Genomic DNA, 121896 nt, shown 5'->3' with positions numbered 1-121896 from the left:
CAGTCTACACTTTTGGCAGGAATTTTCGCACTTCTCAATTGATATCAGATAGCCACTTTATTACAAGTAGGTATTACTTTCTAGATTTCTAGCTTTCTTTGTTTTTTCTTTTTCAGTTGGAAGTTTTATTAGGATAAAAATGAAAAAAAATGTGTAAACAAAAATTACTTTAAATTTTCATATTTTTTTATCGACTGAATGAAAATGGATAAAATTAAATATACCATATATGTTATTTAATACTAATGAAAATTAAAACTAAATTGCAAAAATAATAAAAAAATATATATTTAATGCTAGTTTTCATATGACAATAACAATTTCACTACATGAACATTTTCATACTTGAATATCATTTCCACAAATTATGAATCAAACGAGCAAAAATGACATAAAATGAAAAAAAAAAGAAGTTTTTTCTATTCTCTAGTTAATTTTTTTCTCATTTTTTTTAAATGCTTTAATTCCCCGTTTATTAAATTATTATTTTATTATCTTTTAAAAATAATTTCCTCTAACGAATTTATACGAATTGTTTATAAATGACAAATAATTGATAACGGAAAATTATCGGAAACTCTAATTATTTTTTTAAATTATTTCCCACTTTTAAAATGTTAAGTTGCTCCCTTATCCCCCCCCCAGAAAATGGGAGCTTTAATGTGTTCATTTATTTTGCAATTACATCTTGAAAAAAATATTTTTTATAAACATATTTCTGTTAGTTATAAAAATATATCATGTTTTTTTATTAATATTTTTTACTACATTTCTAACAATTCGAATTAATTAGGACCAGACCTAGTCCAGTTAATCGAATATACGGATAATCGGATAAAAGATTAAAAAAAATATTGTTTCTTAAGGAAAGGAAAACTCAATTTGCTTGCAACTAATGAATTTAATGATTAAATAAAAAGGCGTTTTTTACGTTTTGTATACTTCTAAAATGCAAATTTCATGTTGAAGCAGTGATATTAAAATATCACTAATTGAACTTATCAGTCAGCAGCAGTTGCTTCACAATCTGTGTTTATTATACTTGATTTTGGTTATGGAGTCCTTCCCCCTCAAAAGAAACCGGATAATTATCCCTCCTGATTATTGGAGTTCGGATAATCAGAATTCTATTATAGTGTAACATGGCATTTTTTTTAAAAGCATTGTTTTTCGAAGGTTACCTGTGTATTTTCCTGAACACAAATCTGGAAAAAACAAAAGAATTCGAATCGACCGCAACGCTAAAGATGCGTAGAGCATCTCGTAATGGGACGGAGAACAACCAATGAGAAAAGTTCGCGGGTCGTGACATCACAGAGGGTCCGACTCGAAGAGCTTTCACTGGGACGGTTCACAGTAGAGTCCAATGTAGAATGAAGCTGGTGTGTGTATCGTTGGTCGTGGGGGCCGCGCTATGCGCATCTCTGGTTTGCGGTTTCCCGCTAGTGCCTTGTTTTAAAGAGTGCAACGTCAGGCTGGTAAGTGTTAATTAATGTCATTTAACATTTTTTTTTTGTATGCTGAGTAATAACTTTTTCACTAAAAAAATAATCAAAAGTTTATAATTTTTTTCCTGACAAAAAAGTTGTACTCACTTCAATACTTTGAGGGTGATTTGTTCTGAAATGTTTGAAATTATAACCAATGATTTTTATATGATTGTTATTAGAGATACATCTTTGGATTGAGAATATATTTGCGGTACGGATTCTTTTTAATATAATAGTTTTAAATTTTCTTTAAAAAATTATCTCGTGATTATAAAATTTTTTAATCATTTATTTCAATCTTAATAATGCGCCTGTAAAAAATATGTAATGATTGCAATAATCTTGAGGAAAAAGGAGTATTCATTTAGAGACATATTCTGCTGATCACAAACTCATGCGTTTTATTATTTTGTGACATGCTATTTTTTTATTTATTTATTTATTGAATGCCTTGTTGATTATCAGAAAAAAATGAAGTGAAATAATGTTTATAAAGAATTTTTTTTTCTTGCAAAGAAAAATCTTTGGCATGCAATTTAAATTTAATAACTCAGTCTGAAAAAAAATGTATTGATAAGGTTATTTTGATTTTTTAAAAAAAGTGTTTTATTAGCTCTATATTTAGCCTTGACAATTCCAGAAGAAAAAAACCCTAATTCTTTTATATAGTTTTTCTCGTATTTATGATTTCTTTGTTCCATTTTAAAATTATGTTTGGGTATTTATGCGCTTTAAATGTAAAATTTAAACTGGCTGTCAAAAAAACTAATATAGCAAGAAAGACAGAAAGGTTTTGTTTTGGTATCATTTTCTTATCTCATTTGACATCCTTTTTATTGTTTTTTCAAAAAATAAATAAAATATATATAAATAATTTATTTGCACTTGAATCTTCTTATAATAATTGAATGAAAACACAGTCAATTTAAAATACAAAATCTAAACAATTATCCGCAAAAATATATAAGGAAAACTGTTTCGATAAAGTTTTATTTATTGCTGGAAATCAAAGTTATGCAGCTTGTAACATAATTTATGGCAAAGAATTCAGTCGATTTTTTAAAGAATAACAGATTCAAAATCATCTAAGAAGTCGTAGTACTTCTTAGATGTACTAGTACAAAAGTACTTTGAAAGTTCTATTAGAGTATACGGCACTTACAAAGTGTATTTAAATATAAAATTTTTAACAATGTATTATAATGAAGTACATAATCATATTTTAAAAAAATGCTTTATTTTTTAAGAAGATATTCAGTTGAAAAAATAATCTCAATTTCAATTAATAAACACAGTTGATTCTAAGCAAAGCAATGATTTCTGACAACTAAAAATATTGTAAATCATAATAATTATTGCTGTTTTTTAGTATTTTATTTGTTTTCACATTATTTTTTAATTTGCACTTAAATGCGAAATTTTATTCAAAAGGGACATTCATTTTTAAAGGTTAAAAAAAAGAAAATATTGATGGTTTAGTTAGAGTATCATAGATGGTATAGAAGTATCGACATACCTAGATATTACTTTGAATTGTTAAATTCTAAATTTAGAGACTTTGAGATAAACTATGGAATTTTTAACAATTTTCCAAATTTGTGGTTTCCTTAATAACTCTTCACATACTAAAATGATTATTTTTATTCATTTATTCATGTTATTTCCATTTTCCAGAAAACAACAGATTAAATGTATTCAATTTTTTTCGAATTGTAATTATAAGATTAAGTGCGCTGTTCCTCTTTAAACCAAATTCTGAAATTTTACAGCCAAATTAATTTCTAGTTACGCCTTTTCAGACAATCAAATCCTCTCAGAGCCGCGCCATATCAAGTGTTGTATCAAAGCATTTTTGTCACTTGAAAATATTATGAAACTTAAATACTGGATTTTTTTAAACATAATTTGCAACAAATAGTTTGACTACAGAAAAATTTTATTTCGTAAATATCTGCATTATAATTACTATTTCAAAATATCATTCATATTAGATCAATGCTAAATTTTTTAATAGTCATTTTTTATTACTAAGAATTAGTTGATTTTTTTTATCGTCATTGTGATTATGAACGAAACGGAATTTCATAGCTGCCAGATTAATTCAGTTATTATAGTTCCTATAAATTAATCATAATTCACAGTTGCTCTTGACCGATTCAAAATTAGGAATGCAAAGTTATCTTTCTCAACTAATAATTGGTTAATCTTTTTCTTTTGTCTGCAATCTGACTACAAACGAAATGTACTTTGAAGCTGTCAGATTACCTCAATTGTAAGAATTCTTATAAAGCGAACATAAATTAGTTTTATTATTCTTCACTTATTCGAAACTATGATTCATACGTGATTATCATAGTAATACATGTAGATATTTTTAGTATTTGAATTAATTTCTTCTTCTTGTATCTCATCCTCTTCTTGTAACTCTCCTTCATTAGGATTTTAAAACCTCAAAAGCTTTACCTTTTTTGACGTGCGAATAGTTTAATCAAATTAAAAATAAATTAAATTAAATTAATTATAAAATCAAATTAAAAAGAAGTAAAAGTGAGGGAGATGTAGCTCATAACTCATTTTTCTGGTAGTTCCATTCTTAGCAGAATGCATGTGACATACAAACAAATGTATATCTTGGTAAATATAGAGCTAAGATCTGTCCTCGCCATCAAGAATAATTTGACATCAGGATGGTTAAAGGTATTCCCAATTACGGTTTGGATTTCTAAAATAATTTACAGGTGGTCTGTAAATTATTACAGGTTAATGGTTTTCCAAATTACAGATTGGATTTCTAAAATAATTTACAAGTACAAAATAATTTACAGACTATTATCTTCCCAGTTACAGATTGGATTTCTAAAATAATTTACAGGTACAAAAGAATTTACAGACTATTATCTTCCAAATTACAGATTGGATTTCTAAAATATTTTACAGATGTTATAAGAAATTCTTCCTTGTTGAATGTTTTGGAAATTGAACGAAATTATTTCAAAAATTATTACATATATAAAATTGGTACTGATGTTTTTGAGCTTAAATATGTTGTACTTTTCAATTTTAAAAAATCCATTTTCATTACGGAAAAATATTATAAACCAATGTTTCATCAAATAAAAAAACTAACTGAAATGCAATTTGATTAGATTTTTACTACTATGCAATAATCGTCCGGACCTTGACTTTCTTTGTTATTTGCATGATATATTGTTAATATCCTAATGTTTTTTTCTAACTATAGACTAATGACATATCAACTCATTTAGCATAATGAGGCTCAAATACAGCTAACTATCATAAGAGATTAGCTTTCTTAAAACTCGTATTAATCTATTGATAACTAGTCATTATTATAAGATACATTCAAGCTCTTATGGAATTTTAAATTAGCATTTTTAGAAATATAGAAAACCATCTTATGAAATCTACCGTTTAGCTAAAAAATCAAATATCAAGAATTTTTCTTCCTCGATTTTTAAAAAAATGCTGTTAATACTGAAAAGAATTTTTAAATTTAATTTTCTCTTTCAACTACAAATGAATATAGGTGATCTAAATGGGCAATGCAAAGACTTACCACATTCTTTTTCTAGAATGTACAAAAAAGGTTAAAAAATATTTCAGTTGGTTGATTTTAGTTATTACTAAGTTTATAGAAGGGATAGAAAATATTTTAACTTCTTAATGAAAACTGATCTTATTGAATAATAATCCTGATGAGAAATCTTATTGCTTAATATGCGAAATTTTTGTTTCAGTACTGGCTTACAATTTGAAAAAAGAACATGATTAGCTTATTTGTATATTTACTTTATGAAATGTTAAAGTTTTAATTTTTAATTATTAAAATTTCATTATTATAGTTAATTTTTTTTTAACTTAGCATTTTTATATTTAAGATCATACGTAATTTAACATGACAATACATTAAAAAGTAAAAATTATTGAAGCAATTTATCAATTCAATTTATCTTATCTTAAAAACCTTATCTTTTATTTATCTCCATCTTTACAAAAAATACCACGAAGTACTAAAATAATATATATCGGGACAATACACTAAACCTGTTGGGACTTAGGGAAAAACTTCGAAGAATTTTATCGATATCATTTATCTCTTCTTAAAAATAACTCTACGAATTGCTCTTACAAGGCGAACCGGGACAAAATATCAATTCAACCAGGATTTCGAGGCGAACTTTTAAATCAAGAGCTATGTAAAATGAACAGATATATACGTCTTCTAAACATACATTTGATCTATTAACATATACTTTAGCTAATACGAAGGACTGTTTAGAACTCAATGGTTGTACTTCCCGGGACTTTAAATGAGGAAACGTTAAATCACGGAGAGCAAAAACACAACTCAGTAGGGAAAAATATTCCTTCTATCCCTGCAGCATTTAACTTCTAACGATTGAAAGCGATTTTTCTTTATACAAGCTGTCAAGTTTAATACTGGACTTCGCCAAGCATTCGCCTATGCCTTCAGTTTGTCCACTGGAATATTTACACTTATTAAAGCAGCTAAATTATATCCGATTTTGTGCAAAAATTTTAAATTGCTTTCTAAATTAGAAAAAAATATCAAGTAATCATACTAGGGGACTTAAACTGGAAAAAAATATCAAGTAATCATACTAGGAGTCCTAAATTAAAAAATGTGGTTTTAGACTCTTTGGAATTTTTTTTATCCCGATTGACATTTAGTAAATTGATTAATTGATTAGTAAAATTCCAATAATTTTCGCTTGAAAATTTTTCATGAATTAATGAATTGAAATTTATACCCTATGAGGTTTAAAATTAATTGTTTTTGGCGCATGACCCATAATGGTATGCAGATGATATTGCGGTTAAAATATAATGTCAACATTCTGCTTCAGTTTCTTTAAGAATTCAAAAACTGATGTATCACCAAAGTAACTGTTATTGACATTTTTAGAAATTTTCTGAAGTATTTCTTCTAAAGAATATTAACAGTGATGAAATAGATTTTCATAGATAGATATATGATGATTAAATACTTTTTTACCTTTCGTTTTTTTTTTATTTGAAGATTTCTTTACTGGACAAATGTTTCAAAGAATTAAAAATATTTTGATTACTGTAATATTAAGTAAAATCATTTTTTACATTTTTATTCGGATAACGTTTTAAGAACAAAATTCTCCCTAATAGGAAATTACATTTCTTCAGATGTTTAATTTTTAATACTAGTTAGATATACAAACTAATTGGATATTAAAAAGTTTTTGGCAAAATTGTGTTATTATTTTCATAGCAATTATTTTTAATGGCTAGTAAAAAATAATTTTTGCACTTTCAAAAAGTTATTAATTAAATTTAGATGTTTTTAAAACCTTCCTATTTTATGATAGTTGGAAATTTTTTCCTGAAAATTATATAACTTATTTCCTTCTTGTTGAAAACTTTGGGGTAAGGGTTATAGTGCAATGGTACCTCTCCGAATCTGAAATCTTTAAAGCCCCTCTTTTGCAATGATAATTTTATTATTATTATTGAACTTATTCATTAAGAACTATTTTTCGAAACTTCTTATAAATCTTGATATTCTGTACTATCTGTTTAAGAAAAATTCCCATTTCAGCAATAAAGACATTTAAAACTGATAATGGAAAAAAATGCTTGAGGACACCAGAATTCAGATTTTAAATTGTAAAAGAAGAATTCCATCAACAATGAGTAATAAAAAATAATCCGTTCTTCAGAGATATTAATTTTTATTTCAATTTTTGGTAACCAATGTGAAATAGCGGAGGATTTTTGTATGAATAATTTCTGCCTTATTACTATAAAGTTCTTGAAAGGAGCTCTCAACAAGAAATGATTTTTCCTTACTTCTTGAAAAAGGATAAATGCTTTCGATATTTTTTATATAAAAAATACTTTTCTGAACACTTTTTTTCACATTTAGAACATTAAAAAACATTCTATATTTAAGTTCTTTGTAGCGGGCATCAAAATATAGTTAAAAAATTAAGTCAATCTGCGTCTTATATGTTTCTATAATTCCTAAATTGCAATAAAGAATAATTTCTTTCTATTTTGCTCCTGCTTTTGATTATTATTTTATTACGACGGAATATTATTTATATGCATTGGTAGTCTTCCTTGAAATTGAATTAAAAGGCTGGAAAAAATTATTTCATTATTAGTGGTAGTAAAATTTTATGCCTTGCTAAAGAAAGCTGAGATTAAAAGGGGTGGAGCAGATAGAAAGAGAAGTCACCTGCATTTTGGAAGTCGTTCGCTCGTGACCAAACTGACAGTTATCTTTTATTTTGTATACAATTTTGATTATTTTCTGAAAGTGTTTAATTGCAATTTCAATACAATGAAACTCTGATAATATACAGTTTATTTCCAAACTCAAGGGACAATCTTTGGATAGTGAAAGTGTATTTAATGACTATATGTAAATTATGCATATTTAAAGTGTATATTTACATTAAAAAATTTTTTATGCATATAAATGTATGAATAGAGTGACTTTTAGAGACACAGTCGCAAAACATAAGCATGAAAGGAAACAGAAATCATTTACTTAGAGCATCGTTGAAAAGTGCTTCGTTACTGCATTTTTTACAGTAAAGGCTCAGTTTTACGTCTTTAAATATGATGCATGCTTAAATGCTTAAAAAGGTCGATAGAGTAATTGGTATATATTTTTGAACTTCATCAATGGAATGTTCGATGCTCTAAAGTTTTATATGAATTACTTGGTATCAAAATCTGAGCACCAATTACTCCACCAAACTGCTATAGTTGTGCTACTGTGGGAGATCGCAATTTTGAGCAGATATGTAAAAAAATGCATTAAAATTGCACTTTTCAAGGATGCTGTAAGTAAATGGTTTATGATTCATTTCATGTTTATTTCTTGTATTTGTGTCTTAAAACGTCACTTCCACCTATACATTCCTACACAAAAAAATATTCCATTTAGTGACCTTTTAACAAGCTTCAAAGTTTGTCCCATGATTATAAAATTTCCTGTACATAGTGATATTTTCTTTTTTTATTGAATTGCTTTACAGGGTGAAAAGAATTTTTTTCATTTTTCAATAGAATTCAAAACATTGTTGAAATCAAGTGAGATTATTTATAAAAAAAATAATAAAATTTGATTGTAATAGGTGACAAAGAGAGTCATTTTTTGTAATCAAAATCAGATATTGAATTTCAATTTTCAATCGATGAGTTGGATAATAGCACTATTTTTATGTATATATGTTGCATGCCGCTTTTTAATATAAGGATTTCAGAGGAGGGGGTGGGGGTGATAAATACCTCGACCAGAAAGGGACGCACTGGCTAAAACGTTTCCGAAGCCCTATTGAAACTGAGTTAGGTGCCTAATCAGAAAATACAAAGAAGGGGGGGGGGTCGTCGGTGTTTTGGCACATCAATTGTTGTCAGCTATCAAAATAAAGGAAGCGATAATGTTTTCATTTTTTCTATATAGCCCTGTTTCCAAGAGCGCATACCAACTTGTCCAGTTTGAAACGAATCTGCATCGAGATTTTTGAACGGGACGTTTTTGTGTTTTTGTCGGTTTTTGGAGGGGGTAGAAGGTGCTAATACAATGGGTTTCCTGACTATGCGCTCCGGTGCATTGCGCTTCCGCCGTCAGCTGGGCTCTTACTTCATAAAGCGGAAGTGGCTGAAACGCTCCAACGAGTTCGCACCCCCCTCCATTATGACTGTTTTTTATTATTTTGTAATGCAAGGGAACTCCGAAACAAAATAGTTTCAAAGGTAGAAAGCGATCCGATGTGAATTAAGATGGCCGTTGGCTAGTTTATTCGCTGAAGATCAGATTTCCGGGAACATAAATTTGATCCCGCTCTTTTCAAAAGGCGGCGCTCTTGAGTTTTAATTTATGGGTGCCTCAAAAATCTTCCTCCTTCCCATGTCAGATTGTTCTTTTTTTTTACGACCATTGGTCAATCTCTATCGTCATTTCTTCTTTTCGCATGCTTTTATTTGTTAAATCAGTAATTTTCGATTCTTCAGTTTATCAAGTTTGTTCTTTTAGTTTTTCAATCTTTAAATCTTTGGGATTGTTAATTTTTAACATTTTACCAGGGATTCTAACTTTTCAGAGCGGTTTTAATCCCCTTTTCAGCTTTGATTTGTTGAATTTTACCATCTTTCAATGAATTTTATAACAAACAATTCATGTCTAGATATCTTTAGTATACTTGAAATGTATTGTTCTCCTTTTAAGGGTTAAATTTCTTTTTGGTCTGCACTTTTTAATTTCGATATTCCTTACTTTTTTATATTTATTTTGTTCCCTTTCTTTCTATTGTCATCCCTCTAATAAGTGTAATGCATGGGTTAAGAATCAATAAATCCAAAAATTATTTATTTTTTGTTTTATATTTTCTAAATCTGTAATTTTTTATTCATTTTCTTCCGTTTCTAATGTGTTTTAGAATTTTAAATAATTAATACCAAAATACTTTTAATACTATTGATATGTATTGATCTTTTTAACCGATAAGTTCCATTTTGGCACTAACATAAAGTATCTTTTTTTCAAAAAAAATTGGTTTTAATAGCTAGAATCAGTTTATGAATTTGTACCTTCCTCACGTCTTCACTTCACCTCATGGGGCATAACGTTAAGATTGAGTGCATCTGAAATTTATTTTTGCTTTGCATTATCTATTTGAAGGCTTGTCTTAAACTACATATTAAAAAATTATATGAAGTCCTAGTCTTTTTTAGTTCCCCCCATTTCCATTCTGTGTCCCGAAGTCAGCGTTTAGAACAGAAATCATTTGTCGTTATTATTTTTATTATTATTGTAAGTGTTGCTAATATATGTCTTGATAAATTATTTATTTTTAGAAGAATAAAAAACAAATTTGAAGTTAATTTTGATTAAGTTTTATTTAAAACATTTAATTAACTTTCGGATCATATATATATATATATAAGATGGCAACTCCTGCTATATCCGACTTTTTTCATAATGAGTATAGGCTTTCTGTGAAAATAGATTCGATAGTAATCTAGTCTAAAGGCAGCGCACTTGAGTTTAATTTATGGATGCATACAGAACATCCTTCCTTCATGCTATAATTTTTTTCACCATCACTTAAGTACTTAAGCTCTTAAGTAGTCATTTGCTCAACTCTACCATCATTTCTTTTTTTACAGTTTTATCAAGTACATGATTATTATTTGTTTGTTCCGTATTATCATTTTATAAGCTTATCATTGTAATCTCATCATTGTAATCATACTGAGTAACAGAATTTCGGCGTCATGGAATTTTGGTGCAAAATAACCTAGATTGTTTATTAACTTTCAGAAAAGTATTTATTTTATATATTTTATTAAAATATAGATGTTCTTGCATATAATTGCTTTGAGTATATGTTATATGACTCGCCAAATCCTCTCTGATGATAAACTCAAATTAATATGTAGCAGAAAAAGCATTAAGCGAAAAAGTTTTTTTTTCCCGATGTAAAGCATTACACCCCACTTTCCAAATTTCAAATTAAGGCTATACAATTTTTCAAATTAAGGGTATATAATTTTTCAAATTAATGGCATATCGAGTTAAAGTAGTAGATTTTACTCTTCAAGTCAGTGATGAGTAAACTAAGCCCTCTCGGAGGTTTTATCCTACCCATCACAAATGTTAATATAATAACATAGAAATTCTGTAATTACTAGAAAAAAAACAAATTTTTAACTTTTGAACTTATAAGTTAAGCTATTTTTAAATTTTACATAAAATTACACTTTTTTAAATTATTACAACTTTTATTAATGCGATATTAAAAAATTTTTTAATATCACCCAATATTAAAAATGGTAAACAATATTTTTTAGTCCTTATTGAGGTTTTAATAAATTATATCGGTCCCCCATTTTTTTTTCTTCCCCTTCTTCTTTAGGCCACTCCTAAAAAGGCGCGTCCTCGGGGTGGCACAACATTTTTTTCCCCTTTTCCTTCCATATTCAGCTCAAAAAAGATTATTCATATTTATTTGCATATTTGCTGAAAATTTCATTAGTAAGATATTCTTGACTCTTGGAATCATTAGAAGCCCAATTTAGCTATTTAAAATAACATTTTCATATTACTCAAAGTTAAATGATTAGCAGTTTGAAGGATTAATATTCACATGCTTACATACATGGTTAATTTTCTATAGAATCGATCCTTGTGTTCCTACATCTTCAAATCCCGAAATTGAAACTTGATAGTTGGTGGATTATTTTCATTAAAAAAAAAATACAATTACATTTAACGTGAAAATAACTTTCATCATGAAAGCATTTTTAAAAAAATGTTTTAGAATTAAAATGAAAGAATATTAATTTTCTAAACTAAAATTACTTAAAAATCTTATGAATTTTTCAAAAAAAATTAGCTTTTTGATTTGAAACTTACTTTGTCCTCTCTTACTATTCGACATTCCATATTTACGATGCAAATTAATTAGTAATTTAATGTTTAGATAAATAAATATATAATAATAATAAATTTTTTTCTAAAATATTATGTTTATTATAAAAGAAAAAAAAATCATATGGAAAATTTCCTCCGAAACTTAACTAAACGGCTTGCGAATGGTACATTAAATTGCAATTCTAAATACTTATTTCCTTACATTTGTTCAAGAATACGTTGAGCGTGCATTAAGCAAGTGTGTTATCTAATACATTGCATTCCAAAGCTTCATTTCTTCCGCCTTGAAGCTTTCGCATCAGCCGAGTAATTGAGCAAAAGAGTTAAAACTGGCTAATAGAAAGTAACCTTGGTTCTCCATTTCTACAGCAGCTCTCTAATTAGATCTGTTTTATCAACTTTTCAACGAACATTTTTGATTTTCGTGGTTTTTTCACAGCAATTTAATTTTTCAGCGTGGAGAATTTAATGCAAATAAGCCGTTTAAATGCATTTGATTAATTTCTGTCAAAAATAAAATTTTATGCTAACCTAATTGAACTAAGCATGCATCTACAAAATTGCTCTAAACTGCTCGGCGTCAAAATTGCTGCAGCTTCGCAGCTAATTGTTTTATACAGTTGAATGTGGGTTCTATTTGCATCATCTTGACATTAAAGTTGCAGTCACTTTAATGGAATTTTTTTCCCAGTTTTAAGGAAATTATTTTATGCAAATATGTTTATGTTGCTTTGCCACCAAAATTGCTGCCATCAAAAACTTTAATAAAAGTTCAAAACATTCAGATGAAAAAAATTTCATCTGAATTTATTTATTTATTTTTGGCTTCTAATATGCTTGGCTGTTAAACACGGATCACGAGAACAGCTTTCTCCTCCAGCATAATAATGTTGCTCGAGAAATCCAACACCTGAGTTGATACGGCATGATCGATGTTTTGGATCAAATTAATGCAAGGTCTCTGATAAGAGATCATATTTATTGTATATTAAGCTACACATATATGCATCTTTAAATGGAGTCATAATTAGAACTAGTGATGGCGAAAGGTTTTCAAAGTACAATATTTAGAGAAATATCCTGCTGCTATGCTTGGGAAAATAAATGGCTTCAAAATCCTTAAATTCTGAGAGTCATTTAAACCTATTCAACATCTTCAGCTGCAAAAGAGATAATTACTTGTGCATTTTACTTTACCCATATTTACTTGTGCATTTTCCTAAAACTATTCTTATAAAAAATTTTCATCCAAAAATTCAATAGATTACAAAATAGATCAGTAGATCACTCCGTTTACTTTAAAAAGTTACTTCATAAAGCTCAAAATTTTGGAATGAAATCAATTTGTCTCTTTGCGAGTTAAGGCAAATTATGCACCAACTAATTCTCAAAATCGTCTAATAGATAAGAGCCTAATTAATATATCTTCAAATAATTATTTTTCAAATCTTTATTCATTTATTTTTGTTCCATATTTTGGCCGGATTATGATCATTGTGGACGTAAATCACATTTCACAGGGGCTTATTTTCCACAAAACTTTTGATGATGATGATGATGATGTATATATGTAAAACATTGTTTGAGAAACAGGCACGGAGTTCTATATTCTTCATAACTTTAAGGAAATAATCTAATTCTTATCTTTTATCAAGATTTTTGTGTCAGGATCGACAAGAGTAGTGCGGTGTGCCGACTAGGAAAGAAAAAAAGCAGAAAATAAAGACCGCTAGAAAGCATTTCTAAGCATTATATAGTTCAGCAAAGAATATGCCGACACAGTATTTTGGTATTGTGAGAAAAACAGCCCGCACAATTCAGGAATGAAAAAATGAAAGTTACAATAAAGCCCAAGTTCGAGTGATTAGGACAGAAGTATTTTTAGAACTCTCTCTCTCTCACACAAACACATGCAATGATATATATACAATGTCTTATAAATCACAAAAAATTTTAATCCCGAAAGTTGAAACTTTGATATATAAATATGCTTTCAACTTTCAGGATTAAAATTTATTTGTGAAATGGAAGATTAAATTGGTGTCTTTTCTTGATACAAATAAATCATATGTTCAAATTCACATGTTAATAAACGTCTAGACGAAAAGAACATATAAAACATTTCCACGAAGTATTGATTTTAAGAAACTTCATAGTTTTAAGAAAGCCTTTAATGTCTAAGATAAAATTAAGTAGTTTTCTTTACGTTATATGAAAACGAAGATAAACTGACGTAAAGCACTAAAATAAAATATTAAATAAGTTAAAATTGTTTTAAGCTTTCAAAACAAATATTTTACAACACGCATTCCTAAGCAAGTCTGTAATCAATGTCGAAAAGGGAGAAGTATTGCTCATAAAAACGCGAACATAAAATCTAATTATATTCTTTGCCATCATTGATGCAATCATGATAATCGTAGAGTCAAAAATGAAGTATTTTTCTCCTAACTTTATCAAGGTAAAAGAAATGCACGCCTTTGACCGTTAAATGTTTTGCACTCTGACTTATATATTAACTAGCTAAAGTAACTCACTGTTATAACTGATGATTACTTCAAGAAATCATTTCATCGATTTGATAAAAATGAACTAATATTAATATTCGATGCTATTTTTTTATTTTTTTTAGTTAAAATAAACCTTCAGAAGGAAATACTAAAAGTGCAAAAGGTCTTTATACAAAAATTACATTTCTTTAAAATCTACTAGTTGGTGTCTTTTCACATCACCAACGGATGCTAAGTCAACGCAATTCAATGACTGAAAGCAAGATATCAATGGCTTTCTTTGGCGATATGGAGTAACAGTTAGTGGATTTCAAAACATAACATAACGTAATTTTAATATGCGATTTTTTGCACTGTGAGCAGTAATATAAGTAAGCTTGACGGTATTTTTAATAAATATTGCCGTAAAATTATTATTTATTTCTATGTGTTAAAAGCACCTGTTTCTCACAAATAATAAAAATTGGCACCTCTACTGGCTATCTTTAAACTGGTGAATGAATTATTGTGGTCCGAAAACTGCACAATCACCAAAATATATAATTGGAGGATTAGTGGATAATTGGATAAATTTAAGAGGTATTTTTGACTTTATCACTTCTTAACCTATTTCAAGATTCGTAATGTATATATTTTGTAACGTCAGATAAAGTTTAAAGCTCTAATATATGGCACTTAAGCTCTAATGAGTACACATTCTAAAGTTGAAAGAATTAGCCATTAACGTCGGATTAGTATATTACTGTTAATCAGTTAAATCCAAATTGTTAAGCTTTTTCTCTTTTCCATCTTATAAATAAAATGCTTATTCCTGTCTTCAATCAAAATGACTTCAGAATTTGATGTATAACTGATGACATTGATTCTTCAAATAAATTGTTACATGTCATTGTTGATTATGAAGCAAAATGAAATCCAAAATATAATTTTGAATCATACCGATATGAGTACGGTTAGATAAGAAATTACATTTTCTATGAATTTTTCATACTGAAAATATTCCAAAAGTGATTAGTGATTTGACTTTATAATTACTTGTGATGATTTAGCTTCTTTTACACGTTCAAGAAAGATGGCTGAAAGTCTCTTTTTTGTGCCATATACCCATAGTGATATTTTAGATCATTTTAAATAATCTATATGAAAACAGATCAATTTCTAAAATATTATATTGCAAAATTCAATGATGTGCTATATAAGGTTAAAATAATTAAATCACTTACATTTTTTGTCACAATCCATCTTTGTGGCCAAAAATTTTTGTTGGGCTTCAGAGCTATTTTTAGAATTTAGAACTAAAAAGAAAGATACATAGTTAATTTCATGAAGTTTTCAGCAATGCATAAAATTAATTTTCTTATCAAAATTTACATAAAAATTAAAGATTAAAAACAAAGATTTTCTAAAAAGGAAGGAATAATTTGATTCAAAGAAGCATTTTAAGAACTAAAATTGTGACAAATGGAGCATATTAAACATTTATAAAGAAAACCAATATATGATGTTTGCAATGAATAAAGAAAAATAGGAATTAAATATATTTTCATTCAGAAATAATTTTTTTTATCTAGATTAATTTAAAAATTTTATTCTAATTAATAACTGCAAAGGTTATCTCAATTATTGCCCTACGAATTTCTAGAAAAACAATATATTAATGGTTTGGTTTATTAATTTGCTTTCAATATTTCTGTTTTTTCCCCTGACATTTCAGGTACGTTACCGTGGCAACAATAATTAATAAATATATCGATTTATTTATTTATTTTCGGTACTCCTGTCTTTTTTGATATTTTAACTCCGTTACCATGACAACGAAATTTGATTTGTCACATTTTTTGAGACACTTTTTGTCAGTTGTTTTCTTTTATAAAGCACATTCTATGCTGATAATCTCAACAAAATATGTCTCCAATTATCTCACTACGTGCACTACATCGAGAACACGCCTTTGGTATTATAAATTCCAAATCCATTGCGGTAATTTTTGTTTGAAAAGAGATCACACTTAAGTTTTTAAAGATCAAATTATGTTATCATTTTCAACAAAAGAAAGTTCTTTTTTTTTGGTGGCGTGTTTTCCATCCACTAATGACCTTCAGTGCCGTGCCTCTTATTTTTCTAACAATGTTAAACATCTAATATCGTTTATTGCGTTTAGGACGAATTTGCTCAGTCAGTAACGTTAATCGTAGGAAAAGAGGAGAACTTCGCTGAAGTATATGTGTGTGGCCCGTGCGCCATTGTGTTTAATTCCATGACAAATGAACTGTTTCAGAGGCGCACTTGCTTTCCTTTAAAGACGCTTCGTGCCACATTTGTCAGTAGATCCAGATCAATTCGAATTTCAAGATTTTTTTTTTTCAAAATATCAAGAAATCAAAGAAAAATGCTTTATTTCTGTAATAAAAATGATTTAAAATCTATTTATTACAGAAATAAAGCATAAAATAGTTTGTCCCAAAATAGCCCTCAAGTAGCTTTAAAATAGAATATAAAATTCGGTAATAAAAATCAAGTAATACCTGAAACGAACGCAAAGAACGAATTTAACCATGGATGCAGTAACGTTACTGCTTCAGGTATTCTACGACTTTTATATTGAGGGAAATAACTCTGACTAGAAAGACTATTATCAAGCTAATACCAATTGTGAAAACATTGTGAAAATTTTAATCATTTGGGCTAATTTGCATTATTAAAAAAAACATTTAAAAATTATGCAGCTGAAAAAAAAGTGCTTAGAAGGCAGGAAATTTCGTTTTTAAATAAAATTATGACAATTTTAGTTACCACAAATTGTTTAATGTCTCCGCAAATATCTACACTGAAGAGCATTCCAATGTAGGCTGGTTTCAAGGGCAATAATTTAATTTAATTGAAAACTCAGTGTAGTCCTAATTGTTGTAAAGAGAAAAAAATTAAACTTTAAAATTTCTGTCATCCTTTACGAGATGATGACAGACTGCATGCTAGGATATTTTTGTAATGACTCTAAAGATACTAGAGATAAATCCTGCACTTTTGAACTAACTCAGAACAATGTCTGAGTACATAACTAATAGTTTTCGTGGAACAGCTATTCAGAATCTCGATTTGCCGATTACAATACGAAGTAGCTCGTTACCAGATTGGCAACAAATGATAACAGTAATAAACAATGAACTGATATAAAACAGCGGAGAACTCTTCTTTCGACGTTTTGTATATTTACTTTATATAGAACGCATATCATATTGGAATCCATTTCAAGGTGAACTTTGCTATTTTCAAAAAATAACTATTTTTAAAGTTTTATATGGAACATTTTTGTGCATTTTATTATAGTGATAAAAGGTGAAAAATTTGAAGCTAGTTGAGAATTTAGTTACAAGCACACATACTAAATATCATTTATTTACTTTCTTACTTTTTTCAGTTGTCCTATTCGCATAATACGAATGGACAAGTTTTGTCTATCTAGCTTGCGACTCTTTTTACCTAATCGTGTTCACAAATGGATAGACAGAGTTCCCTTAATCAGACTTCTACCAAAATTTGAGAGAAATCTTAAATTTTGATGCAAAGATCTGCTCTGTAGCATATGGCTCCTATGGTGTATTTTTCTGCTCTGCTGTGGTGTATTTTCAAATTATCATGTTTGCAGAGAAATTGACAGATATGCAGACATAATTTCCCAAATCATATTTTTTTTTCTGACTTATTTATCTAGGTCACTGAAGGTCTTACGGTCTTGCTTGACTTCAAACATGGAGATTCATCAAAATCTCAAGGTTTAATTTTTTGGCATTTATCATATTTTTTCTTTGAATGTTTTCTGTGAAATGATGTTGTATTTTGAAGTTCCGTACATTTATCTTTAATTATTGCGCAACAGTTGTTTGATCTTCGGCGACAGAAATAAGATCAATAGTATTTTATTTGAATAACTGTAAGTTAGTTTATTTCATCGAAATATTCGAATGAACTCGAAATAATAAATCTACAATATAACATTGTAAAATGAAAAAAATTGACCTGTTTTAATTAGATTAATAAAACGTTTCGAATTATAGTGCATTTTTAATGCGTAATCCTTGATTTAATTAGTTTTTTTAAAAGAATTCCTTACATAAATAATTCTGTGGAAACTGAGCAAATAAGGGGCTTATTTAGTAGTGTTAAGAAATCTTATCTCTGAAAGATGAAATCCCCTTCGTAGACTGATTTTCCTGTAAATAATTCTTTTTAACATTCTTAAGCAATACATCTTGCTGGCCTGAACTTGGTATCTTCTTTAACTGACTGCCTATCTTTTATTCTAGAACTGATTTTCTGTTCAAGTAATTTCAAAAATAGATGTTGTAATTTATTTTAAAACTGCAAATTATGCAATCACAAAAAATTATTTGAACTTTTATTACTTCCAATACAACATTTCGAAGCGTATTGGGACAAAACTATTAAATGATAATTTGTTTAAACAAATTCATCATGGGATGAAAAGTTTGTAACGCGAATTTATCCAATTTTATTACTCCATGCAAAACAGGCATTACTAAATGGAGTTATTTTTCTTCGAATTGCTATGATTTCTTCGCATAAATGTGTAAAGCAAATTTGTTTTGGAAATCGATGGTTTATTTCTTTCATTTGTTGTCTCTTTCATAGGTGTTATATATATAATTTTGGAAGGAAAGATTTTTGGGAGTGCATCATCAAGAGGCGATTGGTTTAAAGATTTTGAAATTTTTATAACATTTTATTGTTCTTAAACTTAAACGCATAATCTATATCATTTTATACATTAATACATTCTACGAAGGGAATAAAATTTAAATAATTCAGTTTGGTCTACTACTATGTTAAAATGTTGTTTTTGAGAAAATACTTAGTGAAAATTTCAGAATCATATTTGCATTATTATTTGATATATTCTACTACATTATTATTCGATTCGTATTGATTCAGTATGATAGCAAATTCTAATTTCAATAGCTGATGGACCACAAATTTAACTAAACAAAATAAAGTCATGGACGAAAGTCATGAAAATAAGAAAATTCTAATTTCAATAGCTAATAGACCACAAATATAACTAAACAAAATAAAGTCATGAATGAAAAAAAAATCTATTCGAAAAGTGTTAGCTCTTTCCTATAGATACCATTGTAACGGTCACTATCATACCTTGACCTAAGCAATTTTGTTTTTCATAATACTTGTTAAATATGATAGCCACATTGAGATCTACCAATCCAAATCTACCAACCAACAAACAACACTTCCTTGAGCTTTCCTTTGTCCCATGGCCTATTATCTCAATGCTAATAGCCAATTTAAAGTAATACAATTTAAAATTGGCCAGATCTTCTATATACATAAAAATCCTATTGAAGCACTCCAATTATCCCTATGTTAATAAATGATTTAATTTCTCATTGGCCATAACATTTACACACATATGCACCTTTGGATTTTATTTTATTAAAACATATTAAAAATATTAATTTAATTAAAACTGTAATATCTGATACGATGTTTTTTTTATAAAATTAATAAATATTTAGATATTCGAACATACTGATTTCATATAACATTCTTGTAATATCAAAATATCGCAAGTAATAAAAATTACATTGCAGAATTTTGATAACTTAATTAAAATAATACACATTTGATAATTTAATTAGAATAGCCGGAGCCTTGCGATGTCTAACATTTTGTTTCTGCCCTATAGCTTGAGTTCTATAAACAAATCATAAGCAACAATTTAAGAAGAGATATAATTTACCTAAATAAATGTCTCTTATCAATAAAAACTTTTGAAAGATTTGACATATTGATGTAACAGTGACGATATTGAATTAAAAATATAAAATATATCACTTCAAATTAATTCATTTAACAAGAAAGAAGTTTTATTATTGCTTTCTGTATCTTAACTGAACGTAACAGAAATCACAAGAAATTTAATAAACATATATCAGTGCAGTTTCATTATTCATATACAAAGATGTGTTAGTATTTAAATTGATTATCCTCTTCGGTGATTTAATATCTCAATCTATAGTTTTTTTCTTCCTTCCCTTCAGAGGTCATGGGAGATCAAATGAAGAAATTTGGAAGCGAAATTATTCGACAAGATAATTAAAGCTTATCTTGTTGAACCTTGACTTTTCATTAGTCAAGTTTTGATTATCTCACGACCGGAGTGTCGGAAAGACTTCTAATATAGACTTCGTTTTTGACTCTGATCTACTTCAATGCTCATTTTGTGTCACATTCTAATTAAGTTATCAAATTCCTTATGGCTAAAAACGTTTTTCTTTACTCTTCGGATGGTTGAAAATGGCGATTTCTTTTGGTCTTCCGAATCATTAAAAATAGCGGCTTTGTTTAGTTTCGATGTTATGATGTTAGGGGTGGAATTCAATCTGAAAGGTGGCGAATAGACTGTAGACTCAAATAGCGATTCCAAATAAGAGTAAGAAGACTGAAAAAAACACACATTTTATATTACATTTTTATTTTAATTCCTCATGGCGTTTTTCTTTAATCTTCGAACTGTCAAAAATGACAATTTTCTCCGATTTCCGGAATGTTAAAATTGACAGTTTTGTTTGGTATTCTGGTGTCTGACTCCTCAAGGTGAATTCGGACGCTTTGAATTAAAAACCAATGTTGATGGAATCCGAATCAGTAGTTATTCCTCCTGGCAAAAATAACCTTTTGAAAAAACTCATTTTATGCTACATTCCAAACTATCTAACTAATCTAAACATTAAATTATCAAATTACTAATGGTTGAAAGTGTTTTTATCTGTCATTAGGATGGCAAGAAACGAAATCTTTATTCAGTTTTTTGAGACCTAAGCTACTGTTTTATAAATTTCTGTATATATTATTTCGATGTGCTTCTTCGATTTCAGATATAATGTTTTATCAGTGAGAATCTTGAAATTCCATCATTCTGTTTAAAAATGTTAAAAAGGATTAAGTACTTTTATGCAGAATCTTTAAACTTTCAGTTGGCAGTCAGTTTTAAAGGCTTTTTCCAATTATTATGGCTTATAGACATCGAAAAAATATCAAATTTGAGTTTTTATTTAATTTTTCAGACGTGTATATAAACTGGGAACTTCTTTCCACGGAATAGATACCATAATTGTTTTATTATCTCTCTTTTCAGTGCTTAGAAAACAATATATATTAAAGCCAGGTGTTGCTGGTTTTATTTATTTAAGTCAGTTAATTAACTAATCAATTAAATTAATTAACAGACCAAAAACATTGTGCTGAAAGCACACTGACAACAAAAAGAATACTAAATTCTATATTTTGCGTGGAAGAGGCGAATTTAATTTCAACTTGACTTTCGAAATAGAAGCCAAATGATCAATTTCCAAATGCGCAATTTCGCATCTGTTTAAATCGAAGATTTTCTGTGTGGAACTGTTGATAAATCAAGACGAACAGTCAGAACAAGGATATGAATGACATGATCACCGATGAATGATATTATATATGTTTCTATGCCTCTTAGAGCTATAGAGAGAGTTACATAAAATTGCAGAAACTGCGTTCTAAAATGTAAATATTTTTACATAAAATATCGATTATTGATGTTGCAAACTAAATTCCATTTAAATATGTCGGTTTTTTTCTAAGTACATTAGCATTAAACTCAGAAGCATTTAATAATGTATATTGATACCTCGCATAATATTAACTTGAGTTTTCACTGACTATAGTGAAACTCGAAATTCGGGTTGTGTGTAATGAATCATTGCGTATCTTTCCCTTAATGTTGACTTGAATTGCCACTGACTATAGAAAAAGTCAGACTTGAAACCCGAGCCAGTTTTGGTTATTAACTATCTTTTCTTCCCAGTTTCATATTGGACTCGATATTGAACGTAACATCTAACACTTCAGTTGTCATACAGCCGATGACTGGTAGAAAATTTAAGTCTAAAAAGATAACGATAAAATAAAGATGTAAAATAACTCTAAATTTCTAAAGATAAGTACACAAAAATTGTTTCAAAACGGATGTAGAGCTCAAGAAAATCACTCTTGCTAAACCTTTTACATGAAATGTGTTACGTTTGAAACAGTGTTATTTTCAATTTTTTTCACTAATATGATAAAAAATATCTAAGATGAAAGCTAAAGAACATCGAGAACAGCTTTTTGTTTTGTTTTACTTATGTAATCAAAACGAAAATTTCCCGTGTTAAAAGATTCGGTGGGGGCAAAATTGTAACATATTCTGAGCGAAAATTACTATTTAGAATTCTACATATATTTTAGTTTTTAGAAGTACCTTTTCAAAGCATCTGTGTTTATACTTTGAGTAGGGGTAGGGAAAGACCTCGTTGCGCGTGCATAATTAAGGCTATGGAACCGGGCTTCAAACATCTGGCCTGCGCTGATTCCTATTTCTATTTCCGGCAGGTTCTTTAAGAACATATTTAAACCTTTGATTCTTTTCTATATAAAATAAAATGTCTGCATTTTAGCAGATATTTTTATTTCGCATAGTTTCTCTTGTTGTAAATCTATCTGCATTTAAGCCACAAAATATATTTCATGTGAAAATTCAAATTTTGTTTTAAATCAGATAAACATGAAAGTATTAGATTTATCAAGGTATAAAATAAGTATAAATATTATACATACATATGTACACATGTTTTAGCAGATGCATGGCCGAGAGGAAGAAACATTTGGAATTTTAAAACTGCGATTTATTTCACCACTGGGGGGGGGGGGCATAATTTACGTACAAAGAATAAGTGGTCAGAAATACGTCAATCTACATCGCGATACAAGAGTAGAAGAGGCAGAAATTTTCCCCTTTGATCATTTTACTATGAAATTTTGATAGGGATTTCTTTGACACGAGTCGATTTAGACAAGAGAAATTTAGGTATCTTTAAAAGTATGTTATAAGCATTTTTATACTTTCACTCGGAGCGTGAGAAATATTCAGATCAGCAGTTTTATAGATCGCTTTTAGAATTAATTAAATAAAAAGTGGGAATTAGATCAGGAAATAAGATAACATTTTAGAATGAAGTTAATATGGGCTAAATCACGATAAAAATTAGGAACTTAATTAGGATTTAAATTAGATTAAAAGATACCATTGCACACACACACACACACACACACACACACACACACACACACACACACACACACACACACACACACACACACAAGTAATAAATATCATTCGAGAAAAACGCCTCAAAAATTCGATTCTATATAAAGATACAATAAATCTATTTTTCCTTTCAACTGTAAATTACATTTTATATGAAAGTTCAAACTTTGATGTTTTAAATGAGAAAAATAAAACAATATTAAAATACAATAAAGACAAATTCCGATTCTACATGAATGTCCAATAAATATATCTGCATTTCAGACTTGTTGCTAGGAGGAATCATTTTGGAGCATCAAGGGAAGGCGTATCGGAAAACTCAGCCTTAAATATTCGAAAAAGTCAACGTAAAAAAAAAAGCCTTATTTGTATAATGGAATCAACGTATGCTCACATGATGTACAACACCAGTTTAATTTTCAAGGTAGGAGAAAAAAAAAAGAGAATGACTCAACCGTACAGCAAAAAACGGCATTCAGACAGATATTAACGGTAACGTTTGCCATGTGACTATGGTATCAAATGAATTGATTCCCTCAGAAATTCAGTTTCTTCTTAATTCGCTCAATCCAAATAGTTGACAGAAGACAGCACACAAAACACAATCAAGTCTCTTAGTAACTAACTATAATTGCAGTGATCGCAAATTTAATGAAACTGATAGCAGTAACTGATATCTTGTTTTTGACTCCTCTCATCGCTTAAAAAGCTTTAAATCAAGCGATCACAAGTTGATATCAGTTGCACTTTATATGCATAAAGAAGGGCAATTGAATTTTTTTTCTCTTGTATCGAAATTTAATCCTCGCCATTTCTGTTCGATACTACTTTATCGGGTTACTGTCTACTTGCTACTGAATAATAATATTTTCTCCGAGCAAAAAAAAAAAAAAAAAAGACAGAATAGTAATTTGCAATGAATTACTTGAAAAGTAGAATAAGTGCACTTCATGCTATTACAAAAAATTTTAATGGAAAAATCTAAAAATGAACTGTTTTAAATAATTGTTTACTAGAATGTCGACTTTTAATTTAAGCAAACGATTTTTTAATGAAACTCACTAAGAGAGGACAGTCTTTAAATAATTGTTTTCCAAAATGCCTACTTATAATTTAAGCAAATGATTACAAAAGTTTCAGTTTTTTTTTTTTTTTTTTTTTTTTTTTTTTTTTTTTTTTGCATAAATGCTTGACATATAACAGAAAAAAGAAAAATTAGATTGTATGCTGATGAAAACACATATAATGAATTACATAATAAGAATATAATAATACAGTTAAAAAAATCAAAATGAAACAAATGGCATTGTGTTGCGGTGAAATGCAAAAATATATATGCAAATGTTGCGTTTCATGTTGTAATGTTTAACATGCAATGCATTATGCAATGTTTACATAAAATAGTTTTTATGCATTTATTTAATCGACTTACATATAATAAAATTTGTTTAATTTCAATCATCTGTGCATTTCATGTACAAGGCAGTATTTGTTTTAACTTTCGGTTTCTTCTCAAAACACCTGTTTGTATTGTCACTGCATACTTACATTCCCAACGCAGCGCATTATTTTTTTTTCATGCACAATCTTGTAATACATTGTCTATGAATTCATATTTATTGTAATCTTTCATTTTTCCTTTAATATCTTATAAAGAAATTTATTGAATAAATATAATTTAATATAGACCTCCAATATTTATATTATACCGTATCTTACTTGTGCAAAATTATAGTGCGGTGATTTTTCGATTTAGTTCGATATTTTGAATGCTGTACAATATCGTGAAAATATCGTTAAGATATTTTAAAATATTTTGTTTTATTTGGGTACTGAAGCCAAAATGGCTTTAGAAATGGACGTATGGTTTGCGTTAAGATGTTATACAGTAGATAATTAGCAAGATTATAAAATTTCTTGCTTCAATAAAGCTTTCATATACAGTTAATTTTTCATTAACACAATCTATAAATATAATCTTGCCAACTTTATTTATGGAAATATTTTTTATGTATATTAGAATTCCAAATTCTAATTAAAAATGTAAGATTAAAACCATTTTTAAGCCAGTCATATGAAATTCGATTTTGAAAAAGAGCAAAATGGAATTGATACTTGATATGAAACAAAAGAAAAACATCGACGACCCACTAGACAATTTTGAAGTGCGTTATTTGACAGCTTAGTAGCTTCAATTGAGCTTATGGCTGATTATACAGCAGTCCGTTATGCGACAGTAATCAATTTACGTCCATTACTGGATGTGGAACGCAGCGTTTGGCTATCTCTTTATTCCAATTTCTAATGGGTGTTTTACTTCTGTGTGCCATTGTTTTCATCTCCCCGACAGTCCGTTTGTCTGACATTTTATCATTTTATTCATATCATTGTTATTTTTATTTTAATTATTAATTATTTAATTAATGAATATTGGTTAATTTTTAACCACACTGGTCTGTTAGTATCTATGTCGTAGATAGTAGACGGAATAAATACAAATAGAAGTTATAAATTTAAAACATGAACTATGTATTTGCGTTAAAAATAACCGACATGAAACTCAAATTATGTGGATATGAATATGCAATGTGCATTTTTGTCTCATGTTTAAAGATTGATTCGACTAAGCAGTCGATTCACGTGACGTTTCAGATATTCAACAAAAATAATAGCTCCTGTCACCTTACGCTTAACTACATGTTGTCTTACGCTGTGATGCTATATTACTTTTTTTTTTCCTCTTACAAGATAGCGATGGATTACCAAATGAAATCGCCCCTGGTCATTTGACACGTGCCGCATGTACCAAAATATCCATCATACGAAATCAAAGCTCATCTTGTTAATTATTTAAACAGAAATGCAGAACACCGTTTTCCTTCATGAATTGAAGGATTTTACGTTTCGGTTAATTTAAAGTGGGAAATACTTTGTTCCAATGAATTCAGGTAAGAAAGATTACCATTTTCTGTCAATACTCTTTGCGTATATTCTCTGTTTGGCAAAACAATTCACATCCTATTGAGGAGTCGATACCTTTAGCCAAGGTATGGATATTTTTAAGTAAATTTTTTTTTCTTTTTTACTGTCAGGGAAACGAAATTTTTGTAATAAATGCCCCTGTTTTTACTTTATTATTAAACAAATTTATGATCATTGATATAAAAATAAAACCATTAAATGATTATTCATGAATTACAAAGACAGAAAAGAAAAAAGAATAATCCTAGTTTGAAATAAAGTGACCAAATCTATATTTTTACTATTTTTTTCATGCTTAATTTTTCTTGACGTATTTTTTTAATTTCTGTTTAAGAAATAAAAAAAAATCATTGTCTTTGTTTTCCAAAGCAATGCTTTTCGCTTTAAGTTTAAATTTCTTCCTTATATCTTCAAAAATAATCTTGTTACATTTTGGTATGTAGGATATAATAAAAAAGTAAGCATATATGGAAAAAACAGCACCTGAAATACAACAAATTTCAGAGTTGGGATTTTAGTAATCTTGAAAATTAATTAAAAAAGCATGGTTTAAAATTGGTGTTGCATTTACTATTTTTAAATATTAAATATTATTTCATTATAAAATATAGTATAGTATATTTTTGCGATGAAATATTTTCATGAATATGTGGATTTAGTTATGTCGATGAATCAATAGCAATATTATTCAGACGAATAACTACGAAAGCATTTCCGATAAAAAATGAATACTTATACTGTTGTTGTTATTTATGGCACTTTGCAAGCCCGTTGACAGATCCGTCAGCGATTTAAGCCGTGTAAGCGTATCTTGTTCTTTCAGTAGCGCCAACTAGGGTCAAGAGGACGACTTAGCTACTTCATGCGTCACATTCGATTGTACAACCCCTTTTCACAGGGGGACTCATTCACACACCTCACAGATAAAACACAGAAGAAGAACAACCCTGCCCGAACCGGGACTCGAACCTGGGACACCCAGATCACGGAGAGAACATTTTTGTTTTGCACACAAAATATACGAAAATAAATAAATATATATAAACTTTTTTATGGAAAAAGAAATTCGAATGATTAATTGACGAATCTCTTCGTTTTAAGCTTCCTTAAATTAGAAAAATAAAATAAAAAAATGGCCCTATTTTTGGAGTTATGTCTGTTTGTCATGAGCACGATAACTCGAAAGCGGAAAAAATTGGTTAGGGCGAAATTGGTGGGCATCTTTTGAACAAATTTGCAGATTTGTATCAAATTTTGAATGAATGCCATTAAAAAGAAATTGTCTGTTCATTTGCGTTTATGTTAACACGATAACTCAAACACAACGTGTTAGATGGATGCAGTCTATATTTACTTGTTGACTTTTTCTCGGTCTATCATTTCATGTTTATATGAACGCAATAATTCTGAGAACGCAAAAAGTTAGATAAATGAAATTTGGTATGCTTTTTACATTCATATCGCAGATTACTGCAGATCGTAGATCATATACCAAATTTTGGGTCAAATTGGTCAATGGAAAGAGAACCAAAATCAATTCCTGGTTTTATTCAATATACGATAGAGCTAAAAGCAAAATGTGCAAAACTGTGAACACTTACAAGAAAGTCGAAGAAAAATGATCGTTGATTGTTTATTAAGTCATTTAAAATATATTTAGTTTTTCTTTTAGAAAATATTTCTTTCAGAGTAAAATATCGATTTTATTTTGCTCAAAATTCAACATTAATATTTTTTAACACGTCATTTTCCATATTTTCACCATAATAACTATATTATGTAATATTTTAAATCTTTTATCATATCAATCTTCTTAACAAAAGGAAAGAGATATGAAAAAATTATATAATGGTCCTTTAAATAGACAGTTAAAAAAGAAATCAAACTTGAAATGAAGCTCCACTCCTATATTAATGGAATCTATTTAAATTGTAATCGTGCGCTATATGAAACCTAAAAACTATGGTCTTGCAAAGTGTGATTTTGAAAGTTTTTTTTTTTTCAGTCTTACATTCACAAAACGATGAAAACTTTTATTATGGAATGAAGTTCCTTTTTTTATTAACGTAAAAGAATAAATTGCAATCAAAATGTGCAAAATCAATAATCACACGCCATATAAAACATGAAAATAATGGTTTTTATCAAATGCTATGTCTAAAGGAATATATGTAGTTATTGTCTTATCATAATGATAATTACTTTTATTATAAAACGAAGCTTAATTTCTTTTAACATAAAATAGTACATTGCAATCAAAATACACAAAATCCATAATCGTACGCTATATACATAAAAAAAAAAAAAAAAAAACCTTTAAAAAAACCGGTTTTACCAAATGCGATTTTGAGAAGTCTGTATTTAGTTATTGCCTAATCATAACGATAGACATTTTTATTATGAAATGAAACATCATTTCTGTTAACATAAAAGAGTACATTGCAATCAAAATTCACAAAATCAATAATCGCATATTATATGAAACTTATCAAATCCAATTCTGAAAAGTCTATATTCAGTTACTGTCTTATCATAACGATAGACACTTTTATTAGCTTTCATACCATTAAATCATCAAAGTCATCTCAAGCATTGAGACAAAAAAACAGTATTTACATTTTCCATGTACTACATATCACGTTATTTACTAATAAAAACAAGAAGGGGAAAAAAGCTCCGTTTATCGGTACTTGTTGAAATACTGATATTAAATTATTTTGTTAAGGAATTCTTGAATCATCGATAACAAGTTGAAAGCATCGCTTGACAAAAAAAAAAAAAAAAAAAAAAAAAAAATCAGGATCTCCATCAAATCTATTTGTTGAAAGTAATGTTTTACTCCTAGCTGAAGGAAAAACTTTAATGGAATTAAATTCCTTCAGTTTTTTCCCCCTTATCTAAAGTTTATTCATTAAGAGAAATGAAGGTTAAAACTTTAAAATTTTATAAATAAATTGTGACAAACTTAAATTAAATTACAATTGGTGGCGCCAGAAGTTATAAATAGCGTCTTAAATGACAGCACTTCATTTTTTGTGCGTTATGGGTATTATCATTCTTGCATTTCACTGAAGACCGAGAAATTTATTTATTTGCAAGTTTATTGGAAACTCAACAATATTAATAAAGTTGATAAATGGGTTTATTCATAACTGTGCCCAAAACTTTTGATAAGTGTATCTATAATAATTATCGTATCCATGAGTTTGAATAAATACATACATTGGCAATAACTTACTTAAATTGGTTATTACAGATAAGCCTAACCTATTTATAGCGATAATTCTTTTATAATCTTCGTACATTCCTGATCTTTAATGAGCGTGCATGAATTCCCGAGTTACGGAAATATTTCTCTCCAACTTTCTAATAAGAATTTACCAAACCCATCATGATTTGTAGAATTTCGTACAAGTTTTTAAAATAAATTTATTCATCAATTTTTTTTTATTGTGAATCATTAACTAATGCTTCATTTTTCACTTACATACGAGCTTATTATCGCAGAAGATATAGCGGCAATTCTTTTATAATCTTTATCTTCGTACATTATATTTATTTCCTGATCTATAATGAGCATGCTTGAGTTCCTGTGACAAAGAAGTACTTCTGTCAAATTTCAGAATAATGAATTCATAAAATCCATCACGATTTGAGAAATTTCGCACACATTTTAAAAACAAATGTATTCATCTAAATTTATTTTTATGCCTCGTTAACTAATGCTTCATTTTTCAATTAAATATAAACTTATTATCGCAAAATATGTAATTCTTTTATAATCTTTATCTTCGTACATTATAGTTCCTGATCTATATGAGCATGCATGGAAGCTTTCAAGTACATGCTGAGTCACAGAAGTACTTCTGTCAAATTTCAGAATAATGAATTCATAAAATCCATCACAATTTGTAGAATTTCTTACAAATTTGTAAAATAAATAGATTCATCTAAATTTCTTTCTAAGCACCATTAAATAAGGCTTCATTTTTTCACTTAAATACGAACTTATTATCCCAAAAGAATTTGATAACCATAGGCAGAAATCGATTTTTTTTTTCAGTCTAAAAGACGCAGTTTGCAGGAAAGTGCTTTCTAAATTATCCAAATAAAAATACTTTAATTCAAATCTACCAATGCTAACTGTATATTGCCGCGGTAAGATAAAAATTCGGAGACGTCCTTCAAGAAAACAGAGAGGATAGGGATATGTCAAAGTAGGCTTGTTAAGTGACTGACACGCGCTTTCAGCATTACAAAGAATTACGAACAATAACAGGTTGGAGTCCCGATCAAAGCGACCTTTGATCTCAGCAATTCAGTCAGTTCCATTTGGATCTCCTTAGTACATCTTCAACCAATATAAAGAACTCCCCTAGAGTTATTTTTTTATAGCTCTTGAGATAGGGAACATATGCGTGCCGGCTCATTTTATTAAAAGAAGAAAAAAATATCTTCATAGAAGTATCCAAACTTACAATATAAATGTTATGCTACCTGCTTAATGTATAAAGAAAGAGAACAATAACACCAAAGAACATTTTGCATTTTGAATTTGTGATTTGCTCCTTTGTTTTAAATTGAAATTTAATTGTTTTGTATTTATAGCAATGGAAAAAGGGATTTTTTCTGTAGGAAAAATTATATTTTAGTTAGCTTATAGTTTTGGAAGTGAATTCGCACCAATAAAAGGATATCATCAAATAAATGAATAGGAATAAGTCATCTGATATAATTAATCAGCATATTACAGATGCAACTGAAGTAAACATATGTTATTATTGAGTAATACAATTTTGGGTTCCAATGAGCGCAAAGACTTTTAAATAAATAAAGTAAAATCAATGAAAGGATTTTTGTAATTTGAGTTGATGATTTAATAATGCGTTTTAATTAGAAACATAATCGTTTGATATTTGTGACAATGTAATGAACTAAATTTTTTGAGAAAAACTCTTATGATTTCAGATAGCTTATAATCTTGGAAGTAAGTTTATATCAATAAAAGAGTGACATCAAGTAAAAAAGAAATTACAATAAAACAACTGCTGAATATAATTAGCGTATCATTGGCAGAATTAAAGTAAATATACGATTATATGCATGTTGATTGTTAAACTCTTCTTCTATCATGTATAAATTCATAGTAATTTTCATTGACTTAATTACTAGCAGAACAGCACTTAATTTCCCAAATTAAAATCAAGGAGTTACAAAATCCTTTTTTTTTTTAATTTTTTTTTTTTTGTAATTTTTAATATTCTGACTTATTAAGGAAAACCTTTCGAAGATAATTAAAAAGTGTGGAAAAAAAACATTTTAAATAAATTGTGATTGACATTAGTGCAATTCAATAGGCTTTGGTTTTAAAAACTTACTGAAATATTGCGAATTATACTATATTGGTTTATTGACTTGTTCAATATTGAGATAAACCTTTCATTTTTTAGGATATGCATTTTTAACTTTTTTCTTTCTTTTCTTAATATAATTAATCTTTCACCTTTGTTTTAATTTTTGTTAACTTTTATTTACCTGCAGTATGATATAAGTGTTATTCTGTTTGCTTTTATGAGTTTTTGTTCAATACATTATTTAAATAAATATAATTTAAATTTAAATTACAAACCTTTCTATTTTAGTACTTAAATTGCTCGTGTCAAGTTTTTTAAAATTTTAATCAAATTCTGTATCTGTTGTATTGATTATTTAACTATTTTCCTCGTTTATTTAAAACACCTACAAGTTTTATTTTATTGTTGTTGTTTTTCTGCCATTACAAGTATTTTTTAAAAATTTATACTAATAATTTCTGGTAATATTAATGCTTAAGTTGTAAAAAGTAACCCTCTTTTTTACTTTCTCCTATAAAAAGAACACTACAGAAATTGTTATCTCCAAAATATTTTATGTATAATCTAAAATTTAATGTATATCTATATGTAAAAATAGATTATTCATTAAACCATTAAACTATATAAATGTATAATCTATATGTATTATAGATTATACATTTGACTATGCCCGTCCAATTTTAAATGAAATCTATCTGTGTTTTGATGTGTATGTGAACGCGATTAGTAAAAAACACACTGCGCTAGATAGATGACATTTTGTAAATGGTTTAATTATTAGACTTATAAATCTGTGCCAAATATTGGATTAAATCCTTTTAAGGATTGACTATTTGTTCGTCTGTTTATTAGTGTAAATTCAAATGCGATGACTCAAAAATGCAACTACATAAATCAAATTCTATATGCGGTCTTGAGACCAAATTATGTAGATATTTCCCAATGTTTGGAGGCAGAAGGTCAAAGGGATATTATAGATATCAGTTTCGTTTGCTACGGAAGTAGTGAGTAAATATACAAGAAAATCTAGGAGCGAACACTCCATGTGATTTTTGTTGGGAAGAAAAATTGTTCGCTTCACACAAACATTTCTAAAACACGGCGCTATAAAAAAAAAAAAAAAAAAAAAAAAAAAAAAAAACTTTTTGGACAGATTTTTCTGAAATTAGAAACTTTAGAGGGTTGAATAGTAGTCACACAACGTACTGCATGACTTGCAACAATTTCAATGACAAAAACGAAGAATAGGATATTTTTTTTTCACGACAACGTTCTTTCGTTCACACTAATATTTCAACATCACTTGCAATTTTAGACGAGCAAACAGGTTTTTGTTAAAAGAACTGCGGAAAGAGGAGACTTTTCACGAAGAAGTTCTTACGTTTCCTACTTTCCTTTTTTTTTCTCGCAGAAAGTTTGCTTTTTGAGAAGAGGGAATATTCAAAAGTACACTGCTGGTGTAGGGAGAGATTTCCCGTCCTGCAACAGGATGTACTGATTGCTGAGGGCGCTTCTGGTTCGCCCATATGCTACATCCTCATTACATGTCAACCTCTCGATCAATTTTCAATCTCTGTCCGACTGTTTTTCCTCCTCCCTACCATTAATTAGGAGGAATTATTTTGACGCAGCAATATGCATAATTATAAAAACTGAATGCAGACAGTCCATTTTTTTTTCAGTGTATAGTTCGTAGTATCATTTTCTTCTGATCATATTTATGAAGCTTAGCAGATCTAATCTGAGTAACTATAGGTATATTTTTTTCTTTCTGGTGTATTATATATACACAGAGAAAGTACTGCAATAGTTAAAATAGAACAATATTATTGATCCAAAAATATGCATTTTTATAAAAAAAAAAAAATTTTCAGTGTATGACGTGTAGTATCTTTTTTTTCTGATTTTGTTTGCGAAAATTAGCAATTCTTAACTAAATAAAGGTTTTTTTTATTTGTTTACTTTTCGGTATACGAAGTATACAAAGAGAAAACATTACAATAAAAGATTTTGAAACTTATCATTATGAAAGGCCGGATTATTAAACAGCAAAATAAGCAACTCTCTGTGGGCCTCGCGACGCCTTGCATTTTTTTTTTTTGTGGGGTATTTTTAGAGTGATATAATTTTATAAAGACATCAGCTCGATTTAAAAAAAAATTAAAAAAAAACCAAGAACCGTTTAAATTTCAGAGCATTATTCTTAGGATTTTCTTTATCATGCTTTGAATTTCGCTTATAAAATAATATGGCTCAATCCTTTGCTCGATTGAATGGCTGATTCACTTATTAATAGATCAGGGAAACTTCGAGTATTTAGATTATATTAAAAAAAATTCATGTTTTCTTTTCTTTAACTTTGTTTAAGATCACTTTTTCATTTAAATTTTAAATTTTCATACGAGAACTACTGAATACAGGTATTTTAAAGTTGACCCTTAATTAAATGTTTTGCTATTCATTTAAAAATAATATTTATTATTTCAAAAAAAATCTGCTTATATTGAGATTAAAGTAAAATGCTTTCATTTTCTTTCTGGTTTCGGAAGTTGAGAACTTGAAGACAATTTAGAAATATGCACTTCCTAAGGACCTCTACAGAGCTTAATACGGCCCTGCCCTCAAAGCTGGAGGGAAAAAAACACAACTCTAAAAATTAAGTCTGCTTTGGACATGTTCATTCAAAGTCAGAAAGAGCTACACAAATGAAATGTTTTACTTTCATGTTGTTCATGCTTTTAAATGTTGTCTTTCCTTGAAAACTGCAGACGTATCGCAAATTTTGGACCCATAACCTATTTATAATTGATAATTAATTGTAAATTTTGGGTGGAAATTCTGTTGTTCGTAAACGCAATATCTGAAGAACATAAGTAGTAGGAGAATGAAAATTTGTTACGCTGTTTTATGACCAAATTTATAGACGAGTACTTAATTTTTGGACTAAATCCGTCAAAGGGTTGACTCTGTCAATCTTTCTATTTGGGTAGATTGACTCAAAAACGCAAAGAGCTACAAAGAGCAATTCGATGTATAGTTTATTGACTGGCATTATAGAGATGCATCAAAACCGCCACAAATTTTCTTTAGTGCATAAAATAGTTTTGAAGCGTTTGTTTTTAAATTTATGTTTGTAATTAGTATATATATTTTTCTTTTTCCATTAGATGCTATGTATATAATGCTATTTAATGGTTAAAAATAATCAGTGGGAGTTGTCTGCCCTAAATTTTCTCGTACACTTTCTAATAAGTGTATTTCCCTCCCCCCGTATGAAATTGTTAATACCTTGCATGACATTGGTAAACAATAGTTAAGAAATATCGATCTTTGGTCTGAATGTAACGTTTTTACTGAATCTAGCGTGCGATCTTCGGCTATTAATCGCTGGCATGCGGTTAATACACAAGTAATAGAAAACTTAATATGTGTTTTAAGCTCCTATTTTCCTACGGAATGAAGCAAAATATTTACTTTTTCTGATTTTAATTATGAACATTTATAGTTATTATAAAAAATTCTAAGTAATTACATACCCTTTGTATTAATGCATTTTTATTTCTCGTATACGTAGTATAAAGAAAGCACAGTAATCGTCAAAAAAATTCGAACTCGAGATTTTGACAAATTTTCACGCTTTAGATCTCCCTGAGCTCGAAAAACGTATAATTAGAAAATGCGTGTCTAACTGTCTATGACAAAGATAACTCAAAACCGCTTTGAGCTAGAACGTTGAAATTTGATATACAGACTTTGCCCCAAATTTGCTGATTTCTGTCAAATTTTTGAGTAAAATCTGGTCACAGAAATTTGTCTGTCCGGCCTTTTGAATATAAGTTAACACGATAGCTACAAAACGGAGAGAGGTAGATAGATAAAATTCAATACACAGATCTATAGTGTAGACACCGTCTAACTGTCTGTGACAAAGATAACTCAAAAACGCTTTGAGCTAGAATGTTGAAATTTGATATACGAACTTTGCCCCAAATTTGCTCATTTCTGTCAAATTCTTGAGTAAAATCTGTTCACAGAAATTTTGTCTGCCCGGCTTTTTGAATATAAGTTAACACGATAACTATTTTTTTCAAAACGGAGAGAGCTAGATAGATAAGATTCGTTACACAGATCTATAGTGTACACAGCTGTCAGATTTTGAGCCCAATCCAATAACAAGCTGATTGTCTGTCCACTTCAAAAATATGTAAACGACATAGTTCCAAAACGCAATGACTAAATATATCAAATTTGGTTATGAGATTTTGTGATTACGATTGTAGTTTTGTTTCAATCGGTTGATAAAAACGTGTCTAAAACACAAATTCTGTTTTTGGATACTATTAAAAGCACGCCAGGAATTAATCGCCAAAAAACGCGCCAAGGATGTCACAATAAATTAAGCAAAAATGCTAAATGTATGCTAAAAGTAGGTCAGTGCCATGTAAGGCTTTCATTGGCATGCTAAGTTTATTAGAGAGTATGCGGGAAAGTTTGGGGGAGACCGCTATCACTGGTTTGCTATGATTTTGGAAATAGAATCTGAAATTGTGTTCTTCAAATTAAAGCATCAGCACTAATATGTCTTTAAGTTGTGTTCATTAATCAGTAAATTGATATAACTGCTTGTTCCCAAACAAAAAAAAAAAAAAAAAAACAAGAAAAGCAATTTATTGCTGGAACTTAAATTATACAAATTATACTTTATGCATGTAGTAGTTAAGTGAGATTTTCCTCATGGCTTTTTTCTTTTGCTATCATTTAATAGCAAGGGATGTTACCTTCTGCTAATCCTAGTAGTCAAGTTAAACTAATTAAATTACCTTCTATCGAAATCTGAAAACTGAATATAAAGTGTCCAAAATGCATAATTATGAAAACTTAATGCAAACATTTTAATTTAAAAAAAATTAAATAGATATCATTAACAAACATAATCATGAAATAAAATTAAGGCCGTTATTTTCAAATGCAGAAGAAAATCCCATTTTTTTCCAGATATTATTTATAAAAAGTAACATTTAATAACTGAGCAATTGTTTATTTTTTAGTCACGCGTCAATATGGATACGTACGTCTAATCCGTATGTTAATCTGTCACTCTTCAGCACATCAGCGCAACAAGCGTGTCCTTGGACAGTTTTCAATGCCCAGTGATCTGGTAAAGCAGGAAATAATTGAGCGCATATGGCATATGCCTGTAGAATTCTTTAACAAAATACAGTTAAAAAAACAAATATATATATGATTATTTAGTATTATTTTTTCTTCTTTAGTAGTTTAGTATGGTGTTTCTTATAAACTTTTTTCCCTGTAAAAAGAAAAACCCTATATATTTTAAAGGTTTAAATATTCATGATATGAACAGAAGGGAAAAAATTTCAGTTAAAAAAAAATCATAATGAGACGGAATTTTAATTTTTATGCATAAAAGCTCTAATTGTTATAAGGGCCTTTGTGTTTATAAAATTTAGTTTCACTTCCTAACTGACATTTTTTAAATATAATTCTCCAAAATTTTTAATGCTATTTTTTTAAAATGTGTTATTATCGCCTGAAAATTTAGATATTTAATGGAGCCAAAAGAAATTTGGTAAAGATTCTTCTTATTTAAGCGGTAATATTTAATAATATACTTGATTATTGAATTCAGATTTAATATCGTAATTCAGTGCTTTTAGAGTTTAACTTAAAAGGATTGATCAGTATTGTAATTTCATCGTAAAAATGTCAACATTTTTTGACCCATGGGTTACGATTTCAGATGCCATTGGTTCCACTGAAAATAAGCTTTCAAGCCAGTAGGAACCGTGCAGATTCTATCAGAGACATCAGCTGCATTTTTCAAATATAGTAAACAGAACGAGCGAAAGTGAAATAATTAAAGCGTCTACCTTTCCCAGCTTGAAATTGTAGACCTTAAGCAAGATCATAAATGGCGCGAATGCCCATATTTTTATTTTCAGTGTCTCTTTCATGAGAGTAGGTGCTTTGTACAATAGAATAGAAAATAAGCATTTGTGTATTAATCGCATGACATTGGCGAACAGTAGTTACGAAAGATCTTGGGTAATTTGTTTGGTAATTAATTGGTGGTATGCAGTTAATTCACAAGTACCAGAAAACCGAATATGTTGGATGTCTTTTTTTTTCTATCGATTGGAACCAAAATTTGACGGGGAACTACAGTTGTAGTCACGATGTTACATACCAAGCTTCATTTATTTAAGTCATTGCGGTTTTGAGTCATCGCATTCACTCGCGAAATACAGACTGACAGACGGTCAACCTTTTGACAAATTTGGTTCAAATTGAAAAAAAAAAAAAAAAAAAAAAAAAAAAACCAAAATTTTAGATGTTAAACCTGTATACCAAATTTTATCTATCTAGCTTTTAACGTTCTATAGTTATCGAGTTTATATTTACTCGAACAGCCAACCAGCCAGACATTTTGGGAATAGATTCCGCTCAACATTTAATAGAAATCTACAAATTTGGTTTTAAGTCCAGATACCAAATTTCATCCACTTAGCTCTAAGAGTCTTTGAGTTATAGCGTTCACACACAGACAAGAATAGTTCCAAAAATGTGTTTTGTCGTATTTACAGAGATCTAAAACGTTGAGACTAGCCAAGATTTCGAGTTCGAATTTTTTGGCGATTATAATATTTTTTTTCTTTGTATACTTCGTATAAGAGATAGTAAGAAAGTAAAACTTAGTGAACAGAACATAGAAACAATACTATTTCCAATTCTATTTTAACCACAGTAAGCAAACTATCACGCCAACAGATAATCGTGCAAATTTTATCACAGAGAGTTCATTCGATTTTTCAAACATTGTGTAACCAAATACCGATTTAGGTATTTGAATACTAATTTTAGAAATCTCCTATCTTAAGTAAAGATAGCAAATTCTTGGAATAACTGGGACGATCGCCAAATATACGCCTTCATTCGCCAACAAAGAACAACAAAATTCTTCTTTACAAACAACATCGAGGTTTGAAGCTTACCTGTACATTATCAATAAAGGCTAACCATTCATTGAAAATATGCAAAGGCTTTCTGTGATAAAATTGGTCAATTTATTCTGTAAAATTCTTTTCGAGCAAATAAATCCATTATCACTTTAAAATTGTATAGAAAGGTATCCTTAAATAGAATTCAGATAAATAATACTCATAAAAATGTCACCACAGATACACTTTTTCTTGACTGATTAAGATTATAAAAATGTTAGCGACAAAGAGACACTGAAAATATGCGTGGAATTTCATTATACTTTTATTGATTTTGTCATTTAAAATATAATGATATTCATTGTACTTAAGGTACATACATTAAGTAATTTAGATATACGAATTTTAATGTATAAGTGTAAATTACTTATTACATATTTAGTCATGCACATTTGACAATTATCCGGTATTACTAAAATAATAGTTAAAGAACTTTCATGGTTTTCATTTTCTAAAAACTTTGTTTTCTGCTTGTATCTTTTAAACGAGACGATTTTTTTTTTTTAGTTCTAAAATTCTATTTTTCCCCATCTTTTTTCTAAGTCACAAATTATTAGCAATTATATTATCGTTCATAAATGTCAAATTCTTTTTTAATCTTTATTTCAACTAATGATAGGTGTCTATTTTCATTTCAACAAAGTGTCTGCTCATTTTCAAGAAGTTGAAAGGCTTCTATTTACTTTTTTTGTTTGTCAACGCACGTTAAAATCAACAGTATCCGTATCTCGCTCAGTTTTACTTCAAATAACAAAAGCTGCAATGTAACTATAGTATTGTCATAACATCTTTTTTATATTTTCTATTCTTTCATATTGCATTTTTTCTAGCTAATCAAAATTATATTTTACTAGAAATAAATTAGCTCATAACAGTCCTTTAAAAAGCAATTTGCAGATTTTAATACTTAATAAAGATTTACTTATTACAAATTGATTTTAAATAACGGAAAAGAGATTTATTGTTTCGATTTTTCTTATTATTTTGTAATGTATTAGAAATTATTTAAACTTTTAATGATTTATACTTAGATGTGATAAGACATGAATTAGGATTAATTTGATAAATTTATTGTTAATTTGCGTTAAATAAATCAACAACTAAATACAAGATAGAATTTCTTTTTAAAATAATAAGTCATGTAGCTAACAATGATTCGCATTGCCTGAATTCAGATCTTTCTTGAGTATATAAAACAACACAACCAAATAGAAAAAAAGACAACCTTACGAAGGTCATTTTTTTATGGTTCTACACACATGCGCTATCATTCTTAGAATATCATGGATGCAGTTATGCAGAAAGGAATCAACTTCAATTCAAAATTTTAAGATATGGCTGTTTTTATTAAACATTACAGAAAAAAACTTCAATGTTGTATTTCCTCCAAAATTAATTATTGCGTATTTCTCTATTGTGTAACAAATTTTCTTTAACTCAATTTTTTTTTATGAAAAACAATTGAGTGCAATAGCAATTCATGGACATTATTTTTTCAAATTTAAAAATGATGCACGCAGAAATAAAATTCATTGGCAAAATGTTTTTACTTATTTGAATGCGAATTTAAAGCTCTTAATATTTATAAGCTAATGCAACTGGTAATTAGAAAAAATGTGTTGATTTTTGTGCATTTTCAGATCATTAAGAGTAAAATGACACATGTATAGATATGGCACATGTATATTTCCGATTTTTTTTTCCATTGGATTGAGATGTTAAGGTTGTCTAAGCTATTAGTGAGATTCGCATTGTAAATGAAGAAGAAAAATTTCTCAAAGTATAGATCGCCGATCTTTTCCGTGCTTCAAAAAAAGAAGAAAAGAAGTGATTGAATTTATTTTTTGTTAAAAGACCAAAGGAATTCCTTAAAAATTAAATTTAAGCATTTAAAATAAATTTTAAAAATGCCCACGAAAATTATTTCTCAATCCAATATACGCACTTATATTTCAAATTGCAGATCCGAAATCTATAAAGTGGTAGTTAGTTTCTAATACAATTAACTGCCAATCTGATTTTTTTTATTTTTCCTTTGCAATTTTCTTTTACTTTTTTTCGTTCATAAATAATCTATCGGATTCTGCAATTAATCTCTGGTTGATTATTTAATTTTTAAAGGAGGAAAAGCCAAATTTGGTAATGTGGCGCCAAACTTACGTAAAAATGTCGAGACTCCCTGAAACAGATGCTGAATATCTTTAAACAAAATTGAATAAAAGAAAATAAGATAAATCATGCTACGTGACTCTTTGGTACATAAAGTGCTTCAAATGTTTTGCAAAGAATTTTACTGAGAAAAGTAGCATCAAGCATGCGTTCTATCCTTTAATTCTTCCTAATTTGATGTCCACGTGAGCTGTCTCATGCTTACAACCACCCAATAACTGCCAAATAGAGTGGAGTAATATAAACAATGAATGTAAAAAATTACTATGAAGAGCCAGCGTGTATCAGATAAGCAGTTAATGTATGTTTAGCAAGCTGGAAAATGTTCTAAATGATAGAGAAAATCCGTGTGTGTATGAACGCCAAAGAGGGATAAAAATTTCACCCACTATGGAATGGAATGTAAAAAAATAAGGGAATTGATAAGAAAGCGATGATGGGATGGATGTTTATCCTCGCATAAGGTCGATGCCCAAATGCCTGAGATCAGATAGCTGAAAAGGTCGATCGTCAAGCTGTTAGAGGCCACAAAAATAAATTATTTTTTCCTAAATTTCTAGAGATTAGGGTCTCCAACTGTGACGCTGCCTTTACAAACTGACCTCTTCAAAATGTCGTAAGAGAAGACAAGTTGCATCCTAACATGATGACTAATGTTCAATAGATTGGAGTTTTTGCAATGGAAGTATTACATGCTGCACACGTAGAAAGATTAGGAAAGCAATCTTTAAGAGATTTAATGGCATATATGCGACGAAAACGAATGCAAAATATTAATTGTTTGTGCTATTTATAGAAGAAAAGAGATTTTTGAATGAAAATTGCCTTTATTCTTGCTAGATTTAATAAAAGTACATTTAAGCACATTTCCCCATAGAGGACTAATTTTATGAATAAAGAAAATTAAACATAATCTTAAGTAATCTTGAAAAACACGCATACTACATATGAAGAACTAATGCATAAGAAATCTAATTTCGTTGCTAACGAAGAAAAGATCGAAGTTTTCTATAAAAGTGCGCTGACTCTGTAAGCAACTTGTAATAGATTGCAGGTTTGCTACAAAAACATTATTTGCCATTCGTGAAGAATGACTGGGAACATGGTTTCTGAGTATTTTACGCATGTATTTGACACAAAAAAATCAAGCTGTATATAGGGGGAAAACTTGGACTGAAAATTGTTATTAATTGTGTTAATAATTTTATATAAAAATACATTTGCCATATATAGATTTTATACATTCGTTTAAAAGAACAGTATACAGAACCTGAAGAAATATTGGAGATTCCCTCTAATTGGACCATAGCTGGAATAAAACTATTTTGTAAAGCATAATAACCATATATGAGGAATAAATATAAATGAAGCCAACTTTCATCCAAACAATGGAACTGACTTGTAAATAATTGGAATTTCTTTTAGAAGATTTTCGCTCCAAATATGGAACAAAGACAAAAATTCGAAGCATATAGGGCAAAAAAATTGTTTAAAGTAATCTTATTATTTTTTCAAATAAAAACAATTTTCTATTGAGAATAAATTGTACAAGTTCTAAGGAAAATTATGAAAAATTCTCCCATACTTTTGGGCATGTATGCTACTAATTAGATGTAAACTCGAATAAGAATGGATAAAATACATGCATAGGGTAGGTGAATTGTTTCATTATTTCTGGACAAGAAGTTGCTGATCATTTATGAAAATTTGTTAAAATATTCTGAAATTTTACTTTTTTTTAAAGTTATTTAAAACATATTTTAACAGATGAAATTATCATTAAATATTAAACACATATTACAACACATTTGCTGCAACTCAAAAGAAAAACTGTATAAGGAAGAGAATTCACTTAAAATACTAAAATCATTAATCTTAAAAATTCAGAAATCAGTTTCAACCGAGATACCAAATTTACAAAGAAGATAGATGTGACACAGCTGCAAGTATAGTAAAAACTGTTTAAATATAAATCTACTTGATTTTACGTTCCTGCGTGACTTTTTATTAGTTTTAGATTTCGGCTCCTAAATAATTTTTACTATTTTGCAGCAGAATTGCATAAAGACAAGATGTTCTTTTATTTCTAATTAATGTTTATCTAAGTCAATAATCAATTGTTTTCTGAGACTTTTTAAACTCTAATATTTTATAAATTGCTGAAAGAAAATAGCAAATGATTTTATATAGCATTTTACTACTTTTTTAGCGTTTTCCTTACTTCTAAACAAGATATCAGAAGTAAATGGACCAATATAATGTATTCAACAAAGTATTTTCCATAAGAATGAATCCAGAAACGAACTGTCTTAAGTACGTTAAAATGACACCCAAGCAAAATCCTAATTATATTGATTGAAACTGTTTTTATTCTTTAGAGAATCTTATTTTTGAAAAGAATTTGAGCATCTAAATAACATAATGACATTTGATGCAAGGATATTGTCAATGTATAAATCACTGGGTGGTAGTATTACTTTTTAAAACAAAACAGTCAACAATAATATTATAAGCTCTGCAAAACTTCATGCAACTAAAAAAAAAGGTTCAGTTCTATTAAAAATTACACGATTTAAGAATGAACTTTAAAGTAAGATTGAATGAAGTTACTCTTATTTGAAATTAAAAAGAACCCGTCAAACTTAAATTTTATTTTTATGAAAAAAAAAACAAAGTTCAAAAAATATCAAATCACAAATTTTATATTTATATGCAAATTATAAAGCTGAAAAATCGTAAATGATTTTAAAAAAATTTTAAAACTAAAAAATGATCGATTTTAAGTTTTATGTTTCCATAAAAATGTCGAAATTTTGATCGTCATTAAACAAATCAGCCGGAATGTTTCCAAAACAAAACTACTGCTGATTTCACTGAATCTTATTCATTTCTTGAAGAAGAGTTATAAATAACTAGAAACTACTGCACTCGTTTACGACCAATTGTATAAACCAACGATTCAATAAATTAATGATCGCGATTGAAAGTGATAAAATCTTTCTGAATTAGATATCACGGAAGCTATTATAGAGCAAATATGACTAATAAGATAACTTTCTCATTTCTGTAAGCTAATCATAAAACTTTACTGTTATTAAACAGTACCACTACGGTTTTTTCATTTCTTCAAAAGGAATTTCACTTCCATTTCAGAGTTAATTTTACAAGATTAGCAGTTTCAAAATTTTGTCTGAAATATAACAAAAGAAGCTAATAAAATATTTTTGAAAAGAGAATAGAATATTATTTGATGATTTTTGAACGGCATATGATGATGATGAACAACATTTTTTTTTTTTTTAAGTTAGACACATTTTAACAATGAATTCCTTTGGATTTTATAAAAATGAACAACTTCAAACTCAATTTATGCAGCCTATGAGTTTCAACTAAAATGATGTAAATTGGTATTTTAATGTAACTATATACTATTACCAATATTCTAAAATTAGGAATGTTTAGTTGTTGATTTTTAATTAATCGTTTGAATTTTATGTTTACGGCTTATAGAATATAATTACTTCATATAAAATGCAAAATAATAATAATTATCCAGAAAACAGAAATGTGAATTTTCGAAGTTTCGTTCCACCGAAATATAACATTAATTACTCGTTTACAAAAATTAAGTGTCAGAATTTCAAATGCAAACGATATATATATATCAGATGATTTAAAAAATAATCTTTTACACATTATTGTTATATTTATTTATTTATTTGTTCAGTGATAAGTTGAAGTATATAATTCCCGTTTATAACTTTCTTGTAAATAAATTCTTCTTTATAAGTTTCAAGAATAACCAATAAGTGCTTTTCTTGAGTTCTTGAATACCAAATTAATATCTTTTCCGTGTTAATTGAATTTATTGGTTAGACTTATGGTCACAATGTGGTTTCATCGCCGAGATCACAAAATGTTCTCTTAATTCTTTATATACTCACCAAATGGCCGTCATCTTGAGTAACGATAAGAAAATTTTCGTTCGAGAAACTTTCAATTTTCGTTTTGTAGGGTTGAAATTGACATTTTACGGTTAATCACATTTGGTGAGTTATCGCTTGAAAAAAAAATTATACTGTGGTTTAGTGGGTATAATTTTCTTCAAGTGATAACTCGGCATTGTTAGGTATTAGAATTAAAGAAGGGTTAATGCTAAATTTATCTCGTTTAATATGCCAGCTGAAATAGTTATCAAGACTGATCTAAAAATATTTATTGAAGTTGCTAGAGATTACATGAACGTTATGTAAAGGTCTCCTAATTATGAAACAGTATCCGAGATTTTCGATTTATTAATAACAGAAAAACAATATTGAACACATGTTGTCTTTGCCCTATTAGCTTTATGATACTGTACAGCATTTTTATAATTTTTATTATTTCGTTTACTAATCTCATAGGTGCATAATATCATAAAGATATTGTAGAATACTTTGCGTTTTACAATACAATTACAAATTACTAGTATTTTGCATTACTAGGGTAATGATCAGAAGGAAAAAAATCAATTTTTTCTTATATTCATATATTTTATTAGTTGTGCTTAACTTTTCTAAAATCGCTAAAGACAAAACAAATTCATAAATGTTTATGTCTCTAGCATACTTGAATAATTTCCAACTGAATTGATCCTTAAATTTTAAACTAAAAGCAATTAGCATTTTTCGCAATATATGTATAAAAATAATCAAGATAACTATACTTAAATCCCCAATTTCCTCCTTTCTCCGTTTTTCACACTATGAAAGAATTGTTGCAATTTAACGCTTCGTTAGTCGCACATTTAACGGCCTAATATAATTTTTTTTTGAAGCGAAAACTTTCTAAATAAGATAATTCATAAAATTTTATTCATAGCCCTACAGACAGAATTTTTCTCAAATGGATCTTCATTTTTTACCATTGGCTGCAGTTTGGCGATCAATTTAATGTCTGATGAACGTTTCGGGAGCTTGGCGAAAATGTTAAATAGGTATTCGCTCGAATATTATCCTAAGGCGAAGTTTCGTTAGATATCCCAAATGATTGACCCTTTCTTAAAATATCTTCCCTCATAAAACTATTTATTTATTATTAGCTTCAAGACAAGAACTAATTAAATAAGTATTGTGTTAAAAAAGACGAATCTATTATTTGTTTTAAATATCCTATTTTTGCAATAGCATATCTAAATCTGATGTAAAGAAAAATCTCATACATCATTTAGATAAAAGCAATGCTGATTATGCATTATTTGAAAAAAGAAAAACCGATATAAAAAACAATATTGCACTTTGAGCTGGTTTTTCCATTTTGGAATGAAATTAAATAATTTGATCTTTGGACTTGCTTGTTGTGTCAAGATAAAAGGTTATTTCAAATGAGAATTTGCTTCTTTCAAATAAAAAATTCAGACAAGTCAACTACATATGTGTTTATGCTTAAACTGATGATAAAAAAGTTTATTTTGCAGAAAAATGACGAATCTTTTGATAATCAAAGTGTTTATTCGAGCTGATTGCCGCAGAACATTCCTGTTGATTCCAAAGGATATCGTCTATTTAATCCGATATTTAAAAAATCATCCCAAATTCAATAAAAACTGATATTGACAAAAACTGTTGAAAAATTTAACTCCTGCTTCACTTCTATTACAAAAGCTTGTAAAATAAATGTAACAAAAACGACTCTTACAAGAAAAAAATGATTTTTTTATTAATTTTAAAACTATTATTCCATTACAATAAGAGGAATTCAAATATAAATATATAATGCTATGCAATTTTCGAGTTTTAATCTAAGTTATGTCATCTAAGTATATGAATTGCAAATAATAGCAATGTTTCATATTGATAAAGTCTTTTCTACTAAGTAAATTTTATTGTATTTTCTTCTGTTAACTTGTTAAGCATTAAATAGTAAAACAGCAAATACGACTCATTTTATGAGCATACACATTATGTTAAATCATAAGGAATTTTTTCCTCTGACTTTCTCCACTACTTCCACTATGAGGCGCGTTTTGAGTCCAGTCTCTTGTAAACGGAAAAGAGCTGAGTACGCATTTCTGACCTCTTCCTACTGACCTAAAGGGTATAACATTTGATACCTGTCAATAATTTTAGCACGTTGACTTTTGACTTCTGCGTTGAATTTCTTACAATGTAATTTATATGGGCTGACACAGGTGACCCCCACAGCAATCAAGGGGTTAATATTAAAACCTCATGCTGAATGACATGCTTTTACATAGATCGCCGCATTTTTCAAATAGCTCAGATAGACCAAGTGAAGAGACGCTTTGATGAGTTTGATTCAAAATTTCGTGTAGATCTAGAATTTTGGTGCAAAGATTGTTACCGCATTAATATTCATCCGTCTGGCTTGTACCGTTTTTCAACTATCGCCGTCACATATGCAAGGAAAGAAAGATTAACAATCAACACTCTGTTTAAATTTGCATCAAAATTTTACATAGATCTACAATTCTAATAATAAAACAAGGGGCCTAATTTGATCTAACTTTATCTGTCCGTTTTTAAGTTACAGTTATCATATCTATACACACAAATTTTCCTTTTGATAGGAATTCAATACATATCTATAATTTCGGTTTCAAAAGCCACCTCGTATCAAATCGCGAGAATATACATTTTGGACACATTTTGCCGACTGATTGACATTAAAATTATATGCAAAACTATGCTGAGTTATCGTGTTCACAGACAGATAGACATGATCCCAAAAATGTCTTTTCTGTACTCAGAGAGGTTTGAAACATGCAGATTCCTTAAAATCTTTAGTTCGACTTTTTTCCTCTTATACATCGTACACGAGAAAGTAAAAATAAACAAACACTGACAAACCCCTTGTAGCGATTGGCATTTGCGAGTGAGATTTCCATTTGTATTGAGAAAATGACTCTCCTTTATGTTTAGCCTACCCATAAAATTTGTAGCATGATTTTACACGCACCCTGTATATGTCAATTTATTATCTTTTAAGATAAAATATTGCAATTGTTCGATTTTCTGTAATGAAAAATAAGCAATCATTTTTAAAGTCATCGGAATGCAATACTTATATTTCCTTTTAATTCAACGCATCTTAGTTCTACAATCTGACAGCTATTATCATATGTTTATGATAGAAACAAAACAAGGAAAAACCTTATTATTTTGCAACAAGCATTCATGCAACGCATGCTCTCTGCGTTTAATTAAGGTATATTTAGCTCTGGTTTATCACTTTTCATCTTTATTTCTCACTCCCTTCTTTTGACGAAGGCGCTGCCTGGCCAAATTCTTGTTTAGCAAATTATCTTATTTCACAGATTAGCGTTATCGGATGCTTATGAGACCTCATTGGAAGCAAGAGTAACAGTGCTTTGCTGGAAGTGTTGAAAAGTGTCCCGAGACATAACTGTCTCATTCCGGGATTTGATGCAGCTCGATAACAACGCCAGTGTCTGCAATCCTCTTCCCACGAAATAAATAAGATAGATGTTTTGGCTGCGTAACCCACAATAGCTATGTTCGAATAATTTGAGTAGTAATTATTCACAATGTTTTCTTTTCAAATGCACATTTTATTCCTTTCATCCGCCTCAATTTGGTTGCAGTTTTAAAACTGAAAGGCAATAGAATTCAAATGAAATTACTTTTTGTTCGTCTGAAAGCTTGAGTAAATAGAGGCTGTTATTGGCTGCCAATAACAACTTTGCTCATATTACAATTATATCATCTGACCATTAATTAATCCCACAAGAATTTGAAATAATAATAATAATTTTCATATCAAATAATTAATAATTTTCATATCCAATTCATTTTCTTACTTTTCCCTTCTTGTTTTCCCAATATAAGATTTTCAGATGTGGGTAATGACTAAGATGAAAGTCGACTCTATAAAACTTAACAAAATAATATAAACGAGTCATTTAATACATATAGGTTCTGTGGTTTGGGCATTATTAATGTATAATATTAATGCAGACTATGTAAATTTTAGAACTAATTTGAATTTTCATTATAAAATCTAATCAAAAAGTATTTATTCTCCAATTGAAAAATTATTGCCAAAGTTGTCCCACATACTTTGCGTAAAATTGGTAATACGCCGACATCATCAATAATTATAATTTATCTGGTGCACTAGTGCAAAGCAATCGAATAAATGTGGTGCAATATGTATTGCAACAGATATCTAGAGTTCTTTTTCACCAAATATAGTTTTTAATATGAAAGATAACAGACAACAAAAAATTACAAGAGTGATTTCCTTTTTTAAGAAAACTGTGTAGGTTTAGTTGAAATTTCGTGTGTTAGTTTCTTTCAAAATATTTTTCCAAGAATTGGAAAGATTATTTCCTGATTAATTTTTAAAAGTTGATTCATTATCGTCTTAACTGTTTTGTTTTCTCTGCTATTTTATTACGTGATTCTTTCCGTTTCGGAAACATACTGGGAATAATTCAACTCGGAATCTATAAAATATTTTAGATCTTTATGCAATTTTTGCATCGAATTACAACGTCTTTGAAGATTTTAATCTTAGCTTATAATTTAAAAAAAAAAAATGATACTCTGACGCACGTAATTAAGAGGTTAAAATTGTTTTAAATTATTCCTTGACGTCTATTATGATATTTCTGATAATTTCGCATTCCATAGGAATAAAGATAATCTCAAAGAGCAACAATGCAAGCTGGACTTTTGCATTGTTTTTTTTTTTTTTTCATTTTGTTTTTCATAACCTTTTCTGAGCTAAATAGCACTTAATTAATATTTTTTAAAATAGTATTCAATTCTCTGAAAATCTCAGTTGCTTTTTAATTATTGTTATATTCTCTAATAGCAAAATTGTAATTATTGCTAATTTATTACTTATAGTTACTTAATTATTATTGTTATTTCAATATTTAATGTTTATTACTTTTTATTTCGTTTTATTTTCTAACTTAATCAAAAGCATCATGACCTCAGAGTTTACTAATTCATTTCAACTTAACTTTTAGACAATATCATATATTGTGTGTCTTTTCGATGGGGTGGTTAACAAACTTTTTATTAAATATGAGACATAATTTACAGAAAATAATTTCATAAGCTTAAAACATAAAAGCCTTTGCTAAACTATAATACGAAAATTATTCACATCATTACGTATATATAAAATGTATAAATGGGCAGTGTATTGGTAGAATTTTCATTTGTATTCAAACGATTCATGCAAAAATGTTTCTGACATTATAGCTTTCCGAGGGCTTTGTAAAATGTATAAGTAGGCAGTGTATTGGTATAATTTTCATTTGTATTCAAAGATTCATGCGAAAAGGTTTCTGACATTGTAGTCTTCCGATGGGAATTAACAGACTTTGAACGAGGAATAGTAGTTGGAGCTAGACGTATGGGACATTCAATTTTGGAAATCATCAGGGAATTCAACATTCCGAAATCCACAATGTCAAGAGTGTACCGAGAATACCTAATTTCAGGCATAACACCCCACCATTGGACAACACGATGGCCGAATGCTTGCACTTAATGACCATGACCAGTAATGTGTGCGTAGAATTGTCAATGTTAATAGACATGCAACACTCTTGAAATAACTGCATGAATGAATGTGACAAGTACGACGGACGTGTCCATTAGGACACTGCGGCTAAATTTGACTTCATTGGCGATGATAGAAGAAGATTGACTCGAGTGCCTTTACTAGCAACACAACATCGTCTGCAGTTCGTATCCTGGGCTCGTGACTATATCGGTCGGATCCTAGACGACTGGCAAACTGTGGCTTGGTTAGATGAGTCACGATTTCACTTAGGAAGAGCTGATGGTAGGGCTCGAGTGTGCCGTAGACTTCACGAAGCTATGAACTCAAATTGTCAACAAGTCTCTGTACAAACTGGTGGTGTTCCATAATGGTGTGGGCTGTTTTTACATGATACGGACTGGGTTCTTTGGTACAGTTGAACCGATCATTTACTAAAAATGATTATGCTCATCTACTTGAAGACCGCTCGCAATAATTCATGGACTTCATGTACCCAAACATTAATGGAATTTTTATGCTCCGTGTCACCGGGCAACAACTGTTTGCGATTGGTTTGAAGAACTTTCTGGGCAATTCCAGCGAATGATTTGATGACCTAGATCACCCGATATGAATCCCATCGAACATTTATGGGACATAATCAAGAAGTCAATTCGTGCATAAGATCCTGAACCGGTAAGAATTTTGCAATTATGGACGTCTATAGCGGAAGCATGGCTCTATATTTCTGCAGAAGCCTTCCAATAGACATGTTGAGTCTATGCCGCGTTGACTTACCGCACTTCGCTTAGAAAAAGGAGGTCCGACATATTATTAGGAGGTATCTCATGACTTTTGTAAAATACTCAATGTAAAATATTATTAAAAAAATATATCTTTGATTGATGATTAATTAAAATTTATTCTATTTAAGAAATGATTATCCGAAATGAAAAAGAGTAAAAATCATCATCAAATTATTTCCATTACCTACCATTTTAACACTAATCAAGCTGTTATGATTATAATAAATTACCGCTCATTTTTTAAATTTCTTACGGCATGTTTTAATTTATGTCGAAAATGCACATTTTTAGCTTATATTTAAGGATTTTTTAGTATAATAAATTGGAAAATCAGAATTTTTATAACTTTATGTCATCTTTTTAAAATTTAAGTGCAGAATAATCGAGGCTAATTGTCTAAATATTAAGTTTTAGTAAAAATGATATGAAATTAAGAAATCAATGCTGTAAATAGTAAGGAATGAATTCATGGGAAGCAAATGCATTTGAGAATTATTCATCACAAAATCTTCTGTAGTATAACATATTTTGAATACTTAATCTTGTAAAACTATTATAGAATTCTCAGATTAAAGTCATTTTTCCGTCATAATAAAGTTTTAATAACAGATAATGAACATATTTCGGATGGTCTGTGTCTTTAATAAAGTGTTGTTAAGATTTCAAGATGCTAAAAAGCAGAAGGACATAAGATGGAACTAATATTATCTCGTTTATTATAAAATTAGAGAGGTAGTTCATTATTTTATTTCGACAATTCATATTGAAATCCCACTTTCAAAAATGCATGTTGTAAAAATTTGTAGCTATAAGATTTATTAAATAAATAAATATTAATTAAGACATGGCTATTTTATTTAAATAAATAGAAGTTTTTAAAACATTCTAGAAGCAGTAAATTATGTTGTTTCTGATGGCACATGCCATGGACAAGCCCACTGTTTCGAAGTCAATGATTTAAGCCGATAGGGAGCGTCTCTTGTTTTAGTAGCGCCAACTAGGGCCAAGAGTACGTTTTGCTACTCACGCATCACTCATTCGCTTGCACAACCCCTTTTTACAGGTGGGGGGGGACATTCACGCATCTCACAGATAGAACAGATGAAGAACAACCATGCCCGAACCGGGACTCGAACCCAGGAAGCCCAGATCACGGGGAAGACGCACTACCCCTATGCCAGGACGCCGGCGCAGTAAATTATTGAAATTCGAACATACATTATAAATTCCATGCACGAAATTCCTCTGAAGAAAAATCTGTTGCTATATTAGTTACCTCTGGGGACCGCTAGCATACTAGGAATATTGGTTAAATGTAATTTCAATTAAATCGTTCAGATAAAACTTCTAGTCCATAATTCTACCAAATTATCAGATATTATAGTCGTATTATTTTTATTGTCTTACATGTTTAATGTGTACACGAACCTTTTTAATGGGGATCAGTCCTATAATATTATATCGCTACTAAAAACGTAGATTGCCAGTTTATTTATTTTCTAAACTTCACAATATTGTAATTTTACTTTTTTAATTCGTCATGAAAACTATGTTATGGAAGAATGATCTTTCCTTAGCTTGCAATAATGAAAGAAAATCACGCAATAAAATATTTGATGAAACAATAAACATGGTTTGAATTTCAGGCCAAATATGCGAACTGTTGTTGAAAATTAAAAGTTATCATATAAAATGCAAAAATTGTGCTTAATTTTCAATTAATTAAAATTTTTAAAAAAATTGCTTTGTGCCGCACATTCCTGATTTCCAACGAATATATATATCAAATTTGGTAGCAACAGTCAAATGGTCTGGCCTATAGAGCGCCCATATACATGTGCACACACGTTTATTTTTATTATTAGTAGAGATTAAATAAAATATTTATATAATAATAATGTGACTAGTATATTTAATAAATAAAAATAAGTTTACATAATTAAAATAAGTAAAAGTTATGACTTTAAGAAAAAACATTAAAAAATCATTAAAATTAATTTTTTTTCAATCTAAAAAGTACTCTTATCTCTTAGAAGTTGTCAAGCTTTGGGCTCGGGAGATAACTAACTTAAATCCTGAACTTGCATACCAAATTCTAAAGAATCTTGTAAGCTGAAAACTAAATGACGTGAAAAATTATTTGACGTGAAAAAAAGCAAATGCGACTATCAAAAGTTCCTTGCTTTCATTTAATCGGTACATTTTCTTCTGTAAGAAATGAAAATTTATTCTTCCGGGATGCTTGGGTGATTAATTGTCGCCAACGCAAATGTTGTTTGCTTCCATACAGCAAGCATATAAAGCGAGGAAACGGGGAAAAAGGCTTTTAGAGGACTTGGATGGATTTGGTAATATGATTTGAAGGACATAATAGGTTTAACCCACCATGGTCAGTCATTGCTTTGACTTAATCAGAAAGGGTTTCTTTCTTTAATATTTCTTAATTTCATTTTTGACATATTTTTTTAGTTGTTTGTGATGTGCAATTTTTTTAATGTTTCGGAGAATATCATATAAACAGATGCATTAAAAATTTTTATAAAATAAATATTTTAAATAAATAAGATTAAAATAAATAAAATATTTTAAAATTTAGTCTTTAATGAGTACATTAAAAGGTGGACTTTTTTATTTTAATTATTTTCCATCTTTTATTCTTCAATTGATAATTTCTTCTTTATAAACATGAAACAAGCCGAGTTAAATAAAAGTGTTCAAAAAATTATGTTTAAATTAATATAAATTCATTATGATGTTATCTATTTCTTTACATTTAATTCATATGTTACCTGAAATGTTGTGCTACCTTATGTTACCTGAAATGTTGTGCTACCTTATGTTACCTGAAATGTTGTGCTGAATTTAAAATAGATGTAACATCAATATATTAATATAGCAGATCGGTAGATTTTGATTTTATAATATTCTGTTTCAAGAATTTTAAAGATTGACAACCTTTCTGACCAACATCTGTGATTTAAAAAATTGTCAGGAAGTTGCTCATCATAATCTAGCAGTCAATTAGTTTGTTGTAATTTGCAAAAATCTTTGTAAAATTGCAGATAAACACTGGTTTAAATGCAATTTCTTTATATGAAAGTAATTTTGAAGGTAAACCTATAAGATGCATCTTAATAAAAATATAATAGAATTGCCAATTATCACTTCATTATATCTCTAATAAGCGAAACCGTTATATGGAATCTTTGTTGTTACATAAAGTACAAGAAAAAAATACATCACATAAAGTTCACAATACAGAATTAATAGAATACAAATATACTGTTACAGAACAACCCCGCCATATAGCGCTTCAGACAGCTCGCCATTTAAACAATTACTTTAAGTGCTCCAAAAGGTTTGTATTTAGATTTTGCAATGTTGCAAATTTTTATTCCATTAAATCTGTGATGTGAGCATCTTGTTATATTTTTCTTTTGCTTGGTTAACGACAAAGAAAACTCTGTAACTGCTCTTTTTTGTAACTCATACTTAATATTTTATCACAAAAATTGCGTCTTTCTGTGTGCATGACTTACCCTTAAACTTTGTTTCATGATTTTAGAAACACCCTGTATATATGTACACATATGAACCATATTGATAATTCGTAACAGCTGCAATTATCAGAATTTAATATTTAATTGTATGCAATAGCGTATAGTGAATTCAACAACTTTCTTTTTATTTTTAGTTAACTGCTTCTGCAGAAAAAGACGTTTACTGGAAGCACTAAATTTATCCTTGAAACTATAGTTAAACATATCATTTAACTAATAATTCATAACTGTTATATAAAAAATATGCAACTCTCAAATTAAACTAATTTTTATATCCCTTTATCACAGGAAGAACATAAATTATGATAAAATATTTTAGTTATTATAATTAAGCACTTAGTGAACATGGACTTACCACATTTAATTTAAAAAATCAATAAAAAGAGTTAGTGAAAGATTGAAACTAAAAGACTAATGCTGGAAATACAATTTAGTTCTTATGAAAACCCTATCTCATCAATCTAAATATGATAAGCTCAGAGTCATAGTTGGTATATGATTCATTATTTGACCTCCAAGCGAAACAAACAAAAAGAAGTCGTGTGTGGCAAAATCCATAGACGTCAAAATAATATTTGTGTTATTTTAGTCTTACAGGGCAACTAACCTGTTTCTCTAACGGAAACAGGGCTTTATACAATTTCCTATCCTTTTATTGTATAGTATTTCCGGGAAACAATATTTTTATTTATTTATTCCTTTCATTTTTTTATTAACAGTTGTTTTTTTTTTTACTATTTCAGAGCAGTTCTGATGATGAAGATTTGGATGTTGCATGTAATGAGACTTGCAGAGTCGATAAAGTAAGTATTATCAAAATATGTACATTCTTTTAGTATCAATAAAAATTGGAAATACCATAAAAGTTTTCCAATGAAAAGTTTTCGGAAATTGAATTTTGTATTTGCGTTAAAATTGTGATTGGAATATCAAAAAATTCTGAAATACCCATTTGGAAAAGTTAGTGGTAATTCAGTAAAAAAAAAATGAGAAATTACAATGAGTGTGAAACAGATAAACGGTGATTAAAATAATCGTTTATATAAGCGATTAAACCAATATCAAAATTTTACTGATAAAGGAAGAAACAGAATATATATATATATATATATATATATATATATATATATATATATATATATATATATATATTTCGTTTTGTAAAAAAAATTAAAATCATAAATTTGCGGATGCAAAGAAATGTTTTTAGAAAAGGACATTTCATGCTGCTGATTCCTTTTATTTAAGTTTCGGTTTGATAAATGCAGTGAAGTGAATATAATTCGAGAACTGGTCGATATTAATATGCGAAAAGAAAATAAAACATTTTACATATATCAAAATAGGGAAAAGGTTATTAAGAACAAGGCAGAAAGCTCTTTATTAAATCTCCCCAATATTTTAAAAACTAAAACTTTTTTTCGTTTGAATTCTTTTGAATCACAGAAAAGGAGAATGAAATCAATTTAATGAACCTTTGAAGTTAAAAATCGGGATTATTTATTCCATTACATCATTTTGGATTTAAAAATTAGTATTTACAATTAATTTTCTTAAACATAGAATTGAAACATTTTGAAGGGAAATTAAGCAAATCGTCTATACAGTAGAATATAAAGTATGTATATATTTTGGTTCTGTCTTTACAAATTACGTTTTCTTTACAAACAATCGTGAAGAATACTAGCACCAAAAGGCAGGGAAAAAACTTTATTTGTGTTCTTTAGAATGAAATGAGGTACGAGTAAACTCTAAGGATTTCAATCGCGAATTCAAAAAACTGGGCTCTACTAGACTGATCACGGGGAATCTTAAGAACAATTTCAAACATACTAATAGTGAAAGACGAACAATGGTCTGGGAGACCCTCTAAAATACCAGAGACCTTACGAAATACTCAGAATGCAAGCATGCATTACCCGGCCTTTTCTCCTAGGAGAATAAGTTGCGAACTTGGTGTTCTTATTTATAGCCTAGGAAAAATCTAGGTTACTAAATTAAAAAAAAATGTACTTACCATATACAGATTATCTAACAGCTGAAATTTGAAAACTATAAAGTGGACAAGATATTTTTTTTTTTAAATTTGTTATAGGTTGTGGAAAATGCCGTGTTGCTACATGTTTTGTACAACGACGAAACTATATTCCACATTGGAGCAATTTAAGTCTTTTTACAAATTTTAAATTTATCACTATTCTTAAGAAACCGAATTGAGTCGCAGAGTCTCATATTGCACCAAGTAGGCTGAAGAGAGTTTCAGTAAATAATGAAGCGCTGGAAGTGTGTCTAGACGGGCTGAAGTACTGAATAAAATGCGCTGCATTTGTGAGTCATAGAGGCTCAAAATTACCAAAATTTGATATATTGATAAATTGTGAAATAAAATTTGAATATGCAAGAAAACTAGAGTGACTTCGTAATCTCCTTGTGTTATGTTACCTAAAGTACGAGCATTAAATTTTAGAAAATACTAGAAAGGCACAATTTTGGTATTTGCCTTGGCGTTGCCTTTTCTAGGAAAGCACGTTATTTTTATTTTAAAAGGAAATAAAATCAGGATAATATGTTTGATGTGAGTTATGTGTACATAGATTAAGTCAAATTATATATATAAAACAGCCGATAAAAGCCAATATTGTTATGGATACACTTACTACATTTCACTCGGCATAGTAGGAAGAAAATACCAGGATCTATGTTTGGCTCCCCGATTAATTTACTGAGTAGAAACAGCTACTTATTAGTGAACATTTAAGATATTTGCAAATGCTTCTTCGCCTTTGTATGGAACAAGTAACCCTAGCAAGCAATTCAACAACAACAAGTAATTTCAAAATTAGTGATATTTAAATGGGAACACCTAAGCGCAATATTTATTTGGGCTTATCCTAAAATAAATTAATAAATGGTTCAACCAGTATATTGAATGAATATGCATTGACATAATGATGTAAAAATGAATTGACAGTAACCTAATTTTTAACAAAAATCTGAGGAATTATTAATTCTTTGAAAGGATTTAGCTTGCGTGATTCTAGTGAAATCAGCCAATAGTGGATTCTCCACTGTGTTTCTTAACTTCCTTATTTTCATCACTTCATGGCTTTTGACAACAGAATGAGTTTATATTGTCATGTTGTCTAGAAACAACTCCTAACTTATGAGAGTAACGGCCAGTTGATACGTTCATTTTCATTTGCAAGGCGGTCTAATTTTCACTTTATTGGTCTACTTTGTTTTTCTTTTTCTCTTTTTTTTTACTGAGTGAATGCTAACTATCAGATAATAAATGAAGCCTTTCCTTCATTTTTGATGACAGAGATTGATATATTTTAGTATAGAATAATTGGAAATTAATAGAACAACGAAAGTAATACGGTTGATGCAAATTCTGAATTAAGAAATTTTAGGTTTTATGATGAGTGCAACAAGAGAAAATGACAATTATTAAATTTAAAAAGGCAGTAAATATTTTTAGCATTCAACAGTTGTAATAAAGGATACATATTTTAATAAATTAACAATATGAAACTTTTGTAAATAAAGTAATAATTTTGAAAATAATGGCCCCAATAAATAATTAAATAATTTTAATAAACACTCTGTGAAAAAAATGCAATCTTTTAACAAATATTGTTCTGTAAAACTTTAAAATAAACAATATACATTAAATTCACTTCACCAAAAGTTTTTAAAATGGGGGATTTTTTTTTATTGAATGCTTTGTACAGCAGTAAAACCCTCAAATGTATATCAAAACCTTTAAAATTATTTATTTACGATAGCTGAAGACAGATGTTATGGGAGCTTTTATCTAAAGAAATTGATTTAAAAGTAAAAACAATTTTGTATAATTCGATAATTCTGACCTCACAGTAACTGACTAATATTTTTTTGTTGTTTGTTTGCTTGTTTGTTTCTTATGGCACTTGCCTCTGACAAGCCCGCTGTTACGAAGACAGCGATTTAAGCCTGAGGGGAACGTCTCTTATTTTTTTTATAGCAGCGTCAACTAGGGCCAAGAGTACGACTTTGCTACTCACGCATCACTCATTCGCTTGCACAACCCCTTTTTACAGGAGGGCACATTCACACATCTCACAGATAGAAAAACAGAAGAACAACCATGCCCAAACCGGGACTCGAACCCGGGACGCCCAGATCACGGGGAAGACGCGCTATCCCTATGCCAGGACGCCGGCTAATATTTTTTTAAATTATGTTTATAAGAAGTTTTAGAGAGCAGGGGAAAAAATTCAAATTAAAGACAGTTTCGAATAAGGTTGAATTCAGCTGTAATTTATTTTTTTAAAATTAGAATGCCTAAAATGATAATATAATAAAGATTCGCTTTACTCATAATTTTTACAAGAGAAATTCGACAACATTTTTTTATCCGAAGCTTGCATGCACCGTTTCTGCATTTCTGTGATTCAACATAGATCTCTAAAGAATGAACAGCATTGTGCAATCAGTTTACAATGATAATTAACAAGGAGATTAATTCTCAACTAAACAATGAATAGCAAAGCTATTTTTCAAATAATTCGGAACATTCATTTAATTATTATTACTTTTCAGATTCGCTTGTCTTAGCTGCACCTGATGTTACTCAGTAAAAATACATTTCCTTCTAATTTTCTTCTTTCCTAATATTCGATCATTCCATCTTTTTAATAAAATTTAGAAATACTTTCATATTTATATTGTTACCTCGTATCTGTTCTATTCTTCATTGTATTAAATATAAGAAAATTGTAGCGTCATTTTGTTACATATCAGCCAGCCTATATGATAAATGTGCCTTAAAATTGTGCTCAAAAGCAACAGTCATTGTGTCAGCTGTCTACCAAGGCGTTCTTCTCCCATTTAACCATTGTATCATTTATAGGTTTCTTTTTTAAGAAGCATTATACTCAATAAAATTGCTAACGAATATTCTGGTTTTTTTTATAGACCTCATTAACAATTTAACCTCATATTATATTATATAAATTATTCTTAATGGACTAAAACGTTAATTTAGTTAAAAACAGTTTTTTAAACACATTCTTATTAATGTACCAAACAGCAAATTTTTTTAAAAATTATTTTCTATTTTTATTATTTTCTATTTTTTAATTTTGCTGTTAATTGCAATGGCAACTACTGTTTCTAAAGTTCTCTACTAGGTGGCGCTACCGAAACTGAATCGAAATTGTATTTAATAGATGTTTGTCTTATAATTAAGCTCCGAAAATATTAAAATAGTATATTTTAATGTAGTAATTTTAAGTAGTTTTATGTATATATATATTTTAAAATTTCTAGAACATAAAGAAAAAAAATAAAAACATCAATTACAAAGTTCTATCTTTAGGAGCAAGAAGCAAGTCAAGTATAAAGTGTCAAATAAAAGTGTTTATAAAGTACCACAACCGAAAAATCATTAAAACAAAACAATTAATTTGGTTTTATTATATTGACGATAGAATATTTGAATTTCTATTGCATATTATAAATTTAACCTGTAACTTATACAGTGCATACATAAAAATATCCTGGCAGTACAATGAAAGTTAGATTCATTATGCTTTCTGTAAATGCTTTCTTGATACAATCCTCAAGTACTTTATTGCAATAATTTCAGTCATATTTAACTTTCAATTGAACTTTGTCTATGCATCTTTCTATGCAGCTTGAATATTTTTCTTTTTTGTTTATTCCTAATGTATCTGATTATATCCTTTTTGCAAACTCGCCATAACTTTTTTTTTATCTTTTTCTTATTCCATATCGTTTTTTTGTGATTTATAGAACACACCACTATATGGCACGAAAAACTTTCAAAAATTCTAGTCACAGACTATCCCAATCATAGAAAACTCTACAAAAATCCAAGGCTAGGAAAAACAATACTTCGTCGATCAAACTTATAATCTTTTAATTGATTACTATAATTTAATGCATTTTATCTGCCTTCAGTGCTACATTAATAGCATCTTCTTTAACTTAGAGCTCAATATTTGTATCATGTTTTTAATTAAGGCTAATTGATAACTGACAACTCATACTGTTGCAAAACAGTTGCTATAATCTGATTTCTTTGTTTTCATCTTACACTTTTCACTTTATCGCATAATTAATATATAAAAAAACAGCATTATAGTCATCAAAAAATCTGACCTGGAAATCCTGATGAATTTTACATTTTTGACTTAGTGCGATTGCAAGCCCCAGCTACGCAAAGGCCAATATCAGAGAAACCGAAAAAAAAAAATGATTTTGAGAATAATGTCTGTCTGTTTCTCTGTCTGTGAGTTTTTCACAAAAGTGCACTAAGCTAAGTGATCAAAATTTGGTACATGATATTAACACCCAATTGTATATTTCTATCAAATTTTGGATGGAATCCGTTAAAGGAAAGTTCATCATAATTAAAAAATTTAACAAACTAGCCGAATGAAATTTGGCTTGTGATTTTATCACGAAACTTGTAGATGTGAGTCGAATATTTGATCAAATCCTGTAAAGAGTTTACTATCTGTAGATATACCTATTCTCATGTATATGGATGCAATAGTACAAATATGCTACAAGCTACAAAAATTAAATTCAGTATGTAGCTTTGACACCCAAATTTTAAATATGTATCAAATTTTTGATGCATTCGATCATAGGAAAGAGGTACAAAGGCAAAATCGAGATTTTTCAGTATACTCGAAACCATACTGTGTACATACTAACTATATGGTACCATACCATGTACACAAACGAGAATGTTATGAAGAGAAAACTCTCGTTGGTTAATTTGGCGAAAGCTAAATACTAGATAATCCAAGAAATGTTTGCCCCATTATTAAATATATAGATTATTTTATCAGAATGCATTTTCTTATTTAATATTTTTCTAATCTGAGTGCCACCTAATTTTAACTGCATCTTTACTTCTCGAAATTTTCATGTGTTCCAATTAATGGAAACTAATTTCTGACGAATCAGACTCTTGCTACAATTACAAGGATCTAATATCTTAGTTTCCAGATTATGGTTTTTTTTTTTTTTATTGCATGGTAGGTAGTATCTACTTAACCATCGTTTGCTTATCTCTAGTAATGTTTTACCTTTCTAAAGGTTCAAGTACCACTGCGTTTGTAATTTCTGTAATAATTTTGTTGACGCCTTGCTTGAGCGGAACACGACTACTGCGAAAACTTTCCTGATTGTCAGAGGCCTTCCTTTCCTGAGCAGTGTGTCAAAAGCCTAATTTCCCGGGTGCCCTGTCTAAACGAGGGTGAATGCATGCATCAGCCCAGATAATTGCCGCTGCAGCCAGTAGGCAGTTATGAAAGGAGCGAGGGGCTTTTTTCATTGCTCCAAACGACACGATAATTGCCCTTTAGCCTCACCCAGTAATGAGCCACTTCCTTATTAGACTCTTCTGTACCTGCAACACCATAAACAAAACTTGAACGTTGCTGACGGACAACAACGGACGCCTATGCCACATCTTTCCTCCTCCCTTTCTTATTTTAATATCGGCACTGTTGCTGCCGGCGAAAATGGAAGGGGAAGAGGAGGGCTACTCAATCCCAGTTAACGCGATGCTATTAACTTATAAAATTATCCGTCATTCGCACGGATTACGATCTAAACCATATGACACTCCATTTGCACTGCTTACAAATCTTTATGTATATGTCTGTTAGGGATAATAATTTGAGTTGAATCTCAATTCATTTACAAAAACCCTTTAGTAATAGATATTTTTTGTAGTCACTAACAATTTCATATTTTAAATTCGGTTCTTCTCTGTCTTATGCGACTGCTTAAGGAATCACAGTGTCCCCAAAACATTCCATAAAGTAATGATTTTTATATTTTTGTTTCTATAATTCTACTCATTATATCAAAATATTAAAGCTGTGTCATTTGTACTCCCGCAATAATACAGACTTTTATTTACTCCGATAAATAGGGAAAATTCACAATATAATATAGTTTTAGATGGCTAGATTTTAGATTTCTAATACACATTTTTTTTTCACTTTTATACATAAAAATGTTAAGGTTTTTTTCCCCCTATTTATAATAAGGATTTTAATTTTTTTTTGTACATTTTTATCATTATGTAGAAGATAAAACGGGACATGTAATAAGCATTCATTTAGTTGTTATTGTTATTACTGTTAGAAAAGTGAGGAAATACTTTTTATCATTTTGTGTATGATAAAAATTTGCATGCAATAAGCGTTCATTTATCAATTTTATTATTGAAAGAAAAGTAATGAAATACTACATATTTCTCAATATATTTCATTAGAAGATTTAGATTTAATTGAATGTTAGAGTAGAATATTATTTTAAAATTACTGCACATTACTGTGCAAATATATTTCAGTAAATCTAAAAAAAAAAAAAAAAAAAAAACTGAACCTAAATAATCAACATTTGGAAAATTAGTAGAGATTTTAAAAATTCTGAAACAAATTATTTTAAATTTCCTTTGAAGAGACGGTTAAAAATAAATTTTCTTTTGTAAAGTTGGTCTAATTGAAATATAATTTGTAATGTGAATTAATATTTCATACATTTCAGAGAGAAAAAAAAATTCAGATTGAGTTGGATCTCTGTCTTGCCGCTTTGGAATAAATTGATAAACCACTTGATGACTAAAGAAATTATTAAAAAAAGAGCTATTGCATTTTTTTCTTTCTCTTTCTTAATTCTCAAGTAAAAATTATTAATTAATGGTTAAAAAACGCAAACTTTAAATTTCATTTTCAAATGACACGTTTAATATCTGTATTATCTGTAGAATATTATAAGTGGACAACACAATACGATAAAACTATTATCTAATGCGGTGTATGTATAAATAACCAATGTTACAAGTTGTAGTGGTTATTAGATAACGATTTAAAATAAAAGTTGAACTTGTTTTCAGCTCTTTAATTCATATTGTAATTATGAGTCTGGCAATCAACAATCTTTGGTATCAGTAATGTTTATAAGCAACTCTTAACTTTATTTTTGATTTAACTTGGTTTAGCTTTTTGGATTAATGTCCAGGTTTTAAAATTGCTCAGAAACACATTACAGTTATTAAAATACATCTAAATAAAATGAATTACCAATTATTAATTACCAATGATTCAAGTAAATTACCGTGCTATGATTCAACTTCCTCGAGTGCAATTTTTTAAATTTATGTTTCTTTCTCAGTAAGAATGAAAGTACTAACTCGAGATAATTAAAAAATGTAATATTTCATTATTTAAAAGGACGATGATCTCTGCTCTCAAAAACACGTCTTCTGAAAACTACACACAAAAGGCAGAAAGTATCACTCATTGTTTTAAATAATGCACAGAGTATTATTAGATTGTTTATTAATCTTTAAAGATAATTTGAAAACAGGACAAAATTATTTAGTGAAATAAGATAAATTAATCTAGCATAAATTATTGTTCATAGTTCAAATACTTTTTTATTGTCGACATCATACTTGTTTAATCATAATGTTTGAATGAATTAAATGATTTTGAATGTTGTTGGAAACGTGCTAATATAAATTAGGTTTCAGAATATATTCTTTAAACAAAAAGAAACAAGAGCTTTGACCCCATTATTAGGACATAATTTTTCAGAGTGAAATCGTACACGAGGCAAACAACTAACGCCAATCAACTATCAAATAAGAATACGTTACAATTTACGACACCTCTTGTTTAGATATTAACTTCTTACCGCAAAAATCTATTTAAATTCCTGCTTTAATATAATTTATCCATTTCAACTTAGATGAAGGAATACGTGATGATTTGCTCAGAAAACAAATGGGAAAATTTTAATCAAGTTTTAAATTTATATCATTTTTTCTAAAAAATCTATTCCGGCCTGTTCCAAATACGTAAAATTCAAATAAAAAATAAATTTTATACTGAAAACTGATTTTGGAAATTATGTCGTATCTTTAATTACTTTTTCAGGAAAATTTTTTTTTCAGTTTAGGATCCTTTTTTCAGCGTTGACTTAGACGGGGACTCAAGCTTGAATATCGCATATGCATATATAAACAAAGTATTATTTACTTATAAAAACAAATCAGAAGAGTAATCCGTTTCACTTACTCCATAAATTATAATAAGTTTTATTTTAAATGATACCGTTTTCTTTATTTCTACTGGACTCAAATGTTTTCAGAATTGTACATATCAAGGAAGGTATTGCTGGAAAATTCAGTATTTTGAAATAAAAACCAATTAAAAAAAGGGTCAATAGAGAGTGAAGAAATTTCTTGGTATCTGTATATAACTTGGTTAAAGCATTATTAATTAAAATTGGAATATCATATTTTCCAGATTAAATAAACAAAGTGTGTAAGGGATGATTCTGGAGGAAAATTCATTGTTGTGAAATGGATACCAATAAAGGGAAAAACAGGAGATGATCAACAGGAAGTAGCGGTTTCGTGGTCTTCGGATGATAATAGACGTTGAATTAGTTTCTTTCATTGTTGTATTTTAAAATACCGGCTATAAAGCAATGATTAAACATTATTTTTTTTAACTACGAAAACGCTTTTTTGGGATGATGATTGGAGCCTTTAGAAATGAAGCATTCAAAGATCGATGCCCTCTCCCGTTCTTTCTTTTCTAAAGACATTAATGAGACTGTCTCCAAAAAAGCAAATGGCTCAGCCAAAAGGAAGGTGAAAGTTTAAGTTGAAGGTGCTTTATATTACACAAATATTTTTCATCATAAGCACATCCCACTGGGACAGACTGCGAATAAGAAACTTTACTTCAGAATTCTTCATGACTTTGTGGTCGCAATCAAAAGGAAAAGCCGTACAAGATACTCAAGAACGGATTTTGTTTCATGCTAATAACTTTGTACTATGAATAAAAATTACGTTCCCAAGACTATTGTTGTCTCTCGTAATGCGTGCATTGTATTCTGTTTTCTACTCTATTATTTCTGAAGCTGAAAAAAAATGAAGAAGATTTCTCGAATTCCGAAATGATCATTTATTATGTTAGGGTAATTTCAAATACTAGGTTCGAGGAATATTTTCATTAACTTTGCAAATGACAGGGAATTCGTGAATATAAAAAGACAACATTTTGAGGGGAATAAATTTTAAATTTATGCAACTTTAATTCATAAAGTTTTTTTAAATTCATTGAAAAATTCATAAAGTTTTAAAAAATTATTGGCGATAATACTATTTTGCTTAATAACATGTATGAATTAATCATAAAACAATTGCTGCTCAAGTCCGGAGAATAGATATTTGTCTTCTCCCTTATTCTCTTCTTTATATGAGATTTTGAGGCTAAGTTTAAGAAATTTCGATTTAGAATTTCAATTAGGAAAAGAATTATTAATGAAAAAAATTTCGAACTTCATTTTCCATTAGAGAATCTAATAAAACATTGTTTATTTATTGTTTGAAGCTTTATTCATCTAATTTTACTTTTTCAGTGCCACGAAGGCTGCAACCTATGGACTAATGCAATTTCTTCATCTTGCCATGAAGTCTGCGTAAGTAATAAGATATTTATAAAATATTTTCTAAATTATAAATTTATCACAAATTTAGAATCAGAATGCTATATTTGAACAAAAAATATTATTTTCCTATTTTGCATTGTAGATTTTACTTTTAGAGGAATATGGAGAACAATATTACTATACATGTTAAAAAAAATGTTTCAATATAGCAGATGGATACTCTTTCATATCAGTTTTTGAAGAATGCTTTACTTTTTGAGATATAAAGTATTTATACGCAAGCATTCTAATAAAGCAAATATATAAAATTTACACTTTCGTCTTTTTTAATATCTGAATGGCAGTTATAGTTGCCCACATAATGTATTTTGCCATATATCTGCTGATATTCATAACAGTAGAAATCAGTGTCGGATTCAGGTATCTTAGGGCCCTAAGTAGTGTACATTACAAAACCCCATTATTAATGAACTGGTCAATTTAGTTTCACATTTCAGTATATTTTTAACATGTAGATTATCTATTTTAGGTTAATAATTTTTAACTTATTAATTTTATAAAAATGTGTATGTTTTTAATTATCTGCTATGATTATAGACTGCTCTACATTCTCGTTTCCACACAATATCATTAAATCATATGTTAGGTTTTATAAGTATTCTGATAACTAAATGAAACTAATAAAACAAATAAGATCCTGATTAATTATACTTGATTAAGTGTTAATATTATTTCAGTATTTTATGATTTATAGAATTTGTATTTGTTTCAAACTTATTTAATAGGCAACTGGAAAAATAAAGTTTTTTTAATTGTCTGGATTGCTGTTGCCTCTCAGCCAAGCAAACTTAGGTAGTTGCTCAGTTTGTCTAGGCGGAAGTCTGCCATTGATGGAAATCCCCGTGTTTCAGAGTTAAATTGAGATTTTAAATCATTACTTCATATTCTATCTTTCCACTATAAAGGCTGTGGAATGAAGGAGTATATACGCAATTATTTGGTTTAAAACAGTTTTATTTATTATTTGCTGGATTTTTAAAGTTTTCTTTAAGTACAAAATAGTGTTTTTTATAGTGAATGTACAACCTTATTTTTTCTTTTTTTAAAAAACGAAGAATTTTAATTCTATTATATGAGACAAATGTAAAAACCTTGGAAATAGTGTATATAAATCAAAATAAGCATGGATGTTAATTATAAAAAAAACATAAAAATTTACAACCGTTTAAAAATATAATTCCAATAATGAAGCAATCTTTAGCAAGTATTCCTTTAAAATAAAATTTGCCAACTAAAAACTGCCGCGAAGTCATTAAATTGTTCAGTTTCAACTGTAAATAAAATCATATAAAAAGATTTCTATCTTAAAAAATGATAAATAGTTTCTTTCGATATTTTCTTAACCATGTAGCTGAATGTGAATGTAAAGCTCGATACGAAGTATTTATCTGTAAAAAAGACGGAAAATGTTGCAACATTTGATGAAACATAGATATATCTAAGAGATACGGACAAAAAAATAGCATCTATTTAATATTTTAAAGAAGAAGGAAATGTGAAATCTTAGTCCAAATAATCTACAAAAACTTTTAATATGAGATTTATGGTTGTTACCGGTTATTATAATAAAAAAAGTAAAAATAAGGAGAGATGGGGAAAAAAGGGAGAAATACGTTTATCGTATTATTAAAATAGTATTTTATTTTTAATATGTAAAAAAGAAACACATTCTCTATGCTTACACATCCAATAATACAAAACCGATGACCATGCATTTAAATTCACTTTAAAATTATATGCACCCACCATGGATTTTTTCGATTATTGAAAAATGTACAATCGTAAAACAAAAACTATTAATATTCTGTGGAAAGAGGAATTTTAAAAACTAAATATATCGATCATGTAAAAAGCAATTGCTATCATTGAAAATACAATGTAGAATTATATTTAAGAAAAAAGAATAAAATAAAACATTTAAAGAGCAAAATGTTTGTAAATATCTTATTTGTATTATCTCAAATTTGTTTTAAAAAATCTTGAACAGCTTCAGCATTTCTTAAAGCGCATTTACAACAGAAAACTGAAAATTCTATAAATAAGTAAATCGTTCAATGAAAAAATACTACATGCAATAAGAACAGAAAATGGCTAAATCCTATGTGTGGGTTTTATTTTTTAAATATTAATAATAAGAAGAATTGCTTAAATGTTGTTTGTACCATGCATCAGTGATTTCTATTTTTTGGTTGATAATAACTAATTTCCTAAGAATAATTTAATAACTGATTATTCCTTGAAATTTGACACAATTCCGCTGATTATTTATAGTGAAATATATTTGATTTTTAATATAAAATACGTAAATAAGGCTTTTTCACAACAAAAATCAGGATTATCGAATTTATTTTCTTTTATAAATTGGAATACAGGCTTATTGTAAGTATTTTTAAATAAAATAACAATGCCGTGAAAGCAATTTAAAATTTATCAATTTATTTGTTAAATCCATTTTTTATTAAATACAATCAAGCAAGTGGAAGAAGCTAATATTGCTTTCATAATTTTTTTTTATGAGAGGAAAATATGTCTCTCCTAGTTTAAAAAGTTTTTACCATTTAGAAAAAGATTTTAGAATAGTGTTTTACTTTTTTCTTTTCGCCTAATAATTAACTTTTTGTTTATAATCATTCATCTTCTTTAGCTCCATATTTTAGATTATATTTTAAAAGATATCAAGAGACTATAAAAGTCGTAAACTTATTGGCGAAATAAAAATTGTCAAGCAAAGAGGGGATTGAAGTATCGTTGCTATAAAGCAAAATAAAAAATAATAATTTCCGATTTATAGCAATGCTAGTATAACAAAAAACGGCTTTAACATAACAGAATGATACGTTAAACGGTATAATGAGCTGTGCAAATTAATGTAAAGCATTTATAAAGGACTGAGTCTATAATTAAAGCTGAACAAATTCAAGTTGGAATAATGTTTAGTTTTGCAAGAAAAATAACTAATAATGCAAGTAAGGTTTTGTCAGATTTGATAGCTAAGCACTCGAATTCATTTACCTTCCTAGAATATTTAAGTTAAAGCTTCTAAAATTATTGAAATGGAATTACAAAGGCTTTAAAAAAATTTGTACTTCGATATACAACTGCAGAAAGACTTGCTGTTTTAAACAGGAATTTAAATCATAACAACAGAGCAAAATCACCTTCATTTGTGTGTGATATTGAAAGTAAAGCTTAATTAATTGAATTCCCCGAGCTTGTGTTATCAATCTCGGTATTTTTTAGGATTCATTTATACTAATATCAATGTGTGGCTCTTCTTTTTTTACTAGACTATTTTCGATGCCGAGATATATGTATAAAATTCTTTATGAGTTTCTGCAAAAAAAAAAAAAAAAAAAAAAAAATGAATATTTAAATATACTTTTATTAATGTACTTAAAAAATCTATTTTAATAACTTTTTTATTTCACAGTTTTTTATTATTATTATAAATATCATGAATTAGGGAAAACATTTTTTTTTTTCCAAATTTACCAACAAGTGAAACTTCTCGCATGAAATCAAAATGTAATGAAATCAATTGATTATCTACAAATTAAGTTCTGAAAATATTAAAATAGTATATTTTCTTCAAGAATATAACCACTAGTTTCTTAAAAACTGTATTATTATATTAGATTGCGAAATGGAAAATGGGTGACATGTCTAAATAATCGAAGATTCGGCATTTCTATTTAATTGTCCATCAAAAAGTATTTGTTAAAAAAGTAAAAAAGAAAAAAAAATGTTTTGACAAATCTCAAAACGTTTAGTTTTATAAAATATTGGGACTCAAATCAGTCTGAGTTCTTCCTTTTAAATGCCTTGAGTGGAAGGTATTTTACTATGGTAAATGTTGAATTTTTTATTACATTTTATATATTATCTTCGAAGTTATCATAATTTTATAGTGTAGGAAAATATTTGATACCAGAAATTTAGAATTCATATGCAAACTCTTTTTCTTGTCTTTGGAAGTACTCATGGAAAACAGTTAAAAAATGAAGCAAAGTGATAAATTTTTAAATTATAGATGTTTACTATAAATAAAACTTAATACGATGCTTTTTTTTTTTTTTTGTAAATCTGATTTTATCTTTTAGCAAATTCAGTTTTTTGTTTGTTTTATTGTCTAACTATGTTTTATAGGATGTTACATCGTTATCAATTTGCGGTGTAAGAAAATGATCAATGTATGCAATTTCCATCAATAAATTCGATATAATATAATTACTCTCGCCTTAGCGTAGTGCCGTGGGGGCTGCTTGACCAAATCGCCGCAACAAATAACATCTTGTTCTGGATCAAAGTAAAATAGCCCTTTAGACGGTTACTTTTACGTTTACCCCTCATACAGAGTTATGATATAACACGAACGTTGGGCCTAGGAAACACAGGGAAGATAGTTGGTAGAAGGCCTAGAAATCAGCAGTGCTTTTATTGTACCCATGAGGGGGAGTGAGAATCTGCTTATTATTTCTGGCAACTTCTCATCACCAATTTCTGAGGTTTCATCTAGTGAAATTTGTTATATAAAAAGTCTATATATAGTATCTATTTATATTATCTACGTATAAATATCTAAATATAGATATTTATATAAAAATCTAAATTTACTTTCTTCAATAATTGTCAATTTTACTTAAAATTTCTTTTATTCCATTCTTTTAATCCCGATGCTTTGTTATATTTTTTTTTTTTTTTTTTTGCTTTTCTTTAATAGCTGCCGATAAAGAGAAATTGTTACTCGTGCATTTTTTGCCAAAAAGTTGCAATTTATATGTATCTACCAGTGCTTATGATATTAATTAAGTTATAAATTAGAGATACACGAGTCACTTTGGGAAATGACAAAAAATTTGGAGCAACCCATTCTATCATGAATACTTAAATACACGAAACTTAAGATGAATGTTCAAGGTTATGAAGCTGGACGATATCTTTAATTTAAGTTTTATATCTTAACTTGTAATTAGATATCGTTTTTCTGGAAATGCCTTCCCTAAACATATGATAAAATTTTAAAAGACTTTTTATGTATTTAAGATTTAAATGTGTGTTTCTTCAAGCGCCTTTTGTTAATTTTCTTTTCCTTTTCAGGAAGAAGACAAAAGAATATTCAACAAATTGGTAAGAAAATTTTATTTTATTTTTCTTTAAATGGTTAGAGATGTTTAGCACCATATACGAAAAGCTATCAATTTATTTTCTAGAATAAGCTTTTTTAAGATACTTAATTCAAATAATTATTCCATGACTGTTCAAATAAGCGTTCGCCACCAACCTAATGCTTTAGAATGTGTTACAATAAGATACTCATTTGGCTTGAAGGATCGGTTGTGCATTCGAACTATGCTGCGCTCTTAACGCAATAATTTAGAAAACTATTAGACAGAATGTGCGTTTCAGTGAAAATTAATAAGAAGCCATCGGAGATTCTTCTCGTTGATTTTTCTGTAGGTGATAAGAACGGGGACTAGTTGCTGTAGGCAATCCTTTAAGAATATATACATTTTATATATTATTAGAAGCAATGGTACTTGCTTATCAGACTTTATTTGTAAAAAATATCATCACCCCAGACCTTTGTACTGTCAAATGGTTTATGAGTAAAATATGTGTTACTGGAATGAAATTATGAATGACTGGATAAAATAAATTTACCTATTTGAATACAAAAATAGCGTAATTTTCAGTAATCATTACTTTTCTGTCAAAAACATAAAAGGACGATTCTAAGATTTATCTTAAAGTATATGATATGTAACAGATAAACTCATCTCCTAGGATGAATGTGTAAAATATATTTTTATTCTGTTTTCGGTGCATATGATGTTTCAAAAAGATTGATTATTTATTACTGCGTAACCAAATATCAAAATATTTATTATTAGTGAATGATATTGTTTTACCATAAAAATTTCATGGAATATTTTTCAAAATGTTTCTAAAGATGAAAAACAATAAATCTGTATAGAGACTATTTGATTGCCTTTAAGGAACGTGAAAATTAATCGTTTCCAAACTATAGAAAACTTAGCATAATATTGAAAGAAATCAGAAAAAATGTCATAGAATCTGAATTTTTTTCCATTGGATTTAATTAATACAAAAGTGTGTTTTACAGTAGTTAACATTAAGTGTCCCGAAAGATAATAGATTCAAGTTACTCTGAACTTCCTACATCAATTTAAATTCTCTATCATTTTAAGACAGATAAGTTTTTCATAAATTGTTAAATAAAACAACTTCGTAATGTTTTCCTAATCATTTGTTTCCACTCATTTTACGTTCAATTGTGAGTATGTACCACTTAAAGTTTGTTCTCTATATTTTTAAAAATTTTCAAATAGTCTAGAAAAGCAATCGTATAATTACTGACTTCGTTGCTTTATTTTATTAAATTTTTCTATAACTGTACACATTGTTGCACAAATTTTACACATTTACTAAAATTATTTTATCGTTTTTCAGGGCCTGTATTGTATTAGAGGCTGTAACATTGCAATCAATTTGTACATGAAAGCTATTGAAAGTAAGTTCAAAACCACTAGTGGATTATAAATTATTTTCACAAAAATTATTATTTACTCTTTGAATGTATATTTCAGTTTTGTTAGCCTATTGAAATAAAAAGACAATTAAATATTTATTTCCAGATGAAGTTGGAAAAACTCCAGCTCAACCTTATTTGGTTGCCGACACAAGGACCAATACAACAATTTCTATAAAATGGGATCGCAGTCAGTATAATAATATATCGTATCTGATTCAGTATCGATACGACGGAGCCAAACATGAACTTGACTGGGAATATTATCGGCCATCAAATATTCTCAAGGAAAATTTTGTGAAAATTGAAGGCTTGCATCCGTATACTAAGTACAGAGTAAGTATATGTTGAATAATTCTCCAAAACTTTAAAGCATCTATTTAACCAAATCGCAGTCATAGACTTAAGATTACAAGACGGTCACGTTACCAAATTCACGCCAAACGATTATCGATTGGCGCCAGAATTCGCCAACCTTTAAATTACTCTTTAGAGAGCCTTCATCTTGGATTGCAGTCAAAAATCGAAACTTCAGTAGGTTTGCTATTGAAATTGTGTGGGATACACAAATTTTAAGTTATCGCTTGGAAAGCATTATATCTTACGTATCCTTGTGATTCATTAAAGTTTAAATGCTGCCAAGGAATTTTTTTAATGATTAAGATTCGATGTTTTATTATTCGTGGAAATTTCTAACAAAAATCTCAGTATACATTAGTAATTTTTGGAACTTTTAATGAGTCAAAACTTTGTGATTCAAAACATTCTAGAATATCTTGAGTTTCAGAATTAGTTCAGGTTATTTTAATTGAAAACCCATAAAATATCTGCTTATTAACATCTAATGACCACAAAAATTACAGTCTACGAAATTATTAGTTATACTTTTCTTTGATTTTATGATAAAGAAATAACTATAAGTAAACTACTTCTGCTCTGCCTTACAGCATTCGAAATAAACCAAATGATAATCATCAAAACATTATTACGGGACTTGAGTTCTAAGAACCAACCCCAGCTAGAGTCGAATTCCTTCTACAAATGGAGGTTAGGCATGTCATCCAGTTGGAGATCATTTGATCCCATACTACCAATATGCCCCCGGAGAAGCGAGAATTCACTTATTTATCTGGCAGCTTCTCGTCCATGTGTTCGTGATGACAAACAAATAAATTATTTTCCAAAAAAATTAAAATAACATTTATTTTTATATTCCAGTAAAATATAAATAATTGTTTGATGAACAATCAAGTAGTAAAGAGTATGACAAAATTCTCATGTTTCGTAACGGTGACGTAAAATTCTCATGCTTATGTAATTCAGTAGATGCCTTTTTTTTCTACTTGTGCTTGTTGACATGGCTGATTTTTAAAAATATTACGATATCACTATATTCTGACATGTCATATACTTAATGCTCGATATCCATTTAATTTTGAATTTCATTGAACATCTTGCAGAAAAAATGGTGTAACATCGCAGCATTGCATAAGACTAGGTGATATTGGATCTTAAATTATATACATCATTATGTTTATCATGTAATAGTGAAATCAACGAGTTGACACCATTGCATTCGAAAGATTATTATTAACAACATTTCATCAAAGGTTGTTTATGCTTTCGTCAATGAGTTTCTCATCATTATTTATTTTCTCATCATTTATTCCTTGCATTTTATTTCAGTTCCGTGTGGCTTGGATAATTTTAGAAAACTATCCACCTTTATTTAGTGAAGAAAGCATAGCGATTTCTACGTTGCCGTATGGAGGTAATTTTCCAAGTGTATTTTAATTGATTTATAAAAATTCTCGCTTAATATTTTTGTAAAATAAACAAAAAATAAATCTGTTATTTTAACTACTTATTTATTTACTATTTCATTTGCTAACTTGTAATTATTTCAGCTGTATCGTGTAACATTTAGATTTAAATAATAATTACAAAAAATCAAAGTTTTGAACTCTAGGTGAAATCATGTAACTGTGAAATTTTAAAATTTATCTTTAAAAAATATTGGATCTATTAATACTGCAGAAATATGGATATGTTAATGGCATATTTTTATATTTCCTAAATTTAATAGTTACGGAAGAAATATAATCTCTATATTACAACAATTGGTGTACACATACGTTGCTTAAAGCGATAAAAGCATGCTTTAGTCTATTTGATGTTCATAATAATATCATAAAATTTCGTTCGCTAATGCTTAATAAATGGAGAATGAAAATAATATTTTTGCCATATATCTCCATTTTTTGAAATAAAACAATATCCAATTTTATAAAAACTATCCTAGTATAACATTAAGTTTTATTTTCTTTCACAAGCAAACGATATAACAAGAATTTCCGAGACATGTGGAATTCTCACAAATGTTATATTTTTAAATCACGACCGAGTCATAACTTGAGGAACTTCTACTTTTTACCCTATGGTTTAAAATTTTGACTATCAGAAACATTTTAGTAATCATTTATACTTCTAAAACACTCTGTTGCTAACAACATCAAACATTTAATCATATTAACAAAACAAAAAAAAATCTAGTGTAACGAGACTTTAAAGTTGTCAGCTATATCTGGAGATGAGAAATAAGAAACATTCTATATAATAAAGCTAACAGTAATTAGCACTGAATCGTTCTTTATTTGTCGATGCCGTTAAATGCTGCAGGGATTTATTCATTTCATTGAATTTTCATTTCACATTTGAAGAAACAAACGATTACCAGTAAATATGAATGATTGAAATTTCACAAACCACCCCATATGAAGCATTTAATAGAATTCGAACAAGAGATATTTATTATAAAACATTATTCAATGAAATGTTCATCTGTTATATGCATATTTATTCAAAAAGATATAAAATAAATCATGTTGATGTTGAAATTTATAAAGTGTGTTTATAGTGGGCAACTTTAAATTAATTATCATAAAAATTGGTATTTAATATTTGGTAAATGGTATTATTCACTTATAATAGTAAATGAATGAAAAAAATTTCATTAAATGAATTAATTTATGTTTAATCGAGTGGAGAAAAATGAATATTTCAATGAATGTAAAATAAAAGTCATATGAACGATGCAATCATGAGAAAACTTTTTTTAATAAATGATTCACTAATAACCACCTAAATATTCAGTAGGAATTCATTAGTAAACATCCTGTAAATTTAGACTTTTCTTAGAATACACTCTATATATTAACGGAACAATAGCAAGCATTGAATAAATATTGACTTTTCTATTCCTTTCAATTATTTAGTTTCATATATGTGCACAAACTATCTTTTTCTCTTCGTATTTGCTTTAGAAGAGGTTTTATTTTGCACAACAAATGTTTTTTTTTTCGAGAAAAAAAAACACCTGAATAAAATGTGTTGCTAACCTAAGAAATATTAGTTTCTTCTGTAATCACAGTATTTTTACTTCTTATTATTAACTTAATTATTTCTTTTTACAAGCACCTTCAACGCCACCAACAATAACCTGCTTAACAGCTGTCAGCTGCTCACGTGTTTCCATGAGCTGGGATCCACCACCACTAGTAAATGGTCCAATTTTGTCATATGTATTATTAATTTATGAGTATGCTACAGGAACAACAATGATAAAGGTAAACTTTATTTTACTTATTCTTTTAGAATTTTTGTATAAAATTAAAGGTTAACCCTCTGATACCTAATTATTTGGAGAGTTTGATAACTTTATCTGATAGCTTTAACCTGTATGAAATTATCTTTGAAAATAAATAAACCGAACTTTTTAAGTTTTTTCAAATCTTTGAAGTCTTAAGAAAAATTTAAAGGGGGAATTTTAGTAAATTACATAAAAACGCGATATATTTACTTTTAAATTGAGCATAGAAAAAGAAAAAAAAAATATTCGGCCACTTAAAGAGTCATGTATGAAAATCCTTGATACTGGCTTTCTTACTTGCAGGATTTTAGTTAACCGTGTTAACAACTCATATTAGTATTAGCACAACATATGGCACTAAAAGACTAAGTAGTAAAAGAGCATACGATCCTTCTTGCTACTGTGTGCAAAGGCGCATTCTGTGCAAAAAGCGAGGAATGAATATAGTTGAATTTTTAATTTCGCATAGTTTATTGTGCCTCTTAAAGGCACTTGAGAAACAAAATCCAGTTCATATTCGAAAAAGCTCTCCAAGACAGCAGTATATGGCCTTATATCTGTAATTGTTACCTTTCCTTTTATATACAAGCTGGAAACTTTTTGGTTTTACTTTAAAAACATTTCTTTGGTATGTTATTAAGTTCTTTTTCTCCCTTCTTCTTTTAAATTAAAATATCTGTAGCTCCCAGATCTACTTTCAGAAATGTTCTCTTAAATGTTTTCAAAATTATTCCTTTAAAATGAGTTTTACTTTCTTTCTAACTGCTTAAGAACACATGCCAAGAACTAAAAAAATTTTAATCAAACATCGACTTCTTTCAATTCGTAATGAAACTCCTCATATGGATTATTCATATCCATCATTGCACAAAATGAATAATTGTTTCTAAATTTTGTTAAACAGTACGTCTTTTCATTTTTTTAAATAAATAAAATTTGTATTCCCAATATTTATAAAGAATCCATTTGTTTGATATTGCAGTCACCATAGATAGCAATTTTCCTTTTTTTTTTTTTTTTTTTTTTTTTTTGACAGGATATTTCTGATACGTCACACACATCTGACGGAGGTTTGCACTATATGATAATCAACTTAAAACCCTCAACCACTTACAGAATTTCACTGAGTACGAGAAATTCAATGGGCGAAGGACCTCACGATGTCAGGAACATCACCACATTGGCAAAAAGAATTTCAAGTAAGAATGACAAAATTTTTTGGAGTTAAAATGCTATTGCAGATATTTAAAACGTAGAATATATCGAAAAAATATTCCTATAAATGAAATTTTTAGTTTCAAATTGTTGTTCACAAAAAAATTCTGCCTTTATCTGATAATTATGTAATTAATATAACATTCAATTAAAAAATCATTAATAATAAGATTTTATTATAAAAAAGTATTAGCAATTTAATTTATTTAAAAATACCAAATATAAATTAGATCCTGGATCAACTTAAGTCATTGGCAATAATGACAATGAACACAAGAAACAGATTGTCACCATTTAATCAGATCGTATAATGTATTAATTTTTCAATCATTAAATTGGCGAATGTTATTCGTTTTATATATTGCAGGCAATCCAGTTATCTAATTAATCCTCATAACATTAAACCTATTTACGTAATAACTCAATACTTCTCTGTATCTGTTGAGATTGTGATTTGTGACTGGCTCAAACAGTACAGTAAGCATTTATCTTCCCAGTTATAGTTACTTTTTCACCAATATATATTTATGTAGACTTACTTCAGTCCTTTTTATACTGACGATTCTTCCTCTATTTCTTTATACCTGTCTGCTGAATTAACAAATATTTATTTCCCTGATCGGTAAATTTGAAGGTGTCACTAGAATTTTCTACTAAAACTGGAAAGTTCCTGAAAAGCTTTAAATTGTGATTTGGTCTGGAAATTTGGTGTATAGAGTTGCCTTTCCAGTGTCTCTTTGGTTCCTGAAAATTCTGGAACATTTTTAAAACTTTTCCTGTCATTTAAATTAGCAATAAAATTCAATATATTTCACATCAAAAACTGCTTATTTATTAGCTTTATTTATTTATTTATTTGAAATTATAAGCAGATTTCCTGGCAACTTTGCATTTTTTATGACTGGCACAAAAAAAAAACCCAGCATTTTCCTTCGCTTAGATACTTTTATGTTCCTTGCTTCAAAAAACATGTATTACAATTTTAACCAGTTTAAGCCATTAATTTTAGTGTAGTAATATCATATTTATTATTTTATTTATTCACTTTGAATTGGATTAAATTTTATTCTTGTTTTTTAAAACTGCTTACTTTTGTGCTATTGTCTAAGTTATTAAATCCTATCTCAATTGAAATGAAAATTAATAATTACATGATTTATTTATTTTTAGATTCACATCATACACCGGCATATCTACTGTTTGGCTCAAAGCATCAAGTTTTGAGACAAGGTTTAAGAATTATTGATGAATCGAAAGTCCTCTATCACATTGCTAACGAATCAGTAACTGTGTCAGGTAATTTATTTAAAGTTTATGATCGCATTTTTATTAAATTATGCTTTTTCATTCTTTTTATTATTATTACTTTTGGTTAGGCTCATTTTTTATTTAACATATGCTGTACAGTTTTGTAAACAGAATTTTGCATTTGTTTTTACAGGTGTTGGACTTTATTTGAAACAAAATGTGTTTTTTGTCTCTGATTCTCAGGGAAATTTGCATAGCATAAATTTGAAAAAAGGTTCTCATGTTAACACAATAATGCATTCAAATACAAGTTATTTTACTTCATTATCTGTTGACTGGTTAAATGGAAAAATCTACATGGCTGAAGAACATCAAGTGAGTATTTCATGAAATATATGCGGGATATCTCAAATTTCTAAGAATTAATTTAATTATTGCATAAACTAGATATTCTTTATACTTGAAAGATTAATTTCACTCAACGTTTAGTTTCACAAACTCTATATTTTAGAATCTTATTATATGATTATTATTGATTCATTGTTTTCTTGCTTATCATTATTAGATTACACGATGTGACACAAATGGGAATAATTATGAAATACTCCTGAACAAGTTGAATCGGCCTAAGAATTTGCATGTAGATCCTTTAAACGGGTAAGAGCAGTTTGAATCACTGCATTATACAATTTCATTATTCTTAACTTTTCCACAGTTTTATGATTTTAACAGCTTTTATGCAAACGTTAATTAAATAGATAACCATTGAATGTGACTCATAATTATAAATCTGTGGCAAAAAAGAAATCAAATTAATTTCAAATATGATGTTATTAATAAATATTCTAATGCTATATTTCTATAGCATTTTTCATTCCAAACTTAAAATTATGGCATTTTTCCAATACTCATCAGTGAAATATTCTCCTCATTTTGTTATTATATATTTACTTTCTTTAAAATTAATAAATGTAATAGTCGAAAAATTCGATCTCAAAATTTTGACAAATTTTTTCGCTTTATAACTCCCCTAGTCCGGAAAAAAACCGTTTCTGGAATTGCGTGTGCCATTTTTGTCTGTGAACGGGACGTAACGAATTTGGCGGATGAAGCTTTATCAACTGTCTGTCTGTTTATTCATGTGTACGAAAAAGCAATGACTTAATGGCGAAGGAATAACTTTCCTGTTGGTTTTTTTTGTAAACATAAGAATTTATTTGTCGTTTAACTCTTATTTTCAATGTAATTTTTATTAGTAAATAAAATATTTTTTTGTTTTTGTTTTCTAGATACCTTTATCTGACAGTGACGGATTCCATTCTTGGTGGTGGATTATACAGAGTTGATTTAATCGAATTCGACCATGGCAAAACAATCAACTTCGAAAAAGCTGCGTTGATTGTTAGTGATAATCAACTTTCAGCTTTCGCAGTCGATTATAAGAATTTCAGACTCCTTTTACCCTCATCGACGAATAACACAATAGTTTCTGTATCCTTAGATGGAAGTGATGTTTCAGACATCCGAGAAAATTCTCAAACGCCCTTGTATAAGAATATACGAAGTATTGCTATACATAATGATTTGCTTTACTGGACAACAGGAGATTTATTGTATGGAGAAGAATTGCATAAGAAGGAAAATAAGTACTACATAAATGTTTATTCAGTTGGAGAAGGTCCATTTTTGTCTTTAAATATTCATCATACTGAATACCAGCCAAATCCAAGTAAGTTGTCATTCTCTGTTTCATAAAGACTAATTTCAGAAAACGTGTTTAATAAAAATAAAAAACAATAAAAATAAAAAACAATAAAATTTCTTTCAATGTAATATATACATTGAAAGAAATTACAATGTAATTCTCTTTCATTTTGTGCTTTCTATGAGAGCTTCTAACTGCGATTCAAGCATTCATTTAAAAAAATACTTCGATTGAAATTATGTGGTGAAATTTATAGACATCTCCTTCTTATATTAGAAAAGAATAAGATTATTATAGAATATCATATCATAAAAAAGGCATATCGAGCCGCTCATATCTGATTGAAATTTTTAAAAAAATTAGATAAATCTAAATTTTTTAAGCAATGTTATTTGTGCTGTGATATTTAAGTGATTACTATTAAACTTATTCATACTGTATTAAGCCATGAAACATCATATATAATTACAATTTCAAAGCCACTCCAAATTTCCAGTAATATTAAAAGTACGCGAAAGAATCGACAAATTGTTTATAAAATCATCATCACACTATGTGCAAGACTGCTGCCTTATCCACTCCTAATTACATCTAATAATAAAATTCTCATATTCTTCTTCTAGTTCCATTAAATCCAGTGGAATCAGTACAAGCTTTATTTGGCATGGATGTAGCAAAAATCAGCTGGTCAAATCCAAGGCTACTAAGTGGTCAAGGCAAGTATATATTTAAATGTCTTCCTTTTGGTTCAATATATTTTTGAGGTATAATCTTGCTAAACAGATCCTTACCTATAAGCTAACTGATATACATACAGAGAGACTCAAAACTGTTATTCAGTAATTTGCAAGGAGATCAAGAATACAAAACCCGGCAAAAATAACATAGGAATGTGGGGATGCAAATACAATGTATGATATTAGAAAGGTCTTTGTTGCTATAAATCAATAAGCTGTTGAGCATATTCATTTTCCGTTCTGAGTTCTTTAACTCAAGGAACAATAATTTCAAAAAGACGACATGCTCATTGTGTAATTAGCCCCGGATGGTGTTTGAAAACCCGTAAACCAACACAACACTGTAACAACAAGACTTTTTCATCAACATTTGGATTGGCATTATTTACTGGACCCATACCTACTGAGAAAGTGATTCAACGAGAGAGGACTCGGTGGTTCTTGAAAGAGATATTCCAAGAGTTTCATTCGAGCAGGTATTCACCCGGACGTAATTCTTGCAACTTTTAATGTCCTGTTCCTTTTGCTATTTCACCGTTGTAGCAACTTTGTAGCGGAGATACGCTGCATTTATAGGTAGACCTTACTATGGAAAAATAACTAAAGGCAGACCTTACTATGGAAAAATAACTAATCTGTGCAAGTCTTGCTTCCTTGCAAATTATTAAAACTGTTTTTCTGAATCACGCTGTACTGTATTCTGTTTGGAAGGGGTTGATTTATAAACGAAGTATGAAGTGAATTTTATCTTTGATTCTCTAAAATTCTGGGATCCCAAAATCTTGAATATACAATGGAACTCTCATTCTGTTAAATAAAGACGATGGTTCTGTTGAATATTACTATTTTAACAATATTATTTTTTTTTAGGAAAAGGAGCATGGAAGAAGTGGCTGTATGAAGTACATCTACTAGATCATGCTAGCAATCGAGCAGTTTTTAAGGTTAACATAAGCAATAACGTATATGACATGTTTACTTTGAAACCCAATACAACTTATTCTGTGAAAGTTAGACCATATAGCGAAGGTGGCAAAGGTCCGTGGTCTTCAGAATTCACTGGTAGTACTCTCGAAGATAGAGAGGGTAAGATATATTTGTATCTAACACGCCATCTTTCATGTATTATGTATAAATCTATAAATAACATATCACACATTTATCAAATCTGTATGAAAAACTAAAAATCGGGACTTTTTTTAAAATTCTTTCCAGGTGAGAAAAGTGATTTACCATACATTTTGTGGGGTGCCGAAGATGGTCTCTTAAAGTCTGATTTCGTTGCTCAAAATGTTGAGCCAATTATACATAAAATAAACCTGAATAATGCTCATATTACTGGTAAGTTTTAATTAATTAAAATATATAATATTTCTCTTTTTCATATAGAAAAATATTTCTACGCTGATAAATGCACTTCTAAGTAATAAATAGCTTCTAAGTCATAATAATTTTACTTTTTATTAAAGGCACACAGCAATACAATTCTTGAAAATAACTGATAATTAAAAAGTAATTATAAGTTTGAATTATCAGTTATAATAAATTATCAGAAAATAATTATCAGTTATAAGAATTGAATTGTGTATCTATACTTTACAGTAAGTGAAACTTTCTTTTGTTTCATTAAATGCTGTGATTTATCTACAAAATTATTTTCCGAAACATTCGTGAAAACTGTCTTTATACATCTCAATTTTTTTTAAAAAGCTATTTTTTATAGGATTTTAGTTATTTTACTGTTTATGTCTATTATGTTTCCTTAAAATTTGCATTAAATTCATTTTACATCTCAAATTTTGAAATGAATGAAAGCAAAATGCAAGGAAAGCAAAAGATATATTTTATAAAATCTGTATAGTAATTTTTATAAGAAATTAATTAATATATATTTTAAATCTTTATTATCATTTATTTATTTCAACCTTCATAAATAAATATGTTAAATGATGTAAATTGAGAATTGGTTGAATATGCTTATTTTCGAGAAACAGAATAGGCTCATTTTCAATATTAAGTTTGTTTTTTACCGTTAATATACATTAGGGAAATTTTTCAAAATTTTTTTTATTTCAGATATTGCCTCGTATGATAAATTCGTATTCATCAATACAAACACATCTTTTGTGTATGTTTACAACATTGTACAGTCGTCCATAATTAGGCTTGCTAACATTACGGCAAACAGCATTGCAGTGGATTGGTATGCTCCCAAACTATATTATTCAAGCGCAGCAAATCAAATGGTAAGTTGTAGTTTTGTTGAAAATAAACAGTAAAAATGTATCCACCATTAGAAATTTATATTAACGCGAATTTCTGTGCTCTGTCACAAGGAATAGAAGAATTATTTTATAAACCTGGAATCTTTTTTAGAAAACTTAATTTGTAAACCACACAAAAGAAGGCGATAAAATAATCATTCTTTTCGAGGTTAAAAAAAAATGTCCTTCAACATGTAGGTTTGCTCGGTAATGATGAATATTTTCTAGTTAAAACATATTACCTATTGAAATATTTATTATAATAGTTGTTCTGGTAAATTATTTTCCTTTTCACATTTGCAACGCAAAAGTGAAGAAATAACATCATTTAGCTGTTGAAATTATATGAATTTTTATTACTTAAACGAACTTTAAACTATATTTTGCTGATGATGCTTAGAAATTTAAAAGCATCTACAATTTATATCGCTAATAAATATTTCTTAGCAATTAATTAAATTAAGAATTCTTTATTTCATTAAATATTATTAAAGTTTCATTCTAATATCATGTTAAGCACTTCATAAGATTTGGTATCTTAGTATTATATTATCCATTTCAGATTTCGCGGTCAAACATTGACGGAACCCAACCAGAGCCGCTTCCTATTGTAACAATGGCTAAGAAAATAGCCATAGATTCAGCCAACGCTTTTATTTATTGGATAACTTCAAATAGTGTTGAACGCTCCCGGCTGAATGGAATGGATCATTTTGTGTACATGAAAAATGCTTTGTTTTCTGGAAAACATGGTAAACTGATTTTTATTTCTCTTCTAATCTTTCTACTTGATACCACATTCTACCTACGATTTTTAATATTTCTTATTATATTATCAGGACATTATTCATGCATATATATATATATATTTATTTTAACACTTTTTTAGAAGATGCCAAGTATTTCTATCAAATGTAACATCCATTATTTTTATAGTGTCATCAAAGCATAATAAAAGACAATTAAATAAATATCATTTCGTAACAGTTTTTAATATAAAATGTAATCTTAATTTGCACATCTATTCGTATTCTCGGGATTAATATAAATTTTAACACATATTTAATTTGTTAACATATAATGGCAAATATATAATAACTCATTTGAAGTTTTAAATATCGTACTCAGTTTTATTAATTAAATTTTATTTATTTATTTATTTCAATTCTATTTATTTCCATTATACGTTAAATGAAGAAAAAATGTTTTACAAATATAAGCTTAAACGAACTTAAGATACCAGACAAGAGTTAATAAATGATGCCGAAGTTTCGTTCTATGATTTGACGTGTAATTAACAGTCTAAAAATAGCTTTATGAGAAAGTTATAAGTTCATTATGCTAATTTTTTGCTAATATAAATTAATTAGAATGAATCGTTTCCTTTCATTTGAGAAAAAAAAAAAAAAAACGAAAAAGCACAAAAAAAAAGAAAGAAAGAAAGAAACGAATCTCAGATGCCACATTTCCTTGATAAGCACTGACAAATAGAATTGGGAGTAAATATTTTCCAGACCTACAAAGTTAAATGGAAAAATATAAAAATTCAAAGTAAGATAATCGGATTCAGGATAATCGAGCAAGATAATTAGTTTTTTCTTTTTTAAGTTTTGCGTTTCAAAGTTGAAAATAATAAAATAGAAAAGCATGAATAAATCTGCATAGCCTACGTAAAAAAAGCAATGTATAATGCGAGAAAAAGAAAGATAAGAAAAAAAGTTGCTATTTCATTCAAAAAAGTAAAGTTTTAAATAAATCTGATTGTTAATAAATAAATTGTAAATATCTGCTTCTAATCACAGGTGTTTTTATTCGTTAGTTTCAGTTTTTAGATGAAATTTGTAAAGAATTCAAAGATTTCATTTTATTTTTTAGTTATGGGTTTAACTCTGGATTTGGCCCAAGAAAAACTTTTCTTCATGATCAGAAGTTTTGAAGGCTCCGTCCTATATCAAGCCTGTCTAGCTAGAAACAATGCTGAGTCTTCCTGTACTACAATGCAACCCGAAATTATTGGATCTTTGTCTGAAGATAGCTTGTAAGCTGTTATTCTTATAACATTTACTTTCATAAGCATATAGATGTTAGTTATTTTTAAACATATACAAATTTTTAAGGATTTTGTCCAGAAAATATGTGTAAGATCGGAGTTGAACAGATTTAATAACTATTCATTCAAAATTCACTGACTGTCACTGTGTTAATACTGTTTCAGATTAGCAGATCTCGACCATTTTTTCAATTGTAAATCCCTTTTAACTCTTATTTTAAATGTTACCTCTTACTTTTAAAATAACATTTGAAAATAACAGCATTTTTATTCAGATCTGATTATGAGTTGCAGAAAATTGAAAACTGGACAGAATTAAATATGAACCGATAGATGCAATATATCCAACACTATATAGTGAGTATTCAGCTCTCATAATGAAGTAATAAATCTAAAAGTGCAAACCATTGCATTTAAAGCAAATTAATGATGCAGAAAGCGTTAATTTGCTATGAGCAATATTTTTTGCATATATTTTCTGAAAATTCTATAACTATAAACATGCATATAACTTACTGATTGGAAATCTACTAATGAAACCGTTGAGCTTGATGTGATCTATATGAATTCTTAAAATCAGTCTCGAATGGTCTGAAATTTAGTCATAAAATTGAAATCTCAATAGGCCCATTGATTTATTATTTATGAAAACGTCTGAGGAAAGTCTGAGGTCTTCCCTCTAATAATTCAGAAAATATAATCAGAAAAAGGTGAAAAAAATGTTTCATAGCCACACCCTAATAAATCATTGCTTTTTTATGTTAGCAAGTTTTCGTCTTTGGCAGGGATTCAAATTTACGATTATCTCTTAGCTTTACTTTTTTATTCTACCGTCTGTTATTTTTTTATGTAATACTGAACGATCCAAAATATATCACGAGAATAAATACTTTCACTAAAAATCACAATTACATGCTAAAATGTTTTAAAATTTGGATCATGTAGAAATTGTTTTTCAATGCAAAATTTATTTTAATGTCGAGTAATGTTATTGATATATGTATTCCTTTTTGCAATATGCTTGTATTTGATTATCATTTAAACATATGATCTAAATTGCAGGCATGGTCCTGTTTTCTACTACAACAGAAAGATATTTTGGATTCATGAAAACCAGAGAGCATTTGTTAGTGATATTAACGGAAAAAATTTTGCTCATATTGAGGGGTTAGGATTAACGGCTTTGACGTCAATGGAAATAATGGATCCTTTATTACAAACTTTTCCAGGTAATTTTTTTTAAAATTATTAATAATATATGTAACGAATTTTAGTTATTCTGAAAGTACAAAAATTTTATTGGAACTTTCATAATTATAATTCATTTAAAAATATTCTTGAAATTATACTACTGATTGGATAAAATTAAAACTGTCTTGACAGCAAAGTTTTGTAAGCTATTAAATAAATCATGTGCTTGATTATTTATTACAGTAAATGAAAAAGTTAATGTCATATATAATTTTTAAGACAAGAGAAGCTTTCATTTTTCTTTCTTTTATATAAATACAACCAAATATTAAAACATTCCTCGTCCATCATTCCGTCTTTCTTCACTTTTTCACTAAGCGACAATTTCTCTTACAATAAAAATTCTCCTGTTCAGTTTCATCAATGTTGTTGTTTCTACATTGAGCAGGTAACATCTTTGTGGCATTCGAGAAAAAGTGATCTATCCGTATTATTATTATTCTATTAATAACAATAATAACAGCAATTATTATCATTATTATATTGTTGTAGTTGCGAGGCGCATCCTGTTCACTGTGTTCTTGCCAATTAAATTAAATTGCTCAAAAAATGCTTTCGGCCAAGCCGCGGCCATGACAGCAAGAAATCCCGAAAGGAAACCAAATGATAAAATGTAAGTCTTAAAATACAGTCTTATCAAATCTGAACTTCAGTTACAGAGCTTCCAGTTTTTGCAAAAACAGAAATCTGGTCATAAAAAAAGAAAGAAATCTGCAAATCAAAAGCGAAAACAATGAATACAAGAAAAACAAGTACCAGGCAAAAAGAATGACATTTTATGAAGCGCTGTTTTTTAATATTTGATTCTGGTGGATGTGAAATCTTCATTCTTTGTGGAACTTGGTATAAAATTTTTGTTTAAAAATATATCCTTTATATCTCTGTAAAAAGTAAGAAAACCATCTGTTAGAAGTAAGAAAACCATCTGTTAGAAGTAAGGAAACCATCTGTTACTTTTTTGGTAATAACATAATTCAAAACATTTACATGAAATTCATTCTCTTGCATCTTCAGTACTAGATACATTAAAGGACATTGTTTCACCGTTGGCTTCAGAAAGTTCACAAATATTTTTTTTATTGACCGGAACTGTTTAAAGAAAAAAATTTCTACTAGGTGAGATTACAAAAACTCTTACTTCTTTAAATACATGTTTTGACTGATTGTATCGCTGTTGTTGTTGTTGTTGTTTATGACATTTATCTTAAGAAAAGAAGAAATGGATATAGGAACTATTTTTTGTTTTATTTTTGAAGCTTTTTTTATCTTTGACCTAGTCTTATCTGGTAATTTTCTACTATTTTCTTTCTCTTTTTATTTTTTATTTTGGTAGCTATTTAGTTATTTTTATTTTGGTAGCTATTTACAGTTATTATTATTTTGAGTTGGTTAGTCATCATCCTTGAAAGCAGCAACAGCGAAGGGAAGGAATAGAACTGGAAGTTAAGGTCAGAAAAGAGCTGATTTGAGCAAATTTTGATGAGGGGTTTTTTCTTCCTTTTTTTACCAATTAATTTTCTTGGTGTTTCAGAATTCAAATTAAAAAAAGATGGTCAGTCAATTGACTTTATTTTCTCTCTGGTGATGGTAAATTTTATTTGCTTTATTGCTGGAGCATCACGTTAGGGTAATAGACACAGCAGAAGGCAATCGATAAATCGACTTCTTTGCTTCAGAATAAAGAATTTCTATGCTATTTTAAAGACCAAATTCTCTTTTCTTAATATTATTCAGAAGTGTCCGTTAAATGTGAAAATTCATTGTTGCTCTCAAATAATGAATTCAAATTCCATGTGCGTAAATAGCTTTTTGAAGAAAAACAAGAACAAGAGAGTTTGCCTTGGCAAGAAGCATTTAGTTATCCAAAACTAGTGGCAATACAAAATAGCAAGATTATAGGTTCATATTTCAGTTTCATACGAAGAAATTTTCTTGCTTTTTGTATATTCAATTCTGCAACAATATCCAAAAAAAAAAAAAACAGTCTTGAACTAATAACAAGCTAATGATATACTCTACAAAATTTCAGTAAAAAAATCTACGTATAGGTTAAATTAGAATAAGTAATTTACTAAACATTTAACCATAGATTTTATTCTGTGAATCTTATTTTAACTTAAATGAAAAATAAAGTTATTTAGCTTACATGATCAAGCAGCAAAAAATTTGTGGTATTCAATAATACATATTTTTATTTTGCACAATATTACACGGTATTACACAATGATATACTAAATTGGAAATATTGCACGATGCAGTTTTGTACTGCACAATTTACTGTTATAATTCAAATTACACTTTATTTTTACAGATAATCTCGACATGAAGACTATAAAAGTTGTCCCTCCATCGATTTCTGAAAATGCAATTCATGTGGAAGGAACTCATGATAAATTTAATATTACACTAGATCCCATTCTCTCTGTTAACTATGGCACAGTTTTCTATGAGATACGGATTGATGATGGTGATGAAGTCTATAGTTGTATCACAAATAATACGGTATTTGTGTATCCTGTCATGAAACGTTTAGCTCCTTTCACTCCACTCATTATTGGAATACAAGCATTCACATATTATGCATCATCCAAAAAGACGGTCGTTTCTCTTCACTCACCACCTTCTAGTAAGTAAAATTAAAAATCATAGCTTTTTATTGGATTTTACTGCCCAGACATTTCTTGAAATTTAAATTATATTAAAAATTTTGCTTAAAAACTGACAACTTTGGATCGTTTTTATCTTTTCATTATAGAATAATAAAATGCTTTAAAAGTATGCAAATACTTTTAAACAAAACTTATTTTCTGTAAAAAAACAGAAGAACCTAAGTAAGATTTGTAATATTTAACAGGAATTTTTTCATTAAAAATTCTCACAATATTCTTGATAATTACTACAAGGATTTTAATTTGATTAATCTTTGATTTTTATAAAGATTTTAAACCTTTTTCCTATATGTCATTCCATCTGCAGTTCAATATTTCAAATATTGCTTAAAATATATCATGATCATTACTACATTTCACATTAGGTTTTAGAATACGTAGAAGAGTTTAACTGAAGCGCATGTGGTACTTAGTCTAGTTAAAATTTCCCAATTTTCCTTCTACTTTATTTATAATAAACAATATATTCCAACAATTTTTTAAATTATCTGTTTATTTAAGAGTTAAGTGAATGCAAATAAAAGTTTTCTCACTGCCTAGTTATTTTTATTAACAGATTAGATTAAGCTCTATAGAGCAAATATATAACTAACAGCATTTAAATTTAACCCTTAAATGCATCATTTATACTCATTGAAATATTTTTATATATTTTCAGCTTATATGTAGTAGATTAAGGGGAAAATAATGATAAAAAGCTTAGTAATTTTCTGAAATATAATTATTTACTAATTTAAAGAGGAAAATAATATTAAGAAATCTTCAGTTTTTAAGTATTTATTTTGAAAAAAAATGGACATTTAATTGGTCAAAAATATTTTTATAGTCTTTTGACAAAAGTCTGCATTTTAAAACTGTTAATGACATATGTATCTAAAAGTTATCTTTAAGCCTCATATCAGATTCAATTAGAAAGCAAACAACGTTGTTATTTTCCTTTCTAAATAAAATAGTTCATTTCTAAATAAAATGTAATTGAAACTATGAGTTAGCAGTAGAAAGTGTCAGATGTCCTTAACCTTAAAACTCTGAATAGAAATATGTCTAAAAGTTGTGCTTCATCTTGTTTTTAATGCTCATTGCATTATAATTTTTTTATTATTTATTTTCAGTACCGTCAAGTCCTCTGCATCCAAGAATTTTTATAACGTATAAATCATCTCCACTGAATCCAAATCACGATATCGTTGCTGATTTCAGATGGTCTCCACCAGCAAAAACTAACGGAATCATCACAAACTATTATGTAAAATGCTGGATGATAGCCAACGAAACCAAAATACCTGTTTGTGATGATGTGGTTGATGGAAAATTATTGCAGTTTCAGAAAGAAAATATACTTCCAAATACTACTTACACTTTTCAAGTAAGTTTTTGCTAAGCATGTTTCATTTTCATGTGTTGAAGTGGAATACTTTTTTTAAATGATATTTAAAAAAAATGATTATAATATTTTTTTAGAAGGGATAATTTTTTTTAAAAAGTTATATTCTTCAAGGTGTGTCTAAGCTTGCAGAAGGGTTTCTTGCTTAAGAATGATTCATCTGCTGCGGAACTGCCCTTTTTTTATGCTTTAGCTTTCCGAATAACTCAAAATATACATTGCAAAATTGCTTACTTGCATCATAAGTTTCTTTTGCTTAGTTCTTCCATTTATCTTCCATTAAACATATCCTTTGTTATTAATCAGTTATTTAGATAATAAGTAAATTATTATTTTAGAAGTAGACGCAACAAACCAAAAACTACATTTTTAGACCTACGTATTAGAATTAGCTAAGACATGATTGCAGGAAATAATAAGCCTTTAGAATCATACCTGCTAGATTAAACAAGTTCGAGTTGTTGTTCATTTACTTTCGCTAAAATATTGGAAATTCAAACATTTGATATCATTTGTAAGAATTTAATAAAATAACGGGTTAATAAAAGGTAAAAATGCATTTATTTTTAAATGGGTGCATTTTAGCCATTTTAAATAGGCAAGAAATAAAATCAAGCTGTAAGAATATGCATCTTAATAAAATACAAGATGTTCAAAGATAAAATACAAGCTAAAACTATCTGAAAGTAATGATTGGTATGGAGAAAATAACGCGTGGTTAATAAGAAAAGTGCTGCTCTGTCAATGTCTACAGGTTACAAGCTAAGTTAATGGAGCACTTGTCCTCGTAAGGGAAACTATCTGTGTAATGTCGGTGAAAAAATTGAATGACACTTGGGTTTTAATAGCATGCCATGACTGAGAAGAGCTTTTGAGAGAAGGTAGAGCACTATAGACCAGCGGTAGACAACACTCTGATCCTTGATCGGAGTATTGGGATAAATTGAAATGTACAGCATCGTAACAAATATCAGACTTGGGACGTATTTCCTTGGGACTTCATTAAAATGATTATGTCCCAGCAAAAAAATTCTCATTTTAGGCTATTTGAAACATTATATCTATACCAACTATAATAATACAACTAATGTTATTAAAATACTTCACAAGAAACAGATTACCGTTTGAACCCCTGTATGATCATTAATGGTACATGCACTGAATTTCATTAACCTATGAAAAAGTTGCTGTCTACGATGCAACTGAAATTCATAACCAGTCATGTCTTGTTCTTGCAGTATAAGTCATTACTTTGGTATCTCTATCCTAGAGAACCTGCTTTTTTCACTTTATATTAGTGAATAATTTTTTTAAAAATTAACTAATTCTTTCTTCAACAGGTATCTGCAAGTACATCAGCTGGAATGGGACCTCCTAGTGACAGAGTTGAAGCGGAAACTTCAGTTGAAAAGCCAGTTCCTCAATTATTATTAGCTAATTCGGATAGTGTTAAGGTTGCTGATATCGATTTTCATGAAGAAAAACTCTTATTTGGAAAGGCAACTCATCCTGCAGCTATCGCATACCTTGCTCAAGAAAAAAGAATCTTTTATTTGGAGGAAGAAGGCTCATTAATGGCTTCGTCTATAGATGGCACGAATGCATCTTTGGTAAATATCGAAATCTTTAATATAACTAGTGCCTTTTATTTTAATAAATAAGATTATAACAGTTAAAATTAAAGTTTCAATTGCTAGAATTAAGAATTTGACGATCAATTGCTAGAATTAAGAAGTTAAGAACATCCCACGATGCTGTGTCGTTAAGGAAAATGAGTTTTTAATACTTAATACTCTGTATGTTGAAATTAAAAACTGAATTTCATATTTTCAGTTTACTATTAACATCTTACTGAGAATATGATTGTTCTTACTATTGCAAAAAAAAAATTAACGTAGCATTTTAATGATTATCTGAAGCGTACTTTTAGTTGATTTTTATGAAATTATGTCTGTTTCTGTTATTTTACGGCAGTGCGTTTCAAAAGGTGTGCAAGAGAAATAAATGTGACAAAAATAAGTAATTAAAGACATTCGCTTTATTTTTTATTTTTAAAATATTTTAGGTGTGTCTTAAAATTATTATTTTTCAAATTTTTCATTTAAAATAGTTCATTACATAATTCTTAAAAATTAGGAAAAAATTATGTTTCGGTAAAAAAAAAAAAAAAAGTAAATAGCTATGATCACTAACGTAGAGCAGGTATTAAACAATTATTTACTGTTCAGCTTGGACATTTGAGAAAAGAATCCTGAAAAAATACAGAATAATAAAATGAAAGTGGATGTTTTATATCTAATTGTTAAATAAATTGCTATGAATCTGTTTGCTTTAAATCTAACATTAAATAATGGAATTTTACTTCCTGTTTTAGATAAAACATCTGACATATTCTGAAGGTACTTCTTTGACCGGTTTGACCGTAGATTGGATTGGAAGAAAGCTTTACTACACTGAAGTCGATAAGAAAGAATCCCACAGTACTGTGTTTTCTGTCGATCTGAGTGTTAACAATCATCCAAAGAAGATATTCAACAGTTCATCCATCATAAACAGTTTAGAAGTTGAACCCTTTTCTGGATCCTTGATATACACTTTAACCGTTAAAAATAATTCGAATTTAATGATTTCGGATCTTAGTGGATCAAATATTCGACCTTTCTTTTTTCAAGTCGTTGAGTATGAAAACAACAATAATAATAAGGTGAAAGTTAAAAGAGAGAGAACAAAACCAACTAAAAGCTCTTGCAATTGTAGTTCTACGGTAACAACTGTTGGAGAAGCAATTGCTATTGATAATACCAACACATCAGAACTGAAAGTATTATATGTTGACGGATTGCATGGCCATATCTTGTCTTCTGACATTTCTGGTTGCGTCTGCCATTTGGTAATAAATGCAACTCAGAATCAGAACAGTGGTAGGTATTATTATTATTTTTTTTTTTTTTTTTTTGAGATACTCTCTCATTGTGTTACTTTTTTATGAACCATTAATATTGTAATGAATGTTCAATTTAAAGCGAAGATTTAACGTAGAATGTGGATTATTTCTAGGTCTGCCACCAACTTCAATCACAGTTGATAAGCAAAACGTATATTGGTCAAACAGAAAAGTAGGTAAAGTATTTAGCATATCGAAGACAAAGAAATTCTCGGAAGTATCTGACTCACACCCGCTAGTAGCTGAAGAAGTTCGAGGGATAAGAAGCATTCGAGCAATTGGTCATTATCTGCAACCATTTCCAGGTAAGTTTTTTAATCATTTGAATTAAAAATCATGATAGTTGTCAAAAGAAGTTTCCCCTAGGAAAGTGTTTTGAAAAAGATTTATGAGGAAGACTACACGATTGAAGCAAATACGCATACTTCCCACCAAATACATGTATATGTACAACATCTTGTGAGAAGTCGGTCTGAGACACAAGCCAGTAAATAAGTAATCCAAACTCCCAAAACTAAAATTTTGTTAACGATTAATTAATAACCTATTATATGTTTGTGTTATCTGGCTATTTAAAGATGAAGTAAGGAATTTAATAATATTATTATTTTAAAAAAGCAGCTTATGTCATAAAATTAATTTAACTTTGCTAAATAGGGTTGGTATATAATGAAACGTGATTCAATTTGACAATTAACAGCAATACGAAAGTAATTACAATTTTTATCAAGCAATTAAATTCATTTATATCATCATAAAATATCAAAAATCTGAACTTTTCTTCATTTCAGTAATTTTTTAAAAATTATTATTGAATCATTTCTCTGGCAGTTTTATCCTGTAAGTATTAAGAAATTATTTATTTCCTATTCAAATATTGTTATGCAGTAAATTTGAATTTCAAAGTCAACAAACTCTATATTGAATACTTCTAGGAAAATTCAAATATCTAAAATTTTTGACAAACTTAGACTAAATAATTTTCAATATCCTGCCAAGTTTTTTTTGTCATTTTCTTTAATATTTTCAGCCAAAAAAATATTTAAAATATTTAACTAAATAAATAAAGCAGTTTTTTTAATCATCTTAGCAACTGCTGATTCTCAGTTGCTTTTACAATTAAAAGCTACTTAGTCTTGCTATATAGCTTAGAGTTTTTAATGCAATACCAGTAATAAATTTTTGAAATTTATTACTGCACATGCATTAAAAATTAATGATTAAAAATGAATGAAACAGTTGTTTGAGAAATAATAAGTCATAATAAATAATAATTAATAAACGAATCTAAAAAAATGCTCTTGGCATTTTTTTTAACACAAGATAGAATTTTTCTTTTTAATATTTCATTTTTAATAATTCTGAAGAAGTTCTTCAAAAAAAGCACATTCATTTTTTTTTCTTAAGTAAAATGCCAAATTTCGTCATGTTTTTTTTTTTTGTTGTTGTTGAAAATAATAAACAAAAATTAAAGCACCCTCTCTCATATAAGATTTTAAAAAATTTCAAGAAAAGCACAAAATGAAATTAATATGAAATTTAATTTTTTTTCTTTATTTACATATAAGATATTGTATAAAATATTGTATGTTAATAAAGATTAAGAAATATATAAGATACTGTATATTGCATAGAAATTGTATAAAAGTTTCTTATTTTCGTATTTAACCAACCAATTTCTTTAATAGAAATATCAATAAAGTATTAATTTTTTTTTAACTTATAGATGCTTCCTGTCTTATATCGGAATCTTACACAGAGAAAGCTCGCTTAATAAGAAGTACTCACAATAGTCTAGCACTATATTTACCTCATGTTCATCGACCTAACTTTTGCAACCGAATATCATCCCCATCCTTACTTTACACTGTATACTATGGTCCCTTGAATGATGATGTCACACAATCATGTTTTATGGAAATTGGAAAAAACACATGTCAAAGCAAAGTAAGTAAATTTTTCATCTATTTTTTTTTTTTTTTTTTTTTTCTTATAGCAATTTTAGTTATTTTGCGAGAACAGGGGGATTCGGTTTTAAAAAGGATAAGATTGCGATAAAAACACAAAGACACTGGCCAATATTTTAATGATATTGTACACTATTCATTGTTTTAAATATTTTGTAAACATCATAGCACTTGTTAAAGAATGTTGTAATAATATTTATTTCTTCTCACTTTTAATTATCTTAACTTGTTCCATATTTGTGAAGATGGAAATTTGTAATCGATTTTTCACTCATTCCTATTGTTCCTGTTTTCAAATTCTGTACATTTGTATATTCTTGATGATAATTTGTTACTGTAATTCTATGAGAATTTAATTATCTGTTAAACGACTGATTTAATTGAATCTCGATTTTTACGACTGGTATCCCCTAGTTGAGAATTTGGGAAAATTTGTTATAAGATTCCATAGTATTTATAATAGTTATTGATAAACTAAATTGTAATATAAAATAAAAATAACAAAATTCTTCTTTTTTGGTAAACTAATAAAAGTGTACTTTTAAAATTTGCTGTGATTTTAAATGCAAATTATAATTTTTATAATTCAGTAGAAGTAATATATGTCTCAAGTTTGAATTCCATTCTTATTTAAATATTCTGAGCACTTTAATCTGGATGTAGAACCTAGTTTAAATTTTTAATAATTTTATGCCGAGCAGATCACTATCTTAAATGATAAAGTATCATCATAATGATTTAGATAATTCACAAATCGTGTGAATTTTTGAATTTCTTTAATTTTCTATATTTTAAACATCTTTGCTATAATTGAAATAATTTACACTAAAGTACTCAACGTTTAAATATGTTCAGATTTTCAAAACTATATGCACAAATATGCCCTTAACGCCAATTTTAACACCACCTTTTTAAAATAAACTATTTCTAGATAAATAAAAAAAAATTATGAATATTGTTTGAAGTAGACGGGAAATTTTGATGTTATAATCCGACGCAATTTTAAAATGCTGATTTGAATAATTAATGAATTTATGGTATGAATTTTATTTCAAATTAATTGCAAAACTTTCGTATTTTTATCTGTAAAATGATCTAATTGTTTTTCCTATATTTTCAGAAAACTTATAATGACACAATTATCCTTGATGGACTCAAGCCGTTCACGAATTACTCGATTCGCATTTCTGTTGAAAATTATTACAGCAAAGGCTTATCGGTGCCTGGTCCTGAAGTTACATATCAAACTGCTGTTGGAGTACCTTCTCAGCCTGTGAATGTCTCTGCAAAAGCAGTTACTCCTTATAGAATAGATGTTTCCTGGGAACCTCCATTTATTCCAAACGGATCACCAATTTTCTACGAAATTCTTTTAAAAGTCAAAAATTCAACTAGAGAATTCTCCCTCTTGTCACCCACACACACGCACATTTATTTTGAATGTGGAAAAGAATCGAGCACGGATCTATCTGCAAGCATAACAACCACGGAATCTGGGAAAGACCATTACATAACAGTAAGTTCAATTTTAAAATTTCTTTAACTTTAAAGTTGCAAGTTCGATATTCTACCAATAAAAAAATGTGTCTTTATCTGAGTATGATGACTTATAAAGGTAAACAATTTGGATACACAACTATTAGAAATATTTAATTTGCTTTTCTTTCAAACTTTCAGATATCTTATACCTTTGAAAAGATGCCTTTGCTTCATGGGAAATGTGTAGATAAAACTTAATTTCTCTTTGAAAATCTGTGGGATAAATCCAGCCTATCTTAATGTAGTTAGGTGTGTTAAGACATCTAAAATGTTGCGCTGTTTGAAATAATTTAATAAAGCATCAAAATGTATTGTGTTGCACAATGTATCCCAGCTTTAACGTTTTCCTTCACTTGTAGTGATGTTAAATTTTTCTCTAGAGAGTATTTAATAAAGAATTTTATAACATTTAACGAACATGTAACAGACAAATTGAAGAGGTGTTTGAGTCCGTTTCTTTTCAAAACAGCTTTTTTATTTGTATAAAGTCAATTCGTTATAAAAAAAATTAATTTGTTTTACTCTTTTTAGATATTTAACTGTTTAATACTGTTTTGTTACCGATTGAGTTGTGATATATCATGAAGAATTTTTCATTAAGCGCTTTAAGTCAATCAAATGAAATTCTTCTATACAAATAGTTACAGTACAATCAGCTTCGAAAATCTATAATAGATTTTGAATGTCTTTGAAGTTTTCCGAATCAAAGTCAATTCAATGAACAAATGTTAATTTGATTAAAATTATTGAGTTTATTTTTTTAAATCTTTGTAACATTTATTATAAAAGCCAAAATATTATTACATTTTTTCAGAATTGTGATATCAATTATTTAAGTAACTTTTGATGGAATCAATTCACGTGACACCACATTCGCATAACTAAAATAATTGGCCATGTTCTCTAATATCTAACAGCGCATTGTCTTTTTTCCCATGCAAAATGTGTAATGAATTTTAAAACTGAATTAGATCAATGTATTTGATGTTATCATCTGAACATGATTAAATGATAATTCATGAATAAATATTTTAAAACTTTCTTTTTTTCTATTGTTATGAAATGTGATTTAATAAAGTAAAACTTTGATTTTCTCTTCTACAGGTACGAGCTTATTCTGCTGACTGTGAAATGCATAACGACAGTGAGGAAGTAATCGTGACAGCTTTCGAATTGCCAAGTAATATTACACTAGTTGAAGCTTCTTCAACCTCTCTGAGACTTTCATGGATTTCTCCAGCCGATGACAGCATTTCAAACCATCTTTTAGAGTACTCACAAGCAGAGGTATGTATTTTTAAGACATCTATTTATTACATTGCTTTTGAATAAAGTTTATTTCAATTCATGGGAATTGTAGGTAAATAGAAAGCTTTGCATGTAAACTAAATGCACATTTGTAATAAATACAACTTAATAAATGTATTTTGTGATATTTATCTGCTCTGTTAATATAGAAATATAGTCTAACGTCCGGAATATGACCATGAAAACAAGTAGATATCAGAATTTTATTGATCTAAATCATTAATTTTTTTTCTTTGGAAATATTTTCTTCGTTTCAAATCATATTTTGTATTACCAAGAAAATAGATTAGGCATTCACATATAGATTTCCATTTAATGTTAATTGAATATTGTCGTCAGGAATATTGGCAATTTTTCAACTAATTACTTTTCTGAATTTTGATATCGTTTCTGGAAATGCAAAAAAGTCGTGCGTCTTATGTTTATTATATGTGATATGCGATGACGATATTTTCAACAATGGTGTTCAAGAACCGAAGCGAAAGAATTTAAATTGTAATTGCATTAAATAGTTCTAGAAACTACCTATATAAGTCAGCTTTCATTTCACATATTACATACTGCAACTTATTTGTTCAAGTACGAAAATAGAACCGCTTGATTGCATATTTGTGAATCTTAATTTTTTTTTTTTAATTTTTCTTGAAGAATAGTTTCATTTTTATTCTGTAGATTGAGACAGATTATTTCTCGCATGAAATTTAAGCTATACAAACTACTTAATAGTAATTTTTTTATTGAAATGAAATGCTTTATTCTGCATCTGTATAGTATGATTTTTCTATTTGTTGAAATATAATTATTATTTCTTTTCAGGGTGAAGAAGATGAATGGAAAGTTTCAGAAATTACTGCAACAGAACCATCTACTCGACACATATTTTCAATAAAAAATTTAATTCCAAAAACAAAATATTATTTCAGACTTATTTTAACTTATAAGGAAAAAGGTCTGAAGTTCGTCTGGCCGCAAAACTACAACTTTGAATTTACAACATCTGGAGATATACCAAGTCCTCCAGGAAAACCGCAAGTAAAACGCGTAGTTAAAGATGTCTTCAAGCTGTTCTGGGATCCAGCGGTCAATTATGGTTTTTCAGATATAGTTTATGAAGTTGACATCAGGTCTGATTTAGAAAGCACATGGAAACATTTCAGTAACAGTTCTGTAACAACTTCCATTGTGAATAATTTTTCTGTAAATATTAATTATGAATTTCGAGTAAGAGCTGTTAATGAATATGGTGCAAGTCCGTACAGCTATTCTGATCCCTTTCTACCAGAAATTGGAGGTAAGAAAATATTAATCCAATACATCATTCATAATTTTTTTTTGTTTGTTTAAGAAAGAGAAGAATTTGAATTTAATGTCAGAGCGAAAATTAATAAATTCCCTTTTCTTTAATGTCTTTCTTTACAGCTTGTTAGAATTTCATTAAGTGAAAAGTTGCTGGAAGGGCTTACTTTGGTCTATTTATCATGCAAATTTATTGTAAATTATTATTATGATGTTTAATATTCGCAATTTAATGCTATACAGTATTTTTGTGAACTCAAATTAACTAAAAATACCATACACACTTAAATAAGGAAAATGGAATGACTTAATAAAGAAATGAAATTCAGAGTCTGTACAAAAAATATAAAAGATGGTTCTTTATCTTCGATAAAATTTTAATTTTAAAAAATATGAAAATACACATATTTATCACTCGGGCATTTTTTTTTTTTTTTTTTTTTTTGTCATAAGAGAAGCTATAAATTAATATTATCTCTAAAACTGAAAAAGTTAAAAATGAAGCATATTCGATGGTTTACTAAATTCGAATTTCTTCTAATATATTATTCATTCTACATAAAATATTTTTGGGTAATTTGATGCTCAATTATTATTCCTATTATTATTATCCACTTAAGTATTCATATATATTTTTATAAGAAAAACAATATAAATTTTAGCTTACAAAAAAGTTTAATAAATACATTTGGTGATCTCCTGTTTCATGATTTGATTTTATAGCCAGTGGCTTTTCATTATTTTAATGTTTCAGTTTATAGCCCTAATCTTACTTGTTTTACAAATAACCAGACGCAAAAAAGAAATATATTTCTATTATTCATATGAAAAGCTATCAATGTTTTTTGAGGTAATAATTTAATAACTTCATTCAAAGGAAAATTCATTGCTAGATTTTTTTTTTATTTACATGTGTTTATTCTGTTGATTTATATAATAACCACTACTTTTATATTTCATAGCCCTCATTGAACGAGCTGAAAATCCATTTGGCATAATTATAGCTTCATGTGTGGCGATAGCAGTTTTCCTCATTGTATTTGTAATATCTGTTTATATGAGTAAGTATAATTCCTTTACTTGTTTGATTAATACCAGGGATACTTAAAATCAAATTTCTTAAACAAGTTACGCATTTCTTTGGTTATTTTTATTAACTTTTTACACAATGAAATTTAAACAATTCTTCAGAAAAATTTAATAAAAATTCAATTTTTTCGAAAATTCGATTTATGAAAATGTGGGTTTAAAAATGAGTATTACTAGAGGAAGCAACAATTCGGAAACTAAATATGGCAGGAACGATTTATTTTTAGTGCTTAACGATTTTATAAATTATACATAATTAATATAAAAGTATTAAGTTGTTTTAATTAATAAAGTAGTTATAACTCAAAATTCATAAATTCAAAACTGATTTCAATATATGAATAAGGAATTTTAATAAAATAACCTATATAACATTTTCATTCAACAGTTGGGCAATAAATCTTTAAAAAACCACAGTTCTCATCTAACTTGTTTATTCTTTATTATAAAGAATAAGAATTTTTTTGGTGAATAGCAGTTAAGTCCTTAAATATCTTAAAAATTATTCAGATATGATAATTGATGACCAATTATACGACGCATTTAACTAATGAAAACAATGCAGATATTAAAAATATTTCTTACAATTTTTTATTTTAACTGTGAACAACCAAAATAAATTCGAATTATGGTTGATATTTACAGAAAATTAAAGAAACCAGAAAAAAAGCTTGAATTACAACTATCTGAATTAAGCAAGTTTCACTAAATTATTAAAAAACAGTGATATTTAAAAAGTTCTGTCACATTTGACATCTAACAAAATTATTATATAAAAGGTATTTCAAACAATCTTTATGAATATGCATTATAAAAATTCTCTTTAAATTTTATTCTAGTTCATCTGAAGAGAGAAAAATGCAAGCAAATTCTTCAAGAAGTGGCACCATCTACTGAACTACCCGATTTAGAGCTTGCAACATTGCAAGATTTACCACTGCATGCGAATTTCATACATCAGACTAATGCACTGTACAATTTACAGTAAGTAAAAGCAATTTCTATTAAATTTTGATCAAAGTATGCCATTTGATTTATAAAATAGAGAAAGATCATTTAAATACAACTTATAATGTATGAGTTATATCTGCGAAGAATTTTCCTCCACATATATTAATGTACTTCAGTAATTGAGTCTGCAATTAAGCGCAAAAAGTAAAATAACAGAAACACGGTAATCAGCAACAATGGTATACAGATTAAAAATATAAAATTTTCCAAAATAAGAATATAGCATCATGCTTATATAAGATATTGATTCAGAGGAGAAATTAATTTTCGAACTTTTAATCGTAGCTTTTCGAAGATCTCTAATTTATGTTTGTATTTCTTATTAAATTGATAAAATTTGTTTAGTACCATTGGAATTAACATTTTTTACCATTTTCCTTGTAAGGGCATTGTACTTTTCCCATAAATTAAGAGATTTGAAGTGCAAATGCTAATATAAATGAATAAGGAAGTGTACATTATGTTTAGTTTTTTAATGATAAATCATAATGTCATCGATAAATAAGTTTTTAAAACTTGTAATAAAAAATTGGATGAATTATCAGAAGAAAAAATTGTGATAATTTATTGAATTATTGCGATATTGTTAAAATTTGAACATTCATATAAATTAATATCTGCTATCAAGCAAGATCTTTTTCTGTTTCGAATTGCTCATATCACTTGTTTTTTTATAAATTTAAATATTGTTTTAAGTGTTTTTATGTTTAAAAAAATTCATTACTAGTACATTTAAAATTTTTGTTATACTGTCTGATTTTTGTAGTATTATTGTTCATTTTATCTATTCATTAATTTTATCTTATATGTTAATACACCTTAATTTTTCTTTATTTAGTGACCTACCGACGGATGAGGAATTACTAGCTCTGCCGAAGTACAAAAAAGACCAAATTGTAGTTACAAAATTTCTCGGGAGTGGTGCATTTGGCGAAGTTTTTGAAGGAATAGCAATTAGTGATGACATACCACCGCGTTCTCAAAAAGTTGCCATCAAAGTAAGTTTACATATTTATATTGCTCTATATTATTAATTTCACAGATCGTTGTGTGTTATTGTAGAGCTTTCTTCGGAATCGGAAAGTTTTGTATCAATCCCTTTGAGGATCTACTGCGATCTATTTCAATAATTTACTGCGCCGGCGTCCTGGCATAGGGATAGCGCGTCTTCCCCGTGATCTGGACGTCCTGGGTTCGAATCCCGGCTCGGGCATGGTTGTTCTTCTTCTGTTCTATCTGTGAGTTGTGTGAATGTGCCCTCCTGTAAAAAGGGGTTGTGCAAGCGAATGAGTGATGCGTGAATGGCAAAGTCGTACTCTTGACCCTAGTTGGCGCTACTAAAACAAGAGACGCACCCCCTATCGGCTTAAATCGCTGTCTTCGTAACAGCGGGCTTGTCTAAGTACCATAAGAAACAACAACAACATGAAAGTAAACGCAATAATTCATAAATGCAATGACTTAAATCAATGAAATTCGACATATTATCTTATGACTAGAACTGTGGCCCAGTTTCAAATTTTGGTATCAATCAGTCAGCAAAATGGTGTCCAAAATACATATGCACACGATAGGTTCAGTAAAAATGCTAGATATTCAAGCTAAAGATCTATGTTTTGTAATTATTATTCACCAATGTCATGCAATATATTTGTTGCCTTATCCAAGGTCCACAATTTTAAGCGGGAGAAGAGGAATAAAAATTTTATTGGAAAGTATGCAAGAAACTTTCGGCGAGACGAAACCCACTGTTTTTTCATGTTTGTTTTGTGTTTGAGCCATGACTCGCTATTTGTGTCCATGCATTCCTGTAAGAAAAATGTTGCTTATAATGTGTTCTACTGCCCATTAATTTTGTCCCAAAATTTTCGAAATACCATGAATGATTAAGTCTTAATAAGCATTATTTAAAAAGTTTATGAAATAGTGTTCTTTTTTAATGAAATAATAAAATAGCATATTTTAATGAATGCTAGCAGTAATTAGTAATAAATAATAGAATTCTAATAATTTGTTTCTAACAATGCACATATATTTTTTAAAAAATGATAAAACTTTTCGCTGTATATAGGCTTGAATTAAGATCGGATCAATCTTTCTATTTAGTTCCACTTTTTAAGGAATTAACAAGAAACCAAACGCAATGCATTTTGCCAATTAGACTACAATCGATTGAGCTTTAAAATGCAGGGGCAAGTTTATAAAATGTGTTTATCAATTTTTTTTTTTTATTATTCTCTGCTATACACTCTAATAATTGATTATTATTCGAAGTGTTGAGGTTCGACAAAAATCATTGATTTCTGTATTAAATTGCTGTAATATTTTGTTAAAATAAATTTATTATTTACAGACTTTGAAAAAAGGTGCAACGGAACACGAGAAGCAAGAATTTCTTAAAGAGGCAAAACTAATGAGGTAGGTTTTTTTGCCATTTAAAAATTATCATTTAATTGAAATCTTCTTAGATTTTATGCATTTTATTATTTTAAATATTGTTCCCATTATTTGCAGTTATTTATCCAGTAAGTAATAATTGCACATTTACTTAGATAGATATGAAGAAAATTTTTTAAATAAGTAGCTTTTTTTAAGTCTACCATCATATGTATTTTATATGATATTTTTATTCTGTAAAAACAGAGCATAATATTAAATTATAATCTGCTCTCTTCGCTTTAGAACAGGTTATTGTAAGTTGTGTATTTTCACATTTAGTTTTAAATGTTAATTGGCTGGTTACTTTTCTTGGAAATTTGTATTAACCTCCCTGTGTTAATCTTGAATCTAATGTGGCTGAACAATCCTGTAGCAATAGAAATTGACTATTGACATGAACTCTGCGGAAATATTATAAAAATATTTTTAAACATCCCCTTCTATAAAAAGTTTCATGAACAAAATTTTAACTTTCATACGAAACAAAATATTTGCTTTGAATCTTGAATTTAGAAGAATCTTTGCTTTATAATTTATTAAAAATCCAAATTATTTGAAATTTGTATTTATGGTGCTCTTTTAAAATAATTAAATTTGTTATATTAACTTGAGATATTCAATTAAACGCAAATTCAAGACAATTTCATTTAGATTACCAATAAATTTAGATTGCCAATCATCATTAACAAAATATTAGCTTCGATTATTTGGGTACATTTTTCAATTTCGTTTACATACAATTTGGTATATACAATTTCGTTTGTCATTAGTGTGGAGCGCATGCATCTACCATTTACTAGAATTAAAATAAAGTAATTTAATTACTTTTGTCTGAATAATTATAATCAGAGCAAGAAAAAAAATCAAATGTTAATTGGGCATTCTTATCGCTTTCGGGTTTTTTAGATATTAAATGGAATGCAAAGTTGCATTTATTATCAAATATTTGTAGCTTCAAATTATAATTGTTCATTCAAACGAGAGTTTCACGAGTTTTAGAGTTTATTAATAGCATGAACGCTAAAATTTTACATACCATTTAATAAATACATTTAATTATGTCTTATTTAGCAGTTTCATGGCCAATGCATTATTGGAGCTTATAGGTATGCGCGCATATTTGCTGTGGTAATAATTCTTTCATTTCACTTGGACTACTAATTTACACTTGGTACTTGGGCTTCATTTTTTTTTTTTTTTTTTTTTTTTTTTGTAAATGAATGTTAAAATGTGACATGCTATTTCGTAAATGCATTTAATCTTGTCTTATTTAGCAATTTCAAGCATGATCATATACTGCAGCTCATAGGCGTCTGCTTTGACAATAATCCTAATTTTATTTTACTGGAGCTGATGGAGGCAGGTGACCTTCTGTCTTACTTAAGAAGTAATAGACCTACAATGGTAAGTAATTTATGAAATCTCAAAAATATGCAACATAACTGCTATTTTTGTTTCACTGTTTTCTTCTTTTTCTATTCAGTAGTCTTTAAATTTGAAACCTTGTTCTCTCTTCTATCTTTTCCTGCTGGAGCCTTCTTCTCTTCAACTTTCATCTTTTTAGACTTCCTTGTGATTCATTGGCTTTCTGAGACTTTTCTGCTGGTTTAGGTAGAGTATTCTCTGCTTTTCTGTACATTTTATTGATCAGAAGCTTTTCTGAATTCCTTCAGAAAATCTTAAAAATCCGCATCGCCATCCATAACTTTCTTCTTACGCTTCTTTTTCTTTTATTTCTAATTTTTTTCAACCTTTTAATAATAACGTTTTTGATAGACTTAATTTCCTTAAAATATAAATATGGGGCTACCAATAAACTATGATATGCAAAAAAATTGTTTGCTTTTATTTTTACAAAAAATTTATCTAAAATTTAACTAAAATCTTAATACCAAGAGAGAGAGAAATGATAAAAAGACATCTATTATATCTTTTTTTGATTTAATTCTATTTTTACGCGCTTTCATTTAACTTGTTTCATGCTTGTAAAAATCCCATTTGCTCATATTAGAAAAGACTCATTCCTTTTTTAATGTAACAGTGTCTTTCACAAATAAAATTAGAATGTGTGTCGTAGAAATTGAACTCCCTAGTACCCTGAAAACAGTCTTATTTTTCTCCTTTAATCGGAGCTAGTATCCTTCACTGGACACAATGAGAATGAATCATTACATTTAAATTATAATTATCTTTTAGATGTTTAAATATTGAAAACGAGTTTGAATAACATGTAAATACTTTTATAGTCTATTTTACTTGTATTTGCCGCAGCAGGGCATATTTTGCTCAAGAACCATTAAACCTTACCCCACAACCAGCAATATTTCGAATATATATATTATTTCTTTAGCACTGCACTTTCGATCTCCCCTTTTTTTTTTTTCCTCCATACACCAAGAATAATCTTTTTATTTTTGATACCCTTTATTGCCATTTCTTCCATCCTACCTCCGTGTCAAGTAAATTTTATTAATCATATTAAAGGCTAAAATTCACATAAAAGTCAAACAATCGAGTTAAGTAAATTGCATGTTTAAAATTTATTTTTGATTTTGCGTTTTATTCCACTTTTTATAACAACGTTATTCCGACATCATAATAAATGAAATCAAAATAACTGAATATGTGAAAATCCCCACACCAATTTCAACTTCGCTCAAAGTTTTTGTTTATAATGTTAAGGGAATAAATTTAATAAGATTTGTTAGATTTATTTCTTATTTTATTTTTTTCACATAATGGTATGTGGAAATCTTAATAAATGGAAATAACATTCGACATCTTAATAAATGTTAATATAATTCGAAATAATTTCACATTTATTTGTTATGAAATCTAAAAACTATTCATCCTGATAATGTAACTATTCAAGGCAAGATTTGGCGAGTGGAATGTAAATTTAATGCGACTATTGAATTTTTTCCTTGGGTTGAATTTCATTAAATAGATTAAAATAAAGAATACATTTAAAATCATGTCTGGAATTGCGGCACATATATTATTACGATATTTGTTCTAAATATACGCCTAAAATGATAATATTCTTTTCACAGTTTCTGTGTACATTAAAAGTATTAACTATTTTATATGTAAAAACTATTTATTCAGATTTACGCAACTTCTTAATTTATAATTTTATACTTTTTCATTTTAATTCCTCATGTTTTAGGTTTTCCATCTAACTTATAAGCATTTCTTTCGTAGAGATCAATTAATTTCACTGAACACTGCCAGATATATTATCCAAATCAGCAAACTTTTTAGCTGGAATACAAAACCGTTTTAGATAATTGACTATATCTAGATTTTCAAAAGCCGTATTCATTAATAAATAAAGGATTTATCAGCATTTAAGATTTCTTCCACTTTTATTTATTCACTTCTCACTTCTCAAAATCCATCTGGCGCTATCAGAGCGACTCAAAATGTTATATAGAATATAAACACGAAGCTTACTTAGTATGTTTTTGCATTTTCCTATTTATTTCAGTTCCTTTTTAAGCAATAATTTTGGTTATTGCATATTCAGACTGTATTATTTTACGTTTCAGTTCGAACCAAGTCATTTAACAATGGATGACTTAATCGGGATCTGCATTGATGTCGCTAGAGGCTGTAAATATTTAGAAGATATGCATTTCGTTCATAGGTAAGCCATGTTGTATGAATAGTTCTTAGCGCTTTGAATTATCTGCTTACGTTATTTTTATAAAATGAATATTTTTTCCATGACTAATAAGTTACGCTATAACAAAAATACTATATCGGTACAGCTGATAACACTCTTGTTTAATTGATGGGAAAATTTTTATGATGTGCTTTCCATATAATATGTGATAAGTGACTTATACTTCAATTATCTAAAGAACAACTTTTATATTTCATTGCAGATTTTCGAAAATTGAATTGTTGCAATTAAATTAACTGTTAATAGAATATACAACACAAATAATTCTACTTAAATCATTTCTTGTCAGTACTAACCCCCAACCCTAACCGCTTTTACCTCCTATCGATGCCGGAACGTAGCTCCTACGAGAGGGTTTGTGTCATGACCGGTGATGGCCTAAGGACTCAGTCATACTTCCCGCCAATATTGTAGCAGCATTCCGGTCATTCGGATTCTTCCGAGTGTCTTCGAGGCGGGGCAAACTGTTCTTTTATTTTTATTGTGTGTGATTATCAGCATCAAGTTAGATTATTTTATTTCTATTGCCACTCTGATTTTTAATATTACCATACATTTTAGTAATTTATTTCATTTTAGAAACATTTAATATATTCTTGCTGGAAATGCATTTATGAATTCATGCATTGTCGAGCACGATCATACAAACTGGTGATGTACTTTATATATACTAACACATTTGTGTTTAATCACAAACGGATTGATTAACGATGAGTACCAATAATTTTTCGAAGTACGATGTCTTTGCGAAGAGCAATAAATCTGCTTGTAAAATGTATAACACTGAATTATTTATTTTGTCAATAATCTGCAATGGCACGATATGCCTAACTAACCACTCAGTAAATGCAAATTTAGGGTTCTTACACCCATATCAAATTTTATCACACTTATAAGCTTTCAATAATATTTTCAGAATTCAAATTCTTTCATTTCAGAATTACTATGTGTGTAATTTCAATATCACATTTCTTTTAATTTTTTTATGTTGGTGTTTCTCTGGCCCTATTGACAATTTTTAAAAGTTTAATTTAAAATCTCTTCCATAGTTTAAACCTCAACAAAATATCTACTTTGCCTTATAGACAGTCAGCTCTTGTGAGACCTTTTGAGCAGATTAATTAATCGGTGGTTTTCTTTAGTTTTTCAGAATAAAATGATAAATGTTTGTAGTGTTTCTAATGATTAATATGGAAAAATTTGTTATATTTTGCACTTGTTTGATCTTTTTAATATAAAATTTCATTCTAAATTATTGGAGTTTTATACACTAAATGTAGAAAATATTGGGGACGTTTATTAATCACAGTTCAGCTTGTCCCTGTACAACGAGCACTGAGATAAGAATTCGGATTTGTTTCCAAAGTCAGATAAGAAACATAGAAAACAAGATATTAGAGTTACTTTGAACATAGTATGGTAATGGGAAGCTATAAGCGCTGGCAATAGTTATCTATGATATCACTAGGCTGTAACTTTTCTTTTACATCAGTGATTCAAATTTTAAATGAATGTGAATTTAGTCAAAGAAAAAAAAAACGCGAAAAGCAGAATAGTGGGTGAAAATGGTTGTTAAACGAAAAAGATACCAAATGAGTGTTCAGCTGTGTGAGCAGTATCAGAACTACAACGAAACAAATTGCAATGTAATGAAACTCAAGTTCTTCACAAAGCCTATAACTACCTTTTAAAAGAAGAATCTTACAATGAATTGGTTTTAATAGCCGGTGACCAATAACAGTTCTTTTAATTTCGCAGCAAAACAAAAAATATGGTCTAATAGTTCGTATATTTGCTCTATTATGTTGATTGGCAAGATCCATGTGTGATGAAATTTTGTTTCCAATCTTAGCAAATTAAGAGCTACCATTTTGTTACTATAGTCAATAATTCTCTTCAAAGATTCCAACATGCTGTAGGGATTATGCCTATAAGAATATATGCCATCATCAAAGCCAGAAGAAGTTTAACATAATTAGTGATGTGTAAAAAAATTTGACCACTCATTGTTTATGCGAAATCCAAGACATTAATATCTGTTGCTAAAATCTGTTTGTTAATCATGTGCAATTTTATTTATAAGATGTTTAAATGAAATTGTATTTTTAATGTCAACTGTTCAGAACATCTTTTTTATATCAAATTCCTTTCTATCTTAAAAAATAATTAGATAATGTATAAACTGCAATGGAAAAATCATTAACAATAAATTACCAACTTGCGATCTTCAAAGAAATAAAAATAGATAGAAGATAAGAGAAGTATTATTCGGGTAAAATCCCATTAAGGGTACCACCCTCTCGACCGTCCATCAGTGAAATTCTAAATATTCCTTTCTACAAATCAGCGTGATTTGGAGCGTGTAGCGAATTTGGGCCAGTAAGTATTTAAAATAATTCAACAGCACAGTTATGTAGTTTCTTTTTCTTTGTCTAAATGTATAAATTATAATATATTATTATAGTAAACTTAAAAATAATTGACAGAAGACAATGATTTCGATCATTTACTATCTAATAATCCTAGGGCAAAATAAAAAAATTAAATAAGGTACGGTAATTGTCCTATCTAGTTTTTCAATTCCAATCAGAAGCAAGAAGATCATTGATGAAATAAGAAAGCCCACTTAGATTTACAATTCAGCGGAAAAAGCTAAGCAATTTCTTTGTGAATTATCATTTCTTAATAAGTGTGACTTTTTCTACTCCTCAGGGATTTGGCTGCTCGTAATTGCCTTGTATCGAGCTATGATAGACAAGAAAGAATTGTTAAAATAGGCGATTTTGGATTGGCCAGAGATATCTACAAAAATGATTATTATCGCAAAGAAGGAGAAGGATTGCTTCCAGTAAGATGGATGGCTCCAGAATCACTCGTCTATGGTGTTTTTACAATACAGAGCGACACGTGGTAAGAAAATTTTCCAAATATTTTAAGTATTATGAATGTATTATTTTTCAGTTATAAATGCTTGCATGGAAATTTTGATTTATTCACTGAAACTTATTTGCAGGGCCTTTGGAGTCTTACTTTGGGAAGTTATTACATTGGGAATGCAGCCTTATCCTGCACGTTCGAATATGGAAGTTCTTTATTATGTAAGAAGCGGCGGATGTTTGGATAGGCCCGATAATTGTCCTGATGAACTGTAAGTACATTAAAAAATTTCTCTCAATAATCAATGTATCTCAGTCCGTTTAATCCATAATTTTTGTCCTTAAGAATTTTGAGTTTATTTCTTAATATTATGGGTTCAGCCTCTATTTTTATATTTTAATATATATATTGCCGTCAGTAAGATTGATTGGTTACTTTTACTAATAGTCGTAGTTAGTTTTTAATCGATTATTATTAATTATAACAGAAAATTATTCATACTAAATGGATTTTTTTTTACTTTAATTGTAATATATATAAACAAAACCAAAATGTTGTTGGATAGGGTAATAAAACATTCATTTGAAAAGATTATCCCATAATCGCAAGCTCTTTTTTTTTTAAATCTTTTATCATCAAAGAGAACGTAAAAAGCAATTTTAGGGGCACTTTCAAAAATAATATTTTAATAGAAAGGTAGCAGTTTTATACATTAATATATAATTGAACATCTATTACAACTGTAAAGATGCAATTTTTTATCATTATTTTCTTTTCGATTTTTCTAATCTGACTTTTTCCCTCATTTCCCGATCACAAGAGCTCTGACATTTTATTTATTTATGCGTTCGCGATGGCAATGCAAGATTTAAATGAGTATAGAATGTAATTATAGGTTAATCTATTTATTTAAAATTAAATTTTTATCTTATACACGAGGTGTCATCTAGTAGGAAATTTTTAAAATTACCGAAAAATTAAAAATTCCTGAGTAATTACAATACTAACTTATGAATGATATAAAAGGATGAAACTTAGAAAATAATAAGAATCAACGAAGTTTAAAGCACACTCTTATTAGAGTACTCAAATGTAAGAAATAATTCTTTTATCAAAAATCTGGAGATTAAAATAGAAAACTTGAAATCTTGCTAACAATATAATAGAAAAAACTACCTAATTTCATCATTTTAAAATAAATCTATTATATCGTTACGGTTAAAACTACAATTTCATTACAGCATTTCTAACAATGCTTCACACTTTTACTCTCTGGAATTTTGTTTTATGCTCTTCAAAATTTTGATGCTTAAAAATACCCTTTTAACTTCAGCATGCCTATCCGTATAAATTTAGATATTTCATATAGAATATTTAAATGTAGAGTCATTCTAATATTTTAAAGAGTTATCTTGGCATAAATTCATTTTTATACTTGTAACTCTTATTAAATATCACATTTAAATCACAAATCACGTTCATCCCTATAATTTAGGTACCAGATAATGACTGATTGTTGGAAGTATGATGCAGACAGACGACCATCGTTCTGTTCTTGTTTGCAAGTATTACAAGAACTGAGAACAAAATTAGCATCATCTCCCCTTATTATGCCAACAGTGTATAATTTTGATTACTTCAGTCAAGGGAATGTTGGTATGTAATCTTAGAATCTTTTTTATATTTTTACTTTTCATGGGCTATTATTCTATTTTTAAAATAAAGATGAATTTTTAAACGTATGTTCAATATGCTGCATTAAATTTTTAAACTCGCAGGGGTTAATTGTTTACCGGATGTCTTTACGATTTGTACAGCATAGTTTACGATATTGTACATCGCAAAAATATGGTATAATATCTATGTAGATTAATTATCTAATAGGATTACATAATATTATATACTACATATATATTATATAATATACAACAATATAATTGTAAAATAGTATGCAACATGATCAGCTATCTGGTTTACTACATAACTGCGCACAATACGTACAAGCTATCTTCAGCTTATACCTAAATGAACAAAAGTTACATGTAATAACAAATAAAAGTAACTGAACGTTACTCCCAGCGTGCTCACGTGTTTGGAGTATAAGATAAGCTCTGAAATTTTAACAGTGGCACAATTATTACACGCTTAACAAAACAGTTCAAACATGTGCTGCCATCTGTTTATTATCAAAAACATGAAAAATATAGGGGGGGAAAAAAGATGTGTATATTATATATAAACAAAAAATGCCTGAGCAGGACTTTTTCAATTCACATTGGCATTATGGCTAAAAAAAATGCAGATACATTTATCAGAATCAAAACCGCCTAATGAGGCGTTCATTAATGATAGGTTAAAGGAATATTATTTTAATAAGTTTAATTGATAAATTCTAACGAATTATTTTTTAAAAATCAAAATGGTTTTCTACATAATTTTTATATTAATGAAAATTTCATAAAAACGAGGGGTGTTAACATTTTCACATCCTGTACAACTATTTTAACACCTCTCTTTAAGTCGTAACGCTCTTCTTATTGTAAACTAGTGGTGAAACTACATTGTGAGAGTACTGATTACTGTCAATATTTTTATAAATTCCTACCACAGGTATTGCCGTTACATAGATACATTCTGTCTGCATTGCTTTTGCCCAACCCTCCATATCTTAAAAATAAATATATAGGTAAAATCAATGTAAAAAACGATGAACATCTTTTGACTCAAGCGTTAAATTTTTAAGATTTGATGGAAGGAAAGCTCAATATAAAGAATTTTATTAGTTTCAAAAGCATCAATATACAAAAAAAATGGATAAAATATTGAAGCCAATGAAAATATAAATAAATACTGGATTATTTCTTTACTCCTTTTAAATTATATGATCTTTAAATTCAAATAAGAGTATTACAAAGAGTAATATCAAGCCTTTCAAAAACAGAAGTACTTTCATAATTAGTAATAGTGATAGGTTTAATTTTTTAGGGTTCCATCTAAACATTTACGGAGCCCCATGCTGATGTAAATATACCGAAAATCAAGAAAGGATATTTATCAATATAAGCACTTTATTGATTTTATTATTCATGATGTAAATTTTTGTGATTCTTGTCAGTTGGTTAAAAATTTGATATTTTTCATTGTATGCTATAAAAAACAATTTTAAACTTGCCTTTTATCAGGTTTTGACAACTTAGGATATTGCGCCAGCCTTTTGAATGCATCTGTTTCATCATCTGAAAGTAATGATTACAGTGTAACAACAACAGGTAGAGAGTAGTATTCAGAGATATATGCACATATTTTTAAAGCACATTTTAATATTTTAAAAGGCACATCTAACATTTTAAAATTTTAAAGGTTGATAAAATTTATTCTTTCGCACTTCATTTTGGTGATAAAATGCACATAAGTAATATAAACAATTTTTGAAAAACTTAAAAGTATATATCTTGCACGCTTGCACCAGCGAAATGTTGAAACACAATCGAAATACTGAAATGCATAACATAATTTTATATAGTGTTATAAAAAACGCACATATTTCAGAGCATATTTTTTTTTCTTTTTAATATAATGTTTGTTAATGCATCTATTAGCTATTTAAGTGTAACATTTGTTAAAAAGAAATGGGTATTTAAATTAAAATGTCCTATGTTATTATTTCCAAAAGTTTTCTGGCAAATTTTGGATGTTTATGCCTTCTCAATGCAGCACTTATTTGCATTTTTTTTCGCAGATAAGCTACGGTTTCCACCTTATCTGTTTAACACATGTAACTATATTCTTTCATTATTTTATTTCAGGTACTTATATTGGAAGGTATGACCCACAAGAAAATGATGAAAATAAGCTTTTAGACCCACACTTTGATTCCAGAAGCACACAAAGTGTGCCTCCTGCCTTATCAGAAATGATAGTAAGTTCCTTGTTATTTTTGATGGGTTGAATTATTTTCATTTTTTCTATGCCATTGAATAACAAGCTAGTGAAATATTTTCATAATTTCATAAACTACTTAAATAATTGACTAGATAGTTCCAATAAAAAATTTAGAAAAGTTGGGTCGCAAAATAATATTCACATAAAAAATCTAACAAAATTAGAACAAATCTGTGTAAATACAGAAATCTAATTTTATAAACTTTAGTGGTGTACAAACTAAGGTTTTTCAGAATTTTTGAAATGGCAAGTAGGATTTTGGGGAATTGTTATTAAACAAGCGAAAATGTTTGTCCCCCAGCTTTTACATACATACATACATACATACAATATGACATTATTATATTATGCTTCTGAATAAAGAATAGACAATCGAATATGTCTCTGGATCTCTTCTCTTTGGCATATTGGTCCCAAAATTTGATACAAATCTGCAATTAGGATGCTAAGAAATAATAAAGAAAATCAAGTTTGCACTTGAATCCAAAATTTGACACCAATCATCATTTATGATGCTAAAACAATCAACCATCCAACCTCAATTTCAACCATCCGATTTATTGTTATTTTGTATTATCGTGCTCACTTTCAAAGAAATAAGGAGACTGACTGAAAATTTACCTTAACATTAAGATTTGGCCTAAAATTTGACACATTTAAAATTCTAGTGATAAATTTACATTTCAAATATCATCTACCTAGCTGATTTGTTTGTTTAATTTATAATTCTCACATAGACAAAGTTCAATAAGTAGATAGATTTTCAGTCGAAAGATTGCTTCCAAACTGTTAGATAATTTTTATCTTCTAGCTCGCTTCACTTTTGAATTTTTATAAACAAACTAACAGATTGAAAGACAGGCATAAAAACAAATATGGTTTTTGTCAGGGGGAGGGGATCCAGATAAATCAAAAATGTGGAAATTCGTCAAAATTATGAAGTCATTTTATTGGGGGGGGGGGTGATCACAATATATTTTTTGGCGAAAATAAGAATTTCCTTCTTTTAAATTTACTCATTTGAAAAACATCCACATCACAAAGATATCTATATTTCTTTTCTATTCTATGTCTTCTACATTTTTTTTTTCTTAATTTATTCATATGGTGTTAAAAAACAGAATTTTTTTATGGTTTATTCTTTTATATATAATGTGATAAGTTATAGTTACAAATTTGTTTCTGCGAAAGAAATGTAATTTCCTACAAAATATTTTTATTGCTTGGGCATATACAAAATAAAATATCACTTTTCTAAAAGTAAAAGCGAAATTAATATAAAAGAAGTTGAATTTTACCTTGTAATCATTAGTTCTTTTTGTATAATTAAAGTCGAAGATCATTCATTTAATCCAAGACATTTTTTTGAAAATCTTGATTTTTCCAACTAGAAACACTGAAGTTTCTCGGATTAATAGAAATATTTGCTGTTCTGTTAAACTCATTGTAGTAAATTTGGACTGAATATAATTACAATAAATATTCTTAAAAAGCAAAATATAGGAAGTGTGTTATTTATTCCTTGCTTTTAATTGAAAGCCCTTAAATGAATTATAAAGTCTCTTTGAATAAAAAAAATGAAATATAACTTACACTGAGATTGTAGTGCATTATGTAGGGTGAGAATAAACCAGCATTTTTCAGAAGCATGTGCATTTTACTGGCTAAATAGTAAAAGTCAGCAGTTCATAGTAATGGTATTGAGTATTAATAATTCATGAAACTGCTGAACATTGTAATTAGACAGTAGAGCCCATTTATTTGCAAAATATTGTATGACCTATTCACACTTCACTTGTAACAATCACATTTCTTTTTAATATACTATTTTTCGTTAATATTACAAGAATGTAACATTTATTTTCTAGGAACATTAATATTTTCAGCAATTAAATATTTTTATTTATGACTCTGCACTATGATTAATTAGACTAAAGCTTTTATGTCCAGATAAAACTAATACATCATTTTTCTTTTCACAGCTTGATGCAAATCCTTTGTCCATGCGCAGATCCCTATCTTGGACAAGTACCATGTTGCAATCACCTGATATCCATCCTCAGTGTGCAACAAGAATTTCAACAAAATCAAATCCTGCAACTACTACAAATAAATATTTAGAGCTTTTAGGAGATAATGAAGATTCGGATGGCTACCAACTGCCTTTGCAAGTCCGAAAATCGTCTAAGTCATCTAAACAAACGCTTCCTATATGTGAGAAGATATGTGATCTAATGAATGTGACTTCCATTTCGTCCAGTCAAGTGATAAAGCCATCATTATCTTTAAATCACCTTGCATTAAAACCTGAATCACTAAACTGTGAAAACAAAACTGATTTTCTTCATGAAAACAATAATGAGCAGTCTCCAGCTCTTGATGAATTAAATTTAATGCTGGATTCTGATGAAAGAAGAAATTCCAACAGCATATCAACTCCTAATTCGGAGAACTCTTGGTTAGAAGACTGTGATAACTGGTCTTTTTCCACAGCTTCTACAGCAACATGTCCTTTGGATGCTTCGCTAAATATTGTTGAAAATAGTGAAGTAGTTGCAATATCACCTACAACTGGGATCGATATGAATTATTCATCGAAGTCATCGTATTGTTGAAATATTGTTTTAACTGTTGATATTATTGGCCATAATTGTTTCTATTTTTATATAACCCTTCACTTTTACATTTTTTTCCATATTTACGTGGGAAAATATAGTCTTCCGTTGCTGAACTCAATGTAAATCATTATGAAAGTTATAGAAATGTTAAGATATCATTTGAATGTTGATATTGTTGACTAGAATACTCCTATTTTTATTCTTTTCCTCAAATTTACTCTTCTGGAATTTTCCAAATTTATAAAACCAATCTTCCATGCAAAATAATTGAAAAATGCCATAATTTCTTCATGGAAAATCTGTACCATATTGCAATACAAATGAATATGAAAACCAGTAATTATCTCTTAAAACAAAGATTTCCGTTGATTCATGGAATTTTCAAATGTACGTTTCAAGTTCGAATCCAAGGTCATTTGAATAACATCATATCTGAATGTTTTTTGCATGAGGTGCATGTTTCATGTTGGAATTCTGATTGATTTTAATTACTCCAAAAGTGACTTTTATCTAAGAATTTTAATGCAAAAACCCGATCAGGATTTGATTAGGATACTTATTAAGATAATAAGATAACATATTCATTAATACAGCTCATATTTCCTTCTTCGCTATAAACAAGCATCAGAATATTGAATTTCCTAGTATAAATGTACAAAATGAAATTCATTAAGCAGAAGGGTTTAAATATTATCGCTTTCATTTGCATATAACATTTATATGCGTTTTGAGTTCTCTTTCCATTATCATTCATCATCATTTGAGTACTTTAATTGTGTTTGATTCATTTCTTAACCAGGTATTTTGATTCCTAATGAAAATGTTATCGTATTTCCCTTTTTGAGTGAAGAATAAATGATAGCAAAAATATAGTTTTATTTTTATCAAATAGTTGTCTCCAAGCACTTTTCTTTTAGAAAATGTTGCAGATACAGCTAATTTGTATTTTTTTGAAATTTCATCTTTGTCTGGGATTGACATTACGGTGAAGAATATATTGATTTCGAAAATCAAAATGTAAATGGTATTATCATCAAAATATATTTTCAATGCCTCATTGTAATGCTGTGCTTCATAAATACCCGATTTGTAAATTTTGTGCTGTTTCACCTGTAGATTTATCATCATCATATGCTTTTCGTATCATAATGTATAATGAATTACCGTAAAAATGTATCATTGTTTACTGATTTTTACATATAAAACGAGATTTTCATTAAGTTCTTTTCCTAAAGGCTAATTTCTCTTTCAGAACTTTTTGAATAAGAACAATCCATTTAATATTCTAATTACCTTCTTAATTTAACTAATTATCGAAATGCAGACGTAATAAGTTGCTTGATAATCTTATTTAGTTTCAAAAGAGTAAAAAATGAATTATTAATAATTAATCTATTGTAAGTAAAATATAGGTAAAATAAATGTTACATTTTTTAACTGTCTTGTCTTTCTACCTATCTTTACTCATGATTTTATACCGGCACAGTACTGATATGTTTAGCTCACGTATAAGTAAAACTAAATACTTCCTTCCTTCCGAAATGCTTATACGTGATAACGTTTCCACTTCCTTCCTTCTGGTCTGAATGCCCTTTAGATTTGCTCAATTACTCAATAACTACTGAACATAAATCGTTCTCACCTTGTAATCCGTAATTTAACAAAAGTTCCAGAGAATATTGGATTATGATCTTCCAGTAATAAAACGAATTTTTTTTACTCAATATGCCTACGAAACATAAAAACGGTACATAAAATGGCACCTCACTCTTCGAACTTCCATACCACAACATCTTGAAGGCATTTTAATCCCGATTGTAAATTAAACATTTATTAAGCTTGCATACACGACGAATTATTGGGAAGGTGGGGTTGAAGTTAAATTTCTTCTACCAGGTAGCTACAATCCTACAAATTTCTATTTTTAAAATTAGATTATTTTATTTGATATCGGTTAAAAATAATAGCTGTTCGTATCCTTTTCTGATCTATCACAAAAATCTGAAATAGCCTCTTTTGTGTGCGATTTTAAAATAGACATGTTTCTTTAAATTGTTAGTACAGACTGGTAAAGAGAATTGCTTATCTCATTATGATTTAAATTACGCATTCAAAGTGGCACCTGTGCATGTGCAAACAAAAAGAAGAACAGCATAATTTTTATTTTTCACATAATGTGCATTACTAGTCGAATGTCATTTTCATCATCATGATGATAAAATAAATAAATTACGTATGCGTTTTTCTGAAAATCATTGAAGATATCTTATATACTTAAGAGCCTTAAAATTAATTTAGTTTTTAAGTCTTTTGAATGATTGGATATATATTTTTTATATCACTACAGAGATAAAAGTATTGATATTAAACATTCATCGGAAACCTAACATTATAAGCAGAAATATACATGTGCTTCATTGGAAGATAAATTTAAATTTTGCAATAACTAATCATATTAAGTAGTAAAATCAGATACGAACATAAAAGGGTTATTAAGAATGAAATGCTTTTTCTGTTACCAATTTATACTTTGTAGTTTTTCGATGCATCAACAAACGTTTACGTTTAGAACGGCGTCATGTTTTGAGGGTCAGGAAAAAAAAAGAAATTGAAAAGCTTAAATAAATTATTCATTCTTATGTCATTGAAGTATGTTCTTAGAATTATAAATATATTTTTTTTTTCTATAAAAGTTTTTATAAAAGATATCAGCATCTGAAAATGCAAAAAAGGCCCCTTATTTCCATTAGTCTTCTGTAATATGAGCTGCAAGTTTACTTAGAATAATTATTATTATTCGATGATTTGAATTGTATATGGTCCTCTTTAAACATTTCTTTATTTAAAAACAAACCAAAGGAGTGTTTTGATCAGTATTTTACATTAGTGAAGGTGTCATTCTACATAGAGTTACAAGATAGTAGCTTTAGAAAAAAAGGTCCTCCAGAATGTAGAGTATGAATAGAAAAGATATTGCAATAATTGATACATGTCGATGTTTGATTTTCACTACTTCACATTTCTAGTAGAACAACAGAAATTTTCAATTTAAAATATAATATAACTAATAAAATAATTTTCTAATAACCAGGTTTACAAATATATGATATAAGTAATAAACGTATAAGTTTGCAGTACTTTTTCAGAATTTAAATATTCTAAAAAGTGCTTTATTTTGATGTTCAAGAATTGTTTTAAAGGTATAACCACTTATTATACTTGCATTCTATATATTTTATGTAAAGTTTTACAAATAATGTCAGTGGAAAGTTGTGTAAATAAATATTTTAGATTTTACCTCGAACTTTTGTTGTTTGATTCTTCTATCATCGTTGCTGCGTACTATAAATTGTAAGTTAAAATTGCGTTTTTTGAGACAAAAAAGTTTGTGCATCGCTTTATTTTTCTAGTATTTGTTGAAAATTTGATCTGCTTCGTTTTCACTAGAAATAACTAATCAGATCATATGGTGAGTTTTGAAAACTCTGATTAAAAAATTTATGTGCGAAGTTCTCTTAAATAGTTTTATTAGCAAATTTTGTATCTGATTTTATAAATCTCTATTTCTGAAGAAGAAACGATGCATACTTAAATAGACACAAGTCTAATATCAATAACTTTCTCGAAGAGCAAGAGTTTTATTAGGTAATTCCCACAAATCATACAATTAGTCATAAAGAGAGTTTTTTTTTAAAGTCAAGATTGATTTAATCAAAATTCCCCATATCTGATTAGCAATACCTCAAGTTACATTGCCCTGATTTACCTGAACTCGAAATTAAGCAGTTTATTTTTCCTTCCCGTCTCAAACATTTCCCATTTTAAATAAGGCAATGATCTAAAATTCAGAAATAACCGCACAA

General features: G+C 28.4%; 1 protein-coding gene across 2 annotated transcripts; it reads left to right on the top strand.

Moving 5' to 3' along the window:
- The first annotated feature begins 1369 nt into the window (after window positions 1–1369).
- Window positions 1370–121237, top strand: LOC129958262 (proto-oncogene tyrosine-protein kinase ROS-like). 2 transcript variants are annotated; one of them, XM_056070583.1, is made up of 41 exons: window positions 1370–1478; window positions 55775–55834; window positions 66504–66563; window positions 71691–71720; window positions 73065–73125; window positions 73250–73479; window positions 74830–74914; window positions 76618–76769; window positions 77829–77991; window positions 79178–79303; window positions 79449–79630; window positions 79821–79912; window positions 80545–80984; window positions 81584–81676; window positions 82568–82783; window positions 82913–83038; window positions 83774–83943; window positions 84524–84713; window positions 85837–85999; window positions 87074–87240; window positions 89574–89888; window positions 91044–91297; window positions 92656–92925; window positions 93690–94236; window positions 94373–94564; window positions 95986–96206; window positions 97347–97742; window positions 98870–99052; window positions 99890–100364; window positions 101332–101430; window positions 102298–102442; window positions 103308–103467; window positions 104823–104887; window positions 106183–106312; window positions 108460–108557; window positions 111309–111506; window positions 111610–111744; window positions 112969–113129; window positions 114656–114742; window positions 115280–115392; window positions 117398–121237. In XM_056070583.1, exons 1-41 carry the CDS (start codon window positions 1374–1376, stop codon window positions 118028–118030), a joined length of 7788 nt encoding a protein of 2595 aa, XP_055926558.1. In that variant the 5' UTR covers window positions 1370–1373; the 3' UTR covers window positions 118031–121237. The 2 variants fall into 2 exon arrangements, with proteins under 2 accessions (XP_055926558.1, XP_055926559.1); XM_056070584.1 differs by lacking the exon at window positions 114656–114742.
- Window positions 121238–121896: the final 659 nt, after the last annotated feature.

Source organism: Argiope bruennichi, chromosome X1 (assembly GCF_947563725.1).
Source record: "Argiope bruennichi chromosome X1, qqArgBrue1.1, whole genome shotgun sequence".
Classification (NCBI taxonomy): Eukaryota; Metazoa; Arthropoda; class Arachnida; order Araneae; family Araneidae; genus Argiope; species Argiope bruennichi.
The sequence above is the reverse complement of the archived record's forward strand: the minus strand, read 5'-3'. Positions and strand labels throughout refer to the sequence as shown.

Bases quoted from the DNA above. Each gene is read 5' to 3' on its own strand.
- LOC129958262 (XM_056070583.1), top strand. From the start codon at position 1,374: ATGAAGCTGGTGTGTGTATCGTTGGTCGTGGGGGCCGCGCTATGCGCA. The intron at 82,784-82,912 runs GTAAGATATATT...AATTCTTTCCAG, and splicing joins TACTCTCGAAGATAGAGAGG to GTGAGAAAAGTGATTTACCA. The intron at 99,053-99,889 runs GTATGTATTTTT...ATTTCTTTTCAG, and splicing joins TAGAGTACTCACAAGCAGAG to GGTGAAGAAGATGAATGGAA.